The sequence below is a fragment of the Pseudophryne corroboree genome, chromosome 6 (genome assembly GCF_028390025.1).
Source record: "Pseudophryne corroboree isolate aPseCor3 chromosome 6, aPseCor3.hap2, whole genome shotgun sequence".
Lineage (NCBI taxonomy): Eukaryota > Metazoa > Chordata > Amphibia > Anura > Myobatrachidae > Pseudophryne > Pseudophryne corroboree.
Window position 1 is genome coordinate 268474916 of NC_086449.1, and position 110045 is coordinate 268584960.

At 48.2% G+C, this 110045-nt stretch overlaps 1 protein-coding gene and 1 pseudogene across 4 annotated transcripts; both read right to left on the reverse strand.

Annotated features, from left to right (window-relative positions):
- Positions 1-27172: 27172 nt before the first annotated feature.
- Positions 27173-103419, reverse strand: LOC134935183 (CDC42 small effector protein 2-C-like). Of its 4 annotated transcripts, none has more exons than XM_063930407.1 (6): positions 103162-103418; positions 80918-81074; positions 80234-80332; positions 60721-60797; positions 28223-28259; positions 27173-27566 (listed from the first exon to the last, which is right to left on the reverse strand). In XM_063930407.1, the coding sequence occupies exons 2-4, from the start codon at positions 80969-80971 to the stop codon at positions 60726-60728; spliced, it is 225 nt and encodes a 74-aa protein (XP_063786477.1). In that variant the 5' UTR covers positions 80972-81074; positions 103162-103418; the 3' UTR covers positions 27173-27566; positions 28223-28259; positions 60721-60725. The 4 variants fall into 4 exon arrangements, with proteins under 4 accessions (XP_063786477.1, XP_063786476.1, XP_063786478.1 ...); XM_063930406.1 differs by lacking the exon at positions 28223-28259 and adding an exon at positions 82366-82417 and having other exon boundaries at positions 103162-103414; XM_063930408.1 differs by lacking the exon at positions 28223-28259 and having other exon boundaries at positions 27173-27585; positions 103162-103419.
- Positions 43428-43546, reverse strand: LOC134937922 (5S ribosomal RNA; annotated as a pseudogene).
- Positions 103420-110045: the final 6626 nt, after the last annotated feature.

Genomic DNA, 110045 nt, shown 5'->3' on the forward strand with positions numbered 1-110045 from the left:
CATCTGCACAGCGCAGGCTAAGTCAATTGCCCACAAATTTTTGCATTGTATCACTGTGGTGAGGGGTGAAGGAAACCTCATAAGGGCATCTGAAAGCCAGCAGCAGTCTTTTGCGCACAGAGTCATCAATACTATTGCTTGTATACTTCATTTTACAGTGTTGGATGACTTAATTGAACAATCACATTACAATTCCTTAATGTAACAAAACTTTGGTTAAACAAAAGGCCCGTTGTGCGAATATTTGCAAGCTAACGAATGCAACACGCATGTACAAATTGTTTAGCTATCTGGCGAATGCAATGCACATCTGCAATACAGTACGTGTTGCTAGCGATGCGATTTGCAACCTTGCATACACATCGCTCCCGTGCGAAGCAGAATAAAAGTAAACACCTCTTTTTTGCTCTGCTGCACATTCTTTTGCAGTCGTGCACGGTGGGCGTGAATTTGCACTCTTGCAATGCAATTGCACGCTTGCGAACGCTGCTAGCGTGCGTGTCGAACAGCGATCAGGTCTGAATTACCCACAAAGGCCATACCATAATCTCTTGGTTAAGGTGAAAAGATGACACCACCTTAGGCAGATAACCTGGGGGAGTTCGTAGAACTGCCCGGTCCCGGTGGAATATGAGAAAGGGTGAACGACAGGACAAAGCGCCTAAGTCAGACACCCGTCTTGCAGAGGCAATGGCCAGCATGAACAGGACCTTGGCTGTGAGCCATTTAAGGTCTACCGATTCAAGAGGTTCAAATGGAGACTCTTGCAGAGCATTCAGCACAACAGACAAATCCCATGGAGCCACAGGAAGAATATAGGGAGGCTGAATCCGAATAACGCCCTGAATGAACGTCTGAACATCAGGTATAGAGGCAATGTTTCTCTGAAACCAAAACCAACAAGGCAGATATATGAACCTTGAGGGAGGCCAGATGAAGACCTAAGTCCAGGCCTCTTTGCAGAGAAGCCAGTATTCTGGAAGTTATGAATCTATGGACATTGTAATTCTTCTCAGCATACCAGACGAAGTAAGAATTCCAAACCCTGTAATAAATCCGGGCAGAGGCCGGTTTGCGGGCTTTCAACATCATTTGAATAACCACCACTGAAAACACTTTGGATCTCAGGAGTGATGCTTCAAGAGCCACGCCGTCAAAGCCAGTCTGGCCAGGTCTGGGTAGAGACAAGGGCCCTGTACGAGGAGATCTGGTCGTTGAGGAAGTAGAAGGGGATGCCCCATCGATAGACCGTGCAGGTCTGAGAACCAATGCCATCTGGGCCATGCGGGAGTGACTAGAAGCAGCATTCCTCCTTCCGGTTTGAACTTCCGTAGAACCCTGGGCAGGAGTGACACTGGAGGACACATGTAAGGCAGCCGAAAGTTCCATGGAATTGCCAGTGCGTCCACGAACGCTGCTTGAGGATCCCTTGTCCCTGATCCGAAGACCGGAACCTTGTGATTGTGTCGAGACGCCATTAGGTCTACATCCGGTAGACCCCACCTGTCCACTAGGAGTTGAAAGACTTCTGGATGAAGACGCCTCTCTCCGGCGTGTATGTCCTGGCGACTGGGGTAGTCCACTTCCCAGTTTAGGACACCCGGAATGAAGACTGCCGATATACTTGGCAGATGGCGTTCTGCCAAACAAAGGATTTTTGACACTTCCTTCATAGCCATGTGGCTTTGAGTGCCGCCTTCATGGTTTATGTATGCCACTGTTGCGGCATTGTCTGACCGTACTTGAACCAGTCTGTTCCGTAAGAGAGGGAGGGCAAGTCAAAATGCATTGAACACCGCCCTCAGCTCTAGGATGTTTATTGGGAGGAGTGATTCTTCCTTGGTCCACCGACCCTGCAAAGAGTGTTGCTCCAACACTCCCCATCCCCTCAAACTGGCATCCATCATCAGGAAGACCCAGTCGGGGATCCAGAAGGGATGGCCCCTGCTCAACTGCTGGTCCTGGAGCCACCAGGTCAGCGACAAAAGAACCTCCGGAGTCAACAAGATCATTTGGGATCTGATCTGATGAGGCAGGCCGTCCCACTTGGCAAGAATTAATCATTGCAGAGGGCGGGAATGAAATGGAGTGTACTCCACCATGTCGAATGTTGACATCATCAGGCCATGTACCTGCATCGACGAGTGAATCGACACTCTGGGGTGACGGATGAAGCGTCTTATCCTGACCTGGACTTTCAGGACGTTGTCTGGAGACAGGAACAGTCTCTGACTGTGTGTGTACAGAAGCATCCCTAGGTGCACCATGCTCTGAGCTGGGACCAGTAAGGACTTCTTCCAATTGATCAGCCATCCGTGGGCTTCTAAGCAACTCACCGTCAATTGTAGATGACTGAGGAGGACATCGTGGGAACTCGCCAGAATCAGCAGGTCGTCATAGTACGGGAGGATTCTGACTCCCTGGCGATGGAGGTGCGCCGTCATCACGGCTATAACCTTGGTGAAGATCCAAGAAGCCGTGGCCAGTCCGAACGGCAGAGCCTGGAATTGGTAGTGACTGTCGCCAATAGCAAACCGCAGGAACTGCTGATGTGATATGGCAATAGGAATCCTGTATATCCACGGATACCATGTAATCTCCAGGTTCCATCGCCAGCACAATAGAGCACAATGTTTCCATACGAAACTTGCCTACCCTCACAAATTTGTTCAGTGACTTGAGGTTGAGTATAAGCCAAAAAGACCCATTGGGTTTCTGCACAAGAAACAGGGTCGAATAATAGCCTCTGCCTGTAATCAGGAGAGAACCTACCACCGTTTGTAGAGCCTGCGGGACGTCTCTTGAAGGAGACAGCATACCCATTAGAGACAACTTCCAGTACCCAAGCATCTGAAGTGGTCTTTAACCAGACCTGGGCGAATTGTAGAAGTCAGCCTCCCAGCCTGGGGCCCCCCAGGGGGAGGCCCGCCCCATCATGCAGCAGGCTGGTCTTGTTTTGAAGCAGGCTGACGGGCTGCCCAGGACTGTTTCATTTTGGGCTTGGTGGTATTGGGAGCACGAGATTGTCTGGGGTAAGACTGACCCTTGGCTTTCCCTTGAGGTCGAAAGGAACGAAAAGTGGTAGTCTTAACCTTCTGAGCAGAAGGATTAGTAGGAGGAGGAAAAGCAGTCGTAGAAGCTGCTAATTAAGACACTATTTTATTCAGGTCCTACCCAAATAAAATGTCCCCAGTAAAGGGGAGTACCTCTAAGGTCTTCTTGGTGTCCAGATCCATTTTCCATGACCTTAACCACAGTATGCTGCGCATCAGGACAGACATGGATGATGTTTTGGCTGCCAGTACCCCTGCCTCAGAGGACGCCTCCTGAATGTCATAGGCGGTGGTGCATATGTGACACAGGTATTGCCTGGCCTTGTCAGAAATATCCTTGAGCAGCTCATCCTCTAAAGCCTGAACCCACCCAAGAAGCAGCTATGGTGGGCCTATGAATGTTCCCTGCTAGGGAATATATCGAGTTCAGGCATCCCTCCACACGCTTATCTGTCGGTTCCTTCAGGGAGGTGACAGTAGTGACAGGCAGAGTAGACAACACGAGACGGGTGACGTGAGAATCCACCGGCAGTGGGTTTTCCCATATACTACATAACTCTGCAAGGAGAATATAGCGACGGGAATTTCTTACCTGGGGTAAACCAGGGTTCCTTCCTGATGTCCACAAGATGATCAGAATGGGGTAATACAGTTTTAACCACCTTCTGTTTAAACATATCCGTTTTCTTGGCCACTGTAGCGGAAACCTCATCCTCAGTGATTTGTAGGATCTGCTTAATAGCATCCACCAGGGCAGGGACATCAACCTGTAAGGTAGAATCCTTGTCAGTAACACATGATTCAGAGTCTGTCAAGACCGTATGCTCCCCCTCCTCAGAGAGGTTAGTGGATTGACAGACACAGGAGTGACCTGGAGTAGATTTCTGTCTAACCAAAGACTGATTTAACTGTTGCAGCCGGGTAGACAAATTTTCCTCCCAAGGCGGATTTACTATAGGGACAATTTGTGGTGGCAGTGACACCAGAGGTCCCATAGGGGGGGCTAAACGGTCCACCAGAGTCCCCGGGAGGGTAGTGAACATAGCCCAGGGTGTCTCCATTGTAGTTACAGGAGCTGCAGGCTGACTAGGAGGTGTATGACATTTAGAACACAGACCATCACACAATACTTCCATCTCAGGTAAACCTCTGGAGCATACCTTGCAAATTACAGGAGCTTCCAGAGTTTTACTGCCCTTATTGTTAGACATTGTAATAAAGCAACAATCAAGCTGTTAGTACGATGGAGGTGTGGGGTGTGGTGCCCCTGGCCTGGCTGAGCTGGATGGCTTTAGTGTGGCATACCTTTACATTCTATTAACACATCACTTATTAATTTCTTCAACACTATTTCTCCATTTTAATTACATCTCATTTTTGTATCACTTTCTTTATAGCTTCGGCTTCCTAACACTAATTTATTAACACTATAGTTTTTTCACTGGTATGCTGCCCTGGGCTTTCTGCTTATGCTGGTGTTTTGGGGTGCCACACCCTGCACCTAGATATAGCGCCAAGGACCCCAAATATACAGAGAGGCCTTGACGCGGCTTTGGTGCTCATTCATACATTTGCGCAAATATATGTAACCGAGATCTCTGAATTCTAACATTGTGTGGGATTTAAATCTGGTTACCGTTATCATTCAGGGTGCTGGGGGAAACCAAATGCCTTTTCTTGCTTAGAAATACCCCTCGCTTTCAAGCACCTGAATGATATCACTAAGCTAATTGAGCATCTGCCACTATATATGTCTGTTAGTACGATGAAGCCAGACAGAGTACTCAACTTGCGGACAAAGTACACAACCAGCATCAGAAAACACAAACTTGTGAACTAAATCCCGGTGTACGTGACTAACACCGTAAAATATCCGTATAGCAATAAGTACTGTGTACACTACATTAGAGGACCCTGACGCACCTAGTCCCTTTGGGGATAGAATATAGTGATAGCTACCTTAGATGGGATACACATGAGAGTGAAACCATAGAGCAGGTACAGGCACACACAGTCACAGGCAATGCAGAGATTATTATAAACATATACACACACACACACACACACACACACACACCAGAGAAATGTCCAGCACTCCAATAAATCACACAACGGCTGTGGTGCCCACTCTATGAAGTTTGCATACACCAGGGAGATGAGCCGCACTCAGACTTGTAAAGTTGATAAATCACAGGCGAGGACAAAGAGTCAAACAGCCAGGATGAGATTCCGACGTTTCAGGTCTATTTACAACATTTTATCAAGGATGTCTCCTTGATAAAATGTCGTAAATAGGACATGAAACGTCGGAATCTCATCCTGGCTGTTTGACTCTTTGTCCTCGCCTGTGATTTATCAACTTTACAAGTCTGTGAGTGCGGCTCATCTCCCTGGTGTATGTGTGTGTATATATTTATTTATTAACAGTATTGTTGGGGTTGTCATAAAACAACAATACTGACACCAAGGTATATAGTGAAAACAAAACAGTTTTACTAGACCACAGGTTCTTTACTACATAAAACAATACCACCAAGTTGTTCACACCACAACTTGGGGTAACAACTATCTCCATGGCTGTTTAACATCACACAGCCGCCAGGTGATTATAGACACAGCATACAGTCTATACAACAGTGAATCCAGCAGTATAAAGCTTTTTGCCAACAGCACTACAAATAAGCATTCATAACACAGTGTCCTGGGTTATAGTCACCAATGTGTGCAGCGTCCTGCTTCTGTGGAAATGCGTCCTGACAGGAACCACTGGTACCGAAGTCCCTTCAAGCATACACAGTCTTCCAGACCCCTGACACTAGCCTCCCTTACAGGCCCTAGCTTCTGGCCGCTAGTCAGTCTCAGAGTCCTGCACCTGTAAAACCTTCAACCCTTTCTAGGTATTCTACAGGTGCACAATTACTCAGCCATCCTGGCTGCAGAACCCACAAGACCTGGACTGTTCTTTGTGGATGGGGCCCGCCCACTTCTCCCATCCACCCCCAGGGACCCTTACTGGTTTACTACAAAACCAAACTACAGGACCTAAAATAGTTCCTTCCGTCTCCCTGGGGTTTTCTAAAGTCTGCTGTAGGCATTTTCCAGGTCGTTGCAAAATATGGAACGGACTCTATTTCCTTTTCGTGAGGCTCCTTTTGGCTGGTCTGGCACTCCACTTCAGACCGTCTGGTGTCTCTCTCATCACATACCCTCCCCCTTACTAGGGAAAGCGACTTTTCCTTCCAGGGGCTTTACGGTCTCGTAGCGCCTGGACAAAGCGTCAGCATTTTTGTGATGGGATCCAGGTCTGTGTTCTACTTTGAACTTGAACTGTTGAAGTGCCAAAAACCAACGTGTTACTTTAGCATTGACTGCCTTATTCAATGAAGTGGAGCATGGCCTGTTAACAGGACGAATTCTCGGCCCAGAAGGTAATAGTTAAGAGACTCAACTGCCCATTTAATGGCGAGACACTAACAATGGCATATCTTGTTTCCCTGGGTACTAACTTTCTGCTTAAGTAAAGGACCGGTTTCTCTTCTCCATTTATTTCCTGTGACCCAATGTTGATGCGTCTGGCTGTAATATGAACGTCTTCTTGAAGTCAGGAGCGACTAGAACTGGGTCAGAACACAAGGCTGCACTAAGATCTTCCCAGGCTCCTTCCACAGCTTTTGTCCACGCCACTTTCTCAGGTTGACTCTTCTTTAAGAGTTCCGTAAGGGGCAAGGCTCGGGCAGCAAAGTTTTCTATGAAGCGCCTATAGTACCCGACCAGTCCCAGAAATGTTTGCACTTCTTTTTGGTGGTAGGTTTAGGCCATGTTCTCACGGCTTCCACTTTACTTCCTTCGGGTCTAACTTCTCCTTGACCTATCACGTACCCAAGGTAATTGGCCTCAGTCAGTGCCAACTTGCATTTAGCTGGGTTGGCGGTTAAACCATGTTTTCTTAGAGAGGTTAGGACTGCCTGCACTTTTTCCAGGTGGGTATCCCACGTGTTTGTAAAGATTACGACTATGTCATCGAGATATGCCGCCGCATACCCCCGGTGTGGTTTTAATAATCGGTCCATGGGTCATTGGAACGTGGCAGGTGCTCCATGGAGCCCAAACGGAAGCATCTTATACTGGAACAGTCCATCTTGAGTGGAAAAAGCAGTTCTCTCGCGCAGCTTTGGCTAATGGAATTTGCCAATACCCTTTTGTTAAGTCTAGCATAGTAAGGTACCGACTGCCCGCGCGGTTCTCCACTAACTCGTAAACTCGCGGCATGGGGTATGCATCAAAACGTGATACTTGATTAAGTTTTCGGAATTCATTGCAAAACCGAATTGTCCCATTTGGTTTTGGCACCAACAGTATGGGACTGGACCAACACGCTTTGTGATTCCTCAATTACACCCAGGTCCAGCATTTCTCAGACTTCTGTGGCGACAGCCTCCCCATCTCGCCTCGGGTATCCGATATGGTTTTTGTCTTACAATGACTCCCGGTGGTGTATACATTTCATGCTCAGTCAGAGTGGTTCTTCCAGGCTTGGATGAGAAAACATCTCGATTCCGAGCAACCAGAGCTCTCGCCTCCATTACCTGTTGTCAAGTTAGAGTTTTTCCTACAGGCACTTCGGCCACCTCTGGTCGAGAAGCAGCCACAGCCGACGTGGATTCCTCTTCTATCCAAGGTTTGAGTAAGTAGACATGATAGATCTGTTCTGGGTGTCTTCTCCCAGGTTGTTTGACCTTGTAATTAACTGGACCCACAGCCTATATGATTTCACAGGTTTCATGCCAATGAGCATACAACTTACTCTCCAGAGTTGGAACCAGGACTAGCACCTTATCCCCCGTGTGGAACTGCCTCGCTTTTGCAGTAGCATCACAATATTGTTTCTGACGGGTTTGGGCTTCAACAAGATTTTCCCGGATGATAGGAGCAATCATGTCGAGTCTCTCGTAGAGCCGGGCTACAAATTGTATCACACTGGGTTCTTCTGGGTGTTGTCTTTCCCAACTTTCCTTTATCACATCCAGTAGGCCTCTAGGCTGTCTCCGAAGAGTAGCTCAAACGGGCTGAACCCTGTGGAAGCCTGCGGGACTTCTCGGATGGCAAACATTAGGAACGGCAGTACTTCATCCCATTCTCACTAACAGCTCGTCTTATCATAGTCTTCATGGTTCTATTGAACCGTTCCACCAGACCATCCGTTTGCGCATGGTAGACTGAGGTATGCAGCCTTTTTATTTGCAGTTTCTGGCACAACTCTTTGAGAATTTGGGACATAAACAGAGTGCCCTGGTCAGTAAGGATCTCTTTAGGGAAGCCAACCCTGGTAAACAACAATAGTAGCTCCTTAGCAATGGTTGCAGTTTTTGTGTTATGAAGAGGTATGGCTTCAGGGTACCGCGTTGCATAATCGAGTATTACATAGACATGCTAGTTTCCCTTTTTCATTTTTTCCAGTGGACCCACTAAGTCCATTGCTATTCTCTCAAAGGGGACCTGTACAATAGGTATAGGTATCAAGGGAGCACGGAAGTGGAGTTTTGGACTGGTCCATTGGCATGTGGGACACCGCTGGCAGTACGCCTTTACATCTGCGTGTATTCCTGGCCAATAGAAACAGAGTAATATTCTCTCTCTTGTTTTCTCTTCGTCTAGATGTCCACCCCAGAGATGCGTGTGTGCAGCAGGCAGCTCCAGTGGTACATGTTTTCGGGGTACTAACAGCTGCTTTAGTTTTCTCCCTTGGGTAACTATTACCCGATATAATAAGTCTTTCCTCAAAATGAAATAAGGCGTCCTGTCAGGCGGATAAGGTATATTAATCCTCCCATTGACCTCGACCACCTTGTCCTTTATATTATCAAGGGCGGCATCATTCTGTTGATCCCTTGCAAAGTTTTCCAGGTCCACTTGCTTTAAGTTTTGGGCCCATTCTGGAAAAGGAACTAGGTGCTCTGGCACTTCCTTTGGGGAAGTCCGCTCATCACCACCTTCGCCCACAGCAAACACCTCAGATGATGCAGTACGAGAGTGCTTTGGAAGGTCATCAGATTTGTTCTCTGTCGGAGTAATAGGCTTACTGAAGCCTGGGAAATCTCGTCCAAGGATTAACGGATAGGGCAGTTTAGGTCCAACTGCCACTGCAACGTAATAAGTCTGGCCTTGTACAGCGATAGGCATTATGACACTGGGATACCTCTCCATAGTTCCATGCACACACAGGACGTTGGCCGATACCGGCAGTTGTTCCACATTCTTTGGCACGACGGCCACTGAGACCAATGTTAATTCACTGCTAGAGTCCACCAAGGCCGTCAATTTCCGTCCTCCAATTTGCACTGGCTCCCGTATCAGGGGAGCTCGCCCTTGTGAAGGCAACATAGAGCAGAACACCATGTTCTCTTCTGTGGCTTTTGCAACACTACAATCCATGGGCTCTCTAGTTCTAGGACACATGCATCTGTAGTGGCCAGTTTCACCACATTCATAGCATAATGGGGAGGGCCTCTCCTCAGGAGAGAATCCATTATATCTAGACGCAGGGACAGTAGGGGAAGACCCCCATGGTCGCGGTCCTGTCCCCAGTCCAGGAGAACGAGTCGTAGGTATCGCCTTCACTGGCCGCCCAGCCAGCGACTTCGAACCAGGGCCTTTAGCCATTCGGCCAGCTGTCTCATCTCTCTCCAGGGTAATTGCCAATGCCTCCATATTTTGAGGGGCAGTGTGGATTACCCATCTTTGGGTGTTGTGATCCAGGGTGCGGATACACTAGTCCACAATTACCGTCTCTACTATCTGGTGAGAACTGTTCTCTTCAGGCTGTAGCCAACTGCGGCCATACTTGGCTAACTCTGCCAATTGTATCCAGACTGGGGATCCAGACTGAAAAGTCCATTCTTTGAAGCGCTGTGCTTTACTCGCTGTGGTCAGGCCCAGCCGGGCTAAGATAGCAGCCTTAATACTCCATAGGGTTTAGTTTGTTCCACAGACAAGTCAGCATATGCCCGTTGCGATACTACAGTCAGATATGGTGCTATCCGGTCCGCCCACGTATCTACCTCCCATTTTAACCGCTGAGCGTTTTTTTCGAATATTAGAAGGTAGGCTTCCGGATCATCCGAGGCGGTCATTTTATTTAATATGACCGACGTATTTTCGGGCGCCCGATCTGTCAACAACTGTGCCATCTGCTCTTGGGTCTTTTGCTGTGCCATCACAGCAGTGGTCAGTGTACGCAACAGCTCCTCCATATTGAGGTTAGAGGGGTTGCGGAAGACAGCAGGCTTCAAGAAATAACCCCTATGAGCCAGTTTAACTTGCCTCTTTAGGCTAGGAGAGAGGGGGGGGGGGGACCTTTATACTTTTTCGGACATCTCCCCTTTAAGAAATAAAAGGGAAAACATTTTATTTATCTTGTTTAGGTCTGGGGGGGTGGGGGGTGTTTAGTACCACGCTGAAAAGCGGCTGGCACCCCACTTTACGGATCCCCGTACGGGCCACCACTTGTAACAGTATTGTTGGGGTTGTCATGAAGTAACAATACTGACACCAAGGTATATAGTGAAAACAAAACAGTTTTACTAGACCACAGGTTCTTTACTACATAAAACAAAACCACCAAGTTGTTCACACCACAACTTGGGGTAACAACTATCTCCCTGGCTGTTTAACATCACACAGCCGCCAGGTGATTATAGACACAGCATACAGTCTATACAACAATGAATACAGCAGTATAAAGCTTTTTGCCAACAGCACTACAAATAAGCATTCATAACACAGTGTCCTGGGTTTTAGTCACCAATGTGTGCAGCGTCCTGCTTCTGTGGAAATGCGTCCTGACAGGAACCACTGGTACCGAAGTCCCTTCAAGCATACAGTCTTCCAGACCCCTGACACTAGCCCCCCTTACAGGCCCTAGCTTCTGGCCACTAGTCAGCCTCAGAGGTCCTGCACCTGTGAAACCTTCAACCCTTTCTAGGTATTCTACAGGTGCACAATTACTCAGCCATCCTGGCTGCAGAACCCACAAGACCTGGACTGTCCTTTGTGGATGGGGCCCGCCCACTTCTCCCATCCACCCCCAGGGACCCTTACTGGTTTTCTACAAAACCAAACTACAGGCCCTAAAATAGTTCCTTCTGTCTCCCTGGGGTTTTCTAAAGTTTGCTGTAGGCATTTTCCAGGTCATTGCAAAATATGAAACGATCCCATTTCCTTTTAGTGAGGCTCCTTTTGGCTGGCCTGGCACTCCACTTCAGACCGTCTGGTGTCTCTCTCATCACTATATAGGAGGTATATATCAGAATACTTGTACAATATATTATGTAATAGGTACACTAATTCTTAACCAACACTGTCTGTAATAGGACATATAGAATACTGAAGTGTCTGTAAAGTTTCAGTGCTGTGGAAAGGTGGCTTTACAGGGGATACCTTGCCCTGCAATCCCAGAGACCAGTAGTAGCTATGCTCAGAAAATGGCGCCCAGCGTCTCTGTCAGGAACTGAGGGAGAGTGTGAGGCAGCTCCAGGGCGGGAAATCTGCAAAGGAGATAGCGCCATGGGCCAAGGGAGGGGCTACAGGTCAAGCACCGGCTCCCCTATGCTGGTCCTCACCGCCGGTACTACGGAGCCTTACTAATAGGGGCGTTAGTACACCTGACCTGTACTCCTATGCCCTGGCGGATATAGTGAGGTCCCTGCTCAGTGACAGTGTCCACGCACCAGCGCCGCAGTCCGTCTCCCTAGACTGCTACCAGGAATGGGATTTAGTGGTGGGTCCCACCTGGGGTACCCACTTACCTCCTCCCTTCGTAGCAGCCACGCGAACCAGGAAAGCATCTGCGACCGTGTACCTAGGCCGCAGTGTCTCCGCTGCAAGTACCCGGGATCTGAGCTGCGGGAGTATGCGCCGCCGCACTGATCGTCACCCTGACATAATAGTGCTGTGGCCCTTGAAGTCTTCTTTTAGCTTTTTCAGGGCTTCCCAGTGCAGCCCGCCTGTTCGGTGACCTGCTGCCTGCAGGCACCACTCGAAACTGAGCTCTCAGTGCCTGGGGGCGGGGTTATAGAAGAAGCCCCAATGCATTCTGGGACAGTCCAAGCTTTGCCTGATGGTGCCTCTGTATCAAGATCCCGCTCTACACTCCAATGCTTTCCCTGTGGAACAGTGTACCCCAGTGCAGAAATTAGGGGTAAATGTATTATAGCAGCACAGATTGTGCCGCTATAACACTGCCTGCTTTGTCTCATTACCGAAGCGAAGCAGGAAGGTACATCAACCAGATGTATTAACATCTTGTCTGCCGAATAGGGGGGAGTGACAACGCCCCCCCCCCCTCCGGTGATGCCCCCCTAAGCTCATAGCGCATCAGCTTAGTGCTGATGCGCTGTGTCTCCCTGCCCGGTCATCTCCACACTGCACGCGCAGGATCTCGCTACTCATGCGAGATCTCCTGCACAGTCCGGAGCCTGCATCCGCCACAGCCAGGGACACTGCTGTCCCTGCTGTGGAGATAGGGCATCGCCACCTACAGCAGCCAAAATCGATGCTGACCATTCATATATTGCCACCTCATAGCCTGCTGTCTTTTAGAGAACAGCATTGATATGGACAGGGGCGCATAGCTCCCCTGTCACTAAGCCCGCACCGCCGCTGTAATACATGGGGAGAAGCGGTATCCGTGCACCTATACTACTTCTCCCCCATATCGACGGATCATAAATTTACCCCTTAACCCCACAAAAACTCAGGGATGATTTAGTCTTCCATCACACCCTTTGCTAGAAACTTGGGAGCAGCACCAGTTGTGCAACTTTAGCGCTTGGGTGGAATAATTTTTCATGTGCTCTTTATCCAGAAGTGGTTCTTACCTTGAAAAGCAGTATACATATTACTGACCAGGAGATACTGCACCGCCATGTTCAGACTCATAAAATATTTTATGAGCTCTCCCCATGTTCTGGAGAGGATGCAGAACAGACTTCACATTCTGTGGTTCTGCAATGCTCACGTTAGCAGCCAGCCTTCCACTCATTAACCTAGTGGACAGCTTCCAAATGACCCAAGTTCCAGCCATAGTACCATTACACATTTTCTGTACCTAACTATATGAAACAGTTATGTTAGTTAGGCATGAGATAGGTGGTGGAGTAAATAAGATTTTACTTACCGGTAAATCTATTTCTCATAGTCCGTAGTGGATGCTGGGGACTCCGTAAGGACCATGGTAATAGACGGGCTCCGCAGGAGACATGGGCACTTTAAGAAAGAATTTAGGTTCTGGTGTGCACTGGCTCCTCCCTCTATGCCCCTCCTCCAGACCTCAGTTAGAGAAACTGTGCCCAGAAGAGCTGACAGTACAAGGAAAGGATTTTGGTAATCCAGGGCAAGATTCATACCAGCCACATCAATCACACCGTATAACATGTGAAAACAACCAGTTAACAGCATGACAAACGACAGAGCATCAAGTCAAACCCTGATGCAACCATAACATAACCCTTTTTGAAGCAATAACTATATACAAGCATTGCAGAAGAAGTCCGCCCAGCATCCACTACAGACTACGAGAAATAGATTTACCGGTAAGTAAAATCTTATTTTCGCTAACGTCCTAGTGGATGCTGGGGACTCCGTAAGGACCATGGGGATTATACCAAAGCTCCCAAACGGGCGGGAAAGTGCGGATGACTCTGCAGCACCGATTGAGCAAACAAGAGGTCCTCCTCAGCCAGGGTATCAAACTTGTTTGAACCTGACCAAGTAGCCGCTCGGCAAAGTTGTAATGCCGAGACCCCTCGGGCAGCCGCCCAAGAAGAGCCCACCTTCCTAGTGGAATGGGCCTTAACTGATTTTGGCAGCAGCAATCCAGCCGCAGAATGAGTCTGCTGAATCGTGTTACAGATCCAGCGAGCAATAGTTTGCTTTGAAGCAGGAGCACCAAGCTGTTGGATGCATACAGGATAAACAACGACTGTTTTCCTGACCCTAGCCGTTCTGGCTACATAAACCTTCAAAGCCCTGACCACATCCAGCAACTCGGAAGTCAGTAGTAGCCACAGGCACCACAATAGGTTGGTTTATATGAAAAGATGAAACCACTTTCGGCAGAAATTGCGGACGGGTCCGCAATTCCGCTCTATCCACATGGAAAACCAGATAGGGGCTTTTATGTGACAAAGCCGCCAACTCTGACACACGCCTAGCCGAAGCCAAGGCTAATAGCATGACCACCTTCCACTTGAGATATTTCAACTCCACCGTTTTAAGTGGTTCAAACCAGTGGGATTTCAGGAAACTTAACACCACGTTAAGATCCCAAGGTGCCACTGGAAGCACAAAAGGAGGCCGAATATGCAGCACTCCCTTTACAAAAGTCTGAACTTCAGGTAGAGAAGCCAACTCCTTTTGAAAGAAAATGGATAGGGCCGAAATCTGGACCTTAATGGAACCCAATTTTAGGCCCAAATTCACTCCGGACTGTAGGAAGTGAAGGAAACGGCCCAGCTGGAATTCCTCCGTAGGAGCATTCCTGGCCTCACACCAAGCAACATATTTTCGCCATATACGGTGATAATGTTGAGCGGTCACGTCCTTCCTAGCCTTTATCAGCGTAGGAATGACCTCATCCGGAATGCCTTTCTCTGCTAGGATCCGGCGTTCAACCGCCATGCCGTCAAACGCAGCCGCGGTAAGTCTTGGAACAGACAGGGCCCCTGTTGCAACAAGTCCTGTCGTAGAGGAAGAGGCCACGGGTCCTCTGTGAGCATTTCTTGCAGATCTGGATACCAAGTCCTTCGTGGCCAATCTGGAACAATGAGGATTGTTCTCACTCCTCTTTTTCTTATTATCCTCAGCACCTTGGGTATGAGAGGAAGAGAAGGAAATACATAGACCGACTGGAACACCCATGGTGTGACCAGGGCGTCCACAGCTATCGCCTGAGGGTCTCTTGACCTGGCGCAATACCTCTGTAGCTTTTTGTTGAGGCGGGATGCCATCATGTCCACCTGTGGCAGTTCCCACCGACTTGTAATCTGTGCGAAGAATTCCTGATGAAGTCCCCACTCTCCCGGGTGGAGGTCGTGTCTGCTGAGAAAGTCTGCTTCCCAGTTGTCCACTCCCGGAATGAACACTGCTGACAGTGCGCTTACGTGATTCTCCGCCCAGCGAAGAATTCTGGTGGCTTCCGCCATCGCCACCCTGCTCCTTGTGCCGCCTTGTCGGTTTACATGAGCCACTGCGGTGATGTTGTCTGACTGAATCAGAACCGGTTGGTCGCGAAGCAGGGTCTCCGCTTGACGTAGGGCGTTGTATATGGCCATTAGTTCCAGGATGTTGATATGAAGGCAAGTCTCTTGACTGGACCACAGACCTTGGAAATTTCTTCCCTGTGTGACTGCTCCCCAACCTCGGAGGCTTGCGTCCGAGGTCACCAGGACCCAGTCCTGAATGCCGAATCTGCGGTCCTCGAGAAGGTGAGCGCTCTGCAACCACCACAGGAATGACACCCTGGCCCTGGGGGATAGGGTGATTAACTGATGCATCTGAAGAAGTGATCCGGACCACTTGTCCAGTAAGTCCCATTAAAGGCTCCTCGCATGGAACCTGCCGAAGGGAATGGCCTCGTATGATGCCACCATCTTTCCCAGGACTCGAGTGCAGTGATGTACTGACACCTGTTTTGGTTTTAATAGGTTCCTGACCAGTGTCATGAGTTCCTGAGCTTTCTCTATTGGGAGATAAACCCTTTTCTGGTCTGTGCCTAGAATCATGCCCAGGAAAGGCAGACGAGTCGTAGGAACCAACTGCGACTTTGGAATATTCAGAATCCAGTCGTGTTGCCGTAACACTTCCAGAGAAAGTGCGACGCTGTTCACAACTGCTCTCTTGATCTCACTTTTATGAGGAGATCGTCCAAGTACGGGATAATGGTGGCCCCTTGCTTCCGCAGGAGTACCATCATTTCCGCCATTACCTTGGTAAATATTCTCGGTGCCGTGGAAAGCCCAAACGGCAACGTCTGAAATTGGTAATGACAATCCTGTACCACAAATCAGAGGTACGCCTGATGAGGTGGATAAATGGGGACATGAAGGTATGCCTTTATGTCCAGAGACACCATAAAATCCCCCCCTTCCAGGCTTGCGATGACCGCTCTCAGCGATTCCATCTTGAACTTGAACCTTTTCAGGTATATGTTCAGGGATTTTAAATTCAATATGGGTCTGACCGAACCGTCCGGTTTCGGGACTACAAACATGGTCGAATAATAACCCCTTCCCTGTTGAAGGAGGGGAACCTTGACCACCACCTGTTGAAGATACAATTTGTGAATTGCAGTTAACCCTGTTTCCCTCTCGTGGGGGGAAGCTGGTAGGGCCGATTTGAGGTATCGGTGAGGGGGCATCTCTTAGAAATTATGTCTCAGGGATACAAGCTGGAATTCGATCGCCCAGGGATCCACCTGGGAGTGAACCCACTTGTGGCTGAAATTCCGAAGACCTGCCCCCACCGGGCCTAGCTCCGCCTGTGGAGCCCCAGCGTCATGCGGTGGATTTTGTAGAGGCCGGGGAGGACTTCTGTTCCTGGGAACTAGCTGTGTTGTGCAGCTGCTTACCTCTGCCCCTGCCTCTGGCAAGAAAGGATGCACCTCGGACTTTGTTTCTTTGTGATCGAAAGGACTGCATTTGATAATACGGTGCTCTCTTAGGCTGTGAGGGAATAAAAGGCAAAAAAATTGACTTTTCAGCTGTAGCTGTGGAGACCAGGTCCGAGAGACCCTCCCCAAACAATTCCTCACCCTTGTAAGGTAAAACCTCCATATGCCTTCTTGAGTCGGCATCACCTGTCCATTGCCGAGTCCACAGGACCCTTCTGGCAGAAATCGACATAGCATTTATTCTAGAACCCAGTAGACTAATGTCACTTTGAGCATCTCTCATATATAGGACAGCATCTTTAATATGCCCCAGGGTCAACAATACAGTATCCTTGTCTAAGGTATCAATTTCCTCAGATAAGGTATCCGTCCATGCTGCTACAGCACTACACACCCAGGCCGACGCGATTGCCGGCCTCAGTAAGGTACCTGAATGTGTATAAATGGACTTCAGGGTAACCTCCTGTTTGCGATCCGCAGCATCTTTGAGGGTAGCCGTATCCTGTGACGGCAGGGCTACCTTCTTGGATAAGCGTGTTAAAGCTTTGTCCACCCTAGGGGAGGATTCCCAGCGTAACCTGTCCGTTGGCGGGAAAGGATACGCCATAAGAATCCTTTTGGAAATCTGCAGTTTTTTATCTGGAGATTCCCAAGCCTTTTCACATAACTCATTTAGCTCGTGTGAGGGGGGAAAGGTTACCTCCGGCTTCTTTTCCCCATACATATGCACCCTCTTGTCAGGGACTGGGGTTTCCTCTGTGATGTGCAACACATCCTTAATTGCTATAATCATATAATGGATGGATTTAGCCAATTTTGGCTGTAACTTTGCATCATCGTAATCGACACTGGAGTCAGAATCCATGTCGGTATCTGTGTCAACAGTTTAGGATAGTGGGCACTTCTGAGACCCTGACGGCCTCTGCGACATAGGATCAGGCACGGGTTGGGACCCTGACTGTCCCGAGGCTTCAGCTTTTTCTAACTTTTTATGCAAGGAATTAACATTATCATTTAAAACCTTCCACATATCCATACAATCAGCCGTCGGCGGAGACACCACATTCATTTGCTCCCGCTCTGCTTCCACTTAGCCTTCCTCATCAGACATGTCGACACAAGCGTACCGACACACCACACACACAGGGAATGCCCTCTCTGAAGACAGTTCCCCCACAAGGCCCTTTGGAGAGACAGAGAGAGAGAGTATGCCAGCACACACCCCAGCGCTATAAACCAAGGAATAACACAGTAACTTAATGTTAACCCAGTAGCTGCTGTTTATATTGCTTTTTGCGCCTAATTATGTGCCCCCCCTCTCTTTTTACCCTCTTCTACCGTGTATCTGCAGGGGAGAGCCTGGGGAGCTTCCTCTTAGCGGAGCTGTGGAGAAAAAATGGCGTTGGTGAGTGCTGAGGAAGAAGCCCCGCCCCCTCGGGGGCGGGCTTCTGTCCCGCTTAAATATGCAATTTTTTCACTGAAAAGCACCCAGCTCGTCTGGGCACAGTATCAAACTGAGGTCTGGAGGAGGGGCATAGAGGGAGGAGCCAGTGCACACCAGAACCTAAATTATTTCTTAAAGTGCCCATGTCTCCTGCGGAGCCAGTCTATCCCCATGGTCCTTACGGAGTCCCCAGCATCCACTAGGACGTTAGAGAAACTAGAAATGTCTGGACCGGAATTTTAATATTGTCATTGGGCCCTCTTCTCACCATCATAAAGTCATATACCCCACGATGTATACTCCATCCTCAGTTAGTATTCAATAAGAGAGTACAGAGTACAAATTACATCAATTGCAATCTAGTACATTCGTCTGAATTGTAAATACAAACCTTGTACAGGTTGAGTGTCAGTTATCCAAAATGCTTGGGACCAGAAGTATTTTGGATATTGTATTTTTCCGTATTTGAAATAATTGCATACCATAATGAGATATCATGGCGATGGGACCTAAGTCTAAGTACAGAATGCATTTATGTTTCATATACACCTTATACACACAGCTTGAATGTAATTTTAGCCAATATTTTTAATAACTTTGTGAATTAACAAAGTGTGTACATTCACACCATTCATTTGTGTTTCATATACACCTTATACAAACAGCCTGAAGGTCATTTAATACAATATTTTTAATAACAGTGTATTAAACAAAGTTTGTGTACATTGATCCATCAGAAAACAAAGGTGTCACTATCTCACTCAAAAAATTCTGTATTTCGGAATATTTGGATATGGGATACTCAACCTATATTGTTATTTTACAAATTATAGCTGCCTTGTTAATTGTGAAGGCAAATTAAGTTAAAACATTAAGGCATATTTTTTTTTTTTTTTGAAACAGGAGCCTCCATGCTGCCAAATATCAGTCGTCTCATGGATTACTCTGGTTATAGTTATGCCCCATGTAAGGAGATAATGTACTGCCCTAGTTATAAGAATTAACTACACAGGCTCCACCATCAAGATACGGTCAAGTATACTAAGCTGCCACGAGATGAAAAGGAACTCATCACCTGGAGGTACTTCACATTCATCCAAATAAAGACTTTGGATGACTAAAGGCCAGTACTCACCGGCAGATCAGGGGAGAGATGTGTTCTGAGCGAACCGCTTAGCACACATCTCTCCCCCCCGCTCAGCACAGCGCGATGTGTGCTGAGCGTGCGGGGGTGCCGCTCATTTCACCCAGCGGGTGAAATGAGCGACCTGATAGATTGCCCTCTAGCAGCTGCGATAGCGATGCGTGGGACTGCGCATCGCTATGGCTGTGGGGGGTACACATGGAGAGATCTGGCTGAAAAACTAAGCAATCTAGTCAGATTGCTTAGATTATCGCTTCGTGAGTACCCCCCTTTAGGACAGATTTCATGCCAAGCTTTGATCAGATGCCGATCCTGAGTGCTTTACTTTGTGATCTGTAATCCTGCACAGGAAGAGACAGCAGAAAATAAGAATTTACTTACCGATAATTCTATTTCTCGTAGTCCGTAGTGGATGCTGGGAACTCCGTAAGGACCATGGGGAATAGCGGCTCCGCAGGAGACTGGGCACAAAAGTAAAGCTTTAGGACTACCTGGTGTGCACTGGCTCCTCCCCCTATGACACTCCTCCAAGCCTCAGTTAGGATACTGTGCCCGGACGAGCGTACACAATAAGGAAGGATTTTGAATCCCGGGTAAGACTCATACCAGCCACACCAATCACACCGTACAACCTGTGATCTGAACCCAGTTAACAGCATAACAGAGGAGCCCCTGAAAAGATGGCTCACAACAATAATAACCCGATTTTTGTAACAATAACTATATACAAGTATTGCAGACAATCCGCACTTGGGATGGGCGCCCAGCATCCACTACGGACTATGAGAAATAGAATTATCGGTAAGTAAATTCTTATTTTCTCTGACGTCCTAGTGGATGCTGGGAACTCCGTAAGGACCATGGGGATTATACCAAAGCTCCCAAACGGGCGGGAGAGTGCGGATGACTCTGCAGCACCGAATGAGAGAACTCCAGGTCCTCCTCAGCCAGGGTATCAAATTTGTAGAATTTAGCAAACGTGTTTGCCCCTGACCAAGTAGCTGCTCGGCAAAGTTGTAAAGCCGAGACCCCTCGGGCAGCCGCCCAAGATGAGCCCACTTTCCTTGTGGAATGGGCTTTTACAGATTTTGGCTGTGGCAGGCCTGCCACAGAATGTGCAAGCTGAATTGTACTACAAATCCAACGAGCAATAGTCTGCTTAGAAGCAGGAGCACCCAGCTTGTTGGGTGCATACAGGATAAACAGCGAGTCAGATTTTCTGACTCCAGCCGTCCTGGAAACATATATTTTCAGGGCCCTGACTACGTCCAGCAACTTGGAGTCCTCCAAGTCCCTAGTAGCCGCAGGTACCACAATAGGCTGGTTCAAGTGAAACGCTGAAACCACCTTAGGGAGAAATTGAGGACGAGTCCTCAATTCTGCCCTGTCCGTATGAAAAATTAGGTAAGGGCTTTTATAGGATAAAGCCGCCAATTCTGAGACACGCCTGGCTGAAGCCAGGGCTAACAGCATTACCACTTTCCATGTGAGATATTTTAAGTCCACAGTGGTGAGTGGTTCAAACCATGTGATTTTAGGAACCCCAAAACTACATTGAGATCCCAAGGTGCCACTGGAGGCACAAAAGGAGGTTGTATATGCAGTACCCCCTTGACAAACGTCTGAACTTCAGGAACTGAAGCCAGTTCTTTCTGGAAGAAAATCGACAGGGCCGAAATTTGAACCTTAATGGACCCTAATTTTAGGCCCATAGACAGTCCTGTTTGCAGGAAATGCAGGAAACGACCCAGTTGAAATTGCTCTGTAGGGGCCTTCCTGGCCTCACACCACGCAACATATTTACGCAAATACGGTGATAATGTTGCACGGTTACATCCTTCCTGGCTTTGATCAGGGTAGGGATGACTTCATCCGGAATGCCTTTTTCCTTCAGGATCCAGCGTTCAACCGCCATGCCGTCAAACGCAGCCGCGGTAAGTCTTGGAACAGACAGGGTCCCTGCTGGAGCAGGTCCTTTCTTAGAGGTAGAGGCCACGGGTCCTCCGTGAGCATCTCTTGAAGTTCCGGGTACCAAGTCCTTCTTGGCCAATCCGGAGCCACGAGTATAGTCATTACTCCTCTCCTTCTTATGATTCTCAGTACCTTGGGTATGAGAGGCAGAGGAGGGAACACATACACTGACTAGTACACCCACGGTGTTACCAGAGCGTCCACAGCTATTGCCTGAGGGTCCCTTGACCTGGCGCAATATCTGTCTAGTTTTTTGTTGAGGCGGGACGCCATCATGTCCACCTTTAGTTTTTCCCAACGGTTCACAATCATGTGGAAGACTTCTGGGTGAAGTCCCCACTCCCCCGGGTGGAGGTCGTGTCTGCTGAGGAAGTCTGCTTCCCAGTTGTCCACTCCCGGAATGAACACTGCTGACAGTGCTATCACATGATTTTCCGCCCAGCGAAGAATCCTTGCAACTTCTGCCATTGCTCTCCTGCTTCTTGTGCCGCCCTGTCTGTTTACGTGGGCGACTGCCGTGATGTTGTCCGACTGGATCAACACCGGCTGACCCTGAAGCAGAGGCCTTGCTTGACTTAGGGCATTGTAAATGGCCCTTAGTTCCAGGATATTTATGTGAAATGACGTTTCCATGCTTGACCACAAGCCCTGGAAATTTCTTCCCTGTGTGACTGCTCCCCAGCCTCTCAGGCTGGCATCCGTGGTCACCAGGACCCAGTCCTGAATGCCGAATCTGCGGCCCTCTAGAAGATGAGCACTCTGCAACCACCACAGGAGAGACACCCTTGTCCTTGGAGACAGGGTTATCCGCTGATGCATCTGAAGATGCGATCCGGACCATTTGTCCAGCAGATCCCACTGAAAAGTTCTTGCGTGGAATCTGCCGAATGGAATCGCTTCGTAAGAAGCCACCATTTTTCCCAGGACCCTTGTGCATTGATGCACTGACACTTGGCCTGGTTTTAGGAGGTTCCTGACTAGCTCGGATAACTCCCTGGCTTTCTCCTCCGGGAGAAACACCTTTTTCTGGACTGTGTCCAGAATCATCCCTAGGAACAGCAGACGTGTCGTCGGAATCAGCTGCGATTTTGGAATATTTAGAATCCACCCGTGCTGTCGTAGTACTACTTGAGATAGTGCTACTCCGACCTCTAACTGTTCCCTGGACCTTGCCCTTATCAGGAGATCGTCCAAGTAAGTGATAATTAAGACGCCTTTTCTTCGAAGAAGAATCATCATTTCGGCCATTACCTTGGTAAAGACCCGGGGTGCCGTGGACAATCCAAACGGCAGCGTCTGAAACTGATAGTGACAGTTCTGTACCACAAACCTGAGGTACCCTTGGTGAGAAGGGCAAATTGGGACATGGAGGTAAGCATCCTTGATGTCCAGAGACACCATATAGTCCCCTTCTTCCAGGTTCGCTATCACTGCTCTGAGTGACTCCATCTTGAATTTGAACCTTTGTATGTAAGTGTTCAAGGATTTCAGATTTAAAATAGGTCTTACCGAGCCGTCCGGCTTCGGTACCACAAACAGCGTGGAATAATACCCCTTTCCCTGTTGTAGGAGAGGTACCTTGATTATCACCTGCTGGGAATACAGCTTGTGAATGGCTTCCAATACCGCCTCCCTGTCGGAGGGAGACGTTGGTAAAGCAGACTTCAGGAACCGGCGAGGGGGAGACGTCTCGAATTCCAATTTGTACCCCTGAGATACTACCTGCAGGATCCAGGGGTCCACTTGCGAGTGAGCCCACTGCGAACTGAAATTCTTGAGACGACCCCCCACCGTACCTGAGTCCGCTTGTAAGGCCCCAGCGTCATGCTGAGGACTTGGCAGAAGCGGGGGAAGGCTTCTGTTCCTGGGAAGAGGCTGCCTGCTGCAGTCTTTTTCCCCTTCCTCTGCCCCGGGGCAGATACGAGTGGCCTTTTGCCCGCTTGCCCTTATGGGGACGAAAGGACTGAGCCTGAAAAGACGGTGTCTTTTTCTGCTGAGAGGTGACCTGGGGTAAAAAGGTGGATTTCCCAGCCGTTGCCGTGGCCACCAGGTCCGATAGACCGACCCCAAATAACTCCTCCCCTTTATACGGCAATACTTCCATATGCCGTTTGGAATCCGCATCACCTGACCACTGTCGCGTCCATAACCCTCTTCTGGCAGAAATGGACAGCGCACTTACTCTTGATGCCAGAGTGCAAATATCCCTCTGTGCATCTCGTATATATAGAAATGCATCCTTTAAATGCTCTATAGTCAATAATATACTGTCCCTGTCCAGGGTATCAATATTTTCAGTCAGGGAATCCGACCAAGCCACCCCAGCACTGCACATCCAGGCTGAGGCGATTGCTGGTCGCAGTATAACACCAGTATGTGTGTATATACTTTTTAGGATATTTTCCAGCTTCCTATCAGCTGGCTCCTTGAGGGCGGCCGTATCAGGAGACGGTAACGCCACTTGTTTTGATAAGCGTGTGAGCGCCTTATCTACCCTAGGGGGTGTTTCCCAACGCGCCCTAACCTCTGGCGGGAAAGGGTATAATGCCAATAATTTTTTAGAAATTAGCAGTTTTTTATCGGGGGAAACCCACGCTTCATCACACACCTCATTTAATTCATCTGATTCAGGAAAAACTACGGGTAGTTTTTTCACACCCCACATAATACCCTTTTTTGTGGTACTTGTAGTATCAGAAATGTTCAAAACCTCCTTCATTGCCGTGATCATGTAACGTGTGGCCCTACTGGAAAATACGTTTGTTTCCTCACCGTCGACACTGGAGTCAGTGTCCGTGTCTGGGTCTGTGTCGACCATCTGAGGTAACGGGCGCTTTAGAGCCCCTGACGGTGTTTGAGACGCCTGGACAGATACTAACTGATTTGCCGGCTGTCTCATGTCATCAACAGTCTTTTGTAAAGTGCTGACGCTATCACGTAATTCCTTCCATAAGACCATCCAGTCAGGTGTCGACTCCCTAGGGGGTGACATCACTATTACAGGCAATTGCTCCGCCTCCATACCATTTTCCTCCTCATACATGTCGACACAACGTACCGACACACAGCACACACACAGGGAATGCTCTGATAGAGGACAGGACCCCACTAGCCCTTTGGGGAGACAGAGGGAGAGTTTGCCAGCACACACCAGAGCGCTATATATATACACAGGGATAACCTTATATAAGTGTTTTTCCCTTATATAGCTGCTGTATTGATTAATCTGCCAAATTAGTGCCCCCCCCTCTCTTGTTTTACCCTGTTTCTGTAGTGCAGGACTGCAGGGGAGAGTCAGGGAGAGTCAGGGAGACGTCCTTCCAGCGGAGCTGTGAGGGAAAATGGCGCTTGTGTGCTGAGGCGATAGGCTCCGCCCCCTTCTCGGCGGCCTTTCTCCCGCTTTTTTAAGGAAAAACTGGCAGGGGTTAAATGCATCCATATAGCCCAGGAGCTATATGTGATGTATTTTTTGCCATCTAAGGTGTTTTTATTGCGTCTCAGGGCGCCCCCCCCCCCCAGCGCCCTGCACCCTCAGTGACCGGAGTGTGAAGTGTGCTGAGAGCAATGGCGCACAGCTGCGGTGCTGTGCGCTACCTTATTGAAGACAGGACGTCTTCTGCCGCCGATTTCCCGGACCTCTTCAGTCTTCTGGCTCTGTAAGGGGGCCGGCGGCGCGGCTCTGGGACCCATCCATGGCTGGGCCTGTGATCGTCCCTCTGGAGCTAATGTCCAGTAGCCTAAGAAGCCCAATTCACTCTGCACGCAGGTGAGTTCGCTTCTTCTCCCCTTAGTCCCTCGGTGCAGTGAACCTGTTGCCAGCAGGACTCACTGAAAATAAAAAACCTATACTTAAACTTTTTCACTAAGCAGCTCAGGAGAGCCACCTAGTGTGCACCCTTCTCGTTCGGGCACAAAAATCTAACTGAGGCTTGGAGGAGGGTCATAGGGGGAGGAGCCAGTGCACACCAGGTAGTCCTAAAGCTTTTACTTTTGTGCCCAGTCTCCTGCGGAGCCGCTATTCCCCATGGTCCTTACGGAGTTCCCAGCATCCACTAGGACGTCAGAGAAATGTAAACCCACAAATTGTCACATTAATAAATTAACATAGAAACCATTTATTAAAGAGGTTTGTCCCAGAAAATGCCATAAAACATTGAGCCATTTTTTTTTTGTAGAAAACCTAATATTTTGACTTAATTATTACAATATTTCAGACATGTGGCTAGATGAGTCATCGCTTGGAAAGTGATAAAATGGTGAGTGAAAAAGCACCAGCCAATCAGCTCCTAACTGCCATGTTACAGGCTGTGTTTGAAAAATGGCAGTTAAGAGCTGATTGGCTGGTGCTTTTTCACTCTCCATTTTATCACTTTCCAAGCGATGACGCATCTAGCCCACGGTTTCCACAAAAAAATGATTTTAAAGTTCTCTGCCTTTTAAGAACATTTACCATTAGGCTTTGGTATTACCCCAGGCACAGGACCACTTCATTCTGTTCCTCTTCCGCAACATGTGAAAAAGGTCAGCACGGCCTGTTTAGTAGTCCCAAAACCAGTACATTTTACATTTTGCACCAGTTACCTGGATTTACTCTTCATTAAAATGAATTCCACATTGACCAAACATATTTATGTAAATCATGGCTACTTAAGACAAGACCCTTTTATTTTTTCCTCCATTCCATCCTAAACTAAAAACATACATGACTGTGTTGGAACGAAAATCTGGTAGTGGATGGGAGCAAATGACAGTTGGACCATTTGAAATGGTCAACTGTTATTTGCTCCCATCTACTACAAGATTTTCGTTCCAACCAGCCAGATTGTAAGATAAATCTTTAGGTGTAAGGGCATCTTAACTTTCCCTTCTAAACAACGGTCACAACTTAATGGTTATTTGGACATCCATACATGTCGTGCCCAAACACACAGGATTTAGGTGCGTAAAATGGCTAAACTTGTCTCAAGTACTGCTTTGAGAGTCCAAGCTTCCGTTCGGATGCCCAAAGTGCCAATTTAACACACATTTCTTCTTGCTCCTCAAGATGCTTTGAGAAGAAATGTCATCCCTGCAGCTACCAGGTGTCTAAACAGAGCAACAATTGAATTGTTTCGTTTTGCGCCCTCTAGTGGTAGCCGTGGTGTAAAACAATCAAATCGGCCCCAAAGGGTTAGATTTCTGCAGTTTTAGTTAATGTAATTTAGGTTGAATGTCCTTGTATGAGTAAAATACAGAATCATATTAGTGGAGAAAAATATTGATATGCAGGTTGAATTACATTTATTGCAGTGCAGTGTGAAATTACAAGCCAGTTTGGTAGATGCTGTGGGAGCCTGATATACTATTTTATACTAATACAAGTTTCCATAGGTCTAATGCGAGGTTCCTTGCAATTTCATGCAGGCAGCCGCACAGACTAACGTTTTTTTGTCCATAGCGTTATAGTAATCTATAGTCATCTATCATGCACCAGCCCCATGTTAGATACAAGAGACCCAACTGAACAAGCTCTCCTTCTCCGTGAGCAAGACTTTAAAGCACAGACCTCTACCTACATTCCCACAAAACAGAACAGCTCCTGTGTGATCGCACTGTCACAGCCCAGTTCTGCACCAAAATGCTAATTTCATGTAAAAACAGATCCGTCCATCTCAGGTTTGTCAAAAATGCATAAATTCACTTCTGCGCTATATGCTAACCCTCGCTATTTGTGTCCTGGAAGAGAAGAATTAGCTGAGTGATATAACCACATGTACATTGCAAAGTCACAGCAGAACCCTCTATTATTGGCATATGAAACGCACACGTAACCAGCATTTTGTAGAATCTCAGACACACCTATTTGTTTCCTTCAGACACCAAAAACGAAATAAAGAAAACACTATGCACAACACTCGTATTCCAAATCTATAGTTTTAATCAAGTTGTGAAAATAAAATTTGGCATTTCAGACATCGCATAAATAAGTTACATTGTGGCATCAATCTTTCAAAGAAAAAATCCAGTGTGGTCAACAGAGTATGGCCGCAGGATAGAATAGTGCACTTTAGAGAGTCTGCAAAACGCAGAAGTATAACGGCATTAATGCCATACGTGTAACATTTGTACCGTAACCATTAAAAAGCCAAAAATCTGAACTAGGTAAACTCAATTTCAGTAGAACATCCCCAACGTGCATGGTGGGTTCACACAAAAGTACGTCCTTCATATTTTCAGATCTTTTTCCACTCATTCTTTAGCAGGAAAAGGTTTGTGCAATGTCCCAGACCCCTTACTTGTCACGCAGCCCTGAAATAAATCAGAAATCCTATTATTAATAGAATCAGGAGAGTTTGCGGGGAAGGGGGAGCATCAAGTTAAGAATTAGCTACAAAGACAGCTACAAAGCCTTATCAAAATGCTGACCTCCTTAAGCATTTCTAAGTAGCTTATATGTCATTAAAGGCCGTGGAGGAGCCTTTGTTCTCTTGTGCGCATGCACCATCTTCTCAAATATCACTGGAGGATGGGCCCACCAGCCGGCACACAAGGTAAGACATGTAGCGAGAGGGGAGGGCCGGATGCAAAATGTTCCCCTCGGGTGTCAATATACCCCAGCTAGCACTGGCCCGGGACAAATAAATACATACTGGTAGCCTTATAGACTGTTGTCACCATAGTGTTAATTTGATTTTTACAATGGTTTGCGGGTTTGATACTTGTTTGAGTCTCAGCAATAAGGAGTTAAAAACATGCTGTCTGAGAAAGGCTGCCTTAACCTTTTTAGGTCAGACAGGACATAAAATAAGAGGTCTACTTTATGCCTGTTCTGCTTGTCGCTTGCACCCATTATTTATTAATAGTTTCTTGCACTTTACAAGTACCCATTAGCAGAGATATACAGAGTGAGCTCTTATGGAATAGTTGGTCCCAACACTTGTGTGTGTGTTTGAGTAAAGCGTTACCTTATATGGCGTAAGTCATACTCCATTTCAATGTTTACTGGAAGATGAACAAAGACGCGGGTCATTATACAGTACAGCTGTTCTACCCATTCACCACACTGGAGTTTCTGATTTTCACGGTTGTAAATATAAAATGGGTGTTAAAAATATGGTAAATTTATAGAGCTGTAAATTTGAAACTTCTTAATGTAAGTAAATATTAATCCATGGTTCTTTGCGTTACCCGAGGAGCACCCATAGCAGATATGGTAAAAAGTAACAGGACCATTTTTGTAGTTTATTCAATTATACACACCGGAGGTACAATCCAAGTTTTTGATCGGATTACCCATTTGGGTGTTATCGTTCACAAGCCACGCATCGGTGATGAAATCATTATGTCAACCCCATTTTCATCCCCTTAGGGGAGGTTTATTAAAATTCTAATTACGTAGTTTTCCTATTTCCCACCTGAAGAATACCTAGGTTACATTTCATCTTCCTAATTTATCGGGAATTAAGAGAATTAGCGATGAGTGAGTGAGGGCTTTTACAGACAGACAGACAGACATTTTAAACCTACCGGTAAATCTTTTTCTCGTAGTCCGTAGAGGATGCTGGGACTCCGTAAAGACCATGGGGATAGACTTTGGATCTGGGTGTGCACTGGCTCCTCCCTCTATGCCCCTCCTCCAGACCTCAGTTAGAGAAACTGTGCCCAGAGGAGACGGACAGTACGAGGAAAGTATTTTAGTTAATCTAAGGGCAAGATTCATACCAGCCACACCATATAACCTGTGATATACAATCTAGTTAACAGTATGAACAACAACATATCATCGGTCCATAACCGAGGAAACTATAACATAACCCTTATGAAAACAACTATATACAAGTCTTGCAGAAATAGTCCGCACTTGGGACGGGCGCCCAGCATCCTCTACGGACTACGAGAAAAAGATTTACCGGCAGGTTTAAAATCTTATTTTCTCTAACGTCCAAGAGGATGCTGGGGACTCCGTAAGGACCATGGGGATTATACCAAAGCTCCCAAACGGGCGGGAGAGTGCGGATGACTCTGCAGCACCGAATGAGCAAACAGGAGGTCCTCCTCAGCCAGGGTATCAAACTTATAGAACTTTGCAAAGGTGTTGGACGCCGACCAAGTAGCAGCTCGGCACAGCTGTAGTGCCGAGACCCCTCGGGCAGCCGCCCAAGACGAGCCCACCTTCCTAGTGGAATGGGCCTTAACCGATTTTGGTAACTGCAATCCTGCCGTAGAATACGCCTGCTGAATCGTGTTACAGTTCCAGCGAGCAATAGTCTGCTTTGAAGCAGGGCTGCCAACCTTGTTGGCTGCATATAGGACAAACAGTGCTTCTGTTTTTTTGATCCTAGCCGTTCTGGCCACGTAAATCTTCAAAGCCCTGACCACATCAAGGGACTCGGAATCCTCCAAGTCCCGTGTAGCCACAGGCACGACAATAGGTTGGTTCATATGAAAAGATGAGACCACCTTAGGTAGGAATTGAGGACGAGTCCGCAATTCCGCTCTATCCATATGGAAAACCAGCTTTTATGTGATAAAGCGCCAATTCCGAAACTCGCCTAGCCGAAGCCAAGGCTAATAACATGACCACCTTCCAAGTGAGATATTTCAACTCCACTGTTTGAAGTGGTTTAAACCAAGGTGACTTAAGAAAACTTAACACCACGTTAAGGTTCCAAGGCGCCACCGGAGGCACAAAAGGAGGCTGAATATGCAGTACTCCCTTCACATAGACCGACTGGAACACCCACGGTGTCACTAGGGCGTCCACAGCTACCGCCTGAGGATCTCTTGACCTGGCGCAATACCTTTGTAGCTTTTTGTTGAGACGGGACGCCATCATGTCTATTTGGGGCAATCCCCACCGACTTGCAATCTGTGCGAAAACTTCCTGATGAAGTCCCCACTCTCCTGGATGCAGGTCGTGTCGGCTGAGGAAGTCTGCTTCCCAGTTGTCCACTCCCGGAACTGCTGACAGTGCACTTACATGATTCTCCGCCCAGCGAAGAATTCTGGTAGCTTCCGCCATCGCCACTCTGCTCCTTGTGCCGCCTTGGCGGTTTACATGAGCTACTGCGGTGACGTTGTCCGACTGAATCAGCACCGGTCGGTCGCGAAGTAAGGTCTCCGCTTGACGTAGGGCGTTGAATATGGCCCTCAGTTCCAGGATGTTGATGTGAAGACAAGTCTCTTGACTTGACCAAAGGCCTTGGAAACTTCTTCCCTGTGTGACTGCTCCCCAACCGCGGAGGCTCGCGTCCGTGGTCACCAGGATCCAATCCTGAATGCCGAACCTGCGGCCCTCTAGAAGGTGAGCACTCTGCAGCGACCACAGGAGAGAAACCCTGGCCCTGGGGGACAGGGTGATCCGCTGATGCATGTGCAGATGTGACCCGGACCATTTGTCCAATAGGTCCCACTGGAAAGTCCTTGCATGGAACCTGCCGAAGGGAATGGCTTCGTATGTCCCCACCATTTTTCCCAGGACTTGAGTGCAATTATGCACTGACACTTGTTTCGGCTTCAACAGGTTCTTGACTAGAGTCCCGAGTTCCTGGGCTTTTTCTTCCGGAAGCAAAACCCTTTTCTGGTCTGTGTCCAGAATCATGCCCAAGAAGGACAGGCGAGTCGTAGGATCCAGCTGCGACTTTGGAATATTGAGAATCCAGCCGTGTTGCTGTAACACCTTCAGTGAAAGGGATACGCTGTTCTGCAACTTCTCCAGTGATCTCGCTTTTATGAGGAGATCGTCCAAGTACGGGATAATTGTGACACCCTGCTTTCGCAGGAGCACCATCATTTCCGTCATTACCTTGGTGAAAATTCTCGGGGCCGTGGAAAGCCCAAACGGCAACGTCTGAAATTGGTAATGACAATCCTGTATCGCAAATCTCAGGTATGCCTGATGAGGATATATGGGAACATGCAGGTATGCATCCTTTATGTCCAGCGATACCATAAAATCCCCCCCTTCCAGGCTAGCGATGACCGCTCTGAGCGATTCCATCTTGAACCGTTTTAAGTAAAGGTTCAGGGATTTTAAATTCAAAATGGGTCTGACCGAACCGTCCGGATTCGGGACCACAAACAGGGTTGAGTAGTACCCCTTCCCCCTCTGAAGCAGGGGAACCTCGGCCACCACTTGTTGAAGACACAATTTTTGAATCGCCTGTAACACTATCTCCCTTTCCAGGGGAGAAGTTGGTAGCGCCGATTTGAAAAACCGGGGAGGAGGCACCTCTTCGAATTCCAGCCTGTATCCCTGGGAAACAATTCCCATTGCCCATGGATCTACCTGTGATTGAACCCAGATGTGGCTGAAAAGTCGAAGACGTGCCCCCACTGGAGCGGACTCCCTCAGGGGAGCCCCAGCATCATGCGGTGGATTTTGCAGAGGCCGGGGAGGACTTCTGTTCCTGGGAACTAGCTGTGTTGTGCAGCTTTTTTCCTCTGCCCTTACCCCTGGCAAGAAAGGACGATCCACGTACTCTTTTGCTTTTATTTGAACGAAAGGACTGCATTTGATAATGAGGCGCTTTCTTAAATTGTGAGGGAACATAAGGCAAAAAATTCGATTTACCTGTCGTAGCTGTGGAGACGAGGTCCGAGAGGCCCTCTCCAAACAATTCCTCACCCTTGTACGGCAAAAACTCCATATGCCTCTTTGAGTCGGCATCCCCCGTCCACTGTCGGGTCCATAACACTCGCCTAGCAGAAATGGACATAGCGTTTATTCTGGAACCCAGTAAACTAATGTCTCTTTGAGCATCCCTCATATATAAGACAGCATCTTTTATATGCCCTAGGGTCATTAAAATGGTATCCTTATCAAGGGTCTCAATATCTGCTGATAAAGAATCTGTCCATGCTGCTACAGCACTACAAACCCAGGCCGACGCAAGTGCCGGCCTGAGCAACGTACCAGAATGAGTGTAAATGGACTTCAAGGTAACCTCCTGCTTGCGGTCAGCAGGATCCTTGAGGGTAGCCGTATCTTGGTACGGGAGCGCTATCTTTTTTGATAAGCGTGTCAAAGCTTTGTCTACCCTAGGGGAGGATTCCCACCGTATTCTGTCCTGTGACGGGAAAGGATACGCTGTTAAAATCCTTTTGGGAATCTGCAGTTTTTTGTCTGGAGTTTCCCATGCTTTTTCGCATAATTCGTTCAGCTCATGTGAGGAGGGAAAGGTGACCTCAGGTTTCTTTCCCTTATACATGTGTACCCTCGTGTCAGGGACAGGGGGTTCCTCAGTAATATGCAAAAAAAATCGAATACATTTAGCCACCCTTGGCTGCAATTTTGCATCATCGTAGTCGACACTGGAGTCTGAATCCGTGTCGGTATCTGTGTCAACTATTTGGGATAGTGGGCGCTTCTGAGACCCCGAAGGTCCCAGCGACATAGGGACAGACATGGGTTGACTCCCTGACTGTAGCCAAGCTTCAGCTTTGTCTAATCTTTTGTGCAATAAATTAACATTAGCACTTAAAACATTCCACATATCCATCCAGTCAGGTGTTGGCGCTGCCGACGGAGACCTAATATTCATACACTTCCCCTCCTCCTTAGGTGAGCCTTCAACCTCAGACATGTCGACACACGCGTACCGACACACACCACACACAGGGAAGCTCTTTTCTGAAGACAGGTTCCCCACCAGGCCCTTTGGAGAGACAGAGAGAGAGTATGCCAGCACACACCCCAGCGCTATATGACCCGGGAAAAAACACAGAATGTTTACCCAGTAGCGCTTATGTATAATGTATATGCGCCAATTATGTGCACCCCCTCTACTTTAAAACCCTCTTTCACCGCGTGTCAAGCAGGGGAGAGTCCGGGGAGCTTCCTCTCAGCGGTGCTGTGGAGAAAAAATGGCGCTGGCGAGTGCTGAGGGAGAAGCCCCGCCCCCTCTGCGGCAGGCTTCTGTCCCGCTCAAATTTACTAACAACATGGCGGGGGCTCTTTTTATACATGTACAGTGCCCAGCTGTACATGTATATATATATATATATATATATATATATATATATGTGTATTTGCCACCTGAGGTGTTTATTGCTGCCCAGGGCGCCCCCCCTGCGCCCTGCACCCTTACAGTGACCGGAGTGTGTGAGGTGAATGGGAGCAATGGCGCGCCGCTTCACTGCTGTGCGTTACCTCTTATGAAGATCATGTCTTCTGCCGCCTCTGAAGTCTTTTCCTCACATACTCACCGGCCTCTTTCTTCCGGCTCTGCAAGGAGGACGGCGGCGCGGCTCTGGGACGGACGGCGAGGGTGAGACCTGCGTACCGATCCCTCTGGAGCTAATGGTGTCCAGTAGCCTAAGAACCAGAGCCCTGAAACTCAGAAAAGTGGGTCTGTTTCTCTCTCCTCAGTCCCTCGATGCAGGGAGTCTGTTGCCAGCAGGCTCCCTGAAAATAAAAAACCTAACTAAAATACTTTCTTTTACAGGAAACTCAGGAGAGCTCCCTGAAAGCACCCAGTCTCCACTGGGCACAGTATCAAACGGAGGTCTGGAGGAGGGGCATAGAGGGAGGAGCCAGTGCACACCCAGATCCAAAGTCTTTCTTAAAGTGCTCATGTCTCCTGCGGAGCCAGTCTATTCCCATGGTCCTTACGGAGGTCCCAGCATCCTCTAGGACGTTAGAGAAATATGTTTCCCTTTATTTCATGGGATTCACCTAAGGCAGTGTGATGTGGCATGCATCTGTGCTTAGGTGTCTGCAGGTGTGACCATCATGTGTGAGGAAAAGGATGCCATTCAGATAAACTGACGGATGAATGAATATAGGAAGTACATATTTAAGAACTTTAAACATACAAGTCAAGTATTGAGTCTTGTTCAATTATCATACTTTATGAGCTGCATGGTTTTGTCAACATAATTTATATGCGCCAATAAATTGCATTTCTTTACCTTCACATAATATACAGAGTCTGAGTATATTTACTAAACGGACATAGGGGGTAAGTCAGGCTGCAGCGTTCAGTCTGAATTACTATGCGCAGGACGCACTATGCATATATGATATATCCATACAGTCAGGATAAAAGATACCTTTATGTGCGGAGTTCTATCTTGTCCATTGTGAGTGGGGTACGCCATCCAGGCTTAGCTGATTCATCATTGTCTGAGAGAATAATTTAATACTGACATTTAAAGACTTACTACACTATGATGGTTTATTTCATTTTTCATTGCATATTATGAGACATTGTGCGGATTAGAAGAGTCTTCCACATTCCAACAGGAGGCGCCCATTGAATTTGGATTCTTCTATCATATATATGGACATTAAGTATATATTTTTCATGTGAAAACATCCTTAGCGCCTTTATTTGAGTATTTGCTTTTTTCACTGCATTTTGGTAGGGGTTAGGTGGACCCTTTTTTCCTCAAGTGGCTGCATAAGTGTGTTTGCGCCTTGGGTTTCCGATTCCCTCTTTTAGCATCTATTTAGTAGCAGGCCATCCGTTCTTGTGAATTCCGTAGAAAATGAAGAGAGAATCTGTCTTTCTGATGGCACTTGTGCGATCCACTTAGATCTTTCATGCTCGGACTACGTCCCGCGATGCATCTCCCGCAGAAAGTCCCGATACCTGAAAAGCCGGGACTACATTTTCTTCATTAAGGTGGCATTTAGACACCACCTTAGGAAGATACCAAGACCTAGTTCTGAGAACTGCTTTATCTGGATAAAAAAAAAAAAAAAAAACAAACAGAAAAGGAGAACAATATGACAGTGCTCCTAAATCGGATACTCTTCTAGCACACACCATAGCCAGTAGAAAGAGAACTTTAGCTGCCAACCATTTAAGATCCACTTTATTAAGTGGTTCAAACGGAGCAACTTGAAGGGCTTTGCGGACTAGACTTAAGTCCCATGGCGCTGTAGGAAGAACAGAAGGAGGTTGAATGCGCAGCATTCCCTGGAAAAAGTACGCACATCCTGTAAATTGGCAATTTTTCTTTTGGAACCCTACAATCAATGCTGATACTTGTACTCTCAAAGAAGCCACCTTCAAACCGTTATCCATTCCTGCCTGAAGGAAATCTAAGACCCTAGAAACTTGGAAAGATTTCAGGTCCATATTTCTTTCTCTGCACCATGAATATAGGCCTGCCATATTCGGTGATAAATGCGAGCCGAGGAGGGTTTCCTTTCTCTGTGCATTGTTTTAATAAACCTGTAGTGAGAATCCTCTTGACTTCAGGATAGAGGTTTCAAGAGCCACGCCGTCAATGATAGTCGATTCAGATGCCTGTGATAACAAGGACCCTGCCTTAGTAGATCTGGACGTTGAGGGAGCAGACGTGGAGCATCTATCGACATTCTCTGCAGATCTGTGTACCATTGCCTTCTGGGCCAAGCCGGAGCTATTAGAATCACGGCACCCTTTGCTTCTTTTATCTTCCTCACCACCCTGGTAGCAGGATGATTGGAGGAAATAGATACGCCAGCTGAAACTCCCATTTCACTGACAAGGCGTCCACAAAAATGGCTCTAGGATCCTTTGTTCTTGTCCCGTATGCGGGCACTTTGTTGTTCAGATGGGACACCATGAGATCTCTCTCTGGCAAACCGCACTTGTCTACCAGAGTCTGAAAGACTTCCGGGTGTAGAGCCCATTCGCTTGCTTGAATGGCGTGTCGACTGAGAAAATCCGCATCCCAGTTTAGGACTCTCGGAACGAATACTGCGGACAATCCTGGAAGATGGAGTTCTGCCCACTTTAGTATGCGACTTACCTCCTTCATTGCTGTTTGGCTGCACGTTCCTCCCTGATGGTTGAGGTACGCCCCCGCCGTTAAATTGTCCGAGCAGATCTGGACTGGTCTTCCTTGAAGAGTGTCCTTTGCCTGAATCAGTTCCATGTATATGGCCTGAAGTTCTAACAGATTTATTGGCAGGCAACTTTCTTCTATGGTCCATTGTTCCCAGAACCATAATCTTCCACACCCTGCTCCCCAGCCTTGGAGACTGCCATCTGTTGTCAGTATCTCCCATCGGATATCCAAAAGGTTCACCTTTGTCTAGATGGGATGTCTGTAGCTACCAGGCTGATGACTTTCTTACCTTGTGTGAAAGCACCATAGTCTGTTTCTTTATTGTCTGATGTATTCCATCTGGATAGAATCAGACACTGCCGAGGTTTTGAGTGAAATTGTACAAACTCCACCATGTCGAATGTTGACACCATCAAACCCATCAGTCACATAGCTGCGTGGATTGATATCATTTTTACTGTGTAACAACTCCTGAGTACTTGATTGTACCTTGGATATCTCGTTCCGAGGTAATCCATTTTCTGCAGACTTAAATTCAGTACAGCCCCACAGTGAGTCATCCGTTGTGACGGAACCAGAGATGACTTTGCCCAGTTATGAACCACCAGTGCCTCTGCAGACAAGTCATTGCCTGTTGGAGATGGCACAGAAGCCTTTCCTGTGCCAGGATAAAAAAGGTGGTCGAGCTATGGCAATTTTCTTATCCCCTTCTTACCGAGATAAGCTGCCATAATCCTCATATTTTTGGTAAATACTTTGGAGGCTGTGGCTAACCCAAAGGGTAAGGTCTGGAACTGAAAAATAAGATTTTACTTACCGATAAATCTATTTCTCGTAGTCCGTAGTGGATGCTGGGGACTCCGTCAGGACCATGGGGATTAGCGGCTCCGCAGGAGACAGGGCACAAAAATAAAGCTTTAGGATCAGGTGGTGTGCACTGGCTCCTCCCCCTATGACCCTCCTCCAAGCCTCAGTTAGGATACTGTGCCCGGACGAGCGTACACAATAAGGAAGGATTTTGAATCCCGGGTAAGACTCATACCAGCCACACCAATCACACCGTACAACTTGTGATCTGAACCCAGTTAACAGTATGACAACGTAGGAGCCTCTGAACAGACGGCTCACAACAAGAACAACCCGATTTTTTTGTAACAATAACTATGTACAAGTATTGCAGACAATCCGCACTTGGGATGGGCGCCCAGCATCCACTACGGACTACGAGAAATAGATTTATCGGTAAGTAAAATCTTATTTTCTCTAACGTCCTAGTGGATGCTGGGGACTCCGTCAGGACCATGGGGATTATACCAAAGCTCCCAAACGGGCGGGAGAGTGCGGATGACTCTGCAGCACCGAATGAGAGAACTCCAGGTCCTCTTTAGCCAGGGTATCAAATTTGTAGAATTTTACAAACGCGTTCTCCCCCGACCACGTAGCTGCTCGGCAGAGTTGTAATGCCGAGACCCCTCGGGCAGCCGCCCAGGATGAGCCCACCTTCCTTGTGGAATGGGCCTTGACAGATTTAGGCTGTGGCAGGCCTGCCACAGAATGTGCAAGTTGAATTGTGCTACAAATCCAACGAGCAATCGTCTGCTTAGAAGCAGGAGCACCCAGCTTGTTGGGTGCATACAGTATAAACAGCGAGTCAGATTTTCTGACTCCAGCCGTCCTTGAAATATATATTTTCAATGCCCTGACAACGTCCAGCAACTTGGAATCCTCCAAATCGCTAGCAGCCGCAGGCACCACAATAGGCTGGTTCAGGTGAAACGCTGACACCACCTTAGGCAGAAAATGAGGACGCGTCCGCAGTTCTGCCCTGTCCGAATGGAAAATCAGATATGGGCTTTTATACGATAAAACCGCCAATTCTGACACTCTCCTGGCTGAAGCCAGGGCCAGTAGCATGGTTACTTTCCATGTAAGATATTTCAAATCCGCCGATTTGAGTGGCTCAAACCAATGGGATTTGAGAAAATCCAAAACTACATTAAGGTCCCACGGAGCCACTGGGGGCACAACCGGGGGCTGTATATGTAGTACTCCTTTTACAAAAGTCTGGACTTCAGGAACTGAAGCCAATTCTTTCTGGAAGAAAATCGACAGGGCCGAAATTTGAACCTTAATGGACCCCAACTTGAGGCCCATAGACAATCCTGTTTGCAGGAAATGTAGGAATCGACCCAATTGAAATTCCTCCGTGGGGGCCTTCCTGGCCTCACACCACGCAACATATTTTCTCCAAATGCGGTGATAATGTTGTGCAGTCACCTCCTTCCTGGCTTTAACCAGTGTAGGAATGACCTCTTCTGGAATGCCTTTTTCCCTTAGAATTCGGCGTTCAACCGCCACGCCGTCAAACGCAGCCGCGGTAAGTCTTGGAATAGACACGGTCCCTGCTGAATCAGGTCCCGTCTTAGAGGTAGAGGCCACAGATTTTCCGTGAGCATCTCCTGAAGTTCCGGGTACCAAGTTCTTCTTGGCCAATCCGGAGCCACGAGTATCGTTCTTACTCCCCTTTGCCGTATAATTCTCAGTACTTTGGGTATGAGAGGCAGAGGAGGAAACACATACACTGACTGGAACACCCACGGTGTTACCAGAGCGTCCAAAGCTATTGCCTGAGGGTCTCTTGACCTGGCGCAATACCTGTCCAGTTTTTTGTCGAGGCGAGACGCCATCATATCCACCTTTGGTTTTTCCCAACGGTTCACAATCATGTGGAAGACTTCTGGATGAAGTCCCACTCTCCCGGGTGTAGATCGTGTCTGCTGAGGAAGTCTGCTTCCCAGTTGTCCACTCCCGGAATGAACACTGCTGACAGTGCTATCACATGATCTTCCGCCCAGCGAAGAATCCTTGCAGCTTCTGCCATTGCTCTCCTGCTTCTTGTGCCGCCCTGTCTGTTTACGTGGGCGACTGCCGTGATGTTGTCCGACTGGATCAACACCGGCTGACCCTGAAGCAGGGGTTTTGCCAGGCTTAGAGCATTGTAAATCGCTCTTAGCTCCAGTATATTTATGTGAAGAGACATCTCCAGGCTTGACCATACTCCCTGGAAGTTTCTTCCCTGTGTGACCGCTCCCCAGCCTCTCAGACTGGCATCCGTGGTCACCAGGACCCAGTCCTGTATGCCGAATCTGCGGCCTTCTAACAGATGAGCACTCTGCAACCACCACAGAAGAGACACCCTTGTCCGTGGCGATAAAGGTTAACCGCTGATGCATCTGCAGATGCGATCCGGACCATTTGTCCAGCAGATCCCACTGAAAAGTTAGTGCGTGGAATCTGCCGAATGGGATTGCTTCGTAAGAAGCCACCATCTTTCCCAGGACTCTTGTGCATTGATGCACAGACACTTTTCCTGGTTTTAGGAGGTTCCTGACAAGTTCGGATAACTCCTTGGCTTTCTCCTCCGGAAGAAACACCTTTTTCTGAACAGTGTCCAGAATCATTCCCAGGAACAGCAGATGTGTTGTCGGGGTCAACTGAGATTTTGGAAAATTCAGAATCCACCCGTGTTGTTGCAGCACTACTTGGGTTAGTGCTACTCCGTCCTCCAGCTGTTCTCTGGACCTTGCCCTTATCAGGAGATCGTCCAAGTAAGGGATAATTAATACGCCTCTTCTTCGCAGAAGAATCATCATTTCGGCCATTACCTTGGTAAAGACCAGAGGTGCCGTGGACAATCCAAACGGCAGCGTCTGAAACTGATAATGACAGTTTTGCACCACGAACCTGAGGTACCCTTGATGTGAAGGGCAAATTGGGACATGCAGGTAAGCATCTTTTATGTCCAGGGACACCATAAAGTCCCCTTCTTCCAGATTCGCTATCACTGCTCTGAGTGATTCCATCTTGAACTTGAATTTTTGTATGTACAGGTTCAAAGATTTCAGATTTAGAATAGGTCTTACCGAGCCGTCCGGCTTCGGTACCACAAATAGCGTGGAGTAATACCCCTTTTCCTGTTGTAGGAGGGGTACCTTGACTATCACCTGCTGAGAAAACAGCTTGTGAATGGCTTCCAATACCGTCGCCCTGTCTGAGGGAGACGTTGGCAAAGCAGACTTTAGGAACCGGCGAGGGGGAGACTTATCGAATTCCAACCTGTAACCCTGAGATACTACCTGCAGGATCCAGGGGTCCACCTGTGAGCAAGCCCACTGCGCGCTGAAATTCTTGAGTCGACCCCCCACCGTTCCTGAGTCCGCTTGTAAAGCCCCAGCGTCATGCTGAGGGCTTTGCAGAACCCGCGGAGGGCTTCTGTCCTGGGAAGGAGCTGCTTGCTGCCCTCTCTTACCCTTTCCTCTGCCTCGGGGCAGATACGACTGTCCTTTTGCCCGCTTCTTATAGGACCGAAAGGACTGCGGCTGAAAAGACGGTGTCTTTTTCTGTTGGGAGGGGGTCTGAGGTAAAAAGGTGGATTTCCCGGCAGTTGCCGTGGCCACCAAATCCGATAGACCGACGCCAAATAATTCCTCCCCTTTATACGGCAATACTTCCATATGCCGTTTGGAATCCGCATCACCTGACCACTGTCGTGTCCATAAACTTCTTCTGGCAGATATGGACATCGCACTTACTCTCGATGCCAGAGTGCAAATATCCCTCTGAGCATCTCGCATATAAAGAAAAGCATCCTTTAATTGCTCTAAAGTCTGTAAAATACTGTCCCTATCCAGGGTATCAATATTTTCAGTCAGGGAATCCGACCAGACCACCCCAGCACTGCACATCCAGGCTGAGGCGATGGCTGGTCGCAGTATAACACCAGTATGTGTGTATATACTTTTTAGGGTGGTTTCCAGCCTCCTATCAGCTGGATCCTTGAGGGCGGCCGTATCAGGAGACGGTAACGCCACTTGTTTTGATAAGCGTGTGAGCGCCTTATCCACCTTAGGGGGTGTTTCCCAGCGCGCCCTAACCTCTGGCGGGAAAGGGTATAATGCCAATAACTTTTTTTTTTGAAATTAGCACTTTTCTATCTGGGTTAACCCACGCTTCATCACATACATCATTCAATTCCTCTGATTCAGGAAAAACTACAGGTAGTTTTTTCACCCCCCACATAATACCCCTTTTTGTGGTACTTGTAGTATCAGAGATATGCAAAGCCTCCTTCATTGCCGTGATCATATAACGTGTGGCCCTACTGGAAAATACGTTTGTTTCTTCACCGTCGACACTAGATTCAGTGTCCGTGTCTGGGTCTGTGTCGACCGACTGAGGTAAAGGGCGTTTTACAGCCCCTGACGGTGTCTGAGACGCCTGGGCAGGTACTAACTGGTTTTCCGGCCGTCTCATGTCGTCAACTGATTTTTGTAATGTGCTGACATTATCACGTAATTTCATAAACAAAGCCATCCATTCCGGTGTCGACTCCCTGGGGGGTGACATCACCATTACCGGCAATTGCTCTGCCTCCACACCAACATCGTCCTCATACATGTCGACACACACGTACCGACACACAGCAGACACACAGGGAATGCTCTATTGAAGACAGGACCCCACTAGCCCTTTGGGGAGACAGAGGGAGAGTTTGCCAGCACACACCCAAGCGCTATAATATATATGGGAACAACCCTATATAAGTGTTGTATCCTTATAGCAGCTTAAATATAGTAATATCGCCAAAACAAGTGCCCCCCCCCTCTCTGTTTTACCCTGTTTCTGTAGTGCAGTGCAGGGGAGAGTCCTGGGAGCCTTCCTCACAGCGGAGCTGAGCAGGAAAATGGCGCTGTGTGCTGAGGAGAATAAGCCCCGCCCCCTATTTCGGCGGGCTCTTCTCCGGAGTTTGTGAGATCTGGCAGGGGTTAAATACATCCATATAGCCTCAAGGGCTATATGTGATGTATTTTTTAGCCATAAAAAGGTATTATACATTGCTGCCCAGGGCGCCCCCCCAGCGCCCTGCACCCTCCGTGACCGCTGTGTGAAGTGTGCAGACAACAATGGCGCACAGCTGCAGTGCTGTGCGCTACCTCAGGAAGACTGAAAAGTCTTCTGCCGCCTGCTTCTGGACCTCTTCCATCTTCGGCATCTGCAAGGGGGGTCGGCGGCGCGGCTCCGGGACCTGACTCCATGGCTGGGCCTGTGTTCGATCCCTCTGGAGCTAATGGTGTCCAGTAGCCTAAGAAGCCAATCCATCCTGCACGCAGGTGAGTTGACTTCTCTCCCCTAAGTCCCTCGATGCAGTGAGCCTGTTGCCAGCAGGACTCACTGAAAATAAAAAACCTAAAAACTTTTTCTAAGCAGCTCTTTAGGAGAGCCACCTAGATTGCACCCTGCTCGGACGGGCACAAAAACCTAACTGAGGCTTGGAGGAGGGTCATAGGGGGAGGAGCCAGTGCACACCACCTGATCCTAAAGCTTTATTTTTGTGCCCTGTCTCCTGCGGAGCCGCTGATACCCATGGTCCTGACGGAGTCCCCAGCATCCACTAGGACGTTAGAGAAATGTTGCTGGAGGATGGTGAACCTTGAGATACTGTAACACTGATAGAACAGTGCTATAGGAACCTGTAGATAAGCATCCTGACTATCCAGGGATACCATGTAATTCCATGGCTCCATGCCAAAACTATGGAGCGCAACGTCTCCATGTGAACCGTGGTACCCAAACTTATCCGTTTAGGATTTTGAGATTGGGGGTGAAAGGATCCTTCTGAACCCAAACCCGGTTGGAGTATAAACCCCCGTCCCTATTGTGCAGGGGTTACTGGAATGACTATTCCTGACAAAAGCAATTTCTGAACTGCTTCTTGCAAACCCCTGTCCTTTGCCTCTACTTGAGACGGACTGGAACAGAAACCTTCAAGAAGGATGCTTCTTGAAGAGAAACATAACCTAGAGATACCGCTTCTTGCACCCAGGCATCTGTTTGTAGACCGTTACCAGATCTGTGCAAACTGAAGAAGTTGGCCCCCTATCCTTGGGTCCCCCAGAAGGAGGCCCGCACCATCCTGCTGATGGCTTATCCTCTGGTTTGGAAGCTGGCCCTCTGGTTGCCTTTGCTTCTTTGCCTTACCAAACTTATTCTATTGGGGCTGTTACGTTCCTTTATGAACGACAAGGCCGAAAACCGAACCCCTATGTTTGGGGTTATATGTGGAAGGAAACGTGACCCTCTTGGGGTCTGATTTTGACTCTAGAATATCTGTTAACTCCTTACCAAACAAACTTCCAGCCAAAAGGCAAAGTTTCCAGAACCTTCTTTGATTCTGAATCAGCTTTTCATGTATATAAGCAAACCTGTTCTGCGAGCAACTATTGTTAATGCTGATGCCCTAGAACATTATTGTCCATATGAGCTATATGGGATTCTTGCTCCCTTGCAGGTGCTTAAACACCTGTCTTCCAGTACCTCAGCCTAGTGTACCTACAGCACCTGCTATTCCAAGGTGGTCTCCCATCCAAGAACTAACCAGGCCCAACACTGCTTAGCTTCCAAGATCTAGTGAGATTGGGCCTATCCAGTGTGGTGTGGCTGTAGATTGCAAGGTGAAGTCATGGCTGGCCTTATGACTGCCCCAGACAGAGACAATATGGTTTTCAGAAAGCCATCCCTCTTTTGACGTTGACGTCAAAGGCCATATATATTTTGCACTATCAAATGATATGCGTATCTCTTTAGGAGGCATTTCCCATTTTTAAACAGTCTCCAGCTGGAAAAGGATATTTGGAATCCCATTTACTGGGAACCTGTATTCTTTATTGGGTATAGCCCAAACTTTTTCCATGATTTTCATCAGCTGCTGGGGTCCCCCATGAGGAGGCCCTATTTTTTTGAAAAGTTTAAACATAGGTACCTTGTTTTTAACAAAGGCTCTGCTGAATCCTCTAAGGACAGAAAAGCCTTTACTGCTCTCATTAACTCAGCTATATTCACAGAGCTGATACCTTTTACCTGTTCTCTGCCGAAGAAGAGTATATAGAGCTTTCATCGTTTGATGAATCATCCTGTGTAGCCGATGATTTATTTACACTCTGTTTCTCAGCTTGTTTTATTAGAGAAGCTGTTGGAGACGCCGTAGGTAGAGAGCTGCCTGTATGGGTTAATAATGAACCCTTTTCCTGGTACCGAAGCTGTAGGAATTAACCTTTCAGCTATACTGGACAAGGTTTGTGGAAACATCGCCCAAAGGGGATTTATCTGTACTTGACGTAGATCCTGTACCAGATCAGAGAGGATAATACAGTTTTTGCAAGACAACATGATATGAGTGTTGGTGTTACTGTAAGTGTACTCTCGTTACCTTTGCCGCTCTTAGACATGATAATCAGCACTTTCACAGTGTACTACATAATTTGTGACTGTAACCACTTTATTGTTCTAAAGTGATATCAATCTGACCCTTACCCATGCACCAGCATTGAGGATCAGAAGACCAACTGACAAACCTATATTAAAGTCAGCAGTCACACTGTCAGTCACATGTTATATATTAGTCATATGAGCACATAATCAACTACAAACACATTTAAAAAGTATGTAGGAGTAAATATTACTGAATTTTGCTTTATACAGATCTTAACGTATTCAGACGCATTGCGAAGAAAACCACAGTAATGTACACAGACTCATATGCAATAGGCATTTAACTATTCATACTGACAAAAGTAGATAGAAATTTAGTGCTGTATAACCCACTCGGTAGAGTGGGATACAGGGAGACTCACCTCACTTCCAAGATCGATCAATACGTTAGCGAGCGCCAAGTGGATCCAGGCGCTACTAGTGTACACCGACGCACTGTGCATACAGATGCCTGTATTGCGACTGGGTCTCCTTGCGGTAGCGCTTAGTGAACACAGCCGCAGCGGCCTATGCTGCGACCGAGACCCCTCGTGGTAGCATCTGAGATGGAAGTGAGGCAACAGTTCATGGCGGGAGACTCGCGGAAACTGGTCATGAACTGGGGGGAGGGGCGACCAGGAGAGCGTCTCATTCCCCACCGCTGACATCAACCCTAGGGATAGCAGCCTCATACTATTCCTGGTGCCTTATGATCCCTAAGGCCCAACGCTGGAGCACCCTGGGTGGTGGCGCATCAGCTACTGTTTGGTAGTCTCATTTCAATACAGTGCGGCTGTGTCCGTGTTCCCTGACTACGGGGAACCGATGCCTTTCCTTCTTCCCCGTGCTCCGGCCAGAGCCTTGTAACATCTGCTGGACCTGCTAGTATATCCGACACAGACGCCCGTCGAGACAGCACTGCACACATGAGTAAGCGTTGTTGCGACCAGGCGGAGAGTTGTTGGAGCGACTCGTTCCAATATGCGTATAAGACGCTGTTAAGAAAGATCGCTCAAAAACATAGTAAGACTATAAAATAAAATAAGAAAGCTTAGGGCTGCCCCAGAACAGCAGCCCTCTGACCATGGTCCGGCTCCTGCCGCACCAAACAAAAAACTGATTTGCCTGAGCCAGTGGGCGGGGATATATGGATGGGCCCGTTGCATCCTGGGAGGCCAGAAAGTTTGTGACCGTTGGGTGCCAATCTGTCGCTCCATCATATCCCATTGTTATCCTGTGGATAACCTGTGAACCCTGCCGGAGAAACTAGGATTTTTGTTACAGGGGCAAGGCAGCAACTTAGGTCTCCCCTATTCGCAGATGATTAGGATCATGCAAATTAATTCTAACATACAGGTAGCTGCTGAACAAATGGATTTATTGATCCAGAAATTTGTAATATGTGGGTCTCAAAATCCTGTGTTTTTCCTGGATTTGTGAAACCGGGAAAAAATAAGATTTTAAACCTACCGGTAAATCTTTTTCTCGTAGTCTGTAGAGGATGCTGGGGACTCCGTAAGGACCATGGGGATAGACGGGCTAGGCAGGAGACATGGGCACTTTAAGAAAGACTTTAGATCTGGTGTCCACTGGCTCCAACCTCTACGCCCCTCCTCTAGACCTCAGTTAGAGAAACTGTGCCCAGAGGAGACGGATAGTACGAGGAAAGGATTTTTGTTAATCCAAGGGCAAGATTCATACCAGCCACACCAATCACACCGTATAACTTGTGTATCTATTAAGCAGTTAACAGTATGAAAAAAACAACGTAGCATCAGTCCAACCTGATGAAACTATAACATAACCCTTATGTAAGCAAAACTATATACAAGTCTCGCAGAAGTAGTCCGCACTTGGGACTGGCGTCCAGCATCCTCTACGGACTACGAGAAAAAGATTTACCGGTATGTTTAAAATCTTATTTTATCTAACGTCCTAGAGGATGCTGGGACTCCGTAAGGACCATGGGGATTATACCAAAGCTCCCAAACGGGTGGGAGAGTGCGGATGACTCTGCAGCACCGAATGAGCAAACAGGAGGTCCTCCTCAGCCAGGGTATCAAACTTATAGAACTTTGCAAAGGTGTTTGAACCCGACCAAGTAGCAGCTCGGCACAGTTGTAGTGCCGAGACCCCTCGGGCAGCCGCCCAAGACGAGCCCACCTTCCTAGTGGAATGGGACTTGACCGATTTTGGTAACGGCAATCCAGCCGTAGAATGCGCCTGCTGAATCGGTGTTACAGATCCAGCGAGCAATAGTCTGCTTCGTAGCAGGGGCGCCAACCTTGTTGGCTGCATATAGGACAAACAGTGCTTCTGTTTTCCTGACTCTAGCCGTTCTGGCCACATAAATTTTCAAAGCCCTGACTACATCAAGGGACTCGGAATCCTCCAAATCTCGTGTAGCCACAGGCACCACAATAGGTTGGTTCATATGAGAAGATGACACCACCTTAGGCAAGAATTGAGGACGGGTCCACAATTCCACCCTATCCATATGGAAAACCAGATAGGGGCTTTTATGAGACAAAGCCGCCAATTCCGACACTCGCCTAGCCGAAGCCAAGGCTAATAACATGACCACCTTCCAAGTGAGATATTTTAACTCCACCGTTTGAAGTGGTTCAAACCAGTGCGACTTAAGGAAACTCAACACCACGTTAAGGTCCCAAGGCGCCACCGGAGGTATAAAAGGAGGTTGAATATGCAGCACTCCCTTCACAAAAGTCTGTACTTCTGGGAGAGAAGCCAATTCTTTTTGAAAGAAAATGGATAAGGCCGAAATCTGAACCTTAATGGAGCCTAATTTTAGGCCCAAATTCACTCCCGTCTGTAGGAAGTGAAGGAAACGGCCCAGATGGAATTCTTCCATAGGAGCATTCCTGGCCTCACACCAAGAAAAATATTTTCGCCATATCCGGTGATAATGTTTCACTGTCACGTCTTTCCTAGCCTTTATCAGAGTAGGAATGACCTCATCCGGAATTCCCTTTTCCGCTAGGATCCGGCGTTCAACCGCCATGCCGTCATACGCAGCCGCGGTAAGTCTTGGAACAGACATGGCCCCTGTTGTAACAGGTCCTGTCTTAGAGGAAGAGGCCACGGATCTTCTGTGAGCATTTCCAGCAGATCCGGATACCAGGTCCTTCGTGGCCAATCTGGAACAATGAGAATTGTTCTCACTCCTCTTTTTCTTATTATTCTCAACACCTTGGGTATGAGAGGAAGAGGAGGAAACACATAGACTGACTGGAACACCCACGGTGTCACTAGGGCGTCTACTGCTACCGCCTGAGGGTCTTTTGATTTGGCGCAATACCTCTGTAGTTTTTTGTTGAGGCGGGACGCCATCATGTCTATCTGGGGCAATCCCCACTGACTTGCAATCTGTGCGAAGACTTCCTGATGAAGTCCCCACTCCCCTGGATGCAGGTCGTGTCTGCTAAGGAAGTCTGCTTCCCAGTTGTCCACTCCCGGAATGAACACTGCTGACAGTGCGCTTACATGATTTTCCGCCCAGCAAAGAATCCTGGTGGCTTCCGCCATTGCCACTCTGCTCCTTGTGCCGCCTTGGCGGTTTACATGAGCCACTGCGGTGATGTTGTCTGACTGGATCAGAACTGGTTGGTCGCGAAGTAAGTTCTCCGCTTGACGTAGGGCGTTGTATATGGCCCTCAGTTCCAGGATGTTGATGTGAAGACAAGTCTCTTGACTTGTCCAAAGTCCTTGGAAGTTTCTTCCCTGTGTGACTGCTCCCCACCCTCTGAGGCTCGCGTCCATGGTCACCAGGATCCAATCCTGAATGCCGAACCTGCGGCCTTCTAAAAGGTGAGCACTCTGCAGCCACCACAGGAGAGATACCCTGGCCCTGGGGGACAGGGTGATCAGCTGATGAATTTGTAGATGTGACCCGGACCACTTGTCCAATAGGTCCCATTGGAAAGTCCTTGCATGGAACCTGCCGAAGGGAATGGCTTCGTATGTTGCCACCATCTTTCCCAGGACTTGAGTGCAATGATGCACAGACACTTGTTTTGGCTTCAATAGGTTCTTGACTAGAGTCATGAGTTCCTGAGCTTTTTCTATCTGAAGAAAAACCCTTTTCTGGTCTGTGTCCAGAATCATGCCCAAGAAGGTCAGACGAGTCGTAGGAACCAGCTGTGACTTTGGGATATTGAGAATCCAGCCGTGTTGCTGTAACACCTTCAATGAAAGTGACACGCTGTTCAGTAACTTCTCTCGTGATCTCGCTTTTATGAGGAGATGGTCCAAGTATGGGATAATTGTGACACCCTGCTTGCGCAGGAGCACCATCATTTCCGCCATTACCTTGGTGAAAATCATCGGGGCCATGGAAAGCCCAAACGGCAATGTCTGAAATTGGTAATGACAATCCTGTACCGCAAATCTCAGGTACGCCTGGTGAGGTGGATAAATGGGGACATGAAGGTATGCATCCTTTATGTCCAGAGATACCATAAAATCCCCCCCTTCCAGACTCGCGATGACCGCTCTGAGCGATTCCATCTTGAACTTGAACCGTTTTAAGTATAGGTTCAGGGATTTTAAATTCAATATGCGTCTGACCGAACCGTCCGGTTTCGGAACTACAATCAGGGTTGAGTAGTATCCCTTCCCTCTCTGAAGCAGGGGAACTTCGACCACCACTTGTTGAAGACACAATTTGTGAATAGCATTTAACACCATCTCCCTTTCTAGGGGAGAAGTCGGTAGAGCCGATTTGAAAAACCGGCGAGGAGGCACCTCTTCGAATTCCAGCTTGTAACCCTGAGAAACAATTTCTATAGCCCAGGGATCCACCTGTTAGTGAACCCAGATGTGGCTGAAAAGTCGAAGACGTGCCCCCACTGGGGCGGACTCCCTCAGCGGAGCCCCAGCGTCATGCGGTGGATTTTGAAGAGGCCGGGGAGGACTTCTGTTCCTGGGAACTAGCTGTGCTGTGCAGTTTTTTACCTCTGCCCTTACCTCTGGCAAGAATGGACGATCCACGTACTCTGTTGCTTTTATTTGAACGAAAGGACTGCATTCGATAATGTGGCGCTTTCTTAGGTTGTGAGGGAACATAAGGCAAAAAATTCCATTTAAAAAAAGAGGGGGGGTGAGACTGCGCTAGATTTGATCAATACAACAGTAATGGTGTAGTTAGTAAAAACACAATTTTTATTCCTAAAAACAATGCAATAGATTTCAATTCAAGGACGAATTGAAATTTATTGCATTGTTTTTAGGAATAAAAATTGTGTTTTTACTAACTACACCATTACTGTTGTATTGATCAAATCTAGCGCAGTCTCACCCCCCCCTCTTTTTTGTATTGTAAACGGGAGTGACTTCCCTCTCTTTAGAGACTGCAACTTGGTGAATTATCTCCTATCTAAAGCGCCCGAGCACCTCTGGGTAAAAAATTTGATTTACCTGCCGTAGCTGTGGAGACCAGGTCCGAGAGGCCTTCCCCAAACAATTCCTCACCCTTGTAAGGTAAGACCTCCATATGTCTTTTTGAGTCGGCATCACCTGTCCACTGCCGAGTCCAGAGGACTCGTCTAGCAGAAATTGACATAGCGTTTATTCTGGAACCCAGTAAACTAATGTCTCTCTGAGCATCTCTCATATATAAGACAGCATCCTTTATATGGCCTAGGGTCAATAAAACGGTATCCTTATCTAGGGTCTCAATTTCCGCTGATAAGGAATCTGTCCATGCTGCTACAGCGCTACAAACCCAGGCCGACGCAATTGCCGGTCTGAGTAATGTACCAGAATGTGTGGAAATGGATTTCAAGGTAACCTCCTGCTTGCGGTCAGCAGGATCCTTGAGGGTAGCCGTATCTTGGGATGGCAGCGCTATCTTTTTTGACAAGCGTGTCAACGCTTTGTCCACCTTAGGGGAGGATTCCCACCGTATCCTGTCCGTTGGCGGGAAAGGATACGCCATAAGAATCCTTTTGGGAATCTGCAGTTTTTTGTCTGGAGATTCCCACGCTTTTTTACATAATTCGTTCAACTCGTGTGAGGAGGGAAAAGTTACCTCAGGCTTCTTTCCCTTATACATGTGTACCCTCGTTTCAGGGACCGGGGGTTCCTCTGTGATATGCAACACTTCTTTTATTGCAATAATCATATATCGAATACATTTAGCCACTTTTGGCTGTAACTTTGCATCATCGTAGTCGACACTGGAGTCCGAATCTGTGTCTCCTATCTGGGATAGTGGGCGCTTCTGAGACCCTGAAGGTCCCGGCGACATAGGGACAGACATGGGTTCACTCCCTGACTGTTCCTTAGCTTCAGCTTTGTTTAATCTTTTGTGCAATAAGTTCACACTAGCACTTAAAACATTCCACATATCCATCCAGTCAGGTGTCGGCACCGCCGACGGAGACCTCACATTCATACGCTCCCCCTCCTCCCTAGGTGAGCCTTATACCTCAGACATGTCGACACACGCATACCGACACACCACACACACAGGGAACCTCTTATCCGAAGACAGTTTCCCCACCAGGCCCTTTGGAGAGACAGAGAGAGAGAGTGTATGTCAGCACACACCCCAGCGCTATATGACCCTGGAAAAAAAAAACACTAAATGTTTATCCAGTAGCGCTGTTTATACTTTATATCCGCCAAATTTGTGCCCCCCTCCCCCTCTTAAAACCCCTCTATCACCGTGTATTAGCAGGGGAGAGTCCTGGGAGCTTCCTCTCAGCGCTGTGCTGTGGAGAAAAATGGCGCTGGTGAGTGCTGAGGGAGAAGCCCCGTCCCGTCGGCGGCGGGCTTCTGTCCCGCTCAAAATTCCTGAAAACTGGCGGGGGGTCTGTTATATACATGTACAGTGCCCATCTGTACATGTAAATACTTATTTTGCAAATGGAGAGGTTTTATTGCTGCCCAGGGTGCCCCCCATGCGCCGTGCACCCTTACAGTGACTGCGGTGTGTGAGGTGTATGGGAGCAATGGCGCACAGCTTTACTGCTGTGCGTTACCTCAGTGAAGATCATGAAGTCTTCTGCCGCCTCTGAAGTCTTCTTTTCTTCTCATACTCACCCGGCTTCTATCTTCCGGCTCTGCGAGGAGGACGGCGACGCGGCGCGGCTCTGGGACGGACGGCGAGGGTGAGACCTGCGTACCAATCCCTCTGGAGCTAATGGTGTCCAGTAGCCTAAGAAACAGAGCCTTGAAACTCACAGAAGTAGGTTTGTTTCTCTCTCCTCAGTCCCTCGATGCAGGGAGTCTGTTGCCAGCAGGCTCCCTGAAAATAAAAAACCTAACAAATATACTTTGACAGAAAGCTCAGGAGAGCTCCCTGTAGTGCACCCATCTCCTCTGGGCACAGTATCAAACTGAGGTCTAGAGGAGGGGCATAGAGGGAGGAGCCAGTGCACACCCAGACCTAAAGTCTTTCTTAAAGTGCCCATGTCTCCTGCGGAGCCCGTCTATCCCCATGGTCCTTACGAAGTCCCCAGCATCCTCTAGTACGTTAGAGAAACCCGGGTTACAGTTAGTAACCCTCTTTCACGCAGCCTATTTAACCCAGATTATTCCCGAGTCAACCCCTTTCAGACAGAACCTGTGTCAGCCCTGCAGTAGACTGTGTATCATAAAAAATGGACTACTTATGGCACACATAGATGAGGTCATGAAAAGTGGGTGGTGACTGCTCACTGCATAGCAGTAACCATGCATTAACCATTAAACATTGCATCCTCCCCTCTAACAGCAAGCAGCTCTCGGATCTCTTCCTCCTTCCAGTGCGCCAAGCTGTCTCTCTCCATCTCCCATGCAGCACAATTGTGACGCCAGCGCCAGTGCCACACCCGCTCAGCCAATCACAGAGACCCTGCTGCTCAGTCAATCAGCCAGGGCTCAGCAAACTTAGCCAGGAAGTGCAGTTAAGCGCAACCAGTTTCTAAAATCCCGGGTCGGACCCTTTCAGACAGCCGGCAACCCGTGTAAGATCTGGAAAAAACCCAGGTAGAAATCTGGGTCGCAGTCCCGGGAATTCAGTCCCGTGTTGTCCCTTCCAGACAGAAAAAAAAATCCCAGGTCGACCCTTCCCGTGCCAGGAAATTACCGGGTTGATTTTGCTGTCTGAAAGGGGTATTAAAGATCTTTTGGGGACGAATAGATCTGATTTACTGAAAAGTAAAAAATTAACGTAGGGAAGCGGACAAGCTGCCATGTAAATGCTAACCATAGTCTATTTATAATCAGATACCATATGACAGACCATGTATCATCTAGGAGAGGTTGGGATCGCAATCTCCTATTACTTACCTGTGAAGCCCAATGGATACATCATTTATGTGTGTTAACCCCTAAAGGTCTAAATGAATCATTATCACTGTCTTTTTTTTTTTATTGACTTTTTCTCTCTTCTGATTTATATACTTCATTTGCATATCATTTTTGTATCTTACCTGTGATACACATTTTCCAATGTACAGTACTTTCTTGCTGACCGGTGTCTTGGTCTTACTGAATTATTCTTGCCTTGGTCTTACTGAATTGTTTCCATGGTGACTGTTTTGCACAGCGTCACCGTTCCCGACAGTCTTACCAGAAGTAGTAATGTCACTGGCCGTTGATGCTGGCTGGGATTGCAGTCTCGGGACACAGTGTGACTAGTCACTGGGTGGTATGCATTATAATAAGATTTTACTTACCGATAAATCTATTTCTCGGAGTCCGTAGTGGATGCTGGGGTTCCTGAAAGGACCATGGGGAATAGCGGCTCCGCAGGAGACAGGGCACAAAAAGTAAAGCTTTTCCAGATCAGGTGGTGTGCACTGGCTCCTCCCCCTATGACCCTCCTCCAGACTCCAGTTAGGTACTGTGCCCGGACGAGCGTACACAATAAGGGAGGATTTTGAATCCCGGGTAAGACTCATACCAGCCACACCAATCACACCGTACAACTTGTGATCTAAACCCAGTTAACAGTATGATAACAGCGGAGCCTCTGAAAGATGGCTTCCTTCAACAATAACCCGAATTAGTTAACAATAACTATGTACAATTATTGCAGATAATCCGCACTTGGGATGGGCGCCCAGCATCCACTACGGACTCCGAGAAATAGATTTATCGGTAAGTAAAATCTTATTTTCTCTATCGTCCTAGTGGATGCTGGGGTTCCTGAAAGGACCATGGGGATTATACCAAAGCTCCCAAACGGGCGGGAGAGTGCGGATGACTCTGCAGCACCGAATGAGAGAACTCCAGGTCCTCCTTAGCCAGAGTATCAAATTTGTAAAATTTTACAAACGTGTTCTCCCCTGACCACGTAGCTGCTCGGCAAAGTTGTAATGCCGAGACCCCTCGGGCAGCCGCCCAAGATGAGCCCACCTTCCTTGTGGAGTGGGCCTTTACAGATTTAGGCTGTGGCAGGCCTGCCACAGAATGTGCAAGTTGGATTGTGCTACAGATCCAACGAGCAATCGTCTGCTTAGACGCAGGAGCACCCATCTTGTTGGGTGCATACAATATAAACAACGAGTCAGATTTTCTGACTCCAGCTGTCCTTGCAATATATATTTTTAATGCTCTGACAACGTCCAGTAACTTGGAGTCCTCCAAGTCACTTGTAGCCGCAGGCACTACAATAGGCTGGTTCAGATGAAATGCTGACACCACCTTAGGGAGAAAATGCGGACGAGTCCGCAGTTCTGCCCTGTCCGAATGGAAAATCAGATATGGGCTTTTGTAAGATAAAGCTGCCAGTTCTGACACTCTCCTGGCCGAAGCCAGGGCTAGAAGCATGGTCACTTTCCATGTGAGATATTTCAAATCCACCTTCTTTAGTGGTTCAAACCAATGAGATTTTAGAAAGTCCAAAACCACATTGAGATCCCACGGTGCCACTGGAGGCACCACAGGAGTCTGTATATGTAGCACTCCCTTAACAAAGGTCTGGACTTCAGGGACTGAAGCCAATTCTTTTTGAAAGAAAATCGACAGGGCCGAAATTTGAACCTTAATAGATCCCAATTTGAGACCCATAGACAATCCTGATTGCAGGAAATGTAGGAATCGACCCAGTTGAAATTCCTCCGTCGGAGCACTCCGATCTTCGCACCACGCAACATATTTTCGCCAAATTCGGTGATAATGTTGCACGGTTACTTCCTTCCTTGCTTTAATCAAAGTAGGAATGACTTCTTCCGGCATGCCTTTTTCCTTTAGGATCCGGCGTTCAACCGCCATGCCGTCAAACGCAGCCGCGGTAAGTCTTGAAACAGACAGGGACCCTGCTGAAGCAAGTCCCTCCTTAGAGGTAGAGGCCACGGATCTTCCGTGATCATCTCTTGAAGTTCCGGGTACCAAGTCCTTCTTGGCCAATCCGGAACCACTAGTATCGTCCTTACGCCTCTTTGCCGTATAATTCTCAATACTTTTGGTATGAGAGGCAGAGGAGGAAACACATACACCGACTGGTACACCCAAGGCGTTACCAGCGCGTCCACAGCTATTGCCTGCGGATCTCTTGACCTGGCGCAATACCTGTCCAGTTTTTTGTTGAGGCGAGACGCCATCATGTCCACCATTGGTCTTTCCCAACGGGTTACCAGCAAGTGGAAGACTTCTGGATGAAGTCCCCACTCTCCCGGGTGAAGATCGTGTCTGCTGAGGAAGTCTGCTTCCCAGTTGTCCACTCCCGGGATGAACACTGCTGACAGTGCTATCACATGATTCTCTGCCCAGCGAAGAATCCTTGCAGCTTCTGCCATTGCACTCCTGCTTCTTGTGCCGCCCTGTCTGTTCACATGGGCGACTGCCGTGATGTTGTCCGACTGGATCAACACCGGTTTTCCCTGAAGCAGAGGTTCTGCCTGGCTTAGAGCATTGTATATTGCTCTTAGTTCCAGAATGTTTATGTGAAGAGACGTTTCCAGGCTCGTCCATACTCCCTGGAAGTTTCTTCCTTGTGTGACTGCTCCCCAGCCTCTCAGGCTGGCGTCCGTGGTCACCAGGATCCAATCCTGTATGCCGAATCTGCGGCCCTCCAATAGATGAGCACTCTGCAACCACCACAGAAGAGACACCCTTGTCCTTGGAGACAGGGTTATCCGCAGGTGCATCTGAAGATGCGACCCTGACCATTTGTCCAACAGATCCCTTTGGAAAATTCTTGCGTGGAATCTGCCGAATGGAATTGCTTCGTAAGAAGCCACCATTTTTCCCAGGACTCTTGTGCATTGATGTACAGACACCTTTCCTGGTTTTAGGAGGTTCCTGACAAGCTCGGATAACTCCTTGGCTTTTTCCTCCGGGAGAAAAACCTTTTTCTGAACCGTGTCCAGAATCATCCCTAGGAACAGCAGACGAGTTGTCGGCATTAACTGGGATTTTGGAATATTCAGAATCCACCCGTGCTGTTTTAGCACTTCTTGCGACAGTGCTAATCCCATCTCTAGCTGTTCTCTGGACCTTGCCCTTATTAGGAGATCGTCCAAGTATGGGATAATTAATATGCCTTTTCTTCGAAGAAGAATCATCATCTCGGCCATTACCTTTGTAAAGACCCGAGGTGCCGTGGACAACCCGAACGGCAGCGTCTGAAACGGATAGTGACAGTTTTGTACAACGAACCTGAGGTACCCCTGGTGTGAGGGGTAAATTGGAACGTGGAGATACGCATCCTTGATGTCCAAGGATACCATAAAGTCCCCCTCTTCCAGGTTCGCTATCACTGCTCTGAGTGACTCCATCTTGAACTTGAACTTCTTTATGTACAGGTTCAAGGACTTCAGATTTAGAATAGGCCTTACCGAGCCATCCGGCTTCGGTACCACAAAAAGAGTGGAATAATACCCCTTCCCTTGTTGTAGAAGAGGTACCTTGACTATCACCTGCTGAGAGTACAGCTTGTGAATGGCTTCCAAAACCGTCTCCCTTTCGGAGGGGGACGTTGGTAAAGCAGACTTCAGGAAACGGCGAGGTGGATCTGTCTCTAATTCCAACCTGTACCCCTGAGATATTATCTGCAGGATCCAGGGATCTACCTGCGAGTGAGCCCACTGCGCGCTGTAATTTTTGAGACGACCACCCACCGTCCCCGAGTCCGCTTGAGAAGCCCCAGCGTCATGCTGAGGCTTTTGTAGAAGCCGGGGAAGGCTTCTGTTCCTGGGAAGGAGCTGCCTGTTGCTGTCTCTTCCCTCGACCTCTGCCTCGTGGCAGATATGAATAGCCCTTTGCTCTCTTAGTTTTAAAGGAACGAAAGGGCTGCGGTTGAAAAGTCGGTGCCTTTTTCTGTTGGGGAGTGACTTGAGGTAGAAAGGTGGATTTCCCGGCTGTAGCCGTGGCCACCAAATCTGATAGACAGACTCCAAATAACTCCTCCCCTTTATACGGCAAAACTTCCATATGTCGTTTTGAATCCGCATCGCCTGTCCACTGTCGCGTCCATAAAGCTCTTCTGGCCGAAATGGACATAGCACTTACCCGTGATGCCAGTGTGCAGATATCCCTCTGTGCATCACGCATATAAAGAAATGCATCCTTTATTTGTTCTAACGACAGTAAAATATTGTCCCTGTCCAGGGTATCAATATTTTCAATCAGGGACTCTGACCAAACTACCCCAGCACTGCACATCCAGGCAGTCGCTATAGCTGGTCGTAGTATAACACCTGCATGTGTGTATATACTTTTTTGGATATTTTCCATCCTCCTATCTGATGGATCTTTAAGTGCGGCCGTCTCAGGAGAGGGTAACGCCACTTGTTTAGATAAGCGTGTTAGCGCCTTGTCCACCCTAGGAGGTGTTTCCCAGCGCTCCCTAACCTCTGGCGGGAAAGGGTATAATGCCAATAATTTCTTTGAAATTGTCAGCTTTTTATCAGGGGCAACCCACGCTTCATTACACACGTCATTTAATTCTTCTGATTCAGGAAAAACTATAGGTAGTTTTTTCACACCCCACATAATACCCTGTTTAGTGGTACCTGTAGTATCAGCTAAATGTAACTCCTCCTTCATTGCCAAAATCATATAACGTGTGGCCCTACTGGAAAATACGGTTGATTCGTCACCGTCACCACTGGAGTCAGTGCCTGTGTCTGGGTCTGTGTCGACCGACTGAGGCAAAGGGCGTTTCACAGCCCCTGACGGTGTTTGAGTCGCCTGGACAGGCACTAATTGATTGTCCGGCCGTCTCATGTCGTCAAACGACTGCTTTAGCGTGTTGACACTATCCCGTAGTTCCATAAATAAAGGCATCCATTCTGGTGTCGACTCCCTAGGGGGTGACATCCTCATATTTGGCAATTGCTCCGCCTCCACACCAATATCGTCCTCATACATGTCGACACACACGTACCGACACACAGCAGACACACAGGGAATGCTCCTAACGAAGACAGGACCCACTAGCCCTTTGGGGAGACAGAGGGAGAGTTTGCCAGCACACACCAAAAGCGCTATATATAACAGGGATAGCCTTATAATAAGTGCTCCCTTATAGCTGCTTTATATATATCAAAATATCGCCATAAATTTGCCCCCCCTCTCTGTTTTACCCTGTTTCTGTAGTGCAGTGCAGGGGAGAGACCTGGGAGCCGTCCTGACCAGCGGAGCTGTGAGAGGAAATGGCGCCGTGTGCTGAGGAGATAGGCCCCGCCCCTTTTCCGGCGGGCTCGTCTCCCGCTATTTAGTGAATCCAGGCAGGGGTTAAATATCTCCATATAGCCTCTGGGGGCTATATGTGAGGTATTTTTAGCCTTTATATAGGTTACATTTGCCTCCCAGGGCGCCCCCCCCCAGCGCCCTGCACCCTCAGTGACTGCGTGTGAAGTGTGCTGAGAGGAAAATGGCGCACAGCTGCAGTGCTGTGCGCTACCTTTAGAAGACTGCAGGAGTCTTCAGCCGCCGATTCTGGACCTCTTCTGACTTCAGCATCTGCAAGGGGGCCGGCGGCGCGGCTCCGGTGACCATCCAGGCTGTACCTGTGATCGTCCCTCTGGAGCTGATGTCCAGTAGCCAAGAAGCCAATCCATCCTGCACGCAGGTGAGTTCACTTCTTCTCCCCTCAGTCCCTCGTTGCAGTGATCCTGTTGCCAGCAGGACTCACTGTAAAATAAAAAACCTAAGCTAAACTTTTTCTAAGCAGCTCTTTAGGAGAGCCACCTAGATTGCACCCTTCTCGGCCAGGCACAAAAATCTAACTGGAGTCTGGAGGAGGGTCATAGGGGGAGGAGCCAGTGCACACCACCTGATCTGGAAAAGCTTTACTTTTTGTGCCCTGTCTCCTGCGGAGCCGCTATTCCCCATGGTCCTTTCAGGAACCCCAGCATCCACTAGGACGATAGAGAAAAAAAGGTACGTCTTTATTTGTTATATTCTGGTGATAATGTCAGAACATAGCCGGAACACACTAGACGACATACCCGATATGACAGACCGATTCACCAGATTGGACATATTGCCTGTGTACCCAGCTTAAATTTGGAAAAAAGTGCCACAATTTTACAATAGGATTTAAAATGGCAATTTTTTTCAAAAGCAAAACCAAGCTGGATTTAAATACTGCAGCAAAAAAACAAACAAAAAAAAAAACCTGACGGCGGCAACGATGAGTGAGGACATATCTGTGTAACATTTGGCCATCTAAGTTTGCAAATTACAAACCATACAGGAAACAAATGTAATGACCTAGTTGGGTGTACCACGATTATTCATAATACAAACAGACTGAATTTGGAAAACAGGTTTTTAAAAACAGCAAGTCTAATATCAATGCGCAAAGTACATGACCAACAAGACAGACACAACTGAGAATAGAGACAATAGATGACAAACAAAAAACAAAAAAAACAAAAAAACTAGAAAATAGGAAGATTATCTTTTAACTTTCATGTGTATTTGGCAAAGAGGGAAAAAGAAGTACAGCACTACAGCACTTACTATTAAAGGTTACTAAACTAAAAGGAGGAAGTGGTTTGACACCCAAACAAAACTAAGATAAAAGCACCCAAATGCCAACTACCCACGTGTCCTAAAGGAAGTTCTGCAATTGAAAGACTGTTTCTTAGGTTTATGAACTCCCTTATAAGTGACTCATTGACACAAGATTGCTACAAAACCGCTTTCAACTTTTTCTCTTTTTAAAAAGGGAGAACAAATTTAGAAGCAAAAAAATGAGTCTAAACTAATTTAGTCCTAGTTAAACAAAACATCAGTTGTGAGCAAATTTGAAAGAATTTTGATATATGTTGTAGAAAGTAATTTGCTAAAACATCAGAATGGACATCTATAATAAATATCTTTACGGTAAAGGTGATGAAACGGCACTATTTTATACCACATGAGGTGGGTGGCAAATTCCCCAACAACTTGAAAATGGATAGGAAGCCTTTGTTACAAGAGGTGGCATCTCTAGCTATACAGTAATTGGTAGGAACCCTATGGAGGCTAGGGAAGGCTGATCCCAGGAATTTATTACATTGCTGTTTTTGAGGAGGGGGGATTTGTTTTTCCTTCAACAATGTGTGGCCAATTTTGAAAACATCACATTTGGAGTTTTGTTTGGACTTCGACTTCTTCCTCTTTACTAGCCATGCCTGCTACATGCAGTCAAACAGGATTATAGGGCATATGTATTAACCAGGAGACGGGATAGAGAAGCGATAAAGCAGTGATAAGTGGAAGGTGATAACACACCAGCCAATCATTACGGATTTGAAAAATGACAGTTAAGGGGGGTACTCACGGAGAGATACATGCTTAAAATCTAAGCAATCACAGATCACTCGTGTGTACCCCCCTCAGCGATAGCGATGCGCGGCCCCGCACATCGCTATCGCCGGTGCTAGATCTAGCACGTCGCTCATTTCACCCGCTGGGTGAAATGAGCGGCCCCCCGTCCTCCCCCGCATCTCTCCCGTCTATATGGGCCTTTAGGAGCTGACTGGCTGGTGTGTTATCACCTTGACCTTATCACTGCTTTATCACTTCTTTATGCCTTCTCCAGGCTTAATACATCTGCCCAATTGAGCTCTCATGCAGACACATTAAAGAAATGGTCTAACTGCATTCAGCCCTCATGGACAAGCCATTATTTCAGAACAAAAGCAGAATGCCCAATGTTACCTGGATGTGGTGTGTTGGATGGTGCTTTCCAGGAATTTTGCTCCAAAACTCTCAGCAATTTATTATACAAATCTTTGTGAATGGGAAGCTTTGAACTACTTAATAAAATATTTACACAATTTAACCCCTGGCCTGTTACATTAACATACTATACATTCTTTATTATGACTGGTTCCCTAGCACAGGTTTGTAGGCTCTCTCCATTTAAAGAGACTGGTGGTTTGAGAAAATGAAAGACAAAATGTTTACGATTTCATATACTTACAGCTGCTATAGTGCCACTTCAGAGACACTGGAGGAATAGCCACCTTTTGATTTCATATGGTCTTGGAAAGACCCACCCTAAGAGAAGAAAGGTCATAATAAAGGATAAATTTGACTGCATTTAAAGTAAATTGCCATATTATACGACAGAAAAGTTAATTAATATAAAAAAAGGTGTGGTGCAGAGAGATTTTTAGATCATGCATCAATTAGATCACATCCTCTTACGCAACAAGATTCAGGCTCCAGAATACAGCACAGCATCCAGTTATCAGACTCCATCCTATTGCCTTCATGTCCTAATGATAACGTTATGGGTAAGGTCTTAGGGGACTATATACTAAGCCTTGGATTGAGAAAGTCGCTGGAGATAAAGTACCAGCCAATCAGCTCCTAACTGTCATTTTTCAAACCCAGCCTGTGGCATGTCAGTTAGGAGCCGATTGGCTGGTCATTTGTCTCCGTCCACTTTATCTCCATCTAAGGCTTAGTAAATAGACCCCTTAATACCAAATTAGAAACCAATACATCTTAATGGACCCACATATATGTATATTTGATTTGGATTTGCAAGATTCTATATGTCAACACCTTCTTACACTGGCTCATGTGTGTATAGCCCGTACCTGGATGGCTCATGACCCTCCCTCGTCTGCTGCTTGGGTTGCCCTAGTTAATACCATGCTTTCCCATGAATGCTTTATGTATGCTAAGCGTAATGCAGATTGCAATATCATAAAGTGTGGGGCTTCTGGAAGACTTCTCGGTACCTTAATGATATCACCTCTGTAGTTTTTTTTTTTTAAATTTAATTTCTTGTTGCTAGTGGCACGTAAACCAACCTGCCTCCATGTACACCTGGGGATGCGGTCAATTTACCTTCAATCAAAATCCCGATGGTCAAAATCCCGACAACCATTGAGCGACGGTCAAAATCCCGACATGGTCAAAATAACGACATTTAAAATATCAACAGGTCAAAAAGTAGACAAGAGTTTTTCACTGAAACAGACTTGTTCATACTTTACCATCCCAGTGGACCTGGAAAGGGAATATAAAATAGTGCCGGAAGTGCCCGCCATGCGAGGGGATGCGGTACACTTATACTGTGTCCATGTCGACCTACACACAATAAAATAGGATTTTGGTACTCACCGTTAAATCCTTTTCTCCTAGTCCGTAGAGGATGCTGGGGACTCCAAAAGGACCATGGGGTATAGACGGGATCCGCAGGAGCTTGGGCACACTAAAAAGACTTAAGACTGGGTGTGAACTGGCTCCTCCCTCTATGCCCATCCTCCAGACCTCAGTTATAGGAACTGTGCCCAGGAGAGACGGACATTACAAGGAAAGATTTTTGTCTTAACTAAGGGCTACCAAATTACCAGCCCACACCATAAACATACCGTACAACCGGAATAACGCCAAACCAGATAACAGTATGCATAAAACTCCAGCAACCAGCTGCAACAAACCAATACACAAGTCGTGTATAAACGAACTTAACCAGTAAGAAAATATATAATGCAAGTAATAGTCCGCACTGGGACGGGCGCCCAGCATCCTCTACGGACTAGGAGAAAAGGATTTAACGGTGAGTACCAAAATCCTATTTTCTCTTACGTCCTAGAGGATGCTGGGGACTCCAAAAGGACCATGGGGATTATACCAAAGCTCCAGAACAGGCGGGAGAGTGCGGACGACTCTGCAGCACCGACTGAGCAAACGCCAGGTCCTCATCGGCCAAGGTATCGAACTTATAGAATTTAGCAAAAGTGTTCGAACCCGACCAAGTAGCCGCTCGACAAAGCTGTAGTGCCGAAACACCTCGGGCAGCCGCCCAAGATGAGCCCACCTTTCTGGTAGAATGGGCTTTAACCGACTTCGGCACCGGCAACCCCACCGAAGAATGAGCTTGCTGGATCGTACTACAAATCCAGCGTGCAATAGTCTGTTTTGACGCGGGATGACCAACCTTGTTGGCCGCATACAAAACAAACAACGCTTCAGTTTTCCTAGTAACAGCTGTCCTAGAAATGTAAACTTTTAACGCTCTTACAACATCCAGAGATTTTGGAATCGCCACTTATTCCGTAGATTCCGAAACCACAATAAGGTTGGTTAATGTGAAATGACGAAACCACCTTCGGTAGAAATGGTTGACGAGTCCTCAATTCCGCCCTATCCGCATGAAAAATCAAGTACGGACTCTTATGAGATAAAGCTGCCAATTCCGATACTCGCCTGGCAGATGCCAGCGCCAAAAGCATAACAACCTTCCAAGTGAGAAATTTTAATTCAACCGTCCGCAAAGGTTCAAACCAGGAAGACATGAGGAACCGTAAGACAACATCAAGGTCCCATGGCGCTACAAACGGTGGATTGATATGCATTACACCCTTCACAAAATTCTGAACCTCTGGGAGGGCAGCTAACTCTTCTTGAAAGAAAATAGACAATGCCGAAATTTGCACTTTGATGGAACCCAATTTCAGGCCTGCATCTACACCCGCCTGTAAAAAGTGGAGAAAACGACCCAAGTGAAACTCCTCCGCAGGAGCCTTTTTAACCTCACACCAGGAAACATATTTCCTCCAGATACGGTGATAGTGTTTCGCCGTAACCTCTTTCCTAGCCTTAATGAGAGTTGGAATGACCTCCCTGGGAATACCCTTACGAGCTAAGATCTGGCGCTCAACCTCCATGCCGTCAAACGCAGCCGCGGTAAGTCCGGAAACACGCATGGACCCTGTAACAACAGATCCTCTCTTAGAGGAAGCGGCCAAGGATCTTCCACCAGTAAGTCCTGAAGATCTGGGTACCAGGCCCTTCTTGGCCAGTCTGGGACGACGAGAATCGCCTGAACCCTTGCTCGACGAATGATCCCCAGCACCTTTGGAATGAGAGGAAGAGGAGGGAACACCTACACCGACAGGAAGACCCATGGAGACACCAGGGCGTCCACCGCCGTGGCTTGTGGGTCCCTTGACCTGGAACAATACCTCGGGAGCTTCTTGTTGAGCCGAGACGCCATCATGTCTATCAACGGAATTCCCCAGTGTCTTGTCACTTCTGCAAATACCTCTTGGTGCAGAGCCCACTCTCCCGGATGGAGGTCGTGTCTGCTGAGGAAATCCGCTTCCCAGTTGTCCACCCCCGGTAGGAAAACTGCTGACAGTGCGCTGACGTGTTGTTCCGCCCAGCGAAGTATCTTTGTGGCCTCCGCTATTGCTGCTCTGATCCTCGTTCCGCCTTGCCGGTTTATATGGGCCACCGCTGTGATGTTGTCTGACTGTACCCAGGACCGATCGACCCTGAAGAAGACTTCTTGCTTGGAGCAAGCCGTTGTAAATGGCTCTTAACTCTAGAACATTTATGTGGAGACAGGCTTCCTGGAGCGACCATTTTCCCTGGAAATTTCTTCCTTGGGTGACTGCGCCCCAGCCCCGGAGACTTGCATCTGTTGTCAGAAGTACCCAATCCTGGATACCGAATCAGCGTCCCCCCAGGAGGTGATGAGCTTGTAGCCACCACAGAAGAGAAATTCTGGCTCTGGGAGATAGACTTATCTTCCGGTGAATGTGTAGATGAGACCCAGACCATTCGCTCAGCAAGTCCCACTGAAAAACGCGGGCATGAAATCTGCCGTATGGAATGGCTTCGTACGCCGCAACCATCTTCCCCAGAACCAGAGTACAATGATGGATCGACACACTCGTCGGCTTCAGTAGTTCTCTGACCATCGTCTGCAATCCCAGAGCCTTTTCTTCTGGAAGGAATACCTTCTGTAACTCCGTGTCCAGAATCATGCCCAGAAAAGGAAGCCGAGTGGTCGGAATCAACTGGGATTTCGGCAATTTGAGGACCCATCCGTGTTGTTGCAGAACCGATAGAGACAACTCTACACTTGTCAGCAATCGTTCCTTGGACCTCGCCTTTATCAGGAGATCGTCCAAGTACGGGATAATTGAAACCCCTTGTTTGCGAAGAAGGACCATCATTTCCGCCATGACATTGGTGAAAATCCTCAGAGCCATGGAAAGCCCAAACGGCAACGTCTGAAATTGGTAATGAGAATCCTGTATCGCAAACCTGAGGAAAGCCTGATTCGGAGGATATATCGGCACATGTAAGTAGGCATCCTTTATGTCGACTGACGCCATAAAATCCCCCCCTCCAGGCTGGCAATCACCGCTCGAAGGGATTCCATCTTGAACTTGAAGACTTTCAAGTATGGATTGAGGGATTTTAGATTTAGAATTGTTCTGACCGAACCGTCCGGTTTCGGTACCACAAAGAGGCTTGAGTAGAACCCCTCCCCCCCCCCCCCCTGGGACGGAGGGACGGGAACAATGACCCTCTGTAGACACAATTTTAGAATGGCCGTCCGGACCACCTCCCTGTCCGGAAGAACCACTGGTAATGCCGAAATGAATAACCGGTGAGGGGGCATCTCCTGAAACTCCAGTTTGTGTCCTTGAGACACTATTTCTAACACCCAAGGATCCAGGTCTGATTGAATCCAGACCTGGCTGAATACCTGAAGAATGCCCCCCACCGGTCCGGACTCCCCCAGGGAAGCCCCAGCGTCATGCGGTGGACTTGGTAGCAGCCGGGGAGGACTTCTGGTCCTGTGCACCTGAGGTTGCAGGAATTTTTCTTCCCCGTCCTCTACCCTTTGAGGCGAGGAAAGACGAACCCTTTCCACGCCTGTATTTATTGTGACGAAAGGACTGCATTTGCTGATGTGGTGCCTTCTTCTGTTGTGTGGGAACATAAGGAAGAAAAGAGGACTTACCCGCAGTCGCGGTCGAGACTAGGTCCGCCAGGCCGTCCCCAAACAAGACCGTACCTTTAAAGGGTAAAGCTTCCATAGACCTCTTGGAGTCGGCATCAGCATTCCATTGATGGATCCACAAGGCCCTCCTGGCAGATATCGACATGGCATTGGTCCTTGATCCCAAGAGACAGACGTCCCTTGCAGAGTCCTTCAGGTAATCTGCAGCGTCCTTAATATAACCGAGAGTTAGAAGGACATTATCTTTATCAAGAGTATCCATGTCACTAGCTAAATTCTCCGCCCATTTAGCAATAGCACTACTCACCCATACTGACGCCACAGCAGGTCTGAGCAATGCACCCGTATGAGCGAAAATGGACTTCAGACACGTCTCCAACTTGCGATCCGCCGGATCCTTGCCGTTTCAGGAGACGGAAGCGCCACCTTCTCAGACAAACGGGATAGAGCTTTATCAACGGTTGGAGATGTCTCCCATTTTTCCCTGTCATCAGAGGGAAAAGGATACGCCATAAAAATCCTCTTGGGAATCTGCCATTTCTTATCCGGCGATTCCCAAGCCTTTTCACAAAGAGTATTCATTTCATGAGAGGGGGGAAACTTTACCTCAGGTTTCTTCCCCTTGAATAAGCAAATCCTTGTTTCCTGCACCGCAGGTTCATCAGAAATCTGCAACACATCCTTTACAGCCACAATCATGTACTGAATACTCTTTACCAAACGTGGATGTAACGCCGCCTCAGTGAAATCGACCTCGGAATCAGAGTCCGTGTCGGTATCCGTATCCCCCACCTGAGTAAAAGGCCTCTTATGGGACCCGGATGGGGTCTGTACCTGAGATAAAGCCTCATCCATAGATTTCTTCCACACCTGGGTCTGTGACTCAGACTTATCTAACCTCTTAGATAAAGAAGCTACATTGGAATTTATTGTAGTAAGGAGTGCTAGTAAATCAGGAGTCGGCTGCGTCGACAGTGCTAGCTCTAGCCCCGCATCCCCACCTCCTATAACCTCCTCTGGTGAATAACATTCAGGTTCCGACATGTCGACACGCAGTACAGACACCCACAACACCCAGAACCGTCCCAGCAAGGTGACAGGCCTACAATTCAGCCCAGAAGAGGAGACAGAGGGAGTATGCCAGCTCACACCCCAGCGCCTGTATTGGGACACAGATGATTAAGTGTACCCAGCGCTGCCTTATAATTCACAACTGGTACCCCACAGCAGCTCCCCACTGGAGATGCCACCTATACTTGCAGAAAACGTGGAGGTCCCGGCAGAGTCTTTCCCTCGGTGCTGTGTAGGGAGAAAACGGCGCGCGAGTGAGCCGCGGACCGAAGCTCCGCCCCCTTCCTGGCGGCTTCGGCCCGCCAAATTTAAACATACAAAAAATGCCCGGCGGGGGTCTGTAATAAAGTGCCTTGGCACCTACGATCTTTTGCCGGCTCAGTAACCTCAGTAACATGCCCCCCAGGGCGCCCCCCAGCGCCCTGCACCCAGTGACTACCGTTGGTGATGTGTGTGGGAGCATGGAGCACAGCGTTACCGCTGTGCTTTACCTTCCGTCACTGAAGTCTTCTGCCGTCCTGAAGTCTTCTGTTCTTCTCATACTCACCGACTTCTGACTTCTGGCTTCTGTGAGGGGGTGACGGAGTGGCTCTGGGAACAAGCAGCTAGGCGCACCAAGTGATCGAACACTCTGGAGCTAATGGTGTCCAGTAGCCGAGAAGCAGAGCCTTGAAACTCACAGAAGTAGGTCTGCTTCTCTCCCCTCACTCCCACGCTGCAGGAAGCCTGTAGCCAGCAGGGCTCCCTGAAAATAAAAAAACCTAACAAAAAGTCTTTTCCTAGAGAAACTCAGGAGAGCTCCCCTAGTGTGCATCCAGTCACTCCTGGGCACAAAGTCTAACTGAGGCCTGGAGGAGGGGCATAGAGGGAGGAGCCAGTTCACACCCAGTCTTAAGTCTTTTTAGTGTGCCCAAGCTCCTGCGGATCCTGTCTATACCCCATGGTCCTTTTGGAGTCCCCAGCATCCTCTAGGACGTAAGAGAAATAAGATTTCAAACCTACGGGTAAATCTTTTTCTCGTAGTCTGTAGAGGATGCTGGGGACTCCGTAAGGACCATGGGGATAGACGGGCTAGGCAGGAGACATGGGCACTTTAAGAAAGACTTTAGATCTGGTGTGCACTGGCTCCTCCCTCTATGCCCCTCCTCCAGACCTCAGCTAGAGAAACTGTGCCCAGAGGAGACGGACAGTACGAGGAAAGGATTTTTGTTAATCCAAGGGCAAGATTCATACCAGCCACACCAATCACACCGTATAACTTGTGATATACTATCCAGTTAACAGTATGAAAACGACATAGCATTAGTCCAAGACCGATGAGACTATAACATAACCCTTATTTTAGCAATAACTATATACAAGTCTTGCAGAAGTAGTCCACACTTGGGACGGGTGCCCAGCATCCTCTACAGACTACGAGAAAAAGATTTACCGGTAGGTTTAAAATCTTATTTCTCTTACGTCCTAGAGGATGCTGGGGACTCCGTAAGGACCATGGGGATTATACCAAAGCTCCCAAACGGGCGGGAGAGTGCGGATGACTCTGCAGCACCGATTGAGCAAACAGGAGGTCCTCCTCAGCCAGGGTATCAAACTTATAGAACTTTGCAAAGGAGTTTGAACCCGACCAAGTAGTAGCTCGGCACAGCTGTAGCGCCGAGACCCCTCTGGCAGCCACCAAAGAAGAGCCCACCTTCCTAGTGGAATGGGCCTTGACCGATTTAGGCAACGGCAATCCCGCCGTAGAATGCGCCTGCTGAATCGTGTTACAGATCCAGCGAGCAATAGTCTACTTTGAAGCAGGGGCACAAATCTTGTTGGTTGTATACATGACAAACAGTGCTTCTGTTTTTCTGACTTCAGCTGATCTGGCCGTGTATTTTTTCAATGCCCTGACCACATCAAGGGACTCGGGATCCTCCAAGTCATGCGTAGCCACAGGCACCACAATAGTTCATATGAAAGGATGAAACTACTTTTGGCAGGAATTGAGGACGGGTCCGCAATTCCGCTCTATCCATATGGAAAACCAGATGGGCGCTTTTATGTGATAAAGCTGCTAATTCAGACACCCGCCTAGCCGAAGCCAAGGCTAATAACATGACCACCTTCCAAGTGAGATTTTTCAACTCCACCGTTTTAAGTGGTTCAAACCAGTGTGACTTAATGAAACATAACACCATGTTAAGGTCCCAAGGCGTCACCGGAGGTACAAAAGGAGGCTGAATATGCAGTACTCCCTTCACAAAAGTTTGTACTTCAGGGAGAGAGACCAATTCTTTTTGAAAGAAAATGGATAAGGCCGAAATCTGAACCTTAATAGATCCTAATTTTAGGCTGAAATTCACTCCAGTTTGCAGGAAGTGAAGGAAACGGCCCAGATGGAATTCTTCAGTAGGAGCATTCCTGGCCTCACACCAAGAAACATATTTTCGCCATATACGGTGATAATGTTTTGCTGTCACGTCCTTCCTAGCCTTTATTAGCGTAGGAATGACCTCATCCGGAATACCCTTATCCGCTAGGATCCGGCGTTCAACCGCCATGCCGTCCAACGCAGCCGCGGTAAGTCTTGGAATAGACATGGCCCCTGTTGCAACCGGTCCTGTCTTAGAGGAAGAGGCCACGGATCTTCTGTGAGCATTTCCTGCAGATCCGGATACCAGGTCCTTCGTGGCCAATCTGGAACAATGAGGATTGTTCTCATTCCTCTCCCTCCTACCATTCTCAACACCTTGTGTATGAGAGGAAGAGGGGGAAATACATAGACCGACTGGAACACCCACGGTGTCACTAGGGCATCTACAGCTACTGCCTGAGGGTCTCTTGACCTGGTGCAATACCACTATAGCTTCTTGTTGAGGCGGGACGCCATCATGTCTATCTGTGGCAGTTCCCACTGACTTGCAATCTGTGCGAAGGCTTCCTAAAGAAGTCCTCTCTTGGATGCATGTCGTGTTTGCTGTGGAAGTCTGCTTCTCAGTTGTCCACTCCCGGAATGAACTGCTGAAAATGCGCTTACATGATTTTCCGCCAAGCGGAGAATCCTGGTGGCTTCTGCCCTTTCCACTCTGCTCTTTGTGCCGCTTTGGCGGTTTACATGAGCCACTGCGGTGATTATGTCTGACTGGATCAGAACCGGTAGGTCGCGAAGCAATGTTTCCGCTTGCTGAAGGGCGTTGTATATGGCCCTCAGCTCCAGGATGTTGATTTGAATACAAGTTTGTTTGTTTTTTGACTTGACCCAAAGACCTTGGAAGTTTCTTCCCTGTGTGACTGCTCCCCCACCTCGGAGGCTCGCGTCCGTGGCTACCAGAATCCAGTCCTGGATGGCGAACCTGCGACCCTGCAGAAGGTGAGCACTCTGCAGCCACCATAGGAGAGACACCCTGGCCCTAGGGGACAGGGTGATTTACTGATGCATCAGTAGATGTGATCCGGACCACTTGTTCCGTAGATCCCATTGGAAAGTCCTCACATGGAACCTACCGAAGGGAATGGCCCCGTAAGATGCCACCATCTTTAACAGGACCCGAGTGCAGTGATGCACTGACACCTGTTTTGGCTTTAATAAGTTTTTTACCAGAGTCATTAGTTCCTGGGCCTTCTCTATCGGAAGATAAACCCATTTCTGGTCCGTATTCAGAATCATACCCAAGAAGGGCAGACGAGTCATAGAAACCAACTGTGACTTCAGGATATTGAGAATCCAGCCGAGTTGCTGTGACACCTTCAGCGAAAGTGACACGCTGTTCAACAACTGCTCTTTTGATCTCGCCCTCATTAGGAGATCATCCAAGTATGGGATAATTGCGACTCCTTGCTTGCGTAGAAGCACCATCATTTCCGCCAATTACCCTGAAATTGGTAATGACAATACTGTACCGTAATTCTCAGGTACGCCTGATGGGGTGGATAAATGGGAACATGAAGGTATGCAGCCTTTATGTCTAGATACACCATAAAATCCCCCCCTTCCAGGCTGGCGATGATCGCTCTGAGCGATTCCACCTTGAATTTTGAACCTTTTCAAGTATAGGTTCAGAGATTTTAATTTTAAAATAGGTCTGACCGAACCGTCCGGTTTCGGGACTACAGCCAAGGTTGAGTAATATCCACTTCCTTGTTGAAGGAGGGGAACCTTGAGCACCACCTGTTGGAGATACAATGTGTGAATTGTATTTAATATTATCTCCCTTTCTGGGGGAGAAGCCGGTAGGGCCGATAAGGAAAACCGTCGAGGAGGCACCTCTTCGAATTCCAGCTTGTAACCCTGAGAAACAATTTCTATTGCCCAGGGATCCACCTGTGAGTGAACTCAGATGTGGCTGAAGAGTCGAAGACGTACTTCCACTGGGGCGGACTCCCTTAGCGGAGCCCCAGCGTCATGCGGTGGATTTAGTAGAGGCCGGGGAGGACTTCTGTTCCTGGGAACTAGCTTTGCCCTGCGCCCTTACCTCTGGTAAGAAAGGACGCTCCTCGTACTTTCTTGTTTTTCTGCGACCGAAAGGACTGCATTTGATAATGTCGTGCTTTCTTAGGCTGTGAGGGAATATAAGGCAAAAGATCAGATTTACCAGCTATAGCTGTGGAGACCAGGTCCGAGAGCCCTTCTCCACACAATTCCTCACCCTTGTAAGGTAAAACCTCCATATGCCTCTTTTAGTCGGCATCACCTGTCCATTGCATGTTCCAGAGGACACGTCTAACAGAAATCGACATAGCGTTGACTCTAGAACCCAGTAGACCAATGTCTCTTTGAGCATGTCTTATATATAAGATAGCATCTTTTATATATCCTAGGGTCAATAACATGGTATCCTTATCTAGGGTTTCAATCTCCGCTGATAAGGTATCTGTCCACGCTGCTACAGCGCTATAAACCCCTGCCGACACAATCGCCGGTCTGAGTAGTGTACCAGAATGTGTATAAATGGACTTCAAAGTACTTTTCTGCATGCTATCTGCAGGATCCCTGAGGGTAGCTGTATCTTGGTATGTCAGCGCTACCTTTTGGGTAAACGTGTCAACGCCTTGTCCACCCTAGGGGAGGATTCCCATCGTATCCTGGCCCTAGCAGGGAAAGGATACGCCATGAGAATTCTTTTGGGAAAACTGCAGTTTCTTGTCTGGAGATTCCCGCTCTTTTTCACACAATTCATTTGATTCATGAGAGGGGGGAAATGTTATCTCAGCTTTCTTCCCCTTAAACATGTGTCCCCTCGTGTCAGGGACAGATGGGTCATCAGTGATATGCAAAACATCTTTTATTACAATAATCATATATTGAATACTTTTCTGCCAGTTTTGGCTGTAACTTTGCATCATCGTAGTCGACACTGGAGTCAGACTCCGTGTCGGTATCAGTGTCTATTATTTTGGATAGTGGGTGTTTTGAGACTCTGAACACATACGGACAGACATGGGTAGATTCCCTGTCTGTTCTCAATTCTTTTGTGCAATAAATTTACCTCAGCACTTAATTCCACATATCCAGTCAGGTGTCGGCGTTGTCGACGGAGACACCACACACACATTTGCTCCATCTCCTCCTTAGAAGAGCCTTTTACCTCAGACATGTCGACACACACGTACCGACACCACACACTCAGGGAATCCTCTTATCTGAAGACAGTTCCTCCACAAGGCCCTTTGGAGAGACAGAGAGAGAGAGTATGCCAGCACACACCCAGCGCCAATACCCCAGGAAAAAATAAGAATTTACTTACCGATAATTCTATTTCTCGGAGTCCGTAGTGGATGCTGGGGTTCCTGAAAGGACCATGGGGAATAGCGGCTCCGCAGGAGACAGGGCACAAAAAGTAAAGCTTTCCGATCAGGTGGTGTGCACTGGCTCCTCCCCCTATGACCCTCCTCCAAGCCTCAGTTAGGTACTGTGCCCGGACGAGCGTACACAATAAGGGAGGAATTTTGAATCCCGGGTAAGGCTCATACCAGCCACACCAATCACACCGTACAACTTGTGATCTAAACCCAGTTAACAGTATGATAACAGAGGAGCCTCTGAAAGATGGCTCCCTACAACAATAACCCGAATTAGTTAACAATAACTATGTACAATTATTGCAGATAATCCGCACTTGGGATGGGCGCCCAGCATCCACTACGGACTCCGAGAAATAGAATTATCGGTAAGTAAATTCTTATTTTCTCTATCGTCCTAGTGGATGCTGGGGTTCCTGAAAGGACCATGGGGATTATACCAAAGCTCCCAAACGGGCGGGAGAGTGCGGATGACTCTGCAGCACCGAATGAGAGAACTCCAGGTCCTCCTTAGCCAGAGTATCAAATTTGTAAAATTTTACAAACGTGTTCTCCCCTGACCACGTAGCTGCTCGGCAAAGTTGTAATGCCGAGACCCCTCGGGCAGCCGCCCAAGATGAGCCCACCTTCCTTGTGGAGTGGGCCTTTACAGATTTAGGCTGTGGCAGGCCTGCCACAGAATGTGCAAGTTGGATTGTGCTACAGATCCAACGAGCAATCGTCTGCTTAGACGCAGGAGCACCCATCTTGTTGGGTGCATACAATATAAACAACGAGTCAGATTTTCTGACTCCAGCTGTCCTTGCAATATATATTTTCAATGCTCTGACAACGTCCAGTAACTTGGAGTCCTCCAAGTCACTTGTAGCCGCAGGCACTACAATAGGCTGGTTCAGATGAAATGCTGACACCACCTTAGGGAGAAAATGCGGACGAGTCCGCAGTTCCGCCCTGTCCGAATGGAAAATCAGATATGGGCTTTTGTAAGATAAAGCTGCCAGTTCTGACACTCTCCTGGCCGAAGCCAGGGCTAGTAGCATGGTCACTTTCCATGTGAGATATTTCAAATCCACATTTTTTAGTGGTTCAAACCAATGAGATTTTAGAAAGTCCAAAACCACATTGAGATCCCACGGTGCCACTGGAGGCACCACAGGAGGCTGTATATGCAGCACTCCCTTAACGAAAGTCTGGACTTCAGGGACTGAAGCCAATTCTTTCTGGAAGAAAATCGACAGGGCCGAAATTTGAACCTTAATAGATCCCAATTTGAGACCCATAGACAATCCTGATTGCAGGAAATGTAGGAATCGACCCAGATGAAATTCCTCCGTCGGAGCACTCCGATCCTCGCACCACGCAACATATTTTCGCCAAATGCGGTGATAATGTTGCACGGTTACTTCCTTCCTTGCTTTAATCAAAGTAGGAATGACTTCTTCCGGCATGCCTTTTTCCTTTAGGATCCGGCGTTCAACCGCCATGCCGTCAAACGCAGCCGCGGTAAGTCTTGAAACAGACAGGGACCCTGCTGAAGCAAGTCCCTCCTTAGAGGTAGAGGCCACGGATCTTCCGTGATCATCTCTTGAAGTTCCGGGTACCAAGTCCTTCTTGGCCAATCCGGAACCACTAGTATCGTTCTTACGCCTCTTTGCCGTATAATTCTCAATACTTTTGGTATGAGAGGCAGAGGAGGAAACACATACACCGACTGGTACACCCAAGGCGTTACCAGTGCGTCCACAGCTATTGCCTGCGGATCTCTTGACCTGGCGCAATACCTGTCCAGTTTTTTGTTGAGGCGAGACGCCATCATGTCCACCATTGGTCTTTCCCAACGGGTTACCAGCATGTGGAAGACTTCTGGATGAAGTCCCCACTCTCCCGGGTGAAGGTCGTGTCTGCTGAGGAAGTCTGCTTCCCAGTTGTCCACTCCCGGGATGAACACTGCTGACAGTGCTATCACATGATTCTCTGCCCAGCGAAGAATCCTTGCAGCTTCTGCCATTGCACTCCTGCTTCTTGTGCCGCCCTGTCTGTTCACATGGGCGACTGCCGTGATGTTGTCCGACTGGATCAACACCGGTTTTCCCTGAAGCAGAGGTTCTGCCTGGCTTAGAGCATTGTAGATTGCTCTTAGTTCCAGAATGTTTATGTGAAGAGACGTTTCCAGGCTCGTCCACACTCCCTGGAAGTTTCTTCCTTGTGTGACTGCTCCCCAGCCTCTCAGGCTGGCGTCCGTGGTCACCAGGATCCAATCCTGTATGCCGAATCTGCGGCCCTCCAATAGATGAGCACTCTGCAACCACCACAGAAGAGACACCCTTGTCCTTGGAGACAGGGTTATCCGCTGGTGCATCTGAAGATGCGACCCTGACCATTTGTCCAACAGATCCCTCTGGAAAATTCTTGCGTGGAATCTGCCGAATGGAATTGCTTCGTAAGAAGCCACCATTTTCCCCAGGACTCTTGTGCATTGATGTACAGACACCTTTCCTGGTTTTAGGAGGTTCCTGACAAGCTCGGATAACTCCTTGGCTTTTTCCTCCGGGAGAAAAACCTTTTTCTGAACCGTGTCCAGAATCATCCCTAGGAACAGCAGACGAGTTGTTGGCATTAACTGGGATTTTGGAATATTCAGAATCCACCCGTGCTGTTTTAGCACTTCTTGAGACAGTGCTAATCCCATCTCTAGCTGTTCTCTGGACCTTGCCCTTATCAGGAGATCGTCCAAGTATGGGATAATTAATACGCCTTTTCGTCGAAGAAGAATCATCATCTCGGCCATTACCTTTGTAAAGACCCGAGGTGCCGTGGACAATCCGAACGGCAGCGTCTGAAACTGATAGTGACAGTTTTGTACGACGAACCTGAGGTACCCCTGGTGTGAGGGGTAAATTGGAACGTGGAGGTACGCATCCTTGATGTCCAAGGATACCATAAAGTCCCCTTCTTCCAGGTTCGCTATCACTGCTCTGAGTGACTCCATCTTGAACTTGAACTTCTTTATGTACAGGTTCAATGACTTCAGATTTAGAATAGGTCTTACCGAGCCATCCGGCTTCGGTACCACAAATAGAGTGGAATAATACCCCTTTCCTTGTTGTAGAAGAGGTACCTTGACTATCACCTGCTGAGAGTACAGCTTGTGAATGGCTTCCAAGACCGTCTCCCTTTCGGAGGGGGACGTTGGTAAAGCAGACTTCAGGAAACGGCGAGGTGGATCTGTCTCTAGTTCCAACCTGTATCCCTGAGATATTATCTGCAGGATCCAGGGATCTACCTGCGAGTGAGCCCACTGCGCGCTGAAATTCTTGAGACGACCGCCCACCGCCCCCGAGTCCGCTTGAGAAGCCCCAGCGTCATGCTGAGGCTTTTGTAGAAGCGGGGGAGGGCTTCTGTTCCTGGGAAGGAGCTGCCTGTTGCTGTCTCTTCCCCCTTCCTCTGCCTCGTGGCAGATATGAATATCCCTTTGCTCTCTTGTTTTTAAAGGAACGAAAGGGCTGCGGTTGAAAAGTCGGTGTCTTTTTCTGTTGGGGAGTAACTTGAGGTAAAAAGGTGGATTTCCCGGCTGTAGCCGTGGCCACCAAATCTGATAGACCGACTCCAAATAACTCCTCCCCTTTATACGGCAAAACTTCCATATGCCGTTTTGAGTCCGCATCGCCTGACCACTGTCGCGTCCATAAACTTCTTCTGGCCGAAATGGACATAGCACTTACCCGTGATGCCAGTGTGCAGATATCCCTCTGTGCATCACGCATATAAAGAAATGCATCCTTTATTTGCTCTAAAGACAGTAAAACATTGTCCCTATCCAGGGTATCAATATTTTCAATCAGGGACTCTGACCAAGCTACTCCAGCACTGCACATCCAGGCTGTCGCTATAGCTGGTCGTAGTATAACACCTGTATGTGTGTATATACTTTTTTGGATATTTTCCATCCTCCTATCTACTGTATCTTTAAGTGCGGCCGTCTCAGGAGAGGGTAACGCCACTTGTTTAGATAAGCGTGTGAGCGCCTTGTCCACCCTAGGAGGTGTTTCCCAGCGCGCCCTAACCTCTGGCGGGAAAGGGTATAAAGCCAATAACTTCTTTGAAATTAGCATCTTTTTATCGGGGGCAACCCACGCTTCATCACACACCTCATTTAGTTCTTCTGATTCAGGAAAAACTATAGGTAGTTTTTTCACACCCCACATAATACCCTGTTTAGTGGTACCTGTAGTATCAGCTAAATGTAACGCCTCCTTCATTGCCAAAATCATATAACGTGTGGCCCTACTGGAAAATACGGTTGATTCGTCACCGTCGCCACTGGAATCAGTGCCTGTGTCTGGGTCTGTGTCGACCGACTGAGGCAAAGGGCGTTTTACAGAACCTGACGGTGTTTGAGGCGCCTGGACAGGCACTAATTGATTGTCCGGCCGTCTCATGTCGTCAAACGACTGCTTTAGCGTGTTGACACTATCCCGTAATTCCATAAATAAAGGCATCCGTTCTGGTGTCGACCCCCTAGGAGGTGACATCCCCATATTTGGCAATTGCTCCGCCTCCACACCAATATCGTCCTCATACATGTCGACACACCCGTACCGACACACAGCAGACACACAGGGAATGCTCTTAACGAAGACAGGACCCGACTAGCCCTTTGGGGAGACAGAGGGAGAGTCTGCCAGCACACACCAAAGCGCTATATATATATATGACAGGGATAGCCTTATAATAAGTGCTCCCTGTATAGCTGCTTTTATAATATAATTTTTGCCACTATTTTGCCCCCCCTCTCTTGTTTTACCCTGTTTCTGTAGTGCAGTGCAGGGGAGAGACCTGCGAGCCGTCCTGACCAGCGGAGCTGTGTAAGGAAAATGGTGCTGTGTGCTGAGGAGATAGGCCCCGCCCCTTTTACGGCGGGCTCGTCTCCCGCTCTTTAGTGGATTCTGGCAGGGGTTAAATATCTCCATATAGCCCCCGGAGGCTATATGTGAGGTATTTTTTTAGCCAAATAGGTTTTCATTTGCCTCCCAGGGCGCTCCCCTCCCAGCGCCCTGCACCCTCAGTGACTGCCGTGTGAAGTGTGCCGAGAGGAAAATGGCGCACAGCTGCAGTGCTGTGCGCTACCTTTAGAAGACTGAGGAGTCTTCTGCCGCCGATTCTGGACCTCTTCTTGTTTCAGCATCTGCAATGGGGCCGGCGGCGAGGCTCCGGTGACCATCCAGGCTGTACCTGTGATCGTCCCTCTGGAGCTGATGTCCAGTAGCCAAGAAGCCAATCCATCCTGCACGCAGGTGAGTTCACTTCTTCTCCCCTAAGTCCCTCGTTGCAGTGATCCTGTTGCCAGCAGGACTCACTGTAAAATAAAAAACCTAAGCTAAACTTTTCTAAGCAGCTCTTTAGGAGAGCCACCTAGATTGCACCCTTCTCGGCCGGGCACAAAAATCTAACTGAGGCTTGGAGGAGGGTCATAGGGGGAGGAGCCAGTGCACACCACCTGATCGGAAAGCTTTACTTTTTGTGCCCTGTCTCCTGCGGAGCCGCTATTCCCCATGGTCCTTTCAGGAACCCCAGCATCCACTAGGACGATAGAGAAACACACAATGTGTTTACCCAGTACGCTGTAATACTATTATTTGCTGCCAATTATGTGCCCCCCCCCCCCCTTCTTCTCTGAAACCCCCTTTCACCGTGGATAAGCAGGAGAGAGTCCGGGGAGCTTCCTCTCAGCTGTGCTGTGGAGAAAATGGCGCTGGTGAGTGCTGAGGGAGAAGCCCCGCCCCCTCGGCGGCGGGCTTCTGTCCCGCTTAAATATAATAAAAACTGTCGGGGGCTATATATATATATATATATATATATATATATATATATATATATATATATATATATATATAGTGCCTAGCTGTGTGTGTGTGTGTGTATATATATATCTCTTTTGCCAGAAATGAGGTTTATATTGCTGCCCAGGGCGCCCCCCCCTGCGCCCTGCACCCTTACAGTGACTGCCGTTTGTGAGGTGTGTGGGAGCAATGGCGCACCGCTGCACTGCTGTGCGTTACCTCAGTGAAGATCATGAAGTCTTCTGCCGCCTCTGAAGTCATCTTTTCTTCTCATACTCACCCGGCTTCTATCTTCCGGCTCTGTGAGGAGGACGGCGGCGCGGCTCCGGGACGAACTCCATGGTGAGACCTGTGTTCCGACTCCCTCTGGAGCTAATGGTGTCCAGTAGCCCAAGAAGCAGAGCCTTGAAACTCACAGAAGTAGGTCTGCTTCTCTCCCCTCAGTCCCTCGATGCAGGGAGTCTGTTGCCAGCAGGCTCCCTGAAAATAAAAAACCTAACAAATATACTTTCTGCCAGGAAGCTCAGGAGAGCTCCCTGTAGTGCACCCATCTCCTCTGGGCACAGTATCAAACTGAGGTCTGGAGGAGGGGCATAGAGGGAGGAGCCAGTGCACACCAGATCTCAAGTCTTTCTTAAAGTGCCCATGTCTCCTGCGGAGCCCGTCTATCCCCATGGTCCTTACGGAGTCCCCAGCATCCTCTAGGACGTAAGAGAAAAATTCAAAAAACTTCTGTTGACTTTGTGACCGGTCTACATTTTAAATGTTGGTATTTTGACCTTGTCGGTATTTTAGATGTCGGTATTTTGACCATCGGCCAATTGTTGTCGGGATTTTGATTATAGGTATTTCATACTAAACCCTTACACCTGTATATAGTCCGGCTTTAGAATATATTTATGTACAGGATTTGGATTATTCCTACATGTTTATGTAATGGTACATGCCCCGCTTAGACGATTTTTCTCCTGGCTCAATATCTATGTTCCATCACTAATGCTGACCTTTCCTTCTTCTGATAGCCGTGTGTCAGTAATGGTCTTTACTGTACTTGCCTCACACTTCGGATGTGATGAAGTTAACATGAAATGCACTTATTCTTTTGGTTTTGTTTTATTATGTATGTCTTGTGTCTGTTGTTGAAAAGCAATAAAAACATAACTGATTTAAAATAAACCAAATACAGAACAGTACACATATATCCCAACTGGTTACTATGACAGGGAACACAGTCCAGTGTTCATCTCATATCTGAGAGGCAGACCGAGGTGGGTGAAAAACCTGCAAGTCACAATCACTTGACAAATCTGACACTGACAGAATTTTGTTTACAGAGAAGCCGATTATCTTTATCCATCTTTAGGAGACAGATGGCGATAAAATGTAACTAAAATGATAGCAAGTCTCTAAGTATACAGGTACTGTAATAAACAGAAAAAAAGTGTTCCACAGGCGCCAGTTGTGTATATGATCTATATCAATATAGGGATAGCAGAGAATGTTTTTAGTAGACAGCTTGATATTACTGCTTATCTGTTAGATCTTTAAGTGCGTCACAAAAGTAGGCGAATACACTGGGTGAGGCTGCCTTCAATTGATCTTCAATGATGTTTCCAATAATATCTATCACGATCACAGCCCAGCAAGAAGAAGCCACTTATGTGTAGTAAAACTTTGTTCAAACATATAAACACTATTAAAAACTCTACTTTGAGAGCAAAGCATTGGGCTAATTTGAAAATGGAATTCGACTGTTACAGAAACAGAAGATGTGTTGTGGACTCCAGCAGATGACTTCTATACTCGATGGCACCCATCTTGTGTGGCCTCCCATACTGTTTGAATTACCAATAATGACAATTGCAATTATATCAATTTAAAAGTACATACCCACAGACCAGGGAAACTGGATTAGTCTCTAGTGCAAGTGGTCAGTGCAGCAGGAACCAAATAAATAGATTGGTCCACAACACACTCAAAGAACAGCACAAAAACTCCATCTGTTGAATTATTTAATGTACCTTTGCAACCTCTGAGTTTGCATTCCCAGATCCAAAATGGGCGGTATGGACAAAATTCATCGGTTCTCCGATCATACTTCTGTCAATCCTTCTCCGCCTCTTGAAAATATGAAAGTTATATAAAATCAGTGTACTAAGATGCTTTATAAACTTGAAGTACACATTTCTTAAAAATCAAATAAATCAAAAGTGCCAACATGTTTACCTTTGAAAAATGTAACCTTTGATGTAAAATGATTCACTTTCAAGAAAATGAGGCTACTCTATGGGTTTGCAGATACTAGTAATGCCTATACAACCACTAAAATGTGACCTGCAAACCAGTGATATGTACCAATCATAATCTAAGAGATACGAATTACGTCTCTGAACAACTGAAACCTAAGTTTGGGTTCACAACAGTGAATTAACAAACCACCCACTCCCCATACCTTGGGCCCAAGGACATGATGAGATATACTCTTTTATGAGGAACCAACATTTTCTGCCATTCCAAAGAAGACCGCTTCATATTGTATGCTCATATTTAAGTACTGAATAGTTGTACACATAGTTGTGAAGCGAGCGGTGAAGTGCATTAAAACAGGTGTGAGCTATTTCAAGTGTCTTAAAGCTGAAACGGTACACTGGTGTGAACACATAATTTAAACCACAATATAAGAAAAGGAAAAACACTGAACTCACCGGCTGGGGCTGCTCCCCGATGCAGCAGCTGAAGCAGAACAGAAATTCAGTCATTGTGCTAAGCGTTACACGGGAAGTAGCTTACTCAAAAAAAAAAAAAAAATGGTTTTCTTCCTGTTATCTAACAATTGTGACAAATTCTTATCCGGAAGAGACACTACAGAAAGCAAAATGAAAAGATACTTGTCACCCTTTAAAGTAACAACTACAAAGCTATAAAAAAAAAAATATATATATATAATAATAATAATAATAATAATAAATATATAGATATATATATATATATATATATATCTATATATCTATATATCTATATATCTATATATCTATATATCTATATATCTATATATCTATATATCTATATATCTATATATCTATATATTCCACCTTCATCAATGTAAATGCACATGTGCAAAATAGAACAAAGCAGAAACACAGGAAGCACTACACTTTTTATGCGTAAAATACCAGCAAACTGTAATAAAGACCTAAATGTGGGTTCAGTATGATATACCAGCAGCCGGGATGTAAGCCGTCTGTATACAGACAACAGCATACAGGCCGTCAGTATGGCAGCAGCATGCGGCAACCTAACTGCATCTCCTAAAAGTTAGCATAAACTTGCGTGCACTGCATGTGCTGAAGACAAATTACACTTTTACTGTGCAGTAATATGCCAGACCTCTTCTATCTGGTCCATATTGAACGGTATTACAAACTGACAGATTCAGAGGGGCAGCAAAAGAGCCAATGCATCAAGTGTAACGTTCAGACAAAACCTCACGCTGCGCACCTGGCAGATATTTACAGTAGGGAAAAGCTAGCATGCTTTGTTGTGTGCAGCGCCATGGGGTGTGATTAAAAACCAGCAGGTTTATACTGACCAGATAAAGATGGGTACACACTTTTTCGACCACTCAGCTGATTGGGTAAACGCTCCCAATCAGTCGAGTACTGTGTCCCCAGCTTGACCCCATGTGAACCCTGTACCCACTGTGCTAGAAATAGAGCAGTGTGTACAGGCTTCAATGGAATCGGGAGGTCGGTCCGATTAACATTAAACAGCACATGAGATGCGACATCCTGAGCCCCAATGTTGCAGGAGCATTTTAAGCCATTTATCAGCTGACGCTCCTGCAATGGACCTGCATAACTCACCTATACAATTGTCAGCCAGTTCAGTAGTGATCGGGCCATGGATTGTATAGGGGTGTATCCAGCTTAAGCTGCAGATCCTAACCACTAGTACAATCTACCCCAAAGTGTGATGGGTGAGTGACCAGACATATTAGATCTTTTCATTCATTATTTTTTCTGTTCTAAATTGCACTTAGGGAAAATGTATTACAGCCCCTAAGGAAGCAAATGAATAAATAAAGTTACGAACAGCTATCACATGCCAACTGTCATTTCTCTAGCACACATTCTGAAATTAAATAATCGGTTACCTGTGGAAAAATGGTCAGAAAATCCATCCATCCAGGGTATGGTTAAATAGATCTACATTAAAAAAAGGTCTACAGTCAATATGTCTACATGAAAAAGATACAGTAGAAAGGGTCGAGAGGGTCAAAAAGTCGACATGTCAGACTTTTGGGGGGTTTGTTTGTTTTGGGTTGTTTTTTTTTAACACTTTCTACAGACTAAAAAAATCCCAATTGAAGTCCACTTGGACGGTAAAGGATGAAAAAGTTGATAAGTGAAAATAAAATAAAAAAACCTGTGTCGATCATATGCATGTCAACCATTGAAATGTCAAACTTTTATACCGTCTACCATTTACATGTCGACCTTTGACTGCAGACCTCTTTAATGAACCGGATACTGTTAATGATTATGTGCCACATTTGTTAACAGGAAAACAATATATAGAGAGAAAAAAATATGGGGAGGAAATACAACAAGTCAGCATGTTGTCATCTTGCAACATCAGCTTTGTGTACAGCAGTTATACAGTAGTTGGCTTTCTGGCCACAATACAGCCATGGCAGGAAACAAACATACATGCCTGCCTGGTACAGGCACAATCAACACAGGTAGTAAAATATTAATACCCCTTTCACACAAACCCCGGCTTTAACCCAGTTCGGGTCTCAGAAACCAAGGCATGGATTGAAGCTGGAATTTCAGTACACCCCCCCCCCCATCACATCACTGTCTCATAGATTATGTCATCCCCAAGCGCTACTGTCCCAGCCAACCAAGTCCTTGCCTCTGAGACCGTAGGCGATTCGGGTCCATCCAGGGAATCACCCTGGTACTGAGCAGGGTCATGAACATGGACACCCAACCCGGGTTAGGACTGTTCACACATCGCCGAGATCCAGGTCGAGCCGCAAGTAAAACTATATAAAGATATTTTGCAAAGCTTCTCTACAGCACCACTAAGGATCAGATTAGCATGGACCCCAATAGCATCTGCCTAGGATGTTAAGGGAAGAAGGTAGCAGTTCTTTAATCTGTTGCTTAATATGGCTGAAGATTTATAGTACATCAATGTGATGCATATTAGTGGAACAAAGTAGAGCTGTGGTAGTTGTGTGGTACAAGGAAGCACAGAAACAAAGTCCTGGTAATGTAAAATGGTATCCGGACTCTGGGTCGATACCACTTAGGTCAACAGTGGCTAGGTCAACACAGCCATTAGGTCAACATGAGCAAGGTAGACATGAGTTTTTCACTTTTTTTTGAACTTTTTCATACTTTACTATCCATGTGGACTATGACTGGGAACGGTAACAAAGATACGGTGCACTAATTGTGGTTCCCGGTCACTTTACGAAGAAAATGACACAAAAAACCCCATGAAAAACTCATGTCGACCTTTTTTCATGTCGATAAAATGGCTGTGTCGACCTAGCCACTGTCGACCCAGAGTCCCATACCCAGGTAAAATACCATGTCACACACACAAGCAACAGGTGCCCAGTTAGGCAGCACAGGTAGTTTGTGCAAGTCCAATGGATTTTGATATTTTTTTCTGACCTTAAAACCAGATATCCATTCTAGATGTGGGGAAGAGAAGTATAAAAACAAAAAAAAGCCATAAAACGTTTATTATGCTATAGGACACACGCATACTTACAATATGATCTGAGTATATAACTTAACTTTTAGCTGAGAAACTTATATAAAAATAGATTAAAGTTTTTGTAAACAGGACAATCTCCCCGTTTTCTTCTCTATGTATATAAATCATTGCACAGTGAAATTATGTATTTCTGTAAAGTGAAATTGTTTGTACTTAAGTAACTTCGTTTGTTATATTCCCTTTGGTACAGTGCTAAGAAATTAATAAATTATTATTATTATTATTATTATTATTATTATAGGTCTATAACATATTTACATCACCACAGATCTCTATGATAGCCCTTTCAGACAGAAATGTCTGAAAGTCCCAGCAATTACCCGGCATTTCAGTGCCGGGTAGTTTTGCCGGGACCCGCCTGACCCCCCCTTTCACACAGACATGCAAATTACCGGGTCGAGAATATTGACCCGGTAATTTGCAGATCAACACTGGTATTTTGTCTGTCTGAAAGGGTAAACCCGTGTCATAATTCCAGAGTCTCCGACCCTGATAAATTCCAGGGTTGAAGTCCCGGGAATTACCACACGGGTTGACCCTTTCACACAGAAAAAGGACCAGTGTGTTTCATGAAATTACAAGGTGGAACTGCTTCACCTGGTAATTTCATCTTCTGTCTGAAAGGGGTTTGACAAAAATAATCATACAACCAAAACACTTGTAGCCTTATAGACAAAAGCATTGTACACAAGGTTTTCATTTTCCCCATTTCTAGGCAGCTAAAACCAGTATTTATAGACACTGTGTGCCCCAGGCATGATAATGTAAAATGAGAATATTTAAATAAGATCTATAGATACATACAAACTACACACTCACTGCCAGTTGGCCAAGCTTTCATCTCTCCTTAGTGTGTGTGTATATATATATATATATATATATATATATATATATATATATATATATATATATATATATATATATATATATATATATATACATACATATACATATACATATACACACACACATACATACATACGCACACTGTATATACATATATAAGTTAATTATTAAAAGTTAGGAGGTGCATGAGTAGGAGGAACCAATTAGCCAGCATGTGGTTCTTGCAGATTTCAGGCACTAAAGTGGAACATTGCAATAAAATGTCAATTACAAACAATCAGTAACAGAATGTAATGGAGGACACAGGAAGGTTACAGCACTTGTTATTTTGAAGGACAATCCAAGCAGTATTGTCCCACAAAGGATACAATGTTCTTATAGCAAAGGAAATAAAACTTTCCAACCATTTCAGACTGCCTTATGGATGGTCAACAAAGCAGCTGTCGGGGGTGAGGGTATTACGTACAGGAGAGAGCCATATAAAGTAGAGATGAGCGCCTGAAATTTTTCGGGTTTTGTGTTTTGGTTTTGGGTTCGGTTCCGCGGCCGTGTTTTGGGTTCGACCGCGTTTTGGCAAAACCTCACCGAATTTTTTTTTGTCGGATTCGGGTGTGTTTTGGATTCGGGTGTTTTTTTCAAAAAACCCTAAAAAACAGCTTAAATCATAGAATTTGGGGGTCATTTTGATCCCATATTATTATTAACCTCAAAAACCATAATTTCCACTCATTTTCAGTCTATTCTGAATACCTCACAATATTATTTTTAGTCCTAAAATTTGCACCGAGGTCGCTGGATGACTAAGCTAAGCGACCCTAGTGGCCGACACAAACACCTGGCCCATCTAGGAGTGGCACTGCAGTGTCACGCAGGATGTCCCTTCCAAAAAACCCTCCCCAAACAGCACATGACGCAAAGAAAAAAAGAGGCGCAATGAGGTAGCTGACTGTGAGTAAGATAAGCGACCCTAGTGGCCGACACAAACACCGGGCCCATTTAGGAGTGGCACTGCAGTGTCACGCAGGATGTCCCTTCCAAAAAACCCTCCCCAAACAGCACATGACGCAAAGAAAAAAAGAGGCGCAATTTCCTCCCCAGCGCCAGCAACACCCATATCCTCCTCATCCTGGTGTACTTCAACACTGACATCTTCAATCTGACTATCAGGAACTGGACTGTGGGTGTTCCTTCCAGCACTTGCAGGGGGCGTGCAAATGGTGGAAGGCGCATGCTCTTCACGTCCAGTGTTGGGAAGGTCAGGCATTGCAACCGACACAATTGGACTCTCCTTGTGGATTTGGGATTTCGAAGAACGCACAGTTCTTTGCGGTGCTTTTGCCAGCTTGAGTCTTTTCAGTTTTCTAGCGAGAGGCTGAGTGCTTCCATCCTCATGTGAAGCTGAACCACTAGCCATGAACATAGGCCAGGGCCTCAGCCGTTCCTTGCCACTCCGTGTGGTAAATGGCATATTGGCAAGTTTACGCTTCTCCTCCGACAATTTTATTTTAGGTTTTGGAGTCCTTTTTTTACTGATATTTGGTGTTTTGGATTTGACATGCTCTGTACTATGACATTGGGCATCGGCCTTGGCAGACGACGTTGCTGGCATTTCATCGTCTCGGCCATGACTAGTGGCAGCAGCTTCAGCACGAGGTGGAAGTGGATCTTGATCTTTCCCTAATTTTGGAACCTCAACATTTTTGTTCTCCATATTTTAATAGGCACAACTAAAAGGCACCTCAGGTAAACAATGGAGATGGATGGATACTAGTATACAATTATGGACGGACTGCCGAGTGCCGACACAGAGGTAGCCACAGCCGTGAACTACCGTACTGTACTGTGTCTGCTGCTAATATAGACTGGTTGATAAAGAGATGTCGTAGTATGTATGTATAAAGAAGAAAGAAAAAAAAACCACGGTTAGGTGGTATACAATTATGGACGGACTGCCGAGTGCCGACACAGAGGTAGCTACAGCCGTGAACTACCGTACTGTGTCTGCTGCGACTGGATGATAATGATATAAAAAATATATATATATCACTACTGCAGCCGGACAGGTATATATATTATATAATGACGGACCTGCTGGACACTGTCTGTCAGCAGAATGAGTTTTTTATAGAATAAAAAAAAAAAAAACACCACACAAGTGAAGTCACACGACGAGTGTTTAACTTTTTCAGGCAATCACAATATAGTATACTACTAACTATACTGGTGGTCAGTGTGGTCAGGTCACTGGTCAGTCACACTGGCAGTGGCACTCCTGCAGCAAAAGTGTGCACTGTTTAATTTTAATATAATATGTACTCCTGGCTCCTGCTATAACCTATAACTGGCACTGCAGTGCTCCCCAGTCTCCCCCACAATTATAAGCTGTGTGAGCTGAGCACAGTCAGATATATAATATATACATAGATGATGCAGCACACTGGGCTGAGCAGTGCACACAGATATGGTATGTGACTGTCTTGTACTCCTGGCTCCTGCTATAACCTATAACTGGCACTGCAGTGCTCCCCAGTCTCCCCCACAATTATAAGCTGTGTGAGCTGAGCAGTCAGATATATAATATATACATAGATGATGCAGCACACTGGGCTGAGCAGTGCACACAGATATGGTATGTGACTGAGTCACTGTGTGTATCGTTTTTTTCAGGCAGAGAACGGATATATTAAATAAAACTGCACTGTCTGGTGGTCACTGTGGTCAGTCACTAGTAAACTCTGCACTCTCTTCTACAGTACTCCTAAGCTCCAGTAAATCAGGTCAATCTCTCTCTCTCTCTCTCTTAATCTAAATCACTGTACTCCCTAACAGCTGCTCCCCGTCCCCAATCCTCCCCACAATTATAACTAAGTCACTCAGTCTTTACTCTTTTCTACTATAACAGAGAGGACGCCAGCCACGTCCTCTCCCTATCAATCTCAATGCACGTGTGAAAATGGCGGCGACGCGCGGCTCCTTATATAGAATCCGAGTCTCGCGAGAATCCGACAGCGTCATGATGACGTTCGGGCACGCTCGGGTTAACCGAGCAAGGCGGGAAGATCCGAGTCGCTCGGACCCGTGAAAAAAAACATGAAGTTCGTGCGGGTTCGGATTCAGAGAAACCGAACCCGCTCATCTCTAATATAAAGTGCATGAGATTTTGTCAGACACAAGTATAATGCAGTGATGATACAAGAGCACGGCAAATGCAAGGAGTATCTTAAGACGCCAACCTGTCCAGCATGGGATCAACAAGGGTTTACAATTTATAATTAGAGAAGAAAAAAAAATTACTTTGACAAAGAAAAAGATAATACATAATCATATTTTGTTTGCCATGGATCAGTGTTATTGATGGGGCCATAAAATTCGGGGTGATGGTTTTTTGTTGTTTTGCCAAGGACACGTATTGTCTCATTTTGCCTTGTTGCTTTGTGTACAATTGCTTGCTGTTATGATTAGCGGCACGGTGTAGGGAGAAAGCTGTGTGCAAGGTATAGCCATAGACAGGGGGCTGCGCCACGCATAAGCCCTAAAAAAAACAAAACGGCTGCATGTCTGGTTCCAGCTTCAACGATTGGGCCTCTTCATTATGCCATGGGAGATTAGAATGGTGTGTGCATCGGGAGTGGTTTCCAAAGGGGTAGAGCAGGCTTTTTCAACTAGTGTGCCGCGACCAGTTGCAAGGTGTGCCGCGGAGCCAGAGCAGCTTCCTGCACCTTCAGAGTGAACTGTTGGCCCGGGCTCTTCTTAGAGGATTAGTCGTGCTCCGGCCGTGACCTATGCCTTGAAGACGCGGAGGTGTGTTATCATAGGTCACGGCAACAGTGTCTCACCACCCACCCAGCCAGCCCACCCGCCTGCATACACATCTTCCAGTTCCCGCTTGCATCCACAGCTTTCCTTGCCCACCCACATCCACACCTGCCCATTGCTCAGTATTCGCAGCACTCCACTAAGAACAACCCCCATCACTGAGGGACAGGAAGGAGGACAGCTGACCGGTAGGGGCTAATATTTGTTATTTTATTTCTCCTGTAGGGAACAATAAGATTTATGTGGGGAGAATAAGGATTTTCTGGAGGGAACAATGTGAATAATTCATGTGGGGAGCAATAGGATTTATGTATTGAGCAACATGATTTGTGGGGAGCAATGTGATTGTTTTTTCTGTGTAGGCCAATGTGTTTGTTTGTTTGTTTTTTACTGTGAGGGCCAATGTGTGCGTTTTGTTTTTTTCTGTGAGGAACTTATGGTGTGCCTTGGCAATTTTAAAATATTGTTCTGTGTGCCGCGAGTAAGAAAAGGTTGAAAATCACTGGGGTAGAGGGACCGCTTATCTGTAAGCCATATATGCCATTATGCCAGGGAGAGCCCCTTATGCACATTATGGCAGGTAGAGTTCCGTACACACATTATGCCAGGCAGAGCCCACTATACACGTTACGCCAGGTAGAGCCCCCAACATTCCCACCCCCCACCTTAGAGTGTAGTGTAGTGTAGTGTAGTGTAGCGTAGCGTGTGTGTAGATACTTACATTATAATTTTCTCCTTACTGCACTGCTGCCGGCTCCTGACCCATAACTCCCTCTGTACACTGTCAGCAGGACAAGTGAGGGGGGCGGGAGTGTCGCACAAGGGGAGAGACTCTGCCAGCGTTGACTGCTCTATATTGCTATATATGCAGCAACCAGCGGCAGCGGCTCCTGCTCTGAGACAGGGGAGCAGGAGTGGGAGGAGCGGCTATCAGCGGAGCACACAGGGGCAATAGGCAGCTGGGTGGCCAATCGGAGTGTATGTGGAAGGTGCGCCCACAGGGCAAATGTTCTGTGGGCAAACCATCATCTTCACACACCTTGATAAGGCCCTGCCCAAGGGACTTACTATTTAATTGCCTCTTAAAAACGAGTTTTATGGTAAGAACTTACCTTTGTTAAAATTTTCTGCGAGGTACACTGGGCTCCACAAGGATAGACATGGGGGGAAGGGGGGGTGTAGAGTAGGATCTTGATCAGAGGCACCAACAGGCTCAAAAGCTTTGACTGTTCCCAAGATGCACAGCGCCGCCTCCTCTATAACCCCGCCTCCCTGCACAGGAGCTCAGTTTTTAGTTAACCAATGCAGTAGCAGGAAAAGAGACGACAACGGTTAATAGCCACATACACCACACTCTCACGACAGGAGAAGTGTTAGCTTTTTTGGGTTGGTATGGCATTAGCCGCTAAGTGCGTCAGGGTGGGCGCCTTGTGGAGCCCAGTGTACCTCGCAGAAAGAGTTTTAACAAAGGTAAGTTCTTACAATAAAAATCATTTTCTGCTGCGGGGTACACTGGGCTTCACAAGGATAGACATAAGGGATGTCCTAAAGCAGTTCCTTATGGAAGGGGACGCACTGTAGCGGGCACAAGAACCCGGCATCCAAAGGAAGCGGCAGTATCGAAGGCATAGAACCTAATGAACGTGTTCACCGAGGACCACGTCGCCGCCTTGCACAATTGTTCAAGGGTCGCACCATGGCGGGCCGCCCAAGAAGGTCCAACAGACCGAGTAGAATGGGCCGTAATGTGAGCAGGAGCTGACAGCCCAGCCCTCACATAAGCATGTGCAATCACCATTCTAATCCATCCGGCCAAAGTCTGCTTGTGAACAGGCCAGCCCCATTTGTGAAACCAAGACAGAATAAAGAGAGAATCAGATTTCCTAACAGAAGCAGTTCTCTTCACATAGATACGGAGAGCCCGTACCACATCCAAAGACCGCTCTTTGGGAGACAGATCAGGAGAGACAAAGGCCGGTACCACAATCTCCTGATTAAGGTGGAACGAAGAAACCACCTTAGGCAAATAACCGGGACGAGTCCTAAGAACCGCCCGGTCACGGTGAAATATCAGATATGGGAAACTACAGGACAAGGCACCCAAATCCGACACTCTTCTAGCTGAAGCAATAGCCAGCAGAAACACCACCTTAAGGGAAAGCCACTTAAGGTCAGCTGAACCAAGAGGTTCAAACGGAGACTCTTGTAACGCCTCCAAAACCACCGACAAGTCCCAAGAAGCCACAGGCGGGACATAGGGAGGTTGGATACGCAACACACCCCGAATAAAGGTATGCACATCAGGTAAGGTCGCAATCTTTCTCTGAAACCACACCGACAAGGCAGATATTTGAACCTTGAGGGAGGCCAGACGCAGGCCTAAGTCCAGGCCCTGCTGAAGAAAGGCCAACAACTTGGATGTACTAAACTTGGAAGCGTCACAATTGTTAGATGCGCACCAAAGTAAGAATACCAGACCCTATAGTAAATCCGAGCAGAAGCCGGTTTCCGGGCCCGCAACATAGTTTGAATGACCGCCTCAGAAAACCCTTTAGCCCTCAATACGGAAGCTTCAAGAGCCACGCCGTCAAAGACAGCCGGGATAGGTCCTGGTAGACACAGGGGCCCTGAACGAGGAGGTCTGGGCGTTGTGGAAGTAGAATTGGACGCTCTGACGATAGGCCTTGCAGGTCTTAGAACCAGTGCCGTCTGGGTCACGCTGGAGCTATGAGAAGCAGAATTCCTTTTTCTTGCTTGAACTTCCGAATTACCCTGGGCAGGAGTGACACCGGAGGGAACACTTACGGCAGCCGAAACCTCCACGGCACCGCCAGCGCATCCACGAATGCTGCTTGAGGATCCCTTGTCCTTGCTCCAAAGACCGGAACCTTGTGATTGTGTTGAGACGCCATCAGATCTACGTCTGGAAGGCACCACTTTTCCACTAGGAGTTGAAACACTTCTGGATGGAGGCCCCACTCTCCGACGTGTACGTCCTGACGACTGAGAAAGTCCGCTTCCCAATTCAGGACCCCCGGAATGAATATTGCCGATATGGCCGGTAGATGGTGTTCCACCCATTGTAGAATCCGTGAGACTTCCTTCATTACCAAACGGCTTCGAGTGCCGCCTTGATGGATTTATGTAAGCCACTGTGGTGGCGTTGTCCGACTGTACTTGAACAGGACGGTTCTGAATTAAATGCTGGGCCAGGTTCAACGAATTGAAGACCGCCCGCAATTCCAGAATGTTGATCGAGAGGAGAGATTCCTCCTTGGTCCACCGACCCTGAAGGGAGTGTTGCTCCAGCACCGCGCCCCAGCCTCTTAGACTGGCATCTGTCGTCAACAGGACCCAGTCGGATATCCAGAAGGGACGGCCCCTGCACAACCGCTGGTTGTGAGTGTCCAATAGCGCTCCCAGGTGCGCCATGCTCTGAGCAGGGACCAGGGAGGATTTCTTCCAGTTGATGAGCCACCCGTGGGCTTGTAGAAACCGGACAGTCATATCCAGATGACGTAGGAGAAGTTCTGGGGAATTTGCCAGGATCAACAAGTCGTCGAGCTACGGAAGGATCCTGACCACTCGACGGCAGAGTACCACCGTCATCACCGCCATAACTTTGGTAAAGACTCACGGAGCCGTAGTTAAACCAAAAGGTAACGCCCGAAACTGGTAATGGAGGTTGCCAATCGCAAACCTCAGGTATTGCTGTTGTGACGCTGCTATAGGAATATGCAGGTAAGCATCCTGTATGTCCAGGGAGACCATATAATCCCCAGGTTCCGAGGCCAGAACTATAGAGCGAAGGGTTTCCATACGGAACTTGGAAACTTTCACAAACCTGTTCAATGCCTTGAGATTGAGAATGGGCCGCGAGGACCGATTCGGTTTTGGGACTAGAAACAGCGGAGAATAGTACCCCCAGCCCCTCTGAGCAAGAGGCACCTGTACTACCACTCCTGTATCCAGGAGGGTCTGTACCACCGAATGTAGAGTTTTTGCCTTAGTCATGCGGCAGGCTTATCCGTCTTGGAAGCTGGCTGACGGGCAGCCCAGGCTCTTTTGGGCTTCGGCTTACCAGGTTTGGAAGTGCGGGCCTGCTTGTGGTACGCCTGACCATTTGCTTTACCTGAAGGACGAAATGGGCGAAAGGAAGTACCTTTAGCCTTCGACACAGAAGGAGTGGTACTTGGCAGACAGGCAGTTTTGGCAGTAGCCAAGTCAGCCACTATCTTGTTTAAGTCCTCCCCAAACAGAATATCTCCCTTGAAAGGGAGTACCTCCAGGGTTTTTCTAGAGTCCAGATCCACAGACCAGGATCTCAGCCACAATATCCGGCGAGCCAGAACTGATGTAGTAGAGGCCTTGGCTGCTAGAATACCGGCATCAGAAGCTGCCTCTTTAATATAGTGAGAAGCTGTGACAATATATGACAAGCATTGTCTAGCATGGTCAGAAGAGATTTCAGCTTCCAACTCTAGGGCTCATGCTTCAATAGCCTCTGCAGCCCATGTTGCTGCAATAGTGGGCCTTTGTGCAGCACCCGTAAGGGTGTAAATCGCTTTCAGACAACCCTTCACACGTTTATCCGTAGGCTCTTTTAGAGACATGACGGTAGTGACAGGTAGAGCTGAGGAAACCACCATCCTAGCCACATGCGAGTCTACTGGAGGAGGAGTTTCCCAATTTTTAGACAGCTCTGGCACGAGGGGATAGCGAGCCAGCATCTTCTTTTGAGGCACAAACTTCTTTCCCAGGTTTCCCCAGGGTTCCGGACGTATATCCACTAGGTGGTCAGAGTGAGGTAAAAAATGTTTAACCATCTTCTGACGCTTGAACCTATCTGGTTTCTTAGGAGGGACGGATAGCTCGGGGTCATCCGTAATCTATAGAATCAACTTAATAGCCTCCAAAAGATCAGGAACATCCACATGTGAACTACCCTCCCCATCAGCAGTATCTGTGTCAGAATCTGTGGGGTCAGTGTAAGCGCCACCTTCATCAGACGAGGTGTCAGTGACAGCAGTGGATTGTGAGGAGATAAGAGCTCGCTTAGAGGACCCCTTGGTCTTAGGCGAGCGAGGGTCAGACTTTTTAGTAGTCAAGGACTGGTTCAACTTCTTCAATTGAGCAGGCAAATTATTCGCCCACGGCGGGTTAGCTGTGGGGACCACATACGGTTGAACCGGCATAGGAGGTTCCATAGGGGGTGTTAGTTTAGTAACTAGCATATTTAGAAGCGTGGAGAAAGTAGCCCACGGTGGGTCATTATGTACCCCCGTTGCCACAGTCCCACTGGGGTACAAGGAGCCCCCAGAACCAGAGCCCACAGCTGCTATAGTCTCCTCATAGGGATCTGTGGCTTCAGCAACACCAGCAGTGTGTTCAGCCCCAGAACCGTTACCTTCAGAAGCAGACATGATATAACTTGCAATATCAGGTAACACAGTACAATTGTCAGCAGCACAATACCTCTTGCCCAAACCCCTGCGCAGTGTAGTCAGCACAAGCAGAGATACAGGAGAGATATGGTGACTAAAATCACAGAGAAAAATACATATTAGAGTATATCTTGTGAATATCCTATATTATTATAAAACCTGACGCACCAAGCCCCCTAAGGTTATAGAATATAGGGATAGCAAGTTGAGTGAGAGACAGAGGTTATTACCAACAATAATACTGCACTGGACCAGCTTTTATATTTTATTTATATAAAATAAATAAATACACACACACACACACACACACACACACACACACACACAATAGATATATATATACACAATAGATATAACACTGCACAGTAAGAACTGGTCACAGGGTACTTGTACCAGAGAACCCTGACTTATACCACTTTTACACTCGCACTCCCGGGTCACTCCCGGGATGCTTCCCGGGATGCATCCCGGGACTGACCCCTTTCACACTGCATTAAGACCTGGGATCGACCCGGGACAGCCCCATTTACACTGATCCTGGGATATCCCTGCAAATGCATTAGTATGTCATTAGAAATGGCCTTGGGCTCAGAAAAGATGACATCAGCTTTTCTGAGCCCAAGAAAGCTCCAATCCGAGTCCTTTTAACAGTCCCGGGATAGTGAATCCCGGGACGGACCCTTTCACACTACCCAGCTTCCCGGGACGGTCCCGGGACCAACCCTGCTTTTGACCTGGGATGAAATCCCGGGATGCTCGTCCCGGGAAATTGTCCCTGTACCCATTTACACTGAGAAGAATCCCGGGATGATGCGCGTTCACGTGCAATATCCCGGGATTTTTCTGCGAGTGTAAAAGGGGTATAAATGAACTTTTTCTTAACTAACACTGTCTATTTGACATGTGGAATAAAAATAAAAAAAAGTCACAGCGCTGACAACCAGGTGGCTTTACAAAGGAGGATTTGCCCAAGCAGTCCCAGGAACAGTGTAGCTGAGAGAAATGGCACCCAAACACTGACAGGGAGTAAGGGAGAGACAGATATGCAGCTCCAGGGTGGGAACATTTACTGGAAATGGAGCCCTGGGGCTGGGGCAGGGGCTACAGGTCCAAGCCTTATCCCCTCTGCTGGCAAAACCACCTGGTACTGCGGGCTACACACAAAAAGGTTTTAAGAGAAAACCTGACCTGCACCCATGCCCTGGTGATCTAGTGGGAGCGCCTGTACTGCCACAGTGTCCACCGCGTGCGGCCCGCCTCCCACCGGATCGCGATAAAGAACAGGTCCCGCGAGCGGGACCCACTCACCGCCCCCGAAGCGCGGCCACGCGATCCCCGAGAGCCCCAGTCGTGTGTGCCTGACCAGAAGAAAACCGGAGCCTCCTGCTGTAGTTACCCGGCAACCAGGGCGCGGGAGTGTGCAGCGCCGCTGGGGAGAGATGGAGCTGCAGCAGTGAATGTCTCCAGACATATACACACAGCTGCTGCCCTTGAAGTCTTCCCTTTTCTTCTAAAAAAGCTCTTCTTAGGGCTGCCTAGAGCAGCCCCTCTGTTATGTGCCTGCTATCTGCGGCACCAACTACAAAACTGGGCTCCTGTGCAGGGAGGCGGGGTTATAGAGGAGGCGGCGCTATAGAGGAGGCGGCGCTATGCATCTTGGGAACACAGTCAAAGCTTTTAAGCCTGTTGGTGCCTCGGATCAAGATCCTACTCTACATCCCCCCCCCCCTTATGTCTATCCTTGTGGAGCCCAGTGTACCCCGCAGCAGAAAGTAGTGGATCTGTAGACCAAAATTGCACTAACCAAGACTTGATGTTTGAAAACTATAGCCATGAGCAAGGTCTGTTTCATAATCAAATTAATGTCAGGTTATTGGGGTCCCCAGAATTATAGTAAAAGCCCTGATAGTCAACAATCAAGGTATTCTCATAATACACATTTCTCAAAACATCAGCAAGTAGCAATTGCTAAATGGCCCCATACACTACAACGATAAGTCTGAGTCTGAAGTCGGAGGTGATTTCCCTTGAACTCTCCCGGGAGCGATTCCATATGATTTGGTACATTTTGCATGCGATATATCTTATGCGATCCCAGCCATGCCTGCAGGAACAGACATATCACGAGTGCAGCACTAACGATCTAGGGGAGCCGATCCGACCCTCACGGGAACGCTCACCAGATCGGAAACACATCCAAAATGCCCGATATATCGGCACGAATGCCCGAAATTGGATGAAATCGGGCATTATCGTTCTAGTGTATGGGGCCCGTAAGTATGCAAAAGTTCATACTGATTATCTACCCCATTTTCACATGTATACAACATAATTAAAGTGTACATTGAAACATTTAGCAAACAAGATGTCAGCCAAGAACATGCATCTACAAGGGTTGTTAAAGTGCATTAATTACCTACCAAGAGCAGAGGCAGCCATTGTGTGGGATGAATTGTTTGCGGGAATGCAGCCTAACAATTTATTAAGAATTAATTACATAAACTGGCAAAAACACATGGTTCAGAATAGAGGGAGAATTATGTTGTATTGTTACCACAAAGTTGCATTTTCTTTAACACTGGCATCAAATGGAGCTAGCTATGATAAGTACCTTGGTGGCACAGTGGTTAGCAGTGCTGCCATGGGGTCATGAGTTCAATTTCCGACCAGGCCTGATCTGAATTGTACTTCCATGGGTTTCCTCTGGGACTGATGTGAATGATAAACAATATACAGCGCTGCATAATTAGTGGCACCAATATAGAATTATATTATTTATAGGGCACCATAGGACCTTACATATACAGATAATAGTGCAAACATAACAATAAAAAAAAATTAAAAAAAAAAGTCTACAAAAAAAAAAAAAATGATCATACAAACAAGGCAGGATACAGACGATGAATAAACATTTATGCATATACAGTCATCATAACTACAAAATCAGTGCTGGCTGAGCCTGGGATACATATAGTATCCCAGCAGACAGGATTCCAGGTGTCACTATACATACAGCGGCATCCCATCTGCCGGAATCCCGGCAGCGAGTCCCCTAGCAGGCTCGTCACGCATCAGGCCCGGTTCTATTCCCACTCAGTTGGTGGCATGTACCTACCAACCGAGTGGGAAATCTGAACATGTGTCGGGATTCCATGGGTCGGAATTTCACCGGCTGTTGGGATTCCAGCGCCGGTTTCCTGATCACCGGGATCCCGACAACCGGTATATTGACTGCATCCCCTGAGCCTATATCCCATTTGGTGGACATACAGGTTCAGAGACACTGTTAGCTAGAATTACGTTGACAGTGTGAGTCGCAGTGCAGTGAAATGTAATTGGACTGCTCAGATTTACTTAAACCTGAAACAGACTTGTTGCATGCACCACACAAACACATGCATGTTGTCACAGTCATAACACAAAGGAGTTTGAAGCAAGTGACAAATGAAGAGGAGAGTTGAAGATGCAAAGTATAGCCCTGGGGCCCAGGCGTCCGTGCGATTGCCTCCCCCGTCAGTACACTCTTCATCAGCAGTTACCTCTCTCTCACTGCATGATGTGGTGCTGCGCTACTATACAGCTACAACCTGTAGCGGGCAGGTGAGAAGTGTATAGGGTGGATCTGCTACTGACCCCACAGCTGTGGTAGTCGCTGGCAGCGGGAGGACGCTAATGTTTGTAATTAGGCTAAGACAGTGATGGCTAACCTTGACACTCCAGCTGTTGTTGAACTACACATCCCAGCATGCCCTGCATCAGTTTTAGCATGTCCAAATAGCAAAACTGTAGCAGGGCATGCTGGGATGTGTAGTTCAACAACAGCTGGAGTGCAAGGTTAGCCATCACTGGGCTAAGGCAATAGTCACCAACATGTCAGTATCCCAGTGTACATACACATAATAGGTGGCAAGCTGCCAGGATGACTGGGGAAGTAGCCAAGGCAGCACTGTACTGTGGAAGAAAGCAGGAATACAGCGGTTTCTTTCCCAGGGATGGCCAATTACTGATTCCATAATCTATATGGAATAAGCTTGAGTAAACCAGAAAAGGATATAGGGGTCCATTTACCAATGATCGTATTTGCAATGCAACCATGGGCAATAATATTGCGCTCCAGATCGCATTGCATAATGCAATCACATCAGGTGCATTTATCACCTGGCACATGCAGGGGCTACGAAAGGAGCCCATCCCTGCGTTGTGACAAGCATGATGTCTGGGTTTGCGGTCATCGTGACTGCCATGCCCAGGGGGTTCCTGGGGGACCCTGGCAAAACTACAGTACTGTGTAAAAGGTTTAGGCAGGTGTGGAAAATATGCTGGACAGTAACAATACTTTAAAAAACAGAAGTGTTTATTAGTTTATATTTTTAATCAATTAACAAAATGCAAAGTGAATGGTCAAAAGAGAAATCTAAATCAAATCTATATTTGGTGTGACCACCCTTTACCTTCAAAACACCATCAATTCTTCTAGGTACACTTGCACACAGTTTTAGAGACACTCTTCAGGGAGGTTGTTCCACACATCTTGGAGAACTAACTACAGATCTTCTGTGGATATAGGCTTGCTCAAATCCTTCTGTTTCTTCACGTAATCCCAAACAGACTCTATGATGTTGAAATCAGTGCTCTTTGGGGGCCATATCATCACTTCCAGGACTCTTTGTTCATCTTTATGCTGAAGATAGTTCTTAATGGCTGTATGTTTGGGGTCGTTGTCCTGCTGCAGAATAACTGGAGCCAATCAGACGCCTCCCTGATAGTACTGCATAACGGATACGTACCTGTATTTCTCAGCAAAGAGGACACCGTTAATCCTTCCCAAAGGGATCAGTATGAAATGCCGGCGGACGGGATCCCAGTTGTCATGATCCCAACAGTGGGATCCCATCCGCCGTAATGCCGGCAGCTGGGCGAGTGCTTGAAAGCCCCTTGCGGGCACGGTGGCTCACTGCAGGTTTTATTCTCCCTCTATGGGTGTCATGGACACCCACAGAGGGAGAATACCTTGTGTCGTCGGTATTCCGGCAGCGGCATTTTAACCGCTTCCCTTCCCAAAATCCAGTTGCTGAAATGCATCCGCAAACTTGCAAGGAACCACCACAATGCTTCACTGTTGCCTGCAGACACTCATTATTGTACTGCTCTCCAGCCCTCCGCCAAACAAACTGCGCCTAATTGAATTCACCCCCTCTTATTGATTTTCCATTAATTTCGCTATCACAAATGCTCACCTGCTGAAAGGGGTAATGTATGGAGGGGGGAGGGTGTTGGTATATATTCCTGCTTAGGCAAGCTTATAAAAATTATAGTGATGTTCAGAAAAAAAAAAAAAAAACAGCACTATGCAACAGACCTCTCATTAACTAAAAATCTAATTTTAAAAAGCAAAAGTCGTCAAAATTAAACCCAGTATAAAGAGAAGAAATGTTATTTACGCTTCAGTTGGGTTTAATATGTGTTGCTTTTTATGTGTATATACAGTATAGAAAACATGACTTCACAGGTAAGAATTTAGCCCATACTGAATGTGCACTTTGTGCCATGGGTCTCAAAGAAAAGCAACCCTTACTTTTAAAAAAACAAACAAACATTGTCTACATTATATTATCTGTAAAAAAACAACCTTTACAATTTAGAGTCCTCTGTGCCAGTGCCACGATTTTTAATCTGTATAGTCAAAGACTTTTATACATTAAAAGTTTTTATTCAAGTTTAAGACTTAGGGCTCTATTCAGTGTGAATTGAATAGCTCAGAAACAGAATTGTGCCAGGCACTTAAGTCGGAGAATGCCGGTTCTCACGACTAAACACCATGTCTAAGGCTCGAGAACCAGCATTCTCCAACATAACAGCGCACTGAATTGAACAGCTCCGGGACCTCCTTCCTGGTGCTATTCAATTCACGTTGAATTGAATCGAGCGCTAAAGCTGGGTACACATTACACGATAGTATGTATCTAGCGATATTGTGTGCGGCGGGTCCCGGCAGCATTATCAAGTGTATACACACTTGCCGATGCCGTGAACGGCATCATGGCCCTCGCTGTCGATATCACCGTCAGACATGCATGTGCGGCCTGACAGTCATCAGCTGACAGCCGATGGCATGGAAGACACACAGGAGTGTGCATCGTCAGCAACATAGGGGGTCATTCCGAGTTGATCGCACATAGCAACTTTTTGCTGCTCGTGCGATCAACCTGACGCCACCTATGGGGGAGTGTATTTTAGCATAGCAGGGCTGCGAACGCTTGTGCATCCCTGCTATGCTAAAAATGTTTCAAGTAAAATAAGACCAGGGCTGCAGTTACTCATCCAGTGCGACGGATCCAGCGATGAAGGTCCCGGTCCCGACGTCAGACATCCGCACTCCAAACACCTCGACACGCCTGCGTTGGACTCACCACGCCTGGAAAGCGGTGAGTATCCGTCCGGCAATGATCATCGCCAGACGACGCGCATGCGTAATGCATCCGCCGCGCATGCGCATTTCCGACCCGTTCGCACCGCAGCGAAGAACCGCTGCGTGCGAACGGGTCGGAATGACCCCCATAGTGGGTACACACTGGACGATATCGTGAACGATGTGCAGATATTTTCCACATCCTCCACTTTAGCTTCTAGTGTGTTGCCATTATTTTTAACTACAGAATTCCGGTTAGGAACTAATATTACATTCCAGGCATATCGGAGGAGCTTTTCAGAAGACCCCTTCTCAGAATCTGACAAGACGCATGCACACAGTGCTAGTTACCGGTCATAAACTGCAGGAGAGGAATCGGAAGAATGCCTCCATATACTGTAGGCACTAACCAAAGGGACTAAACTCCGGAAAGCTATCCTTTTAGGCGTTTGGTACGTAGAGGCCAGACCATAGTCCCTATTGAGAATAATGGGTACTGCAGTCTGCAGTGTAGACTTTTATATGAGATTTCTACATTAGGATATTAGTACATAGCAGGAGATGCATAAATTATGCAGCTACTGTTGTCTAGGGTATGGGTCATTAGGTCGACCACTATTGGTCGACATGGTCACTAGGTCGACGTGGAAAAAGGTCCACACAAGTTTTTTGTTTTTTTTTGGTGTTTTCTTCGTAAAGTGACGGGGAACCCCAATTAATGCACCGTGTCCTCTCGGACAAGGTGCCTTGCTACACTCGGGCACAGGTTACTATTCCCAATCGTACTCCACGTGGATAGTAAAGTATGAAAAAGTTCAAAAAAATTAAATAGAGAAAAACTCATGTCGACCAATAATGACCGTATCCAGTTGTCTCTGTATAATTTCATGAAAAAATGGGCCTGATAAATATGCCAGCAACAAAATTGTACAATTTGCAGATCCATTATAAAATTACCATATCAATATTGTGAATGCTGACAGAATGACAACATACTGCCTTCTCTATCAGTTCCTATTTAGTAAAATAAGAGGCGAGTTTGTCACACACCTAAATATTACTGTTCCAACCAGCCAGGTGGTTTGTTGGAAAATCTAGTATTGTCTCCCAAACACTGGAAAACGGACAAGCTGGTCCATACATTTGATTTAACCCAGGGGTTCCCAACCACAATCCCCAGTCCAGGCTTTAAAGGATAGCCATACTTCAGTACAGGTAACTTAATTAGTACCTCAGTTATTTTGATTTAACCATCTGTGCACGAGCACGGATATCACTAAAACCTGTACTGTTACAACCCATACACACTAGGTGATAAAGTATACGAGTTTGCTCATTTTCACCCTTCCTGAGCGACACCGTTTACTGTATCGACTAGTGTGTACACTGTAAACGATGAGCGATGCGCGGCCCTCCGGGTCATTAACGACGTTCGATCTCAGCCGTACATGCAGCTCAATTTCGACTCCTCGTCCAAAGCTGCATGCTCCGGCCGGCTGCGGCATGAGGTAATTGTGCGATATTGTACACTGTGTATGCCAGCCGTCGAGCGGCCTGGCCTGGGTGAGGTACACACTCGCTCACTGAGCACCACACCTAGTGTGTACCCACCTTTAATGTGCCATGAGGACCGAGGTTGGGAAAACACCAGTTTAACTGAACAACCAATTTCATCCAATTTCCGGATACTTTTTGGGAGCAAATGGTCTATTGTCTTTACACTCATACATTACCAGGATTTTCACATAGCTGGCAGGTTGGAAATATTACTGGTTTGGGTATAAGGCCAGCTGTAGGTTGTTTGTAACAAAACTGGCACAAAACAGGAATGACATTCACTTGCTACAATCCAATCATTTCTAAAGCTACAAAACATCCATGTATAATTGTACATGCAATGCAAACACCTAGCATGTGCATTTCATCACTAATTTAAAAACAATTAGCAAACCTTTAATTTGCAACAATCACTATAAAGTCACCAAATAGATATGCAAGAATTATATTTGATCCCTATCAAATCACAATTTGTAAGTATGTTTTAAAATTAGATTAGTCCAGGTCTAAGTGACAAGAAATAGAATCAGGGAGGAAAAAGAAACAAACCCAGATGAACAGTAATTTATCACAGTGGTTACCATCTAACCATGTGTACGGAGAATACAGACAGGACCACACAAACGCACGAGCAGCAGCCACACAGGATCCTATTTACATAGTCGTCAGTGCTATCATGTCTGCAGCCGGTGACTGATGAAACTAGACGCTACCCTTGACTGATCCTTGCACACCTCGACACACAGCACTGTACATGCTACAATTCGGATTACACGTGGGAAGCATGTACTGCATATCAACGAACATGTAGGCATTTATGCAAGAGAGCAGTGTTTCACCTCAGTTGAGCAATGTAAAGTACGCCCGGCAGGATTTACCTACTGTAGACCCAATAAAAGTTGTACTGAATGGCTCAATCATAATGACAGTTCTACTCAGTACTGCAGCGTTTTATAACAGCCCAGAGGACAATGTGCCCGAAATAAATAACTGCAGCCTTCAAATAAAACCTCTATTATTTAAAATAGTAATAATAATAAATACAATTCTGAGAAGCGAGCATAATAACTGGAGCACTTACCGGACAGGTGCACTGCAGTAATCTCCGTACACCCACAGTGCAGCACAGCTATAGAGGAACTGCTAAAGCTGCAGCAATATCCTCCATTACCTTACAGCACAGAGCACACCCCCAGGGCAACATAGAGGAAGTCCTGCAGCAATCTCCTCAGCACAGCATAGAGCACACCCCCAGGGCAACATAGAGGAAGTCCTGCAGCAATCTCCTCAGCACAGCATAGAGCACACCCCTAGTGCAGTACAGAGGAACTCCTCCAGCAATATCCTCCATTACCTTAAAGCGCAGAGCTGAGGGCACACCCCAGCAGGGCAGGATAGAGGAAGCCCTGCAGTAATCTCCTCCCAGTCCATACAGCACAGAGCACACCCCCAGTGTAGTACAGCCATACCTCCCAACTGTCCCGATTTTCGCGGGACAGTCCCGTTTTTTGGGGACTGTCCCGCTGTCCCACCCGCGGGCCGCAGTGTTCCGCGGTTGGGGGGGGGGTCAGTTGGGAGTCTCTGTGTCTCGCTGCCCTGTGGTGAATATTCACTGGATTCAGAGGGAGAGGGGGCATGCCAGCGGCTCACAGAGCGCTGGGCATGCCCCCTCAGTGACGAAAACGGGGCGTGGCTCGCGATCGCAGGTCTTCCCGTGAAGCTGTAAGAGGCACGGGGGTGGGGCCCTGGAGAACAAAATTCGGATCGATCACTTACCAGACCTACGTACCGCACGCCTCCCGTCCTCCACCTTCAGTCCGTCGAGGTAGCTCAGACGATACTGGCACACGTTCAAACACGGAGAAGAACTTCCTGGGTCACCTGAAACGAATATAGGGGGGGGGGGGGGGGGGGGGGGCACACGACGCTGGGGTGGCCTACACTGGGCTCAGTGGAGGGTCATCATTGGCACTTGTGGCCTCAGACTGGGCGCCCCCGTAGTGGTGCGGAGCACCAGGGGCGACCCTGAACGAAAACGCCCAAAGGGGAAGTGGGGGAGGGGCAACATACACCACAAACACACACGAAACACCTTTATGCTCACCAGCTATATACTCGGCTTCCGCCAGACGACTGGCCCTTCTTCTTTGCTCCTGTAAGAGAACACACAACACAGCCCACGGGACGTGGCGCTGCTTACGCTTTATGACGGAGAGACACTTATACAAAGGTTATAGCACAACACCGTAATACTGTTTCAACCTTGTGGTACTCACCAACGCGTACTTCCGACAGCCTACCTTTCATGGGGGCCTGGCTGTGGGGAAAACTGAGAACTCATCACACATGCGGCGTAGCGCCAACTTGCGCGAACCTGCGGCGTAGCGCCGACTTCAGCAACCTGCGGCCTATCGCCGACTTCAGCAACCTGCGGCCTAGTGCCGACTTCAGCAACCTGCGGCCTTGCGCCGACTTCAGCAACCTGCGGCCTAGCGCCGACTTCAGCAACCTGCGGCCTTGCGCCGACTTCAGCAAACTGCGGCCTTGCGCCGACTTCAGCAACCTGCGGCCTAGCGCCGACTTCAGCAACCTGCGGCCTAGCGCCGACTTCAGCAACCTGCGGCCTAGCGCCGACTTCAGCAACCTGCGGCCTAGCGCCGACTTCAGCTCAGGCCTAGTGCCTGTTTTTGCCCCACGGGCCTAGTGCCCGCCTACTGGTGCCACAGGCCGGTGGCCTGACTATCCCCTCGGGCCTAGTGCCCGCTCAACCGTGCCACGGGCCAGGAGGGCCCGTCCAGAAATGCCCACGGGCCGGGAGGGCCCGACTTTATGCCCACAGGCCGGAAGGGCCTGACTATGCCCACGGGCCTACTGCCCGATCCCTGGTGGTCTAGGGGAGGGGGGCACCTGCACTTACCCGTCCAAAGGGCCACGGCCGGACCAAGCCTGGTCCGGCCACGCCCACCGCGTTGTCTTCGCCGGAGGCGGGATGGCTCCCACCACCTCCGGGCTTCCTGGAGACTTCACCTGGGCAGCGGTGGCCGGTGCAAGCTCTTTTGCGTTGCACACCGCTGGCCCAGGGCTTCCGAGGACTTCACCCGGCGGGCGGCGGCGTGTAGCAGCTCTTTTGCACGTGCCGCCGCCCTCCAGGACTTCTGGCGCCGTCGTCTCGGTTCCGTCTTCGGGAGCTCTTCGCTGCTCCCTCCCAGCCGACGACTCCGAGCCCTCGCGCCCAGCGCTGGCTAATACAAGCCAGTGCCGGGGGGCGGGGCTATGACGCGGCGAGCCGGGATTGGCTCGCCGCCGCCACTCCCGATTGGCTGCCAGTTCACGAGCCGTGATTGGCTCGCGGCTGGCGCCAAATTCAAAATGCCGGGCGGCGATTGGCGGGGTCTGCGTCCCGGAGGATGCAGGCCCGCCGCCATCACCCGCGTGGAGCGGCGGTGGGTATGCACCGCCGCCCCCACGCCCGCTGCCGAACTCTGCACTCAGCGGGGCAGGTGGAGACCGGACCAGATCCGGTCCCCAGCACCGCCCGAAGCCCGCGCTACCCCCGGCCACATGGGACGGCGCCGGGCCGTCCCAGGTGAGGAGGGACGCGCACGCTAGTAGCAGGGCCAGTGACCGCACGAGTACACTGGCCCTTGCTACATTCCTCCAGGCTTTTTCCTTTGTGGTCCCCACAAAGCTGGCCATCACCCTGGTTCCGGCGTCGGGGCCTCCGTCACCTGTCTTGGCAGTTGGCCCCTGTTCAGGTGCCCCATCCGGTGTATCTGCGCTTGCATCTGTGGAGGGAAAACTCACCTTCCCCCTTTGGCCTGGGGGTGTTATCCCCTCGGGGACCACCGTGGGTGGTAGACCCTCCATGGTGATGGTGGTGGCCTCCTGGAGCTGGTTCCGGCGCTCTAGGACACTGGATTCTTCATCTGGTGACATATCCTCCCACCCGTCGTCGTCATCCGGGTCGTCTGCAGGTTGGTCAGCAACACCGGGTTCCTCATCGGATGACACGGTCTCCCACTCGTCGTTGTTGGATTCTTCAAGGATATCCATAAGCTGGTCGGGGACACTGGATTCTTCATCAGATGACACAGTCTCCCACCCATCGCCGTCGGGGTCTTCCAGGTCAGTCCAGCTGGGGGATAGGTCGTCCCTAGGCCAGGGGCACTCGGGCCGTTCGTGGTCGGGATCGCCGCAGCCCGTACATCTCTCTACCTCCCCTTCGCTCGGGTCGTCGTCCCAGGTGTAGCCCTTGTGGTCGCCGCTGTAGTCGTCACAGGCAGACCAGTTGACCTCCCGCATCCGACGCTCCTCCTGGTGCCTGTCCGACGCTCCCTTCCTCTCGGCTTGCCCTTGGCGCCAATTCCTAATCGCCCGGGCTGAGGCGTGTGGGCAATCCGGCGATTCATGGTCCACTTCTCCACAGAGCGCGCACCAGGGCTCGTCCAAGCTCTGCTGGGTCCAGTGTGGCCCCTCCGATTGGACGGCTTGGTCGCTGCCCTCTCGGGGCCAATCCCTATGTTCCACGGGGATCGTTGATCTTGGGGGCTCGGTTGTGCAGTAACGCCCGCCGCTACGGATCCCTGCGACCAACGGCTGCGTCTCGACATCCACCCTAGCAGCAGGTGGCCGGGGGTCCTCCTCCGTCTGCTGGCCCGTCTGGTAGGGGTCGGTGGTGGCTTGATGACGCTTCTTCTGGCGGCGCTCCTCTCGGTTACGCTTTACGGCTTGCTGCACTGCCCGTAGTAGGTCAGCGGACGTGAGGACGGGCCAGTTACTTCTATCCTCACATGCCAGGGGGTGGATCCGTTCTGGTGGCGTTCTCCACATCGTGTCTGTCGTCCGCGGATCCTGCCAGCTACGCCAAATGTAAGAGGCACGGGGGTGGGGCCCTGGAGAACAAAATTCGGATCGATCACTTACCAGACCTACGTACCGCACGCCTCCCGTCCTCCACCTTCAGTCCGTCGAGGTAGCTCAGACGATACTGGCACACGTTCAAACACGGAGAAGAACTTCCTGGGTCACCTGAAACGAATATAGGGGGGGGGGGGGGGGGGCACACGACGCTGGGGTGGCCTACACTGGGCTCAGTGGAGGGTCATCATTGGCACTTGTGGCCTCAGACTGGGCGCCCCCGTAGTGGTGCGGAGCACCAGGGGCGACCCTGAACGAAAACGCCCAAAGGGGAAGTGGGGGAGGGGCAACATACACCACAAACACACACGAAACACCTTTATGCTCACCAGCTATATACTCGGCTTCCGCCAGACGACTGGCCCTTCTTCTTTGCTCCTGTAAGAGAACACACAACACAGCCCACGGGACGTGGCGCTGCTTACGCTTTATGACGGAGAGACACTTATACAAAGGTTATAGCACAACACCGTAATACTGTTTCAACCTTGTGGTACTCACCAACGCGTACTTCCGACAGCCTACCTTTCATGGGGGCCTGGCTGTGGGGAAAACTGAGAACTCATCACACATGCGGCGTAGCGCCAACTTGCGCGAACCTGCGGCGTAGCGCCGACTTCAGCAACCTGCGGCCTATCGCCGACTTCAGCAACCTGCGGCCTAGTGCCGACTTCAGCAACCTGCGGCCTTGCGCCGACTTCAGCAACCTGCGGCCTAGCGCCGACTTCAGCAACCTGCGGCCTAGCGCCGACTTCAGCAACCTGCGGCCTTGCGCCGACTTCAGCAAACTGCGGCCTTGCGCCGACTTCAGCAACCTGCGGCCTAGCGCCGACTTCAGCAACCTGCGGCCTAGCGCCGACTTCAGCAACCTGCGGCCTAGCGCCGACTTCAGCAACCTGCGGCCTAGCGCCGACTTCAGCAACCTGCGGCCTAGCGCCAACTTCAGCTCAGGCCTAGTGCCTGTTTTTGCCCCACGGGCCTAGTGCCCGCCTACTGGTGCCACAGGCCGGTGGCCTGACTATCCCCTCGGGCCTAGTGCCCGCTCAACCGTGCCACGGGCCAGGAGGGCCCGTCCAGAAATGCCCACGGGCCGGGAGGGCCCGACTTTATGCCCACAGGCCGGAAGGGCCTGACTATGCCCACGGGCCTACTGCCCGATCCCTGGTGGTCTAGGGGAGGGGGGCACCTGCACTTACCCGTCCAAAGGGCCACGGCCGGACCAAGCCTGGTCCGGCCACGCCCACCGCGTTGTCTTCGCCGGAGGCGGGATGGCTCCCACCACCTCCGGGCTTCCTGGAGACTTCACCTGGGCAGCGGTGGCCGGTGCAAGCTCTTTTGCGTTGCACACCGCTGGCCCAGGGCTTCCGAGGACTTCACCCGGCGGGCGGCGGCGTGTAGCAGCTCTTTTGCACGTGCCGCCGCCCTCCAGGACTTCTGGCGCCGTCGTCTCGGTTCCGTCTTCGGGAGCTCTTCGCTGCTCCCTCCCAGCCGACGACTCCGAGCCCTCGCGCCCAGCGCTGGCTAATACAAGCCAGTGCCGGGGGGCGGGGCTATGACGCGGCGAGCCGGGATTGGCTCGCCGCCGCCACTCCCGATTGGCTGCCAGTTCACGAGCCGTGATTGGCTCGCGGCTGGCGCCAAATTCAAAATGCCGGGCGGCGATTGGCGGGGTCTGCGTCCCGGAGGATGCAGGCCCGCCGCCATCACCCGCGTGGAGCGGCGGTGGGTATGCACCGCCGCCCCCACGCCCGCTGCCGAACTCTGCACTCAGCGGGGCAGGTGGAGACCGGACCAGATCCGGTCCCCAGCACCGCCCGAAGCCCGCGCTACCCCCGGCCACATGGGACGGCGCCGGGCCGTCCCAGGTGAGGAGGGACGCGCACGCTAGTAGCAGGGCCAGTGACCGCACGAGTACACTGGCCCTTGCTACAAAGCCACGCCCCCTTTTCTTAGGCCACGCCGTGTGTCCCTCTTTTCCACTAGCTGTTTTTACCCGTGTTTATGCACGGGGGCATGGGCGGATCCAGAAAAAAATGACAGGGGGGGCACCATGACTTGGGGGGTACTTTGTGCGCCAAAGGCAAGCACGCTCCTGGGAAAGTGGGTGTGGCCCACAATAATAAGCGTGGCTTCAAAGGGAATGCTGTATCCATGAGCTAGTGGGTGACAGGAATGGTAGACACGGAGACACAGTGGGTGACAGGGAAAAGTTGACATGGAGAGGGAGAGGGTGATGCTTTGAAGAGGGTAACAGGAGAGAGAGGCGGATGTCGAGATAGTGATGCAGGGGAAAGGCAGTGTGTGAAAGGAGAGGGTGACAGGGAGAGGAAGTGGATGATGAGAGGGAGAAGATGACGGCAGAGGCAGTAGGAGACAGGGAAAGGTAGTGGGTGACATTAAAAGGGTGACAGGGAGAGACAATGGATGACACCAGATAGAGGTTGATGGGGAGAGGCAGTGGATGATATATAGGGGGGCACTGGGCTGAATGGGAAATAGGCACTGACATGGTGGGAAGGGGTGGCACTATGTTGGAGAAGGGGATACACTGGGCTTAATAAGGGAGGGAATACCCAGGGCTGGTAGGGTGGGAGACATTGGGATGGGAGGGGGGCCAGTGAGATGGTGGGGGACGCTAGGCAGGATGGGAAGGGGGCAGGGGGATCCCTGTGACTGAACTGGCAGGTAGGTTCTAGGTGGGGGGGCAATGACATCGATGGGCGCAGTGGGCTGGTGGGGGGCACACAAAGAATTACCCCTACCCACTGATATACCACCCCTGTACCCCCACACTAACACTGTTGATGGCCCCCTGCTATGGAAACTGTTCCCTGGTACTGGCATTGAGAAGAGTGGACGGAAGGTACCAGGGGTAGGATGGGGAGCGGACCTTTACCTGATGTCAGATATGGAGATCTGGCTGCAGCAGGGCCGGTGCTAGGGTGTTCGGCGCCCCCCTGCAAACTATAAATTTGCGCCCTCCCATAATCCTTTGGCGCGCGCCGGGAAAAGGGGTGTGGTCTCACAAGTAAGGGGCATGGCATGGCA

Coding starts and splice junctions, on each gene's coding strand:
- LOC134935183 (XM_063930408.1), bottom strand. CDS start 80,971: ATGACTGAATTTCTGTTCTGCTTCAGCTGCTGCATCGGGGAGCAGCCC. Junction 80,333..80,917: donor TCGGGGAGCAGCCCCAGCCG/GTGAGTTCAGTG, acceptor CATATTTTCAAG/AGGCGGAGAAGGATTGACAG. Junction 60,798..80,233: donor CAAACTCAGAGGTTGCAAAG/GTACATTAAATA, acceptor TTCTTCTCTTAG/GGTGGGTCTTTCCAAGACCA.